General features: G+C 43.0%; 1 protein-coding gene across 1 annotated transcript; it reads left to right on the top strand.

Annotated features, from left to right (window-relative positions):
* Window positions 1-21,202: 21,202 nt before the first annotated feature.
* LOC311244178 (monocarboxylate transporter 2-like) lies at window positions 21,203-89,144 on the top strand (the record flags this gene model as incomplete). The annotated part of the gene is made up of 6 exons (XM_084333585.1): window positions 21,203-21,270; window positions 43,440-43,675; window positions 45,527-45,670; window positions 58,087-58,932; window positions 59,380-59,598; window positions 89,005-89,144. Exons 1-6 carry the CDS (start codon window positions 21,209-21,211, stop codon window positions 89,142-89,144), a joined length of 1,647 nt encoding a protein of 548 aa, XP_084189711.1. The 5' UTR covers window positions 21,203-21,208.
* Between the last annotated feature and the right edge of the window lie 31,625 nt (window positions 89,145-120,769).

Below are 120,769 nucleotides of genomic sequence, written 5' to 3'. Positions count from 1 at the left end.
ATAGCGCCTTACATAAGGCATCTCAAAGTGCTTTACATACATTCTCGAAGTCAACTTCCTGCCTGTTGTTGCTAGGCAACTGCAGCGTGGGGGGTAACTGCCCCGCCTCGTACATTGTGTACGGTTCATTTAGTGCAGAAACGGATCGTTAAAGCGTCAAATTAAAGACTATCAAGCGGAATTTTCTTCAGTCCTTCACAATGCCAAAGAGCTGCTTACGCGTTGTACTAATGACAAAAACAGAAATCCAAATCGCAAGTTTTATACCATTACGGAGGAAAAAGTGGCTGGTGGCTAACGTTCGGCTAACTCGCTCTGTGTTGTGGTCATGGTAGCTACATGCTAAGCTAACGTTAATTACATAATATCGAACCGATAGGAGCTTATCTTATCTAATCTTACGTGGATGTTTGATCGGGTAGTGGCACACGTGGTACCACCACGTAAGATTAGATAAGATAAGCTCCTATCGGTTCGATATTATGTAATTAACGTTAGCTTAGCATGTAGCTACCACGACCACAACACAGAGCGAGTTAGCCGAACGTTAGCCACCAGCCACTTTTTCATCCGTGATGCATCAGCTGGTATTATATAAAACTTGCGATTTGGATTTCTGTGTTCGTTATTAGTACAAAACGTAACACAGCAGCTTCAATTTGGGTATTCGAGAGATGGCCATGTCTGCAGGTGTTTTGTATGGACATTATGTCAAGTCAATCAGGGGGAGATCTTTGACTCATATCTCGCCTTAGAATCACCAGAAAGGCTTTCGAAATAGTGAAATGCCATGTTGGCCTCAATATTTTCAAAACAAATCGTATGAAAATGTTATGAAATGAACAAGAATGTGATAAAACATGTAATAAAAACGGACCTCAACGCATGCATTTGATGGTAGAAATCCGTATGGTCCCCCTATACCAAGATGGCGGCGGTCTCGTGACATCAGAGTGTCTTCGAGAATGGCATTATATACGGACAAACACAGTACATGGACAAACACAGTACATGGACTTTCACAATGACGACATAATACAGAGAGAGAGAGAGGGAGACAGCTTAGAGACAAGACAGAGAGAATTTTTTTTTAAATAAATAATAATACTAAAATATAGGTGTGTACAGATGCGAAAATGTAAGTGATGCAGGGGTTGGGGGGTTGACTTTGTAAATATTGGATTCAGAGATGATTCAAGAGTAATCGGGCGGGAACGCTGCCTATACTGCCCAGTTTGTTTGTTCTTTGCTCCAGGGTGTGTGGGGTAGCCAGGCAGGGAAGGGAATAATTCATTTAAAATGTGGTGTGTTTTGCATGTTCAATACAAGGGAAGAAACATGTGCTGAAAAATGTATCTAAAATGTAAACAAACAGTCAATAAAGTCATATAAAATCATTGAAAAAATACACCACATGTCCCCTTTACACAAAACATGTTGCAAAGTGGTCTTAATGTAGCCTATCCAGCCTATTTGTGTTTGAAAGCCTATAAAATGCTGTAAATGGTGCATATTTAAAGCCTCTAATCAATAATAGTTGTTTGCTTCTCACCACTATAGTGTTTTATATTTCAATGCTCATAAATCTAAGCAGCAGGAAAATCCTGCAGTCACTGGTGTTCTGGACCTGATGGTGTATGGTTGGGATGGATCTGTGTAGAGTTAATAACATGGACGTTCTGATTATGATAATAATAATAATAATAATAATAATAATAATAATACATTTTATTTGGAGGCGCCTTTCAAAACACCCAGGGCATAAAAACAAAACAAGGCAGTCAAAATGATTTGGTCTTGGCAAGTGAAGTTAAAAACAAAACAAACAACAGGAAGTATAAAACAGTGACACTGCAGGGAACAGTTACAGTGAGTATGCCAGTTTGAACATTTCATTTAATTGCAAACCTTTATTTATTCTCGAAAAGACAATTGAGGTCACCCTCATTTTCAATGTCGTCGAGACTTTACAGACATTTCAATGCACACAGGTCTACAATATAACAATATGTCTATAGTACTTTTTTTCACACATGGACCGCAGTCCAGAGTGCCCCACAGCAATTAGTATAAAATGAACATAGGCATAAAATCAGCACACAATTGACAGAATAAAAACAAAGCATAAATTGCAGACATAAGAATAGATATAAAAGACAATAAAAGTAGTGCAATGTAAACGTGCAGACTTAAGAATAGGCATAAAATACGTACAATGTCACTCGAAGGCATGTGAACTCCCCCGGAACAGTCAGTCCCCCAAACACCCCACACATCAATCCCAAACAGGTGGGTTTTTAGTTGAGATTTGAATGTTGTTATGGAGTCCGACTGTCGGACATGTGGGGCAGGGAGTTCCAGAGTCTGGGAGCCGAGCAGCTGAAAGCTTGAGCACCCATGGTGCTGAGGTGTGAGCTGGGGATGGTCAGAAGTCCAACAGAGGTGGAGTGGAGGGTGCGGGAGGGGGTGTACTCCTGGAGGAGGTCAGTGATGTAATAATAATAATAATAATAACGTTATTTGTATAGCACCTTTCATACAGGGGATTGCAGTTCAAAGTGCTTTACATCAGCAAGAAATAAGACAAGCAGCAAGAGCAAAGCATAAAGTGGGATTAAATAATGCAGATATATTAATCAAAATCATATCAGAACATCACGTTCCAATAGGCTTTTTGAATTTCTGTAATCTGTTACAAAACATGATAAAGGTCATAGTATTCACCCAGCGGAGAGTGGGGCATAGAGATAAGAAAATAAGTAAAATAATAGCAAGGGTAAAATTACCACAAAGTGCAGACATATAAAAACAAAAATTTTCACATTAGGATCTAACATCCCAACAGGCCACTTTGTTTATGGTTTGATTCAGTTTTCGAAATAGAAAAGACATGAAATGAGCAGCATAAAATCACAGTTTCTTTACAGTGCAATAAAATAGTTCTGGATTACTGTCAGTTCAAAGTTGTCTTTACCTTCTGTTTGGTATCCACAGTTTAAAACCTGACAGTCTTCCCTCTTGTTTGATACCCACTTTGACCCTTCGAACCTCCCACTCAGGGCAAACCTCCCTCTCAGGGTGCAGATCCCTCTCGCATGGCATAGTTCTAACTTCTAGGCCTGGGTCCTACAGTTTTAAAGCCTGACAGTCTTTCTTGCTTGATACCCACACAGTTTAATACCTGACAGTTTCGAACCTGTAATAAAAAGTTATTGACAGAGTAAAATAGTGCAGTGCAATAAAATAGTAGAATAGAATAGATAGTAAAATTATGAATAGTAAAATAAAGTAATAAGAGAATAAAACAGAGGGAATACAAATTATAATAAATAATAAAGACACCAAGACTTGGTCTGTAAAGCCTTTCACATTTCCTGCTCACGGTCCCAAAACGTCCCGCCTATCTGTGGGAAAACAGTAATCGACTAGTACGGATATCCAGCCTCAGATATATAAAAAAAAATAGAATAAAACATAGAGAAATAGTGCAATATAAAATAGTGCAATGTCAATCACAGAGAAATATTAGATATTATATTTTATATATATTATATTATATATATTAGAGCTGGGCCGTTAACAGCGTTAACGTGCTGCGTTATCGCGAGACTAGTGTCGCGCGATAATATAATTGACGCCGTTAATCTTTTTCTCAACGTTGGGTCTGTATTGTCCTTAAATACTTGCCGTAGTTCCCAGCTGTGGTACCAGGAAGTGATTGCACTACCGGAGCTGTAGTCAGAATAATGTGTTAAACTAAAGTAGTGGTCCGGTAATCATTGTTATACAGGTGAGGTTAAGAAGTCCTCAGGATATAACACAATTCGGCGATGAGGACGTCTGAATCTGCGCAATGCAAGAAAAAAGAAGTCCGTTGCAAGCCTTGTTTACATTATTAACGTTAGCGAGTTAGCATGTTAGCTCACGTTCATACGGGCGGCACTGGGAAACATCTACAAGAGGAGGAAATCCACTTTACACACTAAAGGAAGGATCGACTGGACTATCGTGAGTGTTTACAACAGAAATGGCTTGGGTTATTGGAAATATTGGACCGTTTGATGACAATGTAGCCCCTTTCGTGACTGTGATGCACGGAGTGAATCCACAGTCACTTGCTCCTCAATAGGAAACTAACATGAAGGACTGGTTCTGGCTGAACCGTTCGTTATACAAGAATCACAGAGACGTTTCAAATGTGCTCACAGTTGCACAAGGGTTTCGGACAGAGATACGGGATGGTTTGAAAGCTCTGCGTTGCTAATAAACATTTTAAATAATTTTTATAAACTGCTCAAAACGGCATTATTTCCGCCGTTGGGTGATCACAGCTAGCGCATGCTGTGCAACTGTGAGTACCTTTGTAATTTCTCTGTGATTCTTGTATAACGAACGGTTCGGCCAGAACCAGTCCTTCATGGTAAATCTAGGTTGGTTTCCTATTGAGGAGCAAGTGACTGTGGATTCACTCAGTGCATCACAGTCACGAAAGGGGCTAATGACAATGTGGAGCAAATAAATGAAAATGGGGGACCCTGATGTAAACAAGACAAACGTCTTTCTCTGGTCTGCATCCCCTTAACAATTGTATGTATTGAGCCGTACTGTATTGTACCCATTCTGCAATCTGTTAAATAACGTTTTCATTCATCCATTCATTCATGGAACTGTTACACTGAGCTTGCACTGAATTTGTTGAGAAACCTGCTTCTGCAGCAGTCTGTGTGTGAGCAACCAGTCAGCAGCATTGTGAATTTAGAGATTCACTAAAAGACACATTGAGAGACAGGTTTGTCTGTGGATTAAGAAATTAAGGTTCACAGAAGAAACTGACAGAGAGTGATTTGACACTGGAGAGAGCTGTCAATATCAGTGTAACAATGTTAATGGCATCAAAGGAAGGGCACAGAAAATTACGATAAATCTGGTTTTAAAAGAAACACTGGAAATTACAAAAAGAAGAGACATGTTCATGCTGTTGAACAAGGAGATAGAACAGCTAGTGACTCCTCAGATGAAGAGGAGAGGATACATCTCCTCCTCTGGTCATTATTTGGGTAGAACACACCTATTTTGAACACCTTCGGCAGACTTTTTTTTCTTTTTTTTTTAGCCATTTTAATCTAGATTAATCTAGATTAATTCCAGGATTGCAGGTAGATTAATCTAGATTAAAAAAATTAATCTATGCCCAGCTCTAATATATATATCACTGATTCTTGAGAGTTGGGACAAAACATGTCCTACATAGAAAAGTCTAATTTATATAAAAAATAAAGAAATTCATAATGAGTGATATACTCACAAAGTTACATCTAAAGGTATTGTGTATACTGATGTTATGTTTTAGCACATATATTTGTTTTTTGAGGGATATTTGTTTAAATGTATAATCTGTGGTTAGAAGCTCCCATGTTAATTATCTTGTCCTCAGCAAGGGGTTACATTATTGACCAGCCCAAAAAAGCTTGAAAGACCTCTCCACTTGTGAAAACATACATATCAAATCAAAGATAAGGGTTATACATGTATAAAACAATGCATGCCATGAAACTCAAATAATATTGCCCATAGAAATCTACCTATCAAAGTTGTGTCCTCAGTTTATGTCAACTCTGTCAGACCTTTTCATAAACCTAATTAAATCAGGCAATAGCATGGCTAGCTCTATCCCTGAGGACCCCTTTTCCTTCCCCTGAATGTGGTGAATGCAACACTACCACACATGGTCTGGTAAGTTTTACACTTTTTGATATTTTAGACAAACAATGTCAATATTCCGATGGTCACAGCTGGAACATGTCAACACCGTCTCTCCGTTATTATACTTTTAAAAAAACAATAGTGGATTGAATTCAAGTGTTTCAGTGAGATTATTAAGACAGCTAGCAACTGCCAAAAAAACTAGCTAGCTGCAGTGCACAATACAGGCTTGGAGGGAAAATGTGTGCCCTTTTGTCAACTCCGTCAGACGTCAACTCCATCAGATTGTGTGTCTGACGGAGTTGACGTGTAAACTGATGGAGTTGACAAATCCATCAATAACCTCATAATATGCTATTATTATACTATTTTTGAACATGGTAAAGGATTTAAATGTTATTTCAGAGTTTTATCTGCACAGAAGTGTGCATATAATAGCATGCATCAGAGCATGGGCAGGCTGTGGTCTGCTTATTGAATAATTGTCTTACTTTCCCAGCACATGTGTTAATAAATAATTATAAATATATCACTTGTCTACGTTGATTGATTGATTGATGTAAAATATGGTGCAGTGTGTAGTTTTCACTACCAAACATCTACACTCTTGCCTCTTATAGAGCGGGGAAGGAGTTCCATGTTGCCCTTTCATATCCCAGAAGAGATACAAGACAGAAGAAAACAGTTATTCTTGTTATTATACTGTTTACTTAGATCATCAGAGCAGAGGGGCACGGTGGTAAACTGTGGATATTTGTTAGGTTTTAGTGAGTTGTTCCTTACCTTCGCGTGGGGTATGTCTGGGAGTGCTTGCATTCTTTCATTTATTTGCATTTCTTTTAAATTTGTTGGACCTTATGGTGTTCTTGTTCTGTTCTTGACTTATTGTTATGTTTCTTCTTGACTTGTTTAAAGAAGACGTGTACGGCCCATGGGGACATTAACGTGTGTTGTCGGGCCTTACAAATAAATTTGATTTGATTTGATTTCATCTTAATATCTTTATAATAATTCTTAATATAGGACTGGTCCATGCGTGTCTAGATTGCTGCATCATCCTTTCTCTGACTTTCCATCCATAGTGTAATACATTATGGTATGGAGTGATCAACAGGATAATTCTTTGCTAGTCAGTTGTCACAATCTTATCAGTTGTAATTAAGGCTGTCAAAGTTAACACGGTATTAACGCGTTATCGCCCGATTCTATTAACGCCACAATTTTTTTTAACTCACGATTAACTTTTAAGATTATTATTATTTTTGTATTACTAGACTTCACTCAGGTGTATTATTGATGCTCTCATTGATACTATGTTTGTTTCTGAAGTGTGTGTGTGTGTGTGAGATATATATAGAGAGAGAGGGGGGTGAGAGAGATGAGGAAGGGGCAAGAGAGAAAGAGAGCCGGGAGAGTGTGAGTGTGAGAGAGAGAGGGGGTGTGTGTGATTACTCAGCCCTTGTGTGGGTGAATGTAACAAGTTTCTAACGTTTTCTTTCCCCTATTATTTCATGCACACTTTATTCATTGTTTTAAATTATTATTTTCTTTTAAGTTATTTTGTGCATCACTGTTTTGAATTTGATGCAAATTTGCAATGCATGAGGGTCATCCTTTTGTGTTAAATGGCTGCATAAAGCAAGCATTTGTTGACTCATGTTGATAAGATTATTAAAACTTGGAACTTGAAAAATATCTGTTTAAGGTAGATAAAAAAAGATATGTTAAAAAAAATGCGATTAATTCATGATAAATCGCGAGTTAACTATGGACAATCATGCGATTAATCACGATTATATATTTTAATCCATTGACAGCACTAGTTGTAATATACCCTAGGATTATTGGAATGAATGTCTTTGAATTTTCTCCCACTGCTTCCACTGAACATGGATTTTGTCTGCACAAGCCAGTGTGAAGATGTTTGCAACATCTAGTTGTAGAAACTACGCACTGCAGCTTTAACGTCAATCAATCAATCATGTTTATTAAATAGTCACCTGATTTTATAGTCTTATTCTAATACATTTTCATGACTTTTGTATTATAGGAAAGCATGGCTAGACAGAAATTGTCAGTTGAGGAGTGAAGGAGAAGAAATAGAGAGTACCAATGAAAGAGAAGAGAAGAATTACACAGTGACGAAGAGAGCAAACATGTCATGCAAGAGCAGGAAAGACAAAGGTGGAAAAAGAGGGTTCAAGACAAAAAAGTAATAGAAATAGACAAGATGGGAGACAGGGCACAGAGGTATCGGAGAAAATATTGGAGAGAGGTCCAGAAAAGGTGCAGATAGAAAAGGTCCTGTGAAGGTGCGGTGCTGGAGGCAGACACCCCCCCAGATCAGGATATTCTAGATAACAATGCCAGACAGCGCAGAGAGTCTCTCAGACAGGAACAGAAACAAAGTAAAACACGAAAAAGGCATTCAAGATAAATACAAACTTTAAAAGAGAAGATTACAAATGTAACAAAGCAACAAAACAACCTGAGAAAAACAATAATGTGCTGAAAAAAGGCTACAAATACTGTACATCACCACTGGACTCTCCAGGCACGGAAACAAAGAATATGCTATCAGGAAGCAAAGTAAGGAATCAGAAAATCCAAAAGGCCCTGCTATTCCACCACATCCTCAGAAGAGAGCTGAAGACAAACAAACAAACTCCTGGCCCACGGCGCCAAAAACCAGCACTGAGTTCATCAGGCACGATTCTTAAAAAGTATCGTCTTCTTCAACAAATGAAAGACTTTGGGTTAACCTATAAGTTAATGAGAGAAAGGGAGCATCCTCAGAAAAAGCCAACATTCATACAGGGTGTAACACAGAATGTCCAGGATTTCTTCCTGAACTCTGCACGTGTGACGATGTGTGATGATGGATAGTGCTAATGATGGCTTTGTCATTATAAATTATTTCCCATATCTTTTAAAATCTTCGAAATTTTGCAATACAAAATTATGTAGGTTAGAGTTATCCTATCCCAAAAATGTACTCATATTTAAATTCGCCATTAAGAAATGCATCATTTAGACACCTTGCATGTTAGGATTTCCTTCAGATTCATGTTGGCATCCATGTATGGCGAAGGCCCGGACTGGCCATCGGGAGCTCTGTCTGTCTGTCACACACACACAAAGGGAGCCGCATGTGATTGGTGGAGGCGGTACCAGGCCATACAACTGATTGACAGTTGAGATGAATGAATGAATGAATTAATGACTTTATTTGACAATATAAAAAATAAACATGTGACAGAAGAGCACAGTCGGGATATACTGCCAAGGATGAAACACAAAAAAGCTCAGAGCTTATTTCCATTGTGGTCCTTGTAGGGGGGTGGGGGAATGTGATGCTTAAAACATGCATCATACAAAACGTGACATCACAACACATCACATATACCATTTAACATTTATATACATACAGACTCATACAACATGCAACGGTGCCTTAAGCTAAGTGTCTAGGTATAGTCCCTTTTGAGCCATGTCTTCAGATGGCGAATGGAATGGCAGATGGCACTTCTGCAAAATGACAGGGAGAGACAGCGAAAGACAAAATTTCAAGCATAACCTGCGCTTGAAGATGGACAGTGGAAAAAGAGGAAGGGTCGAGCAGAGAGGGAAAGAGAGAAAAATACATACTGCTTACTGCTTGTATTTCACAGAACAGTCAGATGGAAATTACTGGAAATGAAATGTTTCAACAGTGGAAAAAAGAGGAAGGGTGGGGCAGAGAGGGAGGGAGAGAAAAATACATACTGCTGACTGCTTGTATTTCACAGAACAGTCAGATGGGAATTACTGGAAATGAAATGTTTCAACACTTCAACAGTGAAAAAAAGAGGAAGCATGGAGCAGAGACGGGACGCCCTAAATGTTGCCGCTAAATGTGGCAACATTGACCAAATGTTTTCTTGCACCACGGGACCACCAGGTTAGTCAGTGATAAAAATAAACATGCTAGCTAGCTAACATAGCTAATGTTACCATGCATCATCATCATCCCCTGTCATTTTTTCCCCGCATAAATCTTTTATTCAACTTCAGTCCTGATCATAACCATTAAAATTTTTCTTGTAATGTCAGATTAAAAATGAAATACTCTAACTTTTCTGATTTCTGAGTTGTTAAGTCTGACATTACAAAAACTAAAAATCCATCAAAATCAGTGTTGTTGCTAATCATTGACACATGATGATTATAACAATTATTAGCCTGTAATAATCCCCCCCAGAAAAATCCACTTTGCATTTGATATATTGAAAATATTTAAATGTGTGTGTTTTTTTAACAATAATTTGTGATGCCATCACAAACAATGGCATTTAAAGGGTAAACATTTGAAAAGTCCTGCACCAGCATGTAGGGAATTAAGTCATTGTAACAAAAATCTTCCTGGTGGGGGACCCCCAGACCCCCTGCTTAAAAATGTGCCTGACTTGGGCTATATTTCGCACTATATTTCCTGGCCTGAATAATTCCCCCAGTCCGGCCCTGCAAAGGGGTGAAAAATGGTCAAATCTGCCAGTTTGAAATACAAAATGATGTAAGTTAGAGTTATCATATCCGAAAATGTTTCCTATATTTTAATTCCCCACAAGAAACACATATTTTAGACACCCCTCATGTTAAGATTTCTTTAAAATTCATGTTTGCACAAAAGTATGGCCCGCCCTAATATGATGACCACTGGTGGCTAGCCAAGATCATCGATGTGGATACAGATCAACAAGATGTAAAAGTGGAATTTCTGCATCCCCATGGTCCAACAGAAAAGGTTCTGTTTCTGCCCAGTTCAAGACATCATAGTGAAACTAATCGGAAATGCAGAAGGAAACGAAGAGGAGAAGTGCAGGGTGAGAACGTGGAGATCAGGAAGTTGGGTAGATGAAAACAGGGACGAGAAGAAGGGGTCCTGGTCTCCATGACTGTTTTTGTTGTTGGAAACAGTGCATTTTGTAATAGTTGGAAACAGTGTATGTAAAGTTTGTTGTTATTACAATTGAGTTAACAAAATGTTCAGTATTAACATTAACAAGGAGTTATTAGTTCTTATCATTGTCACTTCCATCTGTTTAAAAAATGCATGTGTTCATTTATCAGAGATGCATATACAATTTAGTCAACTCTGTCAGTTTCTCGTCAACTCCGTCAGATCTTTGTCAACACCGTCAGATGTTTGTTTTTGTTAATTCTGTGGAAAATACAAATTCCTTCTTCAGTTTATGTTGTTTAAGTAATAAAGGAGCATCAGATCTTCATCCTCTTGTCTTATTTACTTAATGATCTTTTTTTTATCATATCAAAATTAAAAACAAAGTTTGAAAATGCAAATATTTCTAAATCTGTGTTTTCAGAATAGTGTGAAATTACACCTGAGGTTTATATATTATATTTGATTGCATACCAGAGTAACTAAACACTATTACAACATACTTCAGAACCTTAGATTCTTGTTGGACTGGAATAATTAGAATTATATACTTTTTTGTGTGTCTGACGGAGTTAACCCAAATCAAGTTTCAAAGGGAAACATGTGAATTTGTTCAAAATGTTTTTCTATGTAGAGCCCGCACCTTTACATGGTTAAATAGCTCAGACCTTTCTCTATATGAATATACAACTCTAATCAATATAGTGTGCATTCTCAAAATATAATATTAAAAAGTGTTTTGTCCCGACTCTCAAGAATCAGTGATATATAATAGTGTAAAGTCAGTCAAATGCTTTGGTAAAGAGAGGTTTTAAGCTGCCTTTTAAAAATGAGAATGTTATCGTGCATCCATTTCATTATTGCTGACAGGCAGTTGGTAATGGAGTTTATGGCTGTCACATTCAGCGGTTATGTACAATTGTGTATCAACCGCATAGCTGTGTAAATATATAACATACTCTCTGATGATGTCGCAGAGCGGTAGCATATAGAGAGAAAAGAGTAATGGACCTAAACAGCTCCCTTGGGCAACCCTGTAGCGGCTCTCATGTTTCTCTGATGTATGGCCTCCTAGACTAACAAAACGTCCTTCCTCTGATATATGTTTTGATCCAGTTCAACACACAGCCTGTTACAGCCACAGCCAGGGCCTTTCTCTCCCCTGTCTATCAGCAGGTCCCCCGCTACCATATGGGTCCCTGGGTCCCTCCATGTTCCCACTTCACCCTCAGCCTGCCTACCTGGGCCGGTCTACACACCTGAGGCTCGTCTCATCATCACTGAGCCAGGATAAGAGGCCTGCACCCCTGCCACTGCTGGTCCGAGTGTTGTTTCACCTGTCTTGGTATTAGGACTCTTATCTGGACCTCTATCCTCTATATATTTATAGTGCGTTTTTGTGTGCTCGGTAGTCTGAATCATTCTAACCCCTGTTCTCCTGTGTGTAGGATCACACACCTCCGGCCTGCACCTCCACCCTTGGACATCACCAGACTATCCCGGGACCTCAGGGACACACACATCCCTCACCTGTACTGCCTCACTGCCTGCCTTGTTGTCTTCAGGGTTTCACCATTAAATACCCTAAACCGCCTCATTCTCCTGTGCCTTGTGTTCTGCTCGTGGGTTCTATAGACACCACCCTAACACAGCCAGAGAAAAAGGTTTTTCAAGTCAATTTAAAGTCCTCACATTTAGCTGTTGAGGGGAGTGGGGGGGCAGAGACAGTCAAGTCAAGTCAAGTCAGTTTTATTTGTATAGCACGTTTACAAATGACTAACAGCCAAACCAAAGTGCTTCACAACATGATAAAAAACACATACAATGCAATAAAAATACACTAGAAAAGAGGTCGAGTACAGTACAGTGCAAAGTGCAAAGTGCAAAGTGCAATAAAAGAGACAAGAAAATTTGATAAAAATGTAGAGTGACAGCTGACGTCATGTATAGATGCTGGGCTAGCTCTGGTCAAAGGCCAGGGAGAAGAGATGTGTTTTGAGCAAGGATTTAAAAACCTCCAGGCTCTGGGCAGATCTTATGTGGAGGGGGAGGCTGTTCCAGAGTCTGGGGGCAGCAGCAGCAAAGGCTCTATCTCCCCTGGTTTTTAGCCTGGTCCTAGGCACCTCCAGCAGCAGCTGGTCAGCAGACCTTAAGGCTCTGGATGGGGTGGGGTGATGTAGGAGCTCAGCTAGGTACGGTGGAGCCAGCCTGTGTAGTGCTTTAAAAACAGTCAGTAAAAGTTTAAAATCAATACGGAAACGGACAGGGAGCCAGTGGAGAGAAGCCAGAACTGGTGTAATGTGGTCACGTTTCCTGGTACCGGAAAGCAGGCGGGCAGCCGCATTTTGTACCAGTTGCAGGCGACGAAGCAGCAACTGGTCAATGCCGATATACAACGCATTGCAGTAATCCAGCCGGGTCGAGATAAAGGCATGGATCACCCTCTCCAGATCCTTCTGGGAGAGGTATGGTTTGGTCTTGGCTAGGAGTCTGAGGTGGAAAAAGCTAGTTTGGACCACCGAACTAACCTGCTTATCAAATTTAAAATTTCTGTCGAAGATTACTCCAAGGTTTCTGACAGAGGAGCGGATATTTGAGCCCAGGGGGCCTAGGGCAATGGCAGTGTTTAGCAGCTGAAAAGAACTCTGGAATTTCCGGCATTTTCTGTGATAATATTGGAAACATGTCCTTTCCTTGCTAGTCGGATGGTTCTGTTATAGTTCTTTAATAGTTGTCATACAGAAGTACAGAATACTTTCATACAAAATGCTTCTTACTGTTACGCTCCAGAGACTGTGCTAGACAAGATAGTATCAAATAACATAATAACATAATATAGCATGAATTTAGAAGAAGAAAATGAGGTCACAGTGTTCGGTATAGACATATGTACAATGTTCTGAGTTACCATATAATATACAATACACAATACTATGCAGTGTACTAATGTACAGTACTATCTAGTGCAAAGCAGAAATGGGATGAGGTACAATTTTAGGTACAATTTACAGTAAGGTGTACGAGTTGTAGTGCAATCCTTCATCCATAAATATAAAGTGTGGGGAGTGGGTGCTACAGTGTGTTTGTTTAAAGTGGGTGTGTGCTATAAGTGTGTGGAGTGGGTGCTACAGTGTGTTTGTTTAAAGTGAGTGTGTGCGTGTGGATGTGTGTGCTATGTGCGTTTGGTGGTTGTTGTTGTGTAGTGTTCATTCATTGTTCGTTTAGCAGCCTGATGGCCTGGGGATAGAAGCTTCTTCTGAGTCTTTCTGTGCTCGCCTTGAGACTCCTGTATCGCTTGCCTGACCGCAGCAGTTCAAAGAGGCAGTTGTTCGGGTGACTGGAGTCTTTAATGATTCTCTTAGCCTTGCCCTTGCAACGCTTGTAGTAAATGTTCTGGAGGGTGGGGAGCCCCCCTCCAATTGTGCGTTCGGCTGAACGTGTCACTCTTTGTAGTCTGCTTTGGTCTTGTGCAGTGCTATTCCCAAACCAGGAGGTGATGTTGCCGGTCAAGATGCTCTCTATTGTACATGAGTAGAAGTTCTTAAGGATCTTCTGGCTGACTTGGAACTTCCTTAGGCGCCTGAGGAAGTAGAGGCGTTGTCGTGCCTTCTTCACAACACTGTTAATGTGTGTGGTCCATGTCAAGTCCTCGGATATGTAGGCTCCGAGGTACTTAAAGCTGTTGACTCTCTCAACCGGTGCCCCGTCGATGCTGAGGGGGCTGTAGTCCTTGACCCCCGACCTCCTGAAGTCCACAATCATCTCCTTTGTTTTGCTGACGTTCAGGGAGAGGCTGTTTTCCTGGCACCATCCCGCCAGGACCTTGACCTCTTCCAGGTAGGCCCTCTCGTCGTTGGCAGAGATCAGGCCCACCACCACTGTGTCGTCAGCAAATTTGACGATTGTATTGCTACTCCGCTGAGCCACACAGTCGTGTGTGTACAGGGAGTAGAGGAGGGGACTCAGAACACAGCCCTGGGGGGCCCCTATGTTGAGGGTGATGGATGAGGAGGTGCAGTTGCCTGCTCTCACCACCTGGGGTCTGCCAGTCAGGAAGTCCAAGACCCACTGGCAGAGGTCATAGCCCAAGCCCAGGTCCCTGAGCTTGGCTATGAGTATGGAGGGGACTATGGTATTGAATGCCGAGCTGTAGTCGATGAATAGCATTCTCACATAGTTCCCCTGCCTCTTGTCCAGGTGTGATGCTGCTGTGTGCAGCACATGGGATATGGCGTCCTCCGTGGACCTGTTGGGGCGGTATGCAAATTGCAGGGGGTCCATGTTGATGGGGAGGGAGGAGCAGATGTAGCCCTTTACTAGCTTCTCGAAGCACTTCATGGCTATGGAGGTGAGAGCTACAGGGCGGTAGTCGTTGAGGCAAGCAGGCTTGGATTTTTTGGGTACAGGGATAATAGTGGACTTCTTCAGGCTGGTGGGGATGACAGCCTGTTCTAAGGACAGGTTAAATATGTCAGTGAATACTGGGGCCAGTTGGTCGGCACAGACTTTTAGGACGCGGCCGGGGATGCCGTCTGGACCTGCTGCCTTCCTGATATTCACTTTTTTAAAGGTCCGCCTCACCTCATGCTCTGTTACCCTGAACACTGCGCCTCCATCAGCAGCCGACCCCCCCCCCCCCCATTGCCGAGGCTTGTGAGCTGGTGTTGTTATTACCAGCATCAAACCTCGCATAGAAGGTATTGAGGTCATTTGCTAAGGAGATGTCACTGTTCAGTTTGAGGGAGGCGCCTTTGTAGTCTGTCATCGTTTTGAGCCCCTGCCACATAGCTCTAGAGTCAGCTTGTTCAAACTGGAGTTCAATTTTATCCCTGTAGCGTCGTTTGGCCTCTGACACTGTCCTCCTTACGTTGTATCGCGCCACCTTGTGGTCATTCATGTTGCCTGCCTCTAGGCCGTCGTTGTATGCTTTGGTGCGCTCTCTCAGAGCTTCACGGACGGATTTGTCTACCCAGGGTTTTTGATTTGGGTAAACTTTCATTTTGGTAGTGGGGATTGTTTCTTTCACCCTAGTACAAACATAGTCCAGCACTGTCTCCGTGTAGGCATTAATGTTATCTGTGTCGCGGAACACAATCCAGTCTGTGTGGTGAAACACTGACCGGATCGTCTCCTCTGACGTCACATCCCATTTCTGCACCTCTCGCGAGACTACGGGAGTACTTTTAATTCTCTGTCTGTACTTTGGTGAAAGAAAAATGGATGCGTGATCTGACTTACCAAAGCCACTATCAGAATGAGCCTTGTAGCCACCTTTAAATTGCGTGTAACAGTGATCTAGGATGTTACCGCCTCTGGTGTTGCAAGTCACATGCTGATAGAAGTCAGGCAATACCTTTCTCAGATTGGCGCTATTGAAATCTCCCAGAACTAAAATGGCGGCGTTAACATTCGCCACTTGGATTCTATTTACCTCGTCGTGTAGTCTGGAGAGCGCAACCTTGTTGCTGGCTTGCGGTGGAATATACACTCCGACCAGGACGATCGCCGTTAACTCCCTCGGGAGGAAGAAAGGACGACACTTGATGGTTATATATTCCAGTTCTGGGGAGCAGTGGTTGGATAATTCCTTCACGTTAGTTGGGTCGCTCCAATTTTTGTTAAACATGAAGGCAATACCTCCTCCACGTTGTTTACCGGACTCTGCTGATGACCGATCCTTGCGATGGATAAAGAAGTGATCAGCCGGTTGAATTGCGTGGTCTGGGACGTCCGGCGTCAACCACGTCTCGGTGAAGCAGAGGACGTTGCAGTCCCTAACGTCTCTTTGATATTGAATCCTTGCTCGGATGTCATCCAGTTTATTGTCAATTGATTGTACATTGGCTAGCAATATACTGGGCAGTGGTGTACGGTGGCGTCTGGATCTCAGCCTGTTACGGATCCCAGCCCTCTTCCCTCGCCGTCTGGTTCCTCTGTTCCTGGGGTCTAGGAACAAAGGATCTGGTCCTGATCTCCGGAGAATTTCTTCAGGCCATTGATGCGGTTCGGAAAGCTGATCCAGTGAGTAATCCAGTTGATAAGTTTCCCGTAATCCAATGTCTATGAGTGACTGACGGTCATATACATTAAATGCACCAACAGTTGGTACGAACAAAACTCTAAAAACTATAAATATTAACAAAAGTAAACACAGTCTCGACGGAGCGAACAGAGAGGCAGCCGGTCGGAGCAGCGCCATCATCATCATCATTCATCATTCAGCGCCATCATCATTATAGGCAGTTAAAGCATATTTTGTAGATATCACAACAGATAGTGGTTTTTGTTTTCCTCCATTTTCTCTCTGCTTCACGACTTTTCCTCTTTTCTTCTCTGCCACCATAGTTCAACCAGGGGGAGGCTCTGGTTGTAGACTTCTTTTTAGTTTTTGTCAATACTCTGGTGTCTTTTTGCCTTGGGAGTTCCAAGTGACTCAAAGCTGTTTCTGAGCAAGAGAGGGGGAGAGCCTATGCTGGAAGAGTGTCTGTTTCGCTTACTCCGCCTATTCTCCTGGAACTTAATCAACGGTTCGGTGCGCGGCCACTTCTTCGGTTTAGCACCGAGAGCAGGCCACGGGTCCTTGGCTGGTGGAGATAGAGGCTTGTCGGTGATGATGCTGTTTGCCACAGCTGCCTCGGGTATCGTGTCCAGAAGTTTCTCATCCTCATGGATCTGGTATAGATTAGTAACCCGAGCTTCTAACTCCATGATTTTCTCTTTGAAGTTGAGACAACTAATACAGTCTGGAGAGACTGTGTGTATGTTTGTTGTCATCTTGCCTTATTTCTGAAGCTAAGCTAGGCACTTAGCTGGTGATGGTGGGCCTTGTTGTCCTTCGCTGGTCGCTTCACAACCGGGGTCTAGGGTACTCGCCTTCAGCAGGATGTGCTTACCAATCCTCTCTCCAGGTGCCGACACAGTCTTTTGTGTTTAGCTGATAAGACGGAGACTCCCTTCGCCTCCCTTCATCTCCCTAGTCCTCCCATGCTCCCTGCGATGATGCGGAATAATATAGATTAAAAGTTCTAGAGAAGTACCATCATAGGAACTGGAAGTTATCGTACTGAGTATTTAGAGTTGAAGGGTTATAATTAATCATGAATTATAACGTTAAGGTAGCAGAACGACAGAAAAAAGCGTCCGACGCAGGAAAGCAGGAAGTTATGTTTATTGGGGCTAGATTATGGAGGGCTTTGAAGGTGAGTAGAAGGTTTTTGTAGGGAGCCAGTGTAGTTGAATGAGAACGGGGGTGATGTGGTCAGATGCACTAGCGGACTGACCATCGGGACCACCGGGAGTTTTCCCGGTGGCCTGGCAGACTGGCATGGCCTGGCTGCCCTGGCAGACTGGCAAATGCTTTTTTTTTATTTTTAAATTTGTTTGTTTGTGCCCGCAGTCAGGCCACTGAACTCCGAAGCAGGCCAGGTCGGTATACATGTTTCTATTTGCGCATATATAAGTTCAGGCAAGCAGGCAGGAATGCATTTTTTTTTTCGTAGCCGCAGTTTGCGAAGACGCTCTCTGATTGGCTAGCCTGCGTACAGCGAAGACCCTCTCTGATTGGTTTAGCTCCGAAGGGCTCTTCCGCCTTGTACATAATATTCTCTGCTTAGAAGTGGTTATGGTTTGGCCTCTGCCGAAACCCGGGAGATATGAACGTTTTGGATCGCTCTAGAATGGGTGAAGACGGACGTCGGACTAAAATTGCAAGAATGAGACGAAAGCGGGGCGCAATCAGAGGTGTTACTACACAAGTTTTGAATCAGATGGACATTGAAATTGACTTGGAAACTCCGAATGTTGATCACTTGAGCACTTTATTGGATGTACTGGGAGTTAAAGAAGACAGTTTGTTGGAACCTGACCGGGAAATAGAACAGCTATAATAAGTCTGATGGATCATTTGGATGCTGATATTGAAGCCGCGGAGATGGAAGGAACGCGTCATTATCAGGGGCGGGGCTAGGGGGTGGCTACTTGGGCGCAAGCCCAGAATGTTTTCTGAAAAGCCCAGAATAAATTTTTTTTTGACAATTAATCATTGTGAAAATATGTTTGCACCAGATTTAGCAGAAGCTAATTTCCATCTGTAGTCTATCCAGCTGCTAACTGTATTTGAGTGAGTTAAGTCTTGGTGTTATGGTAGACTCAGACCTAAGCTTTAAATCACAATCAACAAGTTGACAAAAACATAATTCTTCCACCTTAGAAAGATAGCTAAAGTACGGCCATTTATAAATCAAAAGGACGCTGAAAACCAGATCCATGCCTTTATCTCAAGCCAACTCGACTACTGTAATGCACTCCTTACCGGCCTCCCGAAAAAATACGATGATAACTATTTTATTGCAATACACTATTGCATTATTTTATTCTATTTTACTATTTTATTGCACTGCACTATTTTACTTTGTATCAGTGATAATCAAACCGTAAACAAAGACGCATATTAACACTTTCAGCGCCAGATGGTGCTGTTTACTGTTACTGTTGAAAGGCCAGCTCCTTTTAACATGGGGATACGTGGCTGTGTTTGCAGGCCTAAAGCTATATTATATATTATAGCTATGGATCTAATAATATAGTCGATTGTCATTGAGTTTCTTCCGGTCAAGATGCAAAAAACAGATCATTTTTCCATCCATACATTTCCGTTTTATACCGTTGTGAATATGAGTGTAGTTTCAGGGTGGTCTGGTGTAATTTCCAAAATGACAGACACCAAGCCACATCGTTTCAAATGGAGTGCAATAGCGGCTGCAAGGTGTTAGGCGGCGGTATTGGACTTTTGAGATCTCAGACCCATCCCCAGTGATAACACAGGCTGCCGGCATGTCTTTATGAATGGAAATATCGACTAAAAGAAACAACGTTGAAAACCCGACTATACTCTGGTTTTCGGGGGTCCTGTCGCTCAACGTTCGGCGAGTTAACCCTAGATCTTAGATCCTAATATGAAAAACGATGTGATTTAATGTTCTATGTCTTACCTTGACTTTGTCTATTTTACTGCTATCTATTTTATGCTTTATGTCTGCACTTTATGCATTGCTCTTGATCTGCCAATGTTGTGCTAATTTTATGCCTGTCTTTTTGTACTGCTGTGAAGCACTTTGAGCTGCAATTCTTGTATGAAAGGTGCTATACAAACACAGTGTATTATTATTATTATTATTATTATTATTATTATTATTATTATTATTATTATTATTATTATTATTATTATTATTATTATTATTATTATTATTATTATTATAAATTATTATAGTTTGCTTCATTAATTAAAGGGTGTGAATTTAAGTGTTCTCTAGTGCCTGTTGTCCGCTTTAAGGTGGTGGTATAAGTTAAAGGTTGTGGTGTCGAAGTAAAAGAAATCCATGCCCGCTCGCGCGGGCACCTATCTGGGCTAAGCCCCGGATCTTCTACAATCCTAAATCCGCCCCTGGTCATTATGTTGAACTGACGGCATCAGCGCGAGGGTGAGTGATACTATAATGAATCGATAGATCACAGAGAGCGCCAGTGAAGTAGAGAAATGTAATAACGTGCACCGGTAAACTTCTATAAAGGACACTTTCTATTATAACCCGACATTTGGACAATCCATTATTTGGAAAGTAGTTAGAAGGTTGCATTAATACTAGTGTATACAGCCTCTACAGTCTACAGTGCCACCACGTGATACAACACAGCAAGATACAAAACGCAGTTTTTTTCCCGGGGGGGGGGGTATGGGTATGGGCCTGCCTGGCCTGGAATTATGGTCCCAGTGCGGGTGATACGAGTCCGACTATACTATTCACTATGTCTGGGGGGATGGACGAAGTGGAAGACACAACAGCAGCAAATAATCTCCTTCTGGAAGCAACAGTCCAGCGTGGCATTCACAAAACTGCGCGCACAGTTAACGGGCCCCCAATTTTTCAAGTTATGGGTTGTTTTTTGTAGTTTTCCCCCCCACTAAAGCTTTGATATCAAGCTACACAAGAGGACACAGATATCTGCAAGCAGGCATGAAGAAACCCGCCCACAGGGTTTGATAGCTCTCTCGTGTAAAATGTCTCGTGTCAAGAAAAGCACTCGCTTTGGAGGCTGCTAGCAAAGAGGAAAGTGACTGTGTTTCACTCAGAACCAGCAGCAGTCTTCACTGGGTGTGTACACTAACTAGTCACTAGTGAGTAGTATGAGACTCATTTTGTATGTTGTTATTTTGTATATTGTGTTCTTTTGTATATTGTATTGTAACATTGTTTTATTGTATAGCATTTTTTATGTTTCTGTATAGTATTTTACGTTTCTTGTATAGTATTTTATGTTTCCTGCATAGTATCTTATGTTTCTGTATAGTATTTTATGTTTCTCTTTTATTACCACACCTTACGTAGGTTTGAGTCCCAAACCTTGTTGTATGCAAATATAATGATAATAAAGTACAATCTAATCTAATCTAATCAAATGAAATGAAAAGGAGTGCATGGACACCAGGGGGCAGGAGCATTGCACCAGGCCAGCTGTGTAGGGGTTAGATAGGGCTTCCGGGGCAGGGCAACACATGTCTCAGCAGATATGACTGTGGTTCAATACCAAGCATGCAAGACCAAGAAGAGCCATACTGACACACACTACAAGTAAGTCCCACAACACACTAACCGGGCTCTGCATTTGTTCACATTTGGATCACTGATTGGGCCTTTTACGTTTTAGGAATGGGTCAGTGACACAATGTTACCACTTTCCAGGAAGAGAAATGCTGAAGATATTGGTTTAATATGTCATATCCGTAATAAATGTAAATGTTTCAGTCTCTTTACTACTCCCTGGAGGCATCCACGTATGCACTACCGCTATGTTATTTTTAGGTCGGTAACTGCAACATAGCCTGGGGTCATAGAGACTAAACTGGGACACATTTACCGCTGACAGAAACAACTAGTAAAAATGATTGCCTCCCCAAAGAGAGCACTGCTTTATTAAAAATATTCAATATTAATCAAATCAAATCATTAATTAAAAAAATCCACTTCCTCCTTTCCCCCATGATTTATTCTCATTATAATTACTCCACCCTAAATTTACAATTACTCGAGACCCACCAAAGTCTGGTAGTGGTACGTCTGCATATCAGTTCAGGGTTGAATAGAGGCTTTTTGATATGGAATTCGCTTCCCTACACATTTGTGTGTGTGTGTGTGTGTGTGTGTGTGTGTGTGTGTGTGTGTGTGTGTGTGTGTGTGTGTGTGTGTGTGTGTGTGTGTGTGTGTGTGTGTGTGTGTGTGTGTGTGTCTGTGTGTGTGTGTGCGTGTGTGTGTGTGTTTATATAATAATAATAATAATAATAATAATAATAATAATAATAATAATAATAATAATAATAATAATAATAATAATAATAATAATAATAATAATAATAATACTACTACTACTACTACTACTACTACTACTACTACTACTACTACTACTACTACTACTACTACTACTACTAATACTAATAATAATAATAATAATTAAAATAATAATAATAATAATAATAATAATAATAATAATAATAATAATAATAATAATAATAATAATAATAATAATAATAATAATAATAATAATAATAATAATAATAATAATAATAATAATAATAATAATAATTTAATAGAATGGTACTCTTGGAAAATAGGAAATAATGTGTATATTAAATAATAAAAAATGTATAATATAAAGATAATAATAATGGTAAATGGTAAATGGCTGCATTTATATATAGCAGCTTTTATCCAAAGCGCTTTACAATTTGTTCCTCACATTTGACCCATTCACTCACACATTCACACACCGACAGCAGAGGCAACCATGCAAGGTGCCAACCTTCTCATCAGGAGCAGTTAGGGGTTAAGTGTCTTGCTCAAGGACACTACGACACGCTGCCCGGGAGGAGTGGGAATCAAACCGGGAACCTCTGGACGACTGCTCTACTTCCTGAGCCACTGTCGCTCAGGATGTACAGTAGAGCTAATGTAATGGCACTCTTGGAAAACACAACTTTACAAGGAAATAATGTGTATATTAAATAATATATATTTAATAATACAATGATAATGACAATAATAATACTATAATATATATTTCTGTACTGATTATTTACATTTTCTTATTATACAATGGCTTTTGAATGGCTTTCATGGACACGACTACTCGTGCCAGAGAAGGCTGGATATGAGCACAGTATGAAACATCCAGGATACATGGACTCAAGTCTTTAGGAAATTGGCTTTTAGTTGGGAAGCAATTCATTGATCCACAAAGTCACTAACTCACTCATAAAATCTACCGGTTAGTCCCTCAGGACACTTTGAAAAAGCCTTTTAAAGCATGTATCGCTTTGCAGCTACAGGTATATTATATAATTGTTTGTCCTTGTTCAGTATTATTATTTGTCAGCTGTTATTGTGGAAATTGTTGAAGAAAATGCGTGACTTTTGGTTTCTCCAGGAGTCCACGGTGCAATGCACGCAGAGCGTTCTTCACCTGGATGCCTTTCACCCGTTTCCGTCCTGTCTTTGGCAGCAGTACCACACCGACAACCAACTGACACTAGCTAGCTATAGCAACATCCTTCACGTTCAATGTTTATTTGTCACATCCTTGTCCTTTTTACAGCATATAGGAGGGAAATTCGTGTTTCTTGTTGTTTCATCAACACAAGTAGTACAGAAGCAGTAGAGCAAACGATAAAAATTATTTCAAATAGCAGCATAGCAATAACAAATAAGAATAGCATCAATTACAGTATAAGTGACCAAATCAGTGGTACTGGTAGGCCTATGGTTTTGATATTCTTTATATTTATGAAGGTGTATTTGCACAACAAGAGAACATACTGTACAATGCAATGTAAATGTAGAAGAAACAAATCTGTGTGTTCTTCACATAATCTAGAGAACAGTTTGTCCGTTCACACTGGGAGGGTGTGTTTCCGGGGACCCAAGGACACGCGGTGTCGGATTTGGTGCAATTTGGACACGTGACACGTTTGATACGAGTAAACTCTAAAAGTTAGTTTAGGTTCGTGTTAACGTTAGATAATGTACAAAATAAATGTTTTCCGCTGCTATAAACGTCGCACTTTTATTTTGAAAACCCCAGAAAGGAAGTCATTATATATGCTTTACCATCTTGATCTGTGTTAGCTCCGGTTAGCTCAGAGCGTCTGGTATAACAATACCAGCCATTGGATTACTGTTTTCTAAATTGGGGAGGCTTTTAATCGTCAAGTTAAGAGGATTTTAAGTCATGGTATCCATAAACTTCAATCGGTTCAGATCCTTTGAATTAATGAGAATGTCAACAATCACGACGACACGTTGAAATCACTGGCTGCGCTCAGAGAGGAGTGGTTAGGCAAAAAATTGTTCCGAGTATATTTGCTTATAAAACGTAATTGTCTAATTATTTTTTATTTATCCACGTGGTGAATACACAGGTCACAACATGTTTACATGAACGTTTTGGAGTTGTATTTGGAGTGTATTTCGTGACTGTATACAGTGTAAGGGAACATCAGGCTCCTGATATCCCCCACTTCCAGTGATGAAGCTAAGCTACGCTAACGGAGCGACTGTTCCCAAAGCTAAATGCACGCACAGAGACAAAAAAGGTATGTATCTTCTTGTCTAACTCCAGGGAAGATGTTAAATAAGCAAATTTCCCAAAATGTTGGAGTTTTCCTTTAACACATTGGCGGCCATTTGGATGCGTCTAAAATCACTGTAGACGGCCAGCATATGTAAACAGACTTGCACAGTCCGTGGGGCTGTTTGTAGAGATAAATCTATACTTTATAGTATTGCTATCTGTCCATTCTCATTGTCAATTGAGACCATAAACCGTCCCTTCAAAATGGCTTAAAGAAAAAAAGAATTCATCAATACGTTCTCATTTTATAGTGTCTTGAATATAAGCGTTATACAGGATTTGGTCTAGTATATTTCCTGGAAGGCTGGATAAAGGGCTAATAGTATTTGGGGTTTCAGGGAATCAACCAGAATGATTCGGGCTTATTGCACATAACACGTTTTATCTCGCAATCTATGGAAAAAGACTGGATTATCTTGGAAATGCACGATGTTTAGCCTGTAATAAACTACAAACTACAGTGTGTAGAAACAAACTTTTTTTTCCATGTTGGACTACAAGTAGTGTCTGTCAAATGAGCCACCATTGTCTCCACAGCTATAATACAGAACACCCACACAGCTCTGCAAACATCGTGAAACACAGAGGAAATTACCATTTTAAGATGGCCTTCTAGCGGCAGAGATGGGGATTAAGCATAGCGCTGAAAGTGTTAAAAGGATACAATTCACTTTTAAATGCTGTTTTTTTATAAAAGAAAAATCGGATCCAATATGTATGGCTTAAAACAAAGGTTATTCTATAACCCTAGTTATATGAGTAATAGCGAGCGCTTTGCTCTATTGGAACTGTCCCTTTAATCATAACCTAAAATTAAAGCTTTCACCGTGTGTACCCGCCCACCTGCCTGACCACTCCCCCATCCGCTCCTATAAAGCGGGGTCATGGCCAGGGTCGTCACTAGAGGCCCCAACATTTAAAAAAAAAAAAAAATTATTTTTTATTTTTTTGAAGGCCCCTCGTCACTAGAGGCCTTTTGGAGGCCCCTCGTCACAAGAGGCCCCAAATTAGTATTATTATTTTTTTAACTTTTATTAAAAAAATATTTTGAGGCCCCTCGTCACTAGAGGACCCAAATTCCAACTGGACGTACTTCTGGAAGTTACTACACATCATCTGATGTTGACCGGATGGGCGAGGGGGCGTTTATAATTCCGTGGGCAGCGTTATACCATTCATCTAATGTGGGTCATATGTTCATCAGATCAGTTAGTATCGAACACGGTAATATTACACGCTAAAACTCACCCCAGTCTCCTCGGGCCGTTGGGCGATCAGCATGGGGTAGACAGTTTTCCATTATGGGATGTCGAAATACCCGGTCCATTTCCAGGTTGTATAATAGTATATACGTCCAAATCATGTTGTTTATCGAGTTATTGGCAACGGATCGCTATGTATTGTGTCAAGCTCGAGTCCCGGGACCTATAGCGAGTGCCCGGAAGTAATATGGGTGATCACCACTTCATCCACATGACTTCCTGTTTGGCGCTTCTGCCGATCGGCCACCAGATGGCGCTCTTGAACCGCTAGAGGATTGAGAGGAGCTCAGAACTGTGTGTGAAGGCTGCAGAGGGGAAATATGATTCCGATCACAGATTTTTGAAATATTGATATTTAAGACGAGTTAGGGCGTCCTCTGCAACTTTAGCATGGCTAGGAAAGACGCCACACACGTTTTCGGCACTTAAAGTGTTAATCATAACCTAAAATTAAAGCTTTCACCTTGTGTACCCGCCCACCTGCCTGACCACTCCCCCATCCGCTCCTATAAAGCGGGGTCATGGCCAGGGCCATCACTAGAGGCCCCAACATTTAAAAAAAAAAAATTAACTTTAATTTTTTATTTTTTTGAAGGCCCCTCGTCACTAGAGGCCTTTTGGAGGCCCCTCGTCACAAGAGGCCCCAAATTAGTATTATACTTTTTTTAACTTTTATTAAAAAAATATTTTGAGGCCCCTCGTCACTCGAGGCCTTTTGGAGGCCCCTCGTCACTAGAGGACCCAAATTATTATTTTTATTTTTTTTACTTTTATTTAATTTTTTTGGAGGGCCCTCGTCACTAGATAACCCAAATATTTGTTTATTTTTTTTTTACTTTTATTTTACAATTTTTTGGAGGCCCCTCGTCACTAGAGGCCCCACATTTAATTTAATTTTTTTTTCTTATTTTGGAGATCGATGTCATACTGTGACACTGAAATGAAAACATATTTCATCAACTAAAATATTTAGTCAACAAAAATATTTCATCAACTAAAATATACAGTACGTCACACCCTGCCGTCTGCAAGTGGCTAATCTTGAGTATTTTTTCTCCTCTTCATAAGAGTTTGAGGTTTTCCGTTTGAGGTAAAAACAGCAATAAAAAGTCAAAACTTGCATCTCCACATCCCAGCCCCGACGCCTGAATACTTTTACCAACGGATTTCCAGTTTCCGCGTTCGCGTTCTGCGCTCTGATTGGCCACTGACGTTTCTGGTAGCGCCAATCATGTGACGCCTCTTTCTTTCACCGGTTAAGCTTAGGCACTCTTTCGAAGTTGGTTAAGGTTAGAGTTTGTCTTAGAGCAGGGCGATAGAACACCAGCCCTGATTCCATACTCTAACCTTAACCAACTTCGAAAGAGTCGCCTAAGAAACGTCAGTCAATATTTCTATTGTATTTTTTTTCTTTTATATATACATACATACATACATACATACATACATACATACATACATACATACATACATACATACATACATACATACATACATACATACATACATACATACATACATACATACATACATACATACATACATACATACATACATACATACATACATACATACATACATACATACATACATACATACATACATACATACAGCCCCACCCCCACCTAATAGACAGTCCCCTCCCCACCGTATGTAATGTATATATTCTCTCCCCACCGTATGTATATATCTCTCCCACCCACCCACCCCCTCCTAATGTACAGTCCCCTCCCCATCATATGTATATACTCTCTGTCAGGATCTATGGGTAACAGTACTGTATATTTGCATATCATGTCACAAATGTAACAGTACTATATACCTGTATGTCATGTATGTCCCTATGCCATAAATGTCATCAATCAATCAATTTCTTTAATGACCACCCAGCCAGGCTGGTGGAATTTGGTTTCAGTGCATTGCAGTTCCAACATAAAACATAGAACATATAACATCACTTACAACGTACATACTACATGCAGTTAGAAGAAAACACAATTACATAGATTACAGTTCAGAGTTTATGTCCATGTCAGCAGAGGTAAGGGGGGTTGCGGGGGGGGGGGGGGGGGGAGTACTACAAGGAGTTCAGTGTCCGTATGGCAGTGGGGAAGAAGCTGTTTTTTAAACGGGATGTTTTGGTGGTCAGGGATCTGTAGCGCCGCAGCAGCTGGAAGATGTGGTGTGCTGGGTGAGTGGGGTCAGAGATGATTTTTCTGGCTCTCCTGATTGTGATTTGGCGGTGGAGTGATTCGAGAGAAGGGAGGGGGGTGCGGATTATATATGATGTCATATATGTTGTGCATGTCATACATGTCACTATGAATTGAAAATGGGGGACCCTGATGTAAACAAGACAAACGTCTTTCTCTGGTCTGCAACCCCTTAACAATTGTGTGTATTGAGCTGTACTGTATTATTTGTACCCATTCTGCAATCTGTTAAATACAATTTTCATTAATTCATTAATTCACAGACAGTAACACAGGACAAAAACACATTTCAACCCCCTCCCTTCCCTAATTATAATTTAAATTGACATTCACGTAAAAGTAAGCTTACTATTCTAATATTATATTCTTGTCTCCAAAGTGTGTGCATGTTTTTTTCTTCCTGAGGATGGCGCCATCCCCCCATCTAAACATGATGTGTTTCTTTTCTCTTCTTGATTGATTGATTGAAAACTTTATTAACATATTGTAGAATGGGTACAGTACAGTACAGTACAGCTCAATAATTGTTAAGGGGATGCAGACCAGAGAAAGACTTTCATCTTGTTTACATCAGGGTCCCCCATTTTCAATTCATCATAACATATATGACATACATGCCATACAGATAGACAGTACTGCTACATCTATACATTTATGACATACCAGATTTGCAAATACAGTACTGTTTGTGATACGAAAAGAGTCCAGAAAAGAGAGTATATACATTTGATGTAGAAACTGTACATTGGAGGAGGTTTGGTAGGTGGGGTGGGGTTGGGGGGGTGGGGGGGACTGTACATTGGAGGTGGTTCGGTGGGTGGGAGGGGTGGGTGGGTGGGGGACACTGTACAACTGTACAAGCAAAACTGTACATTGGAATATTGACAAAACCATACTTGGTAATTTACTGTACATTGGAGGGGGTTGTGTTAGGACATTTACAGGGGCCAGTTTCGAATTGCAGTCTCCCGTAGGTGTTCTTTGAGAGTGGTTTTGAAAGTGGGTAGTGATTCACATTCCTTTACAGCTTTGGGTAGGGCGTTCCACATTGATGTGGCATAATTGCGAAACGTGTTTAGTCCCTTGTTTGAGCCGAATCTGGGTTTGACATGATTTGTGGAGCTCCCTCTGGTGTTGTGATTGTGGTATTTACTGACCTTTGGGAAGTATTTTGACATGTACATGTACCTTGGTCGTGTAGTGTATCTTGTAGACCAGGCCCATTGCAAGTTGCTGTACTCTGTCGTCTACTCTAAGCCATCCTAGGTTGTCAAAGTGGGCAGGGGTGATCAAAGTCCTTTTAGCTTGGCCCTCAGAGCCCACCACTTCTAAATATTCTATATATATTTTAAAGTGACATAGAAAAACGCAACTGTGCGTGCGTGCACGTGTATGTGTGTGTGGGGGGAAATCCACAAGAATCTGGCCCAGGGGCCCCTGAAGTCTTAATCTGGCCTTGGTCATGGCCATACAACAGCTCCTTCCCCAGTCTTTCACCGCCAAAACGGAAGACCGTGGGGTCCTCAGTGAGTCAGAGAAAAGCGCTCGCTATTACTCATATAACTAGGGTTATAGAATAACCTTCATTATATTTTGTTATAGCTTACGTTTTGCTCTATTGGAACACAAGAGCTGAGCAGAGCGTAAGCCCGACAGATGCACCCGCTGAGGTCCCCTACAACCATCAGAACCGGGGAGGATCCGGGCCCCCCCTAGCGAGGGACGGGAGGGGGATCGGACCCGACTGTGCGAAGAGGGTTTAGTGCCTCAAACGCACAGGGTGAGCAGACCGTGGGGCTTGCCTTTGTTTCGACTACTCAGACGCGCATCCCACACGCCACCAGGGAACGTACGTCAGCAAAACCCCTGTCACAGCCCCCAATATCGCGGGGTCGGAGTAAAAACCCCAACCTGTGGCAAGGCCAAATTTCAAAGAAAACTGCACAACACTCCAAGCAAGAAAACACAACCCCAGCATTTGTAGCTGTGAGTTCACATAGCACACGTCGTATCTCCCAAAATGCTGTGAAGTAACACACGTTTTGTTAAACAAAAACATTGTTAATATTAACCAAAAACATTCGGGAGGGGGAGGAAGGAAGAGTGGGGCATAGTGTAATGTCCTACGGACTCCTACCTGACAACCGGACGCAGGATGAAATGGCCGCAACAACAGGCTGGTCCGCCCCCTGCAGGCCGACGACATCTTCTGCCAGAGATGACGCCGTAGTCAGAGTGCTCAGGGCCTGCTACTTTCTCACGGCTAACGCCAACGGTTTAGCACAAGCTAACAGCTAACTCCAGGCTGACGGTTAGCATCAAGCTAACGTTTCTAGCCTTAACGTAGTAGCCAGCTAACGGCTTAGCCTAACAGCTAACTTGCTAACAGTTAGCTCTTACCGGCTATCGATAGCCACCAGCTAACGCAGTAGCAAGCTAAAACGGCTACTACTGAAGCTGTATAACGTGAGGAACAGCGATACAGGCCAACACTTCAGACAGCCGACTGTCTCTCCTTCTTTTTATCCAAAAGAAAAAAGGGAAGGCAACACACGTCCCTCTCACAGAATGGTGTTACCAGATACAGTGGCATCGGCAGTAAGCCCTGTTGTACGCGGGCTGCAGCCATCTTGAGCACGGAAATATTCTCATAATGAAACACCAAGCTCGCATCCTCTGTGCCGGGTGCTTTCGTCTTGAAAAGCAGGGCCAGCGCGGTGGCAGAGGGTATCCGTTTTCAGAGACCCGGGGACTTGAACCCCAGACTCGGAATCACGGCCCCAGGAAACCAAAGCTACGACCTCTCTGAGGAGGAGCTCTGTTATATCGTGGGGCATCAAACTAGAACCCCCTCCACCGCTATGAAGAGGCAACGAAGGGATTCTTGCTTGGAGCCGACCTTACGCAAGCTGCGCAGTTGCCCCCTCACAACTCACACACCTGAGGCTCGCGTCGCAAAACACCACCCGCCCAGCCGACCGCCTCTCGAGGCATAGTATCCAGCTGCATAGCCAGAGACAACGCCGGCGGGAGACTGCTCAGCGACGCGCGCCCCAATGCAAAGCGTCGGTGGAGGTCAAAATGATCATCATCTTCTAGACCAGGGGTGTCAAACTCATTTTCACAGAGGGCCACATCAGCATTATGGTTGCCCTCAAAGGGCCAAAGACCGTATAAATGTTAATGTAATGTAAATAAATGTAGCTACACATTTACATATTGTTAAACATGTTGTTTCTGTATTTATTACTTATTCAAGTTATACATATTGCATATGCATTTGCATAAATGTAAAAATATATGTTAGCTTATGTTATTTTAACAAATAATTTTAGTTTATCAGAACCCCATATTACTCCATCAATCAATGATCAAACCATTCAAGTAAATAACAAAGAAGAATATCATCAAATACAAGCTATGACATTAAGTTTGTTCAAAACCTTTTTGTCACAGTCAAGAGGGGCAGAACTAACAACTGTGAGCTGCAAAGAACACGTGGGACAGATGTAGCAGATGTTACAAAAACAAATGGCTGCACACAACCTTGCAGAGGCCATACATCCAACTAATGGAAGATAGTTTAATTAACTTTAATTAACAGATTGCAGAATGGGTACAGTACAGTACAGCTCAATACACACAATTGTTAAGGGGATGCAGACCAGAGAAAGACTTTCGACTTGTTTACATCAGGGTCCCCCATTTTCAATTCGTAATGAAATTGCTATTATGTGTCTGCATGAACACACAACTGTAACTGTACTCAAAAATAACAAAATAAGGGTTGTCTCAGTTCACAACTATATTGGTCAAGTTTTGGGTGGGACTTGTTTGCGTCCCTACAGCTTCTTATTCAATTGAGCGAGATGCTCGGTTATGTCACACAGCCAGTTTGCATCTGACAGTTCAGACAATATTTCTTCAACCCTTTGTTACCTATTCCGCCTGGATCTTTTTTGTATTTTGGGCTGTAAAATTGTCAAAGAATGTGTGAGGAGTAAGTGCTTTTGGCTTTCTTCCTTTGTTACTTCATCAATACCTCAGATGTTCAACATACGTTGTGTAACATATGTATGTGTAAGAATGTGTAATAACTAAGGCTGTCAAAGTTAAAGCTTTATTAACGCATTAACCCACAATTATTTGAAAATTTTTTAACCCAATATTAATGTAAAAAAAAAAAAAAAAAAAATTTTACCTGAGCTCTTGGGGGGCCACATCAAATGACGTGGCGGGCCGCATTTGACCCGCGGGCCGTGAGTTTGACACCTATGTTCTAGACTCTCCGGTGGTGATGACATTTCTTTCTCCCGTAATTTAGTGAGAGAGGGAGAAACAAAAGAAAATGCCAACACAGCTCCTATCTAAACTAACTACTTTAACACTAACTTAAAGCAGTGCTATGACACAGGCTTTGGCGGTGAAAGTAGGGAAGGAGCTGTTGTATGGCCATGACCCCGCTTTATAGGAGCGGATGTGGGAGTGGTCAGGCAGGTGGGCGGGTACACGGGGTGAAAGCTTTCATTTTAGGTTATGATTAAGGGGACAGTTCCAATAGAGCAAAGCGTAAGCTATAACGAAATATAACCAATTTCCGACAATTAGTTACACTTTATTACAAATTCTTGATTCAGAACAATTATCATGGATGAACAAAACTTTCAATGCGAATGGTTGATTTGAATTTCAAGGACTTTTTAAGCACCTTGTAAACATTTTTGCTGTTTTCAAGGAATTCCAGCCCTTGACTTTTTTTTGTCAAAAATCTAGTACTTTAAATATGTCAACCTTCAATCTTAGCTTTAAAACTACAAACTAAGCGTGACTCTGTGCAATGTGAAATGACCAAAGGAAGAGGGGAGAGAGGATTGTAGGAGTCCACCAGCAGTGTGAGACAGCTCCAAACTAACTAGGCTAACTGTAGTAGCCTGATGATGATTCAGATTCAGATTCAGATTCAGATTCCTTTATTAAGCCATCTGTGTAAAAACACATTGGTAATTGTTGCGGCATTACAGTGTATGCATTTTTTCATTTCTTTTTTTCACATAACAACAACACCAACACAGACACAGGACAAAAACAGTGCAGTGGAGGATTATTAATTTAAATACATATATATATATAAAGTGCAGAGTTCCAGTAAAGACTAGTGCAGTGCAGTGTCATTGTGCCACTGTGCCAGTGTCACTTGGGGGCAGAGGGGGGGGGAGGAACCTGAGACATTGATCAGCCTGGCGGCTGAGGGGAAAAAGATCAGTCTGTGACAAGCTTTCACAGCCTTTGGGATCCTCAGCCTTCTCCCAGAGGGGAGCAGGGTGAAGAGGCTGTGTCCGGGGTGGGAGGGGTCGGCCATGATCTTCCTCGCCCTCTTCAGCGCCCTGGAGTCGTGCAGGGACCTGAGGGAGGGCAGGGGACAGCCGATCACCCTCTCCGCGGAGCGAATCACCGGCTGCAGCTTGGCGAGATCTTTTGCCGCTGCAGCAGGGAACCAGGAGATGATGGAGTGGGTGAGGATGGACTCAATGATGGCCGTGTAAAATTGGGCCATGTTATTGATGATGTTATAATGGGACCAAATAACGCTGCTCTGTGATGGGAGGTGAACTCTGCTTACATGAAACTGGCACACACTGGACTTTAGGACCATCAACATTCTCTTTCATTTACATTCCCCCAGTGTTGTAGTACTCAAGTCCGAGTCCTGGACTGATTTTCAGTATTGTAAACAAGACAAAAGTCTTTCTCTGTTCTGCATCCCCTTAACAATTGTATGTATTGAGCCGTACTGTATTGTACCCATTCTGCAATCTGTTAATAACATTTTCAATCAATCAATCAAACTCGTGACTCGACTTGGACTTGAGCACTGATGACTCGGACTTGGACTCAAGCATTGACTGCATTCAGACTCGGAAAGTGCAGACGAGGACTCGGACTTGTTAATTGATTAATACAGTTCTTTTTTTTATAATCATTTTTTTATCATTTGGCATAATATATTGATGGCTAGTGCATTTGTTTGGCTATTGTGTCACAAAAATGTAAACTCCCTTTGAAATGGTGACCGCTACCGGTGTCAGCATTGCCTGCGGCTTGGGCCAGTCGTCATACTATCTCAATTGGCAGAGGTAGCAGGTGGAAGTCGATGGGTGGGGATTGGACGTTGTGGACAGCGACTCCTACAGGTCGGTTGGGTGACGCCTGCACAGCAGAGACAGGAAGTATCGGGGGCAGCGTGAGCCTCCCATGCGTTACTCCTCGCCACTGAGAGTCCGCACTGTCTGGTGAAAAGATGCGACAGGCTGCCTCCTCGTGTACCGGAGGGGACACGTGATGCAAGGCTTCTATCCTCACTACAGCCGACCAGTGGGAGGCATAGTCTAGCAACGTTCAAGACAGGGGAGGGTAGAATTGGCAATACGAAATTGGGATGGGAGAAAAAATTGAAAAATAAGGAGAAAAAGTAGATAAAAAAAAAGAAATGGTGACCGCTGTGTCATTTATGTTTAATGTAGACCTTTTGTTATTTGTATGTCAGCTCTTTGACTGCCAGTGGAGTGGACTCAACCTTGATGACTCGGACTCAGACTCAACTCGGACTCGACTCGGACTTGAGTCTGGCTCTTCTTTGGTGACTCAGACTTGGACTCGGACTCAAACACTGGGGACTCGAGACTCGACTCGGACTCGAGATTTAGTGACTCGACTACTACAACACTGCATTCCCCATTATCCCCTACAAGATCCCAAATTGGGCACTGATGCTTTATACTTGTTGTAATATGAACCTTTAATCTACTAATACTACACTTGTTATCAGTCTGGAGAAGGTCTGATGCTGCTGGTGGACCCTGAGGGGTCGTGTCGCCAGCGCTCTGAGCCTGAACACGGTGGAGGTGTTGTCATATTGGTGTGTCTGAAAATGCAGGCATGCCCGCCTTACCCACTTTGACAAAACAATTAAACTAACAAGATTATTGTTAGTTTAGTTGGCTGGATACAACTGATACAACTCAAAATGCAAGGTGAAACAATGACTAGGAGCCAACTATAATGATCATAGACTGATGTTGGAACGGCCAAACATCTCAAGATTTCATGTGACATGTTTATTAAAACAGTCGCATTGGATGCATCATGGCAGGATTGGCAGCCCCCAGTAAACAGACACTCTCCATTGAAATGTTGAGAAGTTGGACCGGATTTTATGTAAATGTTATATAAAATGCTTTTGAGTAAGAAAAAGAAAAAATTATTACATGTACAATCGCCCGGGAGATCTAAAGTTAGTTTCATGTTCTATGTAATTCCATGGTCTATATTTATTTGTTCGAATGTGATATGAAGCAAGCAAAGCTAGCGGTGCATAAACAGCCTGGGGGCTGGAACCACCAAGCTGTAACCTCTAGAAATGTGACATCTTACACAACTGGACCAGTTGAACTGGTTGAGTAACACCAGCTTCCAAGGCGCATACTGTTGTACATACTGTTAATTATATACGATATTTAAAAAGAAAAACAAACAAACCTTATATCCCGCTTTTCAATTGCAGGCTACGCAATGCACGCTGCTGCAGGTTTTTATTTATCTGACAGATAACAGCGAGTTTGTAAAGCTTCTGCCAGATCATAACCTGTCTTGTGAGTGACGTACTGTACCAGGAAGAGGCGTGGCGTGTTTTCATAACAACGTCCACATGTCTCTCTCTCACTCACACACACACACACACACACACACACACACACACACACACACACACACACACCAGGGGCGGAGCTAGGGGGTGGCTACCTGGGCTCAAGCCCCGGATGTATTCTGAAAAGCCCAGAATCTATTTAAAAAAAATTAAAAAAAATTAAAAAAAAATTAAAATTTTTTTTTTTTTTTTTTTTTTTTTTTACAATTCATCATTGTTACATGAAAATATGTTTGCACCAGATTTAGCAGAAGCTAATTTCCATCTGTGGTCTATCCAGCTGCTAACTGTATTTGAGTGAGTTAAGTCTTGGTGTTATGGTAGACTCAGACCTAAGCTTTAAATCACAATCAACAAGTTGACAAAAACTTAATTCTTCCACCTTAGAAACATAGCTAAAGTACGGCCATTTATAAATCAAAAGGACGCTGAAAACCAGATCCATGCCTTTATCTCAAGCCAACTCGACTACTGTAATGCACTCCTTACCGGCCTCCCGAAAAAATACGATGATAACTATTTTATTGCAATGCACTATTGCATTATTTTATTCTATTTTACTAACTACTTTGTATCAGTGAATCATAGACGCCTGGCCATAAGAGCATTCGGAGCATCTCTGCTCTCCCACTATTGAACTTGGGGGAGCAAAGGTATGATCTTGCTCCACCACTTTTTGATTATATGAAAAATATGATATATCCCCCCCCCCAATATATAAATCTAACCATAACTACGTTATGGTTAACTGAGTTTTATAGTGAAAAGAGCAGCTTTATTGGTCAAGATTGAAGGCTCTATATTGCAGGAAATTGCACGTACAGGTTCATTAAATTCAAAAAAAATCTGTCGTGGAGGGGGTCATGCCTGACCCCCTCCAAACCACCACTTGCCTGCCCAAAAAAAAAGAAAAAAAAAAAAAAAAAAGGGGGGGGGGGGGGGGGGGCATCTGGGCTAAGCCCCGGATCTCCTACAATCCTAAATCCGCCCCTGACACACACTCTTTCTCTGTTCTCTCTCGCACACATGCACAGTACACACACACTCTCTCTCTTTCTCCCTGTTCTCTCTCTCTCTCTCTTTGTTCTTTCTCTCTCTCACACACACACATACACACTCTCTCTCTTTCTCTCTGTTTTCTCTCTCTCTCTCTCTCTCTCTCTCTCTCTCTCTCTCTCTCTCTCTCTCTCTCTCGCTCTCGCTCTCGCTCTCGCTCTCTCTCTCTCTCTCTCTCTCTTTCTGGTTTTCAAATATTTACATGTTTGGCTAATATTAATATTATATTTGTATAAAATTAACATCACTGAGTTATTTATTTAGTGACCTGATTACGTCTTGATTCTGGCTGCTGGAAGCTCCATGAGGCCCCACTTTAGGTCAAGTTCTTCCTGTTGAGAACCTGTTCTGTTCCATATAGCCGTGAACATAACTATCAATGTGACAAGAACATTTTTACAAAAGCAACTGTATCACTGTAAAACAAGTACATGTATGTGTACCAAAAACCATCTGGCTCTTAGCTGTGTGCAGGACTGAGAAACATGCATCAACAAATATTTGTCTTGCTCTACATAATCAACAGCCACACACCCAGGTCTGTAACAGGTGGGAAAGGAATCTGCTCCATTTTGCTGAACAATATCCGTGTGCTGAACGGTGCTGAACAATATCCGTGACAACGCTGACCAATCCTCCTGAAACTGACCCTGAAACTGACCCATCCTCCTGAAACTGACCCTGAAAGTGACCAATCCTCCTGAAACTGACCCTGAAACTGACCAATCCTCCTGAAACTGATCCTGAAACTGACCCATCCTCCTGAAACTGACCCATCCTCCTGAAACTGACCCTGAAACTGACCCGTCCTCCTGAAACTGACCCGTCCTCCTGAAACTGACCCATCCTCCTGAAACTGACCCTGAAACTGACCCATCCTCCTGAAACTGACCCTGAAACTGACCCGTCCTCCTGAAACTGACCCGTCCTCCTGAAACTGACCCGTCCTCCTGAAACTGACCCATCCTCCTGAAACTGACCCATCCTCCTGAAACTGACCCTGAAACTGACCCATCCTCCTGAAACTGACCCACCCTCTCCTGAAACTGACCCATCCTCCTGAAACTGACCTGAAACTGACCCGTCCTCCTGAAACTGACCTGAAACTGACCCGTCCTCCTGAAACTGACCCATCCTCCTGAAACTGACCTGAAACTGACCCGTCCTCCTGAAACTGACCCATCCTCCTGAAACTGACCTGAAACTGACCCATCCTCCTGAAACTGACCTGAAACTGACCCATCCTCCTGAAACTGACACTGAAACTGACCCATCCTCCTGAAACTGACACTGAAACTGACCCACCCTCTCCTGAAACTGACCCATCCTCTCCTGAAACTGACCCATCCTCTCCTGAACCTGACCCGTCCTCCTGAAACTGACCCATCCTCTCCTGAAACTGACCCGTCCTCCTAAAACTGACCCATCCTCCTGAAACTGACCCATCCTCTCCTGAAACTGACCCATCCTCCTGAAACTGACCCATCCTCCTGAAACTGACCCATCCTCCTGAAACTGACCCATCCTCTCCTGAAACTGACCCGTCCTCCTGAAACTGACCCATCCTCCTGAAACTGACCCATCCTCTCCTGAAACTGACCCGTCCTCCTGAAACTGACCCAACCTCCTGAAACTGACCCATCCTCTCCTGAAACTGACCCATCCTCTCCTGAAACTGACCCGTCCTCCTGAAACTGACCCATCCTCCTGAAACTGACCCGTCCTCTCCTGAAACTGACCCGTCCTCCTGAAACTGACCCACCCTCTCCTGAAACTGACCCATCCTCCTGAAACTGACCCGTCCTCCTGAAACTGACCCATCCTCCTGAAACTGACCCATCCTCCTGAAACTGACCCATCCTCTCCTGAAACTGACCCGTCCTCCTGAAACTGACCCACCCTCTCCTGAAACTGACCCATCCTCCTGAAACTGACCCGTCCTCTCCTGAAACTGACCCGTCCTCCTGAAACTGACCCGTCCTCCTGAAACTGACCCACCCTCTCCTGAAACTGACCCATCCTCCTGAAACTGACCCATTCTGGGGAATACAGTAAGAAAACAAGTTATTAGTGAAACTCAGCGACCTCCCCTGTAATAACGTCATCCTGATCTTACATTGTGTCAAATGAAGTAATGCTGAATACAATTCTGAATTTGTCTCTCACCCTCTCTCTCTGTTCTCTCTGTTCTCTCTGTTCTCTCTGTCTCTCACCCTCTCTCTCTTTCTCTCTGTTCTCTCTCTCTCTGTTCTCTCTGTTCTCTCTCTCTCTCTCTCTCTCTCTCTCTCTCTCTCTCTCTCTCTCTCTCTCTCTCTCTCTCTCTCTCTCTCTCTCTCTCTCTCTCTCTCTCTCTCTCTCACACACACATTTAGAATCTTTATTTATGTCCACATAAAGACAATGGTTAAAGGACACAAATATTATCAGTGCACTTGTACATTGTGGGTTATTCTGATACATTCGTGCCCAAATCGGCAATGGCAACCAAAGTTACACACACACATAGGATGATGAACCTGACAATCAACACACAGCTCATGGTACAGATAGCAGCGTCTTCTCCAAATTGTGTGGCTGCCAATAATAGCTGACACTGAGCAATATCTTGCTAACTGTTTGGCTCTTCCCTTCGGAAGACCGGCCATCTGAAGGCCTCTAACACCCAACTTGAACATGACCCAAGCTTCCAAATATGAAGACTAAAGGTTTACAGTTGTAGCCCAGTTGTGATATGGTATGCTCTAACAGTTGATACTTCAACATTTTGGTTGTAAAGGCTTCTTAATCTAGACTGTAGTCAAACGTACAGCCAACTTCAAGGAAGAGAACCTCTCTGTTATTCTCATTAACAACAACAACATCGGGGGTGTTTGCTGAAATATCAGAGAACAGTGAATTGTCACTACACAGATTGAACATACATGGCTTCACACTGGTGTGCTTATACAGCACTGTTGCAGGTGACCCGAGTGTGGAACTGACACTGTCTGCAATCAGATCCACGATCATATCATGCCTACAAATGTAGAGCCCTCTGTATCCATGACAACCATTGAGTATGTGGTTTCTGTTGTCTGTTCGTGACCATGGTGTATGCAGTGTGGGCTATGACTGCCAGGGAGCCAGATGGAAAGGTTGAGCTTCGATGGTAAAACCAAGCTTCCCTTGGATCCACACACACACACACACACACACACACACACACACACACACACACACACACACACACACACACACACACACACACACACACACACACACACACACACACACACACACACACACACACACACACAATCTCTCTCTCTCTTTATCTCTGTTCTCTCTCACTCACACACACATACACACTCTCTCTCTTTCTCTGTTCTCTCTCTCTCTCGCACACACGCACACACTCTCTCTTTCTCTCTGTTCTCTCTCTCTCTCTCTCTCTCTCTCTCTCTCTCTCTCACACACACACACACATACACATACACATACACATACAGTACACACACACATACAGTACACATACAGTACACACACACACACACACACACACACACACACACACACACACACACACACACACACACACACACACACACACGTCACACATGCCTTGTCTCCACCAGCCAGGGTTTAGCCGTCTGTCACACACAGTGAGCGTCTCTCCATTGTCTTTAGGACCTGGCCAGACCTGACCAAACCTGGTTTCTTTTTTAAATTTTGAAAGGTTGCCTAGCAACCAGATAGTTTACAACAAGAAACGCAAACATAGACGCAAACACCGACCACACCATACCAAACATGCTCATGTGGCTACTAGCCCCAGCCAGGCTGAACATACTCTAGCTAATGGAGAGACAGGGCATTACTTACTTTAAAACCAAGAGAAGCACGGTCGGTACATCGCCCAGCCTTGAGCAGGAGTTGAAAAAAGGGGAATGTCTGACGGAGGTTGTTTTACTTGACCTTATCTGTGATTGGCCTGGAATGTGCTTTGACTTGCTTACTCACAGAGCCTCACGAGACCACATGGCCTCGGAGAGATCAATAGACGAGATAAAGCCTTGCGACAGGGCATTTCTGGAAAGTAGCCAGAGCCGTGCAGTATATAGCTCAGAACTCTGGTAATACAGTTTCACGGATTTATCACAGTTTCCGGGGATTATCTGGAAAGCGGTGAGCTCTTGAGATAATGTATTTGAACATCTAGCGTTACATTCTAAGTCATTTGAGGTCAATTGCTTTATATATTTTTTGTATTGTCACTGATCTTTTTGCTTCTTTTTAATGTTTTACAAAGCACCCTGCGTTGCAATGTGGTATCTTCTGATAGTCGATGAGGGTCGATGAATATCGTTGTAGGAAAATATCAGAAGTTGCTTTATTTCAAAATAAGGTTCAGTTCACAAAAAGTTAAGTCACTATTTGACTTCAGGCTTTCCTTCTACGTAAAGACTCACACACACACATGTCAGGTCATCAAAGCAGGCAGTAACCAGGAGCCAAAAAGCAAGGAGCACAGAGAGCAACAGAGAGACTGTTTTCTCTCTAAGAACAGTATTATATACTAGCAATGAAATCCCTCCTATTCCAAAATGATTGGCCAAATTAATTATACTTCCTTATTATTCTGTCCATTCACAGCTCTGTTAACTCTTTGAGTGCCATGCCCTTTCCCCATCTGTACTCAATGGCGCCAGCGTTATTGACCATTTTAGCGATGTTTGCAGACCCATTGTGTGTTCTGTATTATAGCTATGGAGACAATAGTGTGGCTCATTTGACAGCCATTGTTCACATTCCATCACTGACTAATCAGTTCATAGGGGGTAGTTTTAACTAGAAACCGCGATCGTGTTTGTCAAGCATGTTTTACGTCCGGTAAAACACGACACTGATCGTTACAGAAGCATGTTTTACGTTAAAGAAATACCAGCAGGAGACCTTATCTCAGTCAGAAAGAACTCCAAAATGAATAAATCCCAGTCGATCCCATGGCGATCACAATTACTCGTGTATATTGGGCATGGATACCATATGGAAAAGAATAGCTCTGAGGCACCAAATCTTCCACCGATTGCTATGTTGTGATCCACTCCTAGGCGGAAAGAGCCGCAGGTAAACTCAGTACTGGCCCAGGCTGGAATACAACTGATAACCCCCAGTTCAAAAGGTAGGCGATACTGCCACCTGGTGATATTCGATCAGCATTGCAATTCCAACGTAGGCAGATGAGCCAGAGAGACCTAGAGAGCTCCGGGCGAGTGTTTAGAACGGGGATCAAAGGAAAAATACGAAAGGATTTAAAAACGAGATATTACGTTTTTGGCGGTCAATCGTTGCCGGCGAAACACAAGATATTACATTTTTGGCCGTCAATGAGTTAGCCCCTCTAATTTACATCTCATCACATTTTCTTAACCAACTAACTTACTGACTACCTCTTGTTTCTAAATTTAGCTTTATTAATAATAATAATAATAATAATAATAATAATAATAATAATAATAATAATAATAATAATAATAATAATAATAATAATAATAATAATAATAATAATAATAATAATAATAATAATAATAATAATAATAATAATAATAATAATAATAATAATAATAATAATAATAATAATAATAATAATAATAATAATAATAATAATAATAATAGATCAAATTTATATACCGCCTTTCATAGAACCCAAGGTCGCTTTACAATCAGGACAAAAAATAGGGCAAGGAAAGTAGGGGGGGGAGGGGGAAAAGGGGATGAGGGAAAGTAGGGGATAATGGACCTAATTTAATCTAAAACTAACTGATGGGGAAAGCCTTGGTGAAGAGGTGTGTTTTTAGAGCGGATTTGAAGGTGTCCAGGGTTGGGGCGTTGCGGATTTCGGGGGGGGGGAGAGAGTTCCAGAGGGTAGGGGATGCCACGCTGAAGGCTCTGTCCCCAAAAGTCCGTAACCTGGTGCGAGGGATGGAGAGGAGACCTAGATCAGAGGACTGTAGGTTCCGGGATGGAGTGTACTGGTGGAGGAGATCAGACAGGTACCGGGGGGGGGAGGGCATGGAGGGATTTGTAGGTGAGGAGCAGGAGTTTGAAGGTGATGCGGAACCTGACTGGAAGCCAGTGGAGGTGGATGAGGGTGGGGGTGATGTGCTGCCAGGGCTTGGTGTGAGTGAGAACCCTGGCAGCTGAGTTCCCATTGGTCTCTGAATACCTTATTAGGAATTGGTCAGGCCGCATGGGCCCTAAAATAACAACGATGGCTCCTTGCAGCTGTTTTCTACTGCAGCTCCTATTGTTCTAAAAAAAAACGGGGCCCGTCTCACAGACTCCTGACACACACTCATAGTATTTATTACCATTAACTAACATCTAACATTCTATCAATGTATTAACTGTTAACTGACATTCTATCAATGTATTAACTTATAATTCCTTATGAACAGATTCAAATATACCTCGGCAACTTTGCATGCAATGTGCTTTAAACTGTAGATAAAGCTTATTTGATTGACTCGTTTTCCTTCTGATCATTTGTTTCAACTAGGGGTGTAATGATTCGACCTCACAACGATTAGATTCGATTACGATTTTTCAGGCAACAATTCAATGAATCATGAAATCTCTTCATTTGACCACGAATCGATACATTTTCTATCAGTTAATTCCCAAAAAAAAGAAAAAAAAAGAAAAAAAAATGCCCCCCCCCCCCCCCAATTATAATCGATTCTAACATTTTCAAATCGATGCAGTTGAATTGTCACATTAGAATCGATGCATTTCGATGCATCGTTACACCCCTATAGTTTCAGTTGAATTGTCACATTAGAATCGATGCATTTCGATGCATCGTTACACCCCTATAGTTTCAACACGGTCTCTCTCCACAGGCCAGCCGGTGAGATAGCGATGCCCCACGCGGAGGCCACCAACCTGGGCTACACCCCACCAGATGGAGGCTGGGGCTGGGCCGTGGTCCTTGGCTCCTTCATGTCCATAGGCTTCTCCTTCGCCTTCCCCAAGTCCCTCACCATCTACTTCACGGAGATCCAGGACTACTTCTCGGTTTCATTCAGTGAGATTGCCTGGATGTCCTCCATCATGCTTGCTTCCATGTACGCGGGAGGTGAGTAGGTGTTTTGCGATTGACGTGATCATTACAGATTTCTGTGTCCTGTACTTCCAGTGATATTCAGCACAAATCTGAGAGCGTTCAGTGCTGCTAAGATAAGAACCATATAGTCCTAAACCTGTTCAGTTGAGGACCATATAGTCCTAAACCTATTCAGTTGAGGACCATAGTCCTAAACCAAATACAATTTATTATTATTATTATTATTATTATTATTATTATTAATAAACATCTTTCAAAAGATGATCCGTGTGCTCTACCTTCCTTTTTAATATTCAGCACAATCCTTACGCATTTCAAAATAGACTCTTTCTTAAGTGATTTTCAGACATTTTCGGATATTATTCAAATGTCCTATTCATGAATAACTAAGTGCTGTAAAAAGCGTGACATGCTGAAGGAAACAAAGGGCTCTCTCCCTCTCATTTCAAAACTCCGGTCCTTCATATCTCACAACGAAATAGAAATGGCTGTACACGCCTTTATTTCATCCAGACTCGATTACTGTAATTCACTCTTCATCCGTCTGTCTTCTATCCTCTTTGTTTTACTGTGTCCTACCTGTTTTTATTACATTCATTGTTTTACTGTGTTTTTAATTTTATATCTTGCATCGTATTATTTAGTTTTTTTATCAACCTGCCTGTGAAGCTACTCACTAGGTCAAATCATGCCACATCACCCCCATCCTTGCTTCCCTGCACTGGCTCCCTGTAAACTCCAGGATCGATTTCAAGGTCCTGGTGTTCGCCTACAGAGCCCTCCATGGGCAAGCCCCCCCCCCACATTAATGAGCTCATACATTAATGGCTCCTCCAGCCGGTCACTGCGGTCTTCCCATCAGGAGCTCCTGGTGGTGCCAGGACCAGACTCAAAACAAAAGGGGACCGAGCTTTTGCGGGACTGCCCCAAGGCCCAAGACCCTTTAACTCTGAAAACCGCTCCCTCAGAGCTCATTCTTAAAAGTAAGCTAAAAACCTACTTCTACAGGCAGGCCTTTTAAACACTCATAGCCGTTTTCTCTCTGTTCATGTCTTTTTTTTGTTCTTGTTTTAGTTTTTTGTTGTCTATTCTGGTGTTTTAGCTCATTTTAATGTTTTTTCTTCTCTTCACATGTTTTATTTCTTGTATTTTCACTAGTGCTGTCAATATATTAAAATAAATTAACGAATTAATCTCACAATTTTCTGTAATTAATCTAGATTAATCTAGATTAAAAATAGAATTTTTTTTTACTTAAGACCGAAGCTTGTAACAGATATTTACTTGAGTAAAATCATGGAATTAATGTAAAATCAACACAAAGAAAGTATATTTAGATTCAAAGACTATTTTAATAGCTTTCTTTGAATACAGTTTCTCTCCTGTGAAATGTTCAACAAAACCATCAACATTGGCTCACCTAGACCTCTTTCTTATATCCGCGGCGCTAAGATTGAAGATTTTTCACTCCATAGATTAATCTAGATTAATTTATTTTAATGCTTACATAATTTAAATTAATCTCCAAAGTTAAAGCATTAATTTTGACAGCCCTAATTTTCACTGATGTTTTAAAATGCTGTGAAGCACGTGCTGAGAAGGGCGCTATAAAAATAAAGTTTTACTTACTCACTCACTCACTCACTCACTCACTCACTCACTCACTCACTCACTCACTCACTCACTCACTCACTCACTCACTCACTCACTCACTCACTCACTCACTCACTCACTTACTTACTTACTTACTTACTTACTTACTTACTTACTTACTTACTTACTTACTTACTTACTTACTTACTTACTTACTTACTTACATACTTACCTACTTACCTACTTACCTACTTACTTACTCCCCTGCAGGTCCCGTGAGCAGCGCCCTGGTGAACCGCTACGGCAGCCGGCCCGTGGTGATGGTCGGTGGGCTCATGGTCGGAGCCGCCATGGTGGCCGCCTCCTTCGGAAACACCATTGTGCATTTATATCTGTGCGTCGGAGTCATCGGAGGTAACTGTCTTTTATGATTATGCTTTGTATTGTTTTCTTTTATGAATGAATAATAATAATAATAATAATAATAATAATAATAATAATAATAATAATAATAATAATAATAATAATAATAATAATAATAATAATAATAATAATAATAATAATAATAATAATAATAATAATAATAATAACTTTATTTGTATAGCACTTTTCATACAGAGGTTGCAGTTCAAAGTGCTTCACAACAGTAAAAATACAGGCATGGGTGAGCATAGCAGGGTATGGTAAATCACAGTGTTTCACATTAGGATCTAGCATCCTAATAGGCTCTCTATTCAGTAATACAAATAATAAAGTAGTTTAAAATGATTAAGTTTAAAAATAGTCGTCAGTAAGAAGTAAAACGTGTGATAACCGACACATGAATTTGATAGGCAGTGTAAAATAAGATAAAATTAGCATAGAAAAGTAGGCAGGGTAAGAATAGTGCAGGTAAGTAATTGAAATGCCTGAGCAAAGAGATAGGTTTTAAGCTGTCTTTTGAAGATGTCTAGCGAGTTGGCTTCCCTGATGTTTTGGGGTAGTTTGTTCCACAGTTTTGGGGCATAGTTGATAAAGGCTGCATTACACTGCATTACCGATCCTCTTTTGACTGTTTCTGGGAGCCTCTAGTAGTCCAGCAGCTGATGATCGCAGTGTTCTTGCTGGCGTGTAATTTATTAGAGTGTTGGTGATGTAGCTAGGTCCCTGTCCATTTAGTCCAGTCATTATAGGCCAGAATTAGGCTAAACCTAGGACAAATTGCAACATTAGCGAACTCAACTGATTTTGTATCCTCAATATGTCTTTAGTGAGAGAAAAAAAGTCCCAAGGAATCCCATCATGGGAAATGTGTTTTTTTTCAATGTTTTGTTACCCCTATAGTCCAGTCATTATAGGCCAGAATTAGGCTAAACCTAGGACAAATTGCAACATTAGCAAACTCAACTGATTTTGTATCCTCAATATGTCTTTAGTGGGAGAAAAAAAGTCCCAAGGAATCCCATCATGGGAAATGTGTTTTTTTTCAATGTTTTGTTACCCCTATGACACCTACTTGATTGCTGGCAGGATCACTGACGACACTGTCTTTCAGAGAGGTAGCTCAAAAGTAAAGATACCATTTGATTCTAGACAACCTCGGGTTTCCAATGAGACCAACCATGTCATGTTACCTCATTGGAAAGGGGGCTACATACCTAATTATTCAAAGTTAAGACGATTTTTTGGGGAGGGAAATATGGCCATCACCATTTTTCAAATGGTCCCTTGGCCTTCTACCTCAATATATGTTAATGGTAATGGGTTACATGGGTACCTACAAGCCTCCCCTATACAGACATACCAAATTTATGTTAAGCCCATGTAGTTTTGTGCAAGAATCATGTAGTGTTTTGCATGCTGTACAAATATGTAATTTCCGCCTATTATAAAAACCCCCATCTCCATGGACCTATCCCCACGGACATAAACCCTTGAGCCCCATCCTCGTGGACTGAGCTCCACAGAGCCTATCTACTAATATTCCATTGATTAGTTCTGGCGTGTATGCTAATTGGTGCATATCAAATAAGATAATGTGTGATTTGCATGAGTAAACAGAATAATTCAATGAAGTTGTGATTGACTTTTTTTCTTGTCTTTGTGTGTGTAATCAGCTTGTGAGTTTTTATAGTGATATCTAAAAGTAAAATTTTCACCACTATGTTATAACAGGCATTTTTCGATATGAATATATATAGGTCGTTTTCAAAACTTTCCCATGATGCGATTCCTTGGGACTTTTTTTCCCTCACTAAGGACATAATGAGGATACAAAATCAGTTGAGTTTGCTACTGTTGCAATTTGTCCTAGGTTTTTTCATATAATGACTGGACTAATTTAGAGCTTTGTATGTAAGGAGAAGGATCTAAATGTTACAGGAAGCCAGTGTAAAGCAGCTAAGACTGGACTAATGTGCTCTCTCCTTTTGGTTCTAGTTAGCAGTCGGGCTGCGGAGTTTTGGATTAGCTGAAGCCTCTCTGTGGTTTTCTTAGGGAGACCTGTGAAAAGAGCATTACAGTAGTCTAACCGGCTAGATATGAATGCATGAATTAGCTTCTCAGCATCGTTCTGATTAATAAATGGTCGTACTTTTGCTATATTTCTGAGATGGAAGAACGATGTTTTCGTTACTTTGCTAATATGAGAATTGAAGTTCGGTTCTGAATCTATGATAACCCCGAGACTAGTGACCTCAGATTTGATCCAAGGGGTTAGTCCTCCTAGGTTCTTTATTAACGTTTCTTTTTTAGTTTTGGGGCCGATAATTAGAATTTCAGTTTTGTTCTCATTTAGTTTCAGGAAGTTCTTATTCATCCATTTATTTATTGCCAGTAAGCAGTCTGTAATGGAGCTAATCGTTGTATCATTTGGTTCAGCAGATATGTACAGTTGTGTATCATCCGCATAGCTATGGATGAATGAAAGATTTCAAAACAAAACAAAATATATCTGTTAATTTGACATATACAAAAGATAATAAAAAAAAAAAAAAAAAAACAGATAAACAAATAGTTTACCCTGTTTGAAAAAGGAGTAGGAAGAAGTATACACTTTTTTAAATTTTTTATTCCTACCCCTATTTAACTATCACAAATTATAATTGAATCTATTGTTAATTATATGTATAATTAATTATATGTATAAACGCTCTCTACAATCCAATGTTTGTTTCTGAAGTGTGTGTGTGTGTGTGTGTGTGTGTGTGTGTGTGTGTGTGTGTGTGTGTGTGTGTGTGTGTGTGTGTGTGTGTGTGTGTGTGTGTGTGTGTGTGTGTGAGATATATATAGAGAGAGGGGGGTGAGAGAGATGAGGAAGGGGCAAGAGAGAAAGAGAGCGGGAGAGTGTGTGAGAGAGAGATGGGGGGTGTGTGATTACTCAGCCCTTGTGTGGGTGAATGTAACAAGTTCCTAACATTTTCTTTCCCCTATTATTTCATGCACACTTTATTCATTGTTTTAAATTATTATTTTATCTTTCCACTGTGCTAACCAGCTGCCCCTTGTATTTACATCTTACACATACTCCCAATCAACACACTTCCTCTTCCAGATACCCATTTAAGAAAGATTTTTTGTACATCTTTTTATTTATTTATTTTATAAATCAATGCCAGTGTGAAAGTCCCAGAAGTTAGAATCTGAAATACCCTTTCTTATATGTTTTTTTTTAGAAGTAATCTTGCTGCTCTACCGTTTCAATCAGGCATGTAGAGCCTGTTTGTACGTTTGCATTAAAACCTAGTTTGACTCGCAGGGGACAGAAATGTTTTTCCCCAAGACGTTACTCGGAATCAGAAATTCCCTTTCTTATATGTTTTGGGGACTGACTGCCAAGTAATCTTGTGCTGCTATACCCCTTCAATCAGGCATGTGGAGCTGTTTGTACATGTTGGCGTTAACCATTTCATATCACACTACCAAATGGTTAACCCTTTTCACTGCAACAACACATAAGGTTAACCCGTCCACTGCCACATGACAAAGGGTTAACCCTTTCACTACCACACTACAGAAGGTTAACCCTTTACTATCACACTGTGGGTTAAAACCTAGTTTGACTTGCAGGGGGACTGGGGAGTTTTTTTTTATAGTTTTTTTTTAGCGTGAACCTCCTTCTACAGTCTACAGACAATGGGTTCCATCTCCCCCGCTCCACTGACCAGAGCAGTTAGGGTCAATGCCCCAGGGGCCAGGGGCTCTCTGTCTCCCTCTGTGCATGGTCAGTGGATGTCTCTCTCTCCCTTGGTGCATGGTCAGTGGAGGTCTCTGTCTCCCTCGGTGCATGGTCAGTGGACGTCTCTCAGGGGCCTTCTGTCTCCCTTGGTGCATGGTCAGTGGACGTCTCTCAGGGCTCTCTGTCTCCCTCTGTGCATGGTCAGTGGATGTCTCTCTCTCCCTCGGTGCATGGTCAGTGGAGGTCTCTCTCTCCCTCGGTGCATGGTCAGTAAACGTCTCAGGGGGCCTCTGTCTCCCTCTGTCTCCCTCTGTCTCCCTCGGTACATGGTCAGTGGAGGTCTCTCAGGGGCCCTCTGTCTCCCTCGGTGCATGGTCAGTGGAGGTCTCTCTGTCTCCCTCGGTGCATGGTCAGTGGTCGTCTCACAGGGGCCCTCTGTCTCCCTCGGTGCATGGTCAGTGGAGGTCTCTCTGTCTCCCTCGGTGCATGGTCAGTGGAGGTCTCAGGGCCCTGTCTCCCTCGGTGCATGGTCAGTGGAGGTCTCAGGGCCCTGTCTCCCGCGGTGCATGGTCAGTGGTCGTCTCAGGGCCCTGTCTCCCTCGGTGCATGGTCAGTGGAGGTCTCTCAGGGGCCCTCTGTCTCCCTCGGTGCATGGTCAGTGGAGGTCTCTCAGGGGCCCTCTGTCTCCCTCGGTGCATGGTCAGTGGACGTCTCTCTCTCCCTCGGTGCATGGTCAGTGGACGTCTCTCAGGGGCCCTCTGTCTCCCTCGGTGCATGGTCAGTGGACGTCTCTCTCTCCCTCGGTGCATGGTCAGTGGACGTCTCTCAGGGGCCCTCTGTCTCCCTCGGTGCATGGTCAGTGGAGGTCTCTCAGGGCCCTCTGTCTCCCGCGGTGCATGGTCAGTGGACGTCTCTCAGGGCCCTCTGTCTCCCTCGGTGCATGGTCAGTGGACGTCTCTCAGGGCCCTCTGTCTCCCTCGGTGCATGGTCAGTGGACGTCTCTCAGGGCCCTCTGTCTCCCTCGGTGCATGGTCAGTGGACGTCTCTCAGGGCCCTCTGTCTCCCTCGGTGCATGTGTTATGTTGGAAGAATCAGACAACACGTAGTTTCAGCATGTCGGTGTTTACTGAACTGAAGACACATGCATTGTAACGTACACCAGAACATCAACGTCAATGTCGCGTTCGGCCATATGCCGTAACGTGAAACTCAACAGAATAACACGACACAATAGTCGCAATAGTTAGAACACTAGTTAAAGTGCTGGCACTCGCTAGAGTACCAGACGTAACATTTCCCCCCCCTTCACTCAACCTAGGAGTGATACTCAGTCTCAAAGTCATTCAGGTGTGCAGGCCTGTTGCGCGCTCGGAGTGGGCGGGGCCCGGGCACTGCAACAGCCAACGGCGGATGTCCCGCAGCCTCAGGCTGAGCCGCGGGTGCTGGGGCTGCAACATCATCAAATTGTCTGTCCTGCAGAGCTATAGCCGCGGGTGCTGGGGCCGCAACGTCATTGAATCGTCTGTCCTGCAGAGCTACAGCCACGGGCACACCCTGTCCCGGGGCAGCGGGAGCCTGCACCCTGCGCAGTCGGCCAGCATGCCAACGCGTCCCATCAGCCAGCCTGAATGAGGCCGGGCCAAGCTGCTGTCTGACCTGGACCGGGTCAGACCAGAATGACCGGAGCTTGTTGTCCCGGTGGGGTCGCCGAATCCTGACCCAGTCTGAGACGGCGATGGTAGGTGGTCTCGCATGTCGGGTCCTGTCGAAACGGTCCTTCATCCGGCGCTGGCGTGCGTTGACTGTGGCTTGAAGCGGGTGGGCTGGAGCCTGAGCCGGAGTAGGGCGCAGCCTGTCCAGGGGCAGCTGAAACTCGCGCCCTAGCATGAGGGAGGCTGGGGAGACGCCTGTGGTGGCGTGTTGAGTAGCCCTGTAGTGCAGGAGCGTCTGTTGGAGACCGTTGATGAATGTGCACCCTTGTGCCAGGTGGGCCCTGATGCCATTCTTCAGGGATTGGTTCAGCCGTTCCACCCCCCCGTTCGCAGCCGGGTTGTAGAACGACGTGCGGATATGACGTATCCCCTTACCCCCCAGGTAGGAGGCCAGTTCGTGGGAGATCATTTGGGGCCCATTGTCTGTCGTGATCCTCTTGGGCAGGCCCCAGCGTGTGAACAGGGACTCGAGAATCTCAATCAGCACCCCGGCTGTGACCGAGCCCACGGGCGCCACCTCAGGCCACTTGGAGTGGAGGTCGTAGATCACAACGAGGAAACGCTGGTGATGCGGTACCCCGTGCAGTTCACCACAGACGTCGAGCTGCAGGTGCTCCCAGGGTTGGGACGGCCAGTCCAATGGCTGCATGGGTGGGGGCGGGGCCCTGGTCTTCCCGTTCAGAAGACAGGCAGTACAGTCCTTGACCAGGGTCTCGATTTCCCTGTCGATGCCTGGCCACCACACCAAGTCACGACACCGCTGTTTGAGCCTGACTATGCCCAAGTGGCCCTCGTGCGCCATAGCAAGGACACGCGCCCGAAGGACACTCGGGACCACAGTACAGAGCCCACGAGCGACGCAGGAGTCGTTCCAGCACGACAACTCGTCCCGGCGTCTGCTATAGGGAAGCAGCTCGGCAGGTGTCCTCGACGGCCAACCCTGCCTGATGTAGGTTGAGAGTGCAGAGAGGACAGGGTCAGCAGACGAGGCGTCCTGGAGCTCCTGCAGCGACACTGTCTCTTGGAGGGGAGTGTGGAGGAGCTGGACCAGGTCATGCTCAGCCTGATCCCGATCGGGAGTCGAGGGCGGGGCCATGGGGGAACTGGGGATGGCGCGTGACAGTAGGTCAGCTACTACGTTGTCCCGGCCCGGCGTGAACTGCAAACCGAAGTTGTACTGCTGCAGGCGGTCAGCCCAGCGGTGGAGGCGGAGCGGTTTGTGGCCAGTGCCTGACGTGGCGAGGAGGGTAGTGAGAGCCTGGTGGTCCGTCCTAAGCATGAATGAGCGGCCGTAGAGGTACATATGCCAGCGCTCACATGCCCAGATGCAGACCAGGGCCTCTCGCTCCCCCACTGAGTACCTCTGTTCTGTGGGGCTAAGGGCCCGTGAAGCGAAAGCGACCGGCCTCTCCACACCCCCGTGCAGCTGTGACAGTACCGCGCCCACGGCTGCGGCGGAGGCGTCACACGTGACGAGGGTGGTGCTGTCTAGGTCGAAAAACGCCAGGACTGGTGATGAGGTGAGCTGGGACTTGAGGAGGCGCACAGCCTTCGAGCAGGCAGGCGTCCAGAGCCAGGGCTCGTCCTGCTTCAACAGCTTCCGCAGCGGTGCAGTTGTGTCGGAGTAGTGTGGCAGGAAGCGGAGGTAGTACGCCGTCATGCCCAGGAAAGAGGCCACCTGGGCCGCTGAGGTGGGCTCTGGGACACTGTGTATGGCCTCTGTGTTTGACTGGAGCGGGTACATGCCGTCAGCCGAGAGGCGGAACCCAACAAAGTCAATGGTCGTGGTGGCAAAGACACACTTCTCGCCGTTGAGTGTGAGGTGGTGCTTCGCCATCGCACTTAAGACACTGTGGAAGCTCGCGTACTGACTCTCGGCGTTGGCCCCGTGCACCACGATGTCATCGAGGTATATGGCCACCCCGGGGATCCCAGCGAAGACGGAGGCCATGATCTTTTGGAAGCAGCTGGGGGCAGAGCTTAAGCCAAAAGCCATGCGTTTGTAACGGAAGACCCCCCTGTGGGTGATGAACGCGGTGAGGTTGCGGCTCTCTGGGTGTAGTGGCACCTGGAGGTACCCCTGACGAAGGTCCAGCTTAGAGAACACCTTGGACCCGTGGAACTGGGCGGTGAGCTCCTCTGTGGTTGGCAGGGGGTATTTATCAGGGACGATGGCCTTGTTTACCGCTCTCATGTCCACGCAGAGTCGCAGGTCCCCTGTCTTCTTTTTTGCTACCACCAAGTTGGAGATCCAGGGTGACGCATTCACCTGTTCGATGATGTCGTCGTCCAGCATCTTCTGTAACTCGGTGGCGATGCCCTCACAGAGAGCCAGGGGGGAGCGGCGAAGGGGCTGGATGACCGGAGTCACTTTTTGGTCTAGCAGGGGCTGGTGAGCGAAACCCTGGAGGCAGCCCACGCCGTTGAACAGTGCCGGCCACTGTTGCTGCCAGGAGACAGCGGTGACGGTGTGGATCTCTGAGCCTGTGGTGTCCAGCAGAGAGAAACCGAGGCCACTGAAGAGGTCGAGGCCGAGGAGGTTGGTCCCTCGGCGTGCAATGTTTCTCCGTACCTCACCGGCAGCTGGAGGGAGCCAACGATGTCAATCTTGGAGTCGGCGTAGCCTCGCAGGGTGGTGGTGGGCGGGCCCAGTGGTTTGTGGGAGAAGAATTGAGAGTATGTCGCCCAATTCAATAGAGACACTGTGGCTCCAGTGTCGAGGAGGAGGGGCAGTGTGATGTCACCAACCACCAATGAGCATGTTTTGAATGGCACTCGTCCTGAGCTGACATTATGGATGATAGTGGTCGGTGGCTTGGAAGCGCTAGCTGGGGCTGACCTGCAGACCTTTTGGAAGTGGTTTAGCCTCCCGCAGTTGGAGCAGGCTTTGCCACGGGCAGGGCAGGTCTGGGCTCTGCGTGAGCGGTCACGTGACTGGGAGGCTAGCAGTATATTGTCCCCGCCGTCGTCTGCACTCACATTGAGGAGGGACACCCTTGAGCTGAGCGTGCTCGCAGCCTCTACTGGCATGTGTGTGTTGGGGCGGGGGGAGGTAGACAAACTAGCTGCACAGTTCATAGCAGATTCCACCTGCACTGCTAGTCTAATAGCTACTGCTAATGTCAGCTCGTCATTTTCCAACAGTAGTCTTTCCCTGATTTTATCACTGTCAGTGTTCAATATGAGTTGGTCTCTCACCATTTCATCCTGTAATGCCCCGAATTTGCATGAGCTAGCCAAGCCCCGTAGGTCCGCGACGTACAGTACTGCGTTATTGACTCGCCAGTACGTTGATGTCTCCGTCGGAACACAACTCGACGGAGGAGTGCAGTCTGTGGAGTGGCGAAATGTCCCTTTAGGAGCGCCACCACCGACGTATATGTGTCACTGTCTAATGTGCCGAGCGTTTCACACACACGCTGTCCCTCCACGCCTAAACAGTGCTGTAGTAATGCACGTTTTCTCACCGCGGACAAGTCCAAACCGGTAGCCAGAATATACGTCTCGAACGAGGAAATCCAACGCGCCCACGGGACGGGCGGCTCACCGGGCAGCGGTAGGAAGGGTGGAGGGGGTGGGATAGATAATTCAGCCATCTCTCGTCGCCAATGTTATGTTGGAAGAATCAGACAACACGTAGTTTCAGCATGTCGGTGTTTACTGAACTGAAGACACATGCATTGTAACGTACACCAGAACATCAACGTCAATGTCACGTTCGGCCATATGCCGTAACGTGAAACTCAACAGAATAACACGACACTGTCGCAATAGTTAGAACACTAGTTAAAGTGCTGGCACTCGCTAGAGTACCAGACGTAACAGCATGGTCAGTGGAGGTCTCAGGGGGCCTCTGTCTCCCTCGGTGCATGGTCAGTGGAGGTCTCTCAGGGGGCCTCTGTCTCCCTCGGTGCATGGTCAGTGGTCGTCTCAGGGCCCTCTGTCTCCCTTGGTGCATGGTCAGTGGAGGTCTCTCAGGGGGCCTCTGTCTCCCTCGGTGCATGGTCAGTGGAGGTCTCAGGGGGCCTCTGTCTCCCGCGGTGCATGGTCAGTGGTCGTCTCAGGGCCCTGTCTCCCTCGGTGCATGGTCAGTGGACGTCTCTCAGGGCCCTCTGTCTCCCTTGGTGCATGGTCAGTGGAGGTCTCTCCGGGGGCCTCTGTCTCCCGCGGTGCATGGTCAGGGGTCGTCTTCTTCATCTACTATACGGGCCAGACTATAGACGGAGCTGAATAGGTTTCCTCATTGGTCGGTTTGATTATAGTTTTTTTTTACGTTTTACCAGTAGTGCTGAGTCCAACATAGTCCAACATAGTCTGGTGGAAAGGCACCTTATCATCCATAATCATCGTCCATATAATCCATTTAGTCTTTTTCATAATATCCAGTAGTTCGCTCTAGGCGATCGCGTCCTGCTCACAACCTACTAGTTGAGTCCCTAGTTGTTTGTGGGGCTGTGGTTGTTTGGGGGCTGTGGGGCCCATGCTTTTCCACAAGGTAGGTGATACTGCCACCTGGCGGGATTCAATCGTCATTGCACGTCCAATCCACACTCGCAAGGCCCGCGCGAGTGCCTAGTATGATAAAATCGAAAAAAAAGGAAAAGGAAACTAAAAACGAGATATCTCGTGTTTGACGCTCAACGCTTAGATTTGAAACATGAGAAATCCTGTGTTTGGCGCAGAATGAGTTAAAGGTACAGTAGTGAGGGGAGTCAATTTGTCCATTTTCAAAGTTCTGGTGTATTTCATTATAGACTCTACAGAAAAGATTAGATTAGATTAGATTCAAATGTATTGTCATCATACAGCACAAGTACAGTACAACGAAAATAAGTTTGACATCCAACCAGAGTGCAAATGTAACAGTAAAGTGCAATAGTAATATACAATGTACAAGTCATTAAACTAAATTAGTACTACTGAGTATAGTGCTAATCAGATGTATGTACAGAGTTGTAGTGTTAATATGTGATACAGGTATAAAGACACTATGTTTCAAGTTTCAAGTTTCAAGTTTCTTTAATAGTTGTCATACAGAAGTACAGAATACTTTCATACAAAATGCTTCTTACTGTTACGCTCCAGAGACTGTGCTAGACAAGATAGTATCAAATAACATAGTATAGCATGTAATTTAGAAGTAGAAAATGAGGTCACAGTGTTCAGTATAGACATATGTACAATGTTCGATGCAGAATAGACGTAACTGAGTATGGTAGTAGTAAGTCATACTGGCCAGCAGCGTAACTAGTAAGAGTAGGTAAGGGATATGTACAGATATATATAGTATCATCTACACAGATATGTAAAAAGGATTATATGCAGGAATGTACAGGCAGATGTGAATAGGTATATATCAATGTATCATTTAGTAGCCTGCAGAAAAACGAACTATACCTCTAGTTTAGAAGAAAAGGTAGATTCTTCATTTACATCTAAAAAACGTTTTCTATAAGAGTTGATCAGATACTATGCAACACCTGGGAGGAATTCCTCATCATATATTGTTTATATTATTTTAACTTTGGCTTTTATTTGTGCACTGAACTGATCATATTAGTTTTTCGCCCAATTCAGCTTAACCCTTTCACTACCACACTACAGAAGGTTAACCTTTCACTACCACACTACAGACGGTTAACCGGTTGTCGTGTGGCAGTCTGTATTGTCGCAGTGAAAGGGTTAATCCTTTGGTAGTGTGGTAGTGAAATGGTTAATAATACTCTCTCAGAGAGCAAAATGGAATGAGGTTTACTGACTGACGATTGAGGGCCAAGCCTTTAATATACCATGCAGTGAACAAAATATTTATCACAATGGGTGTTTCAGTAATGGGGTTTCTCAAGGCTAATCCTGCTATTGCGTCAAATTAGAATATTATCATAACAAATTAGGGTTGATGAATTATTAACCATCTGCATGGAGTATATTAGCAATAGGGTTATAGGTTTGAGCCCCTTCTCCATGTTCATTATCTCAGCATTGAGTTTAATAGTGATCATTGCATTCTTTCAGGAACACCGTTAAGAAATGTGGTTTGCAGCTGCTGAACATCCCTGGAAGCGTGAGATGTATTAAAGCTGTTATTAACGTTGAAACAGTTATTGGTCCAGAATCTCTCCTGGGAAACGTGAGAGACTAATGAACTCTAATTAAATGTTAGACACACACATGCACACACAATATATATATATATAATGTAAATGTGGGAAACCGTTTATGGGATATGTATCAAATTCCTCATCAGATCAGTAATAGAGGCTTGTTCATGTACAGTAGTTCTCTTTCTTCCAACATGGCTGCCTGTAACGTTGCAACCATAGTTTGTGTAACGATTGCTATGTGCAAAACAATGGTCGCTGTGTGTTTATATGAGAAATATACAAAATAAATCACAATAGAATACTCACAGTAGTAATACCATGTCTTTTGAAAGGGGTTACCAATGGCCGCAGGCAGATACCGAGAGAACTAGAGAACGACATTCTGCGCAATGCCTCTATTCACAGTCATGGGAGGATGCTTGAAGGACCTCCCATGCACCTCCACCACGGCATGGTAGACGTTCCCTTTTCGGTGAATGATTGAAAAAGATTAGGATACCGACCACATTAGAGGTTGACGATCCAATGGAGATCACACAGAAATGGATGACGTCGTATTGATGAAGCACAACATTCGGGGCGACAGTGGCTCGGGAGGTAGAGCAGTCGCCTTGGTAATCCGGAGGTTCCTGGTTCGATTCCCGCTACTCCCGAAGCAGCCTGTCGAAGTGTCCTTGAGCAAGACACTTAACCCCCTAACCGCTCCCGATGAGCAGGTTGGCACCTTGCATGGTCGCCTCCGCCATTGGTGTGTGTGAATGTGTGAGTGAATGGGTAAAAATGTGAGGAACAAATTTTAAAGCACTTTGGGATCAAAGAGATAATATAAATGCACCATTTAACATTATATTTCAACAGGTTTTGGCCTCGCCTTCAACCTACAACCTTCCCTCACGATCATAGGGACCTACTTCCAGGTCAAGAGGCCAATGGCGAACGGGCTCGCCATGGCAGGCAGCCCCGTGTTCCTCTCTGCCCTGGCTCCGCTCAACCAGTTCCTGTGCGATCGGTTCGGCTGGAGAGGCAGCTTCCTCATCCTGGGCGGCGTCGTCATGAACTGCTGCGTCGCCGGCGCTCTGATGAGACCCGTCCATAATCAAAAACCCAAAGCTAAAGCTGAGGCTGAAGAGAAGGACGCTACCGCGGATGACATCGATACACCATCCGAGCGCTTTCTACCCGACCGAGGAGAGAAGCGGGCCGACGCGAGCGGGGGCTGCACGAACAAACTCATCGATTTGTCACTTTTCAAACACCGAGGCTTTCTGATCTACCTCGTTGGTAACGTGGTCATGTTTTTGGGCTTTTTCGCTCCGGTGGTTTTCCTGGCCCCGTACGCCAGGCATCGAGGGGTCGACGAGTACTCCGCCGCCTTCCTGCTCTCCATCTTTGCCTCAGTGGACATGTTCGCCAGACCCGGAACCGGTTTCATAGCCAACACCAAATGGATCAGGCCTAGGATCCAGTATTTCTTCAGCTTCTCCGTCGTGTACAATGGCGCCTGCCACATCCTCTGCCCGTTTCTACCCGGATACCATGGCCTGGTGGTCTATGCCGTCTTCTTTGGCCTGGCCTTTGGCATGGTGTGCGCGCTGATCTTCGAGGTTCTGACGGACCTCGTCGGAGCTCACCGGTTCTCCAGTGCCGTCGGACTCGTCACCATTATCGAATGTGGCCCGGTGCTTCTGGGCCCTCCCATCGCAGGTGAGACGGTTCAGAGTGTGCGTGTGCCCGTGTGCGTGTGTGTGTGTGTGTGTGTGTGTGTATGTGCGTGTCAGATGTCATTTGTGGTATCATTATCAACATGATGATATACTGTATTATACATACTGTATTATATTACAGTATGTATTCAGATCATTTACTGTATTATATCGATGGCTGAAACGCAAAACCTTGTGTTGTTTTCTTGCAGAATGCACTTTTTTTTAAGGATACCCAATACAATACACTGCATTTGGCTTTTTGGAAAATATCTTGCAGGCAGAGACTGAATAGGTGCAGATACTGTAGGAGGTTTCTCGTCATCCAAAGTGAAATCAGAAAATCAGAAATTTTGCAGATAGGAGGTTTTGCGGTTCAGCCATCGATATGTGTAATATGTAATATTCAAGTTGATATGAATGCATCAGGTGTCCTTCTGTCTTTCAGGGGCGCTCATTGATATTTTCGAGGACTATAAATACATGTACATCGCATGCGGCGTGCTGATACTGGGGTCCGGCATCTTCCTCTTCGTCATGAATTATTACAACTACAAGAAACTGGATGAGGAGAAGCGGGAGAGGGAGAGGGAGAAGGAGAGGGAGAGGGAGATGGAGAGGGAGAGGGAGAGGGAGAGGGAGAGGGAGAGGGAGAGGGAGAGGGAGAGTGCATCGGTGGAGATGAGGACTACTCAACTCTCTGTAATGAAGGAAGGAGAAGCACTAGCTGAAGAGGAGCCAGGACGACCAAACGGCTCATGATGAAGACGGTTTAACCTGTTTACTAAACCTAAAGGATGCACTGGAAAGCTGGTCTTAGGACTTAGGCCTGCTATAATATTTGTTACTGCTTTGGGGGGGGGGGGGGCTGTTAACATTACCTATGAACTATTTTTACATGCACTATTTTATATGTAATAATTCATAGGCTACTTAATCATATTAATAATAATAATAATAATAATAACAAGTATTATTATTATTATTAATTATTATTATTATTATTATTATTATTATTATTATTATTATTATTATTATTATTATTATTATTATTATTATTATTATTATTATTATTATTATTATTATTATTATTATGTGATGCTTGTTTGTGGTCTTGGGAGCATAAATAGACCAAAACTGTCCCCATTTCATTCAGCATCACATCCATTATGAATTAATCTATACTTATCTAGACAGTGAGAAAATGTGAGCATACATTATTATCATCGTAATTACTCTTCTTTACCACTAGATGGCGATAAACACTACAATGTTATGTGAGACAAAATACCTTGATTGAAGTAGTTTGCACTTTATTCTGGCACACACACACTAAAGTCAGACGATTCCTGTGATCCCAGCATTTACACATACGAAGCATGTGTTCACCTAGTGCACACACTATGTGTCATTCCTCAAGGGAGGGAGTTGGTGAATTACAAATGCGTTTAGTAGTTTAGTAAGGGTCCATGGTCTTCACTGTCGCTTCTGCAATCCAACTCGTTTGGCGCCGTGGTATGTTTTCATACTACAGTATTAGCCATCTCAGTTTGATTAGGAATTGTTTGAAGAACCCTAATTTTCATATTACCCCCACACACAGTGTAGACTCTTTTTGTATCACAAACAGTACTGTATTTGTAAATCTGGTATGTCATAAATGTCTAGATGTAGCAGTACTGTCTATCTGTGTGTCTGTCATATATGTTAAGATTAATTGAAAATGGGGGACCCTGATGTAAACAAGGCGAACGTCTTTCTCTGGTCTGCATCCCCTTAACAATTGTATGTATTGAGCCGTACTGTATTGTACCCATTCTGCAATCTGTTAATAAAGTTTTTTAATCAATCAATCAATCAAACCGACCACATGAGTGTAACGAATACAATTATTTTGGGTACATCTTACACTGACACATCTTATACACACCATGATGAGTAGGGCTGTAAACTCACGCCACATCAGCCCACATCCACATGATCATAATGGCAAAGCGGTCTCAGTTCTGCACTGTTCTGCAATTTGGAGATCAGATATTCTATGATAGCAGGGGCCTAGTAGCAGCTCAGTCTGGAGGAACTCCGATAAGATACAGAACAGCAGATGCATGCAGCCGTTAAGGAAAAGATCAATGCTATTATTACAGACCGATTTTTAAATGATCCATCCGCATAGTTTCCCTGTAAGGCAAACATTGGCCCTCATTCCAGATGGCAGGGAAATTGCTTATCAGAGGGAAATCAATGTGTTTATTACAAACTTTGATAACGTTATGTGGGGGGGGGGGGGGGAAACAAGTCTGATAAACAATAACATGTATTTCTGAGACAAACGTCCCATGGGTGGTCGTCTCTTGCAGAGTTCTGATTTTCAGTTTGGACCATTCCATTCAAAGCAGACACAAATCATTACCCTGCAAGACGGAGTCGTTTCTCAGAATGCAGAACACTTTTCATTGTTTTTATCATGACGGACGGACACAAGGGCCAAGTTAATCTATATATATATATATATCCTGCAGGGCATTCACTGGGGCACACAGGCCAAGAAACCGAAGGCCTTCAATTAGCAGCGGTTCCCATAAGCCAAGTATAATGTCCTCACGGAACAGCTTGAGCGTAATCGCTCAACTATACAGCATGATGTCACTAAATCTGACTTTAATTGAGACCCAGAAGAAGATTGAATCCTGCGGCCCCCTGCAGATCAATCCCTGTGATGACTATTACTGTACGGAGACAGTTATCAACCATGTGCTATTCAGCTGCAGGGAGGGGGGGGGGGGGGGGGTCTTTGAATTATAGACCAGTATTCCCACATGTTTTAACCCTGTGGTATAGACTGATTAAGATAGCACCTGCGGATATAGAACCGCAATGTAGTAGAAGTGTTGAAGTGTATAATGGTATTCAAATCACAGACATTAGTTGGAGTGGGAAAAGAAATCATTTCACTTAAGTATCGCAATTCTTTGTCGTGACGATTTTGATATCGCCACGCTGCCTCCCGATTCGATAAAACATTCATTGCCTACGATTAATAGAGTGTCGGTATTCTGTTTGTTTTGGTTAAATATAGATAGCCAGCTACGATTTGTACATAAATCCAACATAACAAGAATTTAATATGGACCAGTGTTAAAATCAGTGAACAGAAACCACAAATAAATCATTGAATCATGATACGCTACTAAAATAGCAGAATCGGCACCCAAGTATTGGTGGTGGTATCGAATCGGGAGATAAGCGTATGGTCTCCCATGAGCCCTAGACATCTAGGGAGATCCCCCCTTGAACGGCCCTTCTAAGGTTTCTCCCCTCCACATTGCCTGTGGTGCTTTTTTCCTATTGCTAGGTTTTTAGTGAGTTTTTCCTTACCTTCGCGTGGGGTATGTCTGGGAGTGTTGCACTTGCATCCATTTATTAATTAATTTATTTTACATTTATCTTGTAATTTCATGGTGTTTTGTTTTGTTCTTGATTTATTGTGATGTTTCTTCTTGACTTGTTTAAAGAAGACGTGTCCGGCCCATGGGGACATTAGCGTGTGTTGTCAGGCCTTACAAATTAATTTGATTTGATTTGATTCATTGCCAGATTTAATGAGGGTTTCTCTTTTGGTTGAGGGCACCTGCCTCTGTATGACTATACTGTGGACCTATAGTCATGCAAAGCCCTGGAAATGAATAGCTCTCATAGTTTGGAGGATTACACCCCAACTTGTGCTCCATAGCTGCATGCTGGGATGTCTGAGAAAGTAGGGAGTGATGCTATCTGCTTAATCCAGCATGTTTGTTAATAATCTCTGCTAATCTTCTTTACCCACTGCAGCAGAACTAATCTGTCTTCACAATGTTTACACTTCTGAGGGAGGAGGGCCACGTCATGCGGAAGCCAGAGACTTAAGAGTTTGTTCTGCAGCCCTGAGGCCGGAGCCGTTAACTCCAGCACAGCGCTGTAGAGCCCATGCTGAACATGGCGAGGCTGAGCATCTAACATACTAGAGGATGTTAAGACATGGCAGCCGCAGACAGGGAGGAGAGACTAGCATGTCAGCATCTAACGTTATCCAAGCAGCTTTCAAGGATCCTGTCACACGAGCTAGAGACTTGACACGTCCTGTTGCTGCAGTGTTTCCTCAATTCATTGTGATTGTTATTATTATAATTTTTTTTTTTAAATACAGTGGCGGTAAGAAGCACAATCCCACATTAAGTCGGCGGAAATTATGACCGTCCTGAACAATCATAAACATGTCGTTGAACAACTGTTTGTACAAATTTGGAGGGTGTAAACGTGGCCTTTGATAATGCCAGCTAACTTCTTTCCACATTGTTAAATTGTAAGGGGGCAGATTGTTACACATGGACCATGGTTTGTGACTGTAATTTCTGTGAGTGACTATCTATATGGGGGAAACGCATGCAGTTTATTGTTGCTTGACTGATCATGCATTAGTCTGATAAAGCATAGGAATAACTGTGACTGTTACAAAGGATCAGATTAAACCGAATATATATATTTATTGATTGATATATATTGCATAGTATTTGTATATCGTTTGATATCCCTTGTATATTCCTTGTACATATACACGGAATATCCCTTTAGCCTAGTACGGACCATGATGTTTCGTTCTCCTATTGGACAGCGGTCCACAGGCGCCAGGGCCATGCCTCCAGAGTCAGGTTCAAGGCTACCGTCAAGACATGTCTGTACATGCCCGGCCTTGCCCAGGAATACGAGACAGAAATGAGGTTGGCACTAGATTGTTCGCCGTGCATATAAATATGGCGCAGGTGAATACAGAAGTAGAGTTACCCAATAAGTTGAAGCCTCACCCACGATACTCCGTGCGGTGAAGTATGGCCTGTTTGGCCCCAAGTAGAGCATTGAGACCGCGTGCGAATTAATAACTGAATTGTCAGAGTTTGGCGCTATACCGTCGAGTGCGACATATTTCTATTAAGTCAGTAATAGTCTATTTGTGTATAGTGTATCGTGCGGCTAAAGTTCTACAGTGACCAGCATCACCAACGCTTCCTCGTACCAGCTAGAGTGCTTATCCAGGCTGGGCTGCTTTCATGGCGCTTTCACCCGAGGAGACCTAGACAAGAACCGTGTGGACATGTACACTGGATTAATCTACCCGACGACTACATAGCCCTTTGAGGCTGGATTATATTTGTTTTGGTCCTGTGATTTATGGAGCGGAGAATAGCCGACGCCTACACGTGTGGGATTTACCCTGTGAGGAGCCACGTCGAGTCTGCGCCTCAGAGAGCCTGAGGCCGGCTAGCTTTCTTCACTGTGGAGCTACAGTCTACGGAGAACAGCTGTATTCGTCTGTGGATCAAGAGACTATTGCACCGTCTCCTGTACTTGGAGTCTCCTTAGTCATCTACCGACAGATCCTCTACCCCTGCTGGCTTACAACCGGGGGGACCCTTCCAGTATCTCCCGCTATATATTACTAGTGTACCATAGATATAATTCCCTAAGATGCAGGTTGTATAATTACCTCCTGCGTAACCAGAGAATGGACATTCATTATTGATTTGCCTACGCACATTCCTTTGCCTTACAAGTGCATTCAAAGTAAAATAGAGAAGTATATTATGTACCTTTTGCTGCAATAAATACTTAATTACCACTTTGTGTGGAACCGATTCATTGTGGGAAGTGTTCATCATATTTATATATCATGTACTGTATGGCCAGTAATTAAAGTACATAAAGCGGTAGTGGTTTAATGATACCATACTTATCAATACAGTCAGGGAATTGTACCCCTCAGTTACAGTGACTATTCCATTTTTTCTTTTTAATAAAGGCAACTGATCCTTTATCTACACTTAACACTGTTAAACAATTACATGCATATAAATCAAATCAAATTTATTTATAAGGCCCGACAACACACGTTATTGTCCCCATGGGCCGTATATACAAATATATAAAAATGTACATTCATATTGTTACATGCATTTTTGTGATACCACTATTGGTCAAATTAGTGATCTTCCCTAGAGGGCTGACACTCCTCAACTATCCAGATGACAATAGAACACAAATCCTGTTCATCTTGAAGTGGAAGCAACATATCAAGAAACATAACAAACAAAAAACACTATATTGAGGCGGTAACCTATTATTCAAAGATATGACAAAATGGCGCCCCAAACCACCTCAAGATATTCCTTTATTGATCCCCTTGTACTGGTAACATGTTCATTTTCTCAAACAAATAGTGTAGCAAATACCATAGAAATTTGGCTCTAGTGTAAATATAGGCTTTTACAGATGCAGCCCTCAGGACTCTGAGCTCTGCTCTGCTACTGCGGTAATCATGCACCATTAACCTGGCAGTGCTGTTACCGAGGCGTTACACTGCGCCATTGCAGTAGTAGAGGTTCGATTTTTAAGAACTGGATCTGTACATGTTTACCGGACCATGGCAGTTTAATATTATAGACTGGGTAAACTGTTCGAAATACTGGTAGAAATAGGAGATCATGGTTTCCTTGCGAAAGGACCATTTTGAAGAGGGATATTTGTCAGAAGCCAAGTGAAAGGATTTAAAGGGATTACGCTAACCATAATTAAACACACTGCGAAACACATATCTCCAAACGGAGCACAGTGTAGCGTTTCCTTTTCTCCGCCCCGCCGTTTAGTCTGAGAACGTGTGAATTATCACCCGAACACACATTTACCCTACTTTTCAGAGTTGACAATGCATCGCCCGTGACCAACATCCCTAATCTGCCACTCAAAATACATTTAGCCTTTGTGAGAACAAACGCGTGTCTCCGAAACACTGGTTATATGGAGTCTCTCTGCAGCATATTAGCCATTGTTTGTCTTTATCTGGTGCACGCAGGCGACCACTAAAGCTTGTGTGTGTGGGGAAGGCGGCGCTGTTGTGTGTGCTGCACATTATGGAGCGAATCCACGGATTGAGTCATGGATTAAGATCTGGCCCCGTAATGCTGCACTGAATTACAGAGCGAAGTGTGATATATGGACCAATTTGACCCGGTGTTGAGAAGCTGAAGAACTCAATGATATGTTTAGTCACTGAAAAGGCCTACTAGCACACACACAGACACACACACACACAGACACACACACATATGAATGGACATATTGAGCACAAATGCACGTTGATAGGATTATGCAGTATGATGTAAAAGAAAAAAAACGCTGGGTTTTCGCTATCATCCCATCAGGGCAAGTACAATTGAGGGGCCGATTTGACCGAAGAGATAACATTGTGAGATTTAATTTAATTCCTCAATCTTAATTTGGGAGAAAAAAAACATTGAATCTAATATTGAATACTCGTTTTGCGGCTGGGCGCCTCAGATTGCCCGTCTCTCTGGAGACAAACGTCCTCGGGGAACGAGACTCTGGCCTTTGCCAAGAAGACCGAACACACACCACGGTGAGACTGGTGTAGAGAGGGAGAGTAGCGGAGATAATTACAAGAGCAACTGAGGCGTGTCGGCTAGTCCTTGCCCCCAAAGTGAAAAGCAGGAGGAAACATGATGAGACACATCAACTTGCGACTCTGCAAGGAGGCCATATACCCTGGGTCCCCATATTAACATCTGTGTAATTACATACCAGAGTGACCATGTAACACACCATGGCATTCTTCTGCTGCCAGATTCTAGTCGTATGCACATTTATGGTTGGAATATGGAATCGTTAAGTGAATCGTATAACGTATAAATCAAGATAACATAACATAATAAAACACATATACCGTTTGGTATCCAAAGCGCCTTAACCCTTTCACTACCACACTACACAGACGGTGTGAAAGGGTTAACCCGTTGTCGTGTGGCAGTGAAAGGGTTAACCTTCTCTGTTGTCGCAGTGAAAGGGTTAACCCTTTGGTAGTGTGGCGTGTGTGAAAGGGTTAAAGTAGGCTACCAGAGTGCGTATGTAACGGATATGTGCCGCGATAGTGTGACTACGGCACATAGAAGTGTGTAAAACTCACTCCCCAGAGGCATACAAACTGAGCGCTTAGAGGGGAATTCCCTTCTTGGCGCAACGGTTTGTTATGTCGGCCCCGGTGCAGACGCCCGGGGTTCGACTCCCACTCGAGGCACGGTCGAATTTCGTGGCAGGTGCTAGGTGGCACCTGCTACAGTGGTGCCGTGACCCGGATGCCTTGGGTGGTGTGAGTTTAGGGGGGGTGAATGTAACGGATATGTGCCGCGATAGTGTGACTACGGCACATAGAAGTGTGTAAAACTCACTCCCCAGAGGCATACAAACTGAGCGCTTAGAGGGGAATTCCCTTCTTGGCGCAACGGTTTGTTATGTCGGCCCCGGTGCAGACGCCCGGGGTTCGACTCCCACTCGAGGCACGGTCGAATTTCGTGGCAGGTGCTAGGTGGCACCTGCTACACGTACTTATACGTTTTAAAATGTGAAGTGGAATTTCAACAGATGATGACAACAATGATGGTGAAAGCCTTATTTTTCACATCTATGTTTTTGAGGAACAACCTTTTAGATGCAAAGCATCATAAACTGGCAATGTCACCAACTCAGTGGGCGGTTTAGCTGCCATATAGGGCGGAATTGTGCACTTTGTGACAAAAAATTGGCACGGAGGTAGCTCTCCATGGTAGAAACACATTCAGATATGGAGATATATAGGTGGTGTAGTCTGACGTCACTTTAGTCTCCCGCGTGGTCCACCTGTATAGGGATTTATCATTGGGAATCAGCTATTGTAATAATTCTGCCTCATGATCATTGGCAAGCTTTCCATTTTTGCACAAAATGAGTTCCCTTCTATCACTAACATTATTGTTTAAGCATTTTTGGTTGAAATAAAGTTAGTTAATTTAAAAGGTTGTTTAATTTGTTGTTAAAAAAATAACTACACCAGTAGAACGCCTGTCGTTCAGTGCTGTCGCCTAATACACGTCATAGCCATTGTGTAGTTTCTCAGTGAACGAAAACATAAACGTTGTTATTTTGCTACTTTTACGAATAATTGCAAATCTGTTCATGTTGAGCTATAGATTGAGGATGAATACACACCAGTGGAGGCTGCTGACCAAATTTTTAGGTGAAGCACAAATTATTATATTATATTATATATTAAATTATATTTTTAAAACATCCCCCACTGTGTGTCAGTGGTCAGTGGACACAGATGAAAACATATTAACATTAGGTGACAGCGCACCTGACCAGATGAAATCATATTAGGTGACAGCGCACCTGACCAGATGAAATCATATTAGGTGACAGCGCACCTGACCAGATCAAAACATATTAGGTGACAGCGCACCTGATCAGATCAAAACATTTTAGGTGACAGCGCACCTGATCAGATCAAAACATTTTAGGTGACAGCCCACCTGACCAGATCAAAACATATTAGGTGACAGCGCACCTGATCAGATCAAAACATTTTAGGTGACAGCGCACCTGATCAGATCAAATCATTTTAGGTGACAGCCCACCTGACCAGATCAAAACATATTAGGTGACAGCGCACCTGATCAGATCAAAACATTTTAGGTGACAGCGCACCTGATCAGATCAAAACATTTTAGGTGACAGCGCACCTGACCAGATCAAAACATATTAGGTGAAGGTGACAAGGAAGCCACAGACTCATACCCCCCCGACACTCAACTAACCGCCTCGGACAGTCCTTCATACCAGTGGCCATCAGGCTCCACAACAGTGGGCAGCAACTGCTGCCAGACATCGACCTGGGACTTATAGGAACCCAAGGAGGACAACTTACACTACCTTAGGCATACTGCACCTTATGTGGATACTGTGATACTGTGAATAATGAATAATGTATATTTCAGTTAGTTAGATAGTAAATTATAACACTACCTTATGCATACTGCACCTTATGTGACACTGTGAAAATATATTTCAGTTAGTTAGATAGTAAATTATATTGACCTATTTGTTTACACTGCTTGTGTTGTTTTCACTACCTGTACCCCCCCCCCCCCCCCCTTCCCCCATGCTGCTATGATGCCTGAATTTCCCCAAGGGGATCAATAAAGGAATATCTTATCTTATCTTAAAAGGAAAGATGAAATTCCCTACCTGGGTTCCATCCTATAGAGGCAAATCATTCCTGTGACAAAATGGGATCCAATGTAATAAAACTAAGTCAACCAACGAACTAGATTCCTGTACCGGATCTCCTCTCTGGTAAACAAGAATACACACTAGCCTACTTACTTTTTCATCCACAACGTTTTTTCTGATCCAGATGCATAAGTCCACTTCTTCATGTTGCTCAGTTGCTGGTTTATACTTCGGTCCTAATGTTGGTGCAAAGTTTAATTTAGCCTGACTTTACTTGTTATAGCTGTACAGCTTACTTCTACTAAACAACAACTAAACTACTTCCTTGCTCTTTCAAACAGTCAAAATGGGTCCATCTGCAGGGTCGGAGGTTAGGTTTAGCTCTGGCCAATCTCAAGTTTCTCAAGTTTCTTTATTAGTTGTCATACAGAAGTACAGAATACTTTTATACAAAATGCTTATTTCTGTCACATTTTGTATAAAAGTATTCTGTACTTCTGTATGACAACTAATAAAGAAACTTGAGAAACTTGAGATTGGCCAGAGCTAAACCTAACCTGCAGATGGACCCGTTTTGACTTTGCAATGCAGCAATCTCTGATTGGATTTGCAAGGCTGCCAATCATATTCAACCTCCATGTATTGGATGGCAAGGGCTGTCAATCATTCAATCCTCCATTCAATGGCAAGAGTTTAACTGCACAGACCGTGCTTAGACGAAGTTAATAGCCTATTTCGATTGGCTGTTATTTATTATTTATATAACATTGGGTCACACCTGTGAAGTTTTCTTCACGAATAATTACTGCAGTCATTACTGCAGTGCAGGCCTGCTCAGAGCTGTCAATTTTGGCAATTTTTTAAAAAGAAAAAATTCACTGGCATTTTTTTTACAGAGGAAAAATTTTCTAATAATAAATATAAAAAATATAAAATAATAATAATTAAAAAAATAAAATTTTTATATATATATAAATAAAATAAATGTATATATATATGTAAATTAATAATAATTATGAATTATGAGTGAATTTGTGTTTCACGTGTTGTCATAGAGAAACCTCCACACAGAACAGAAAGGTACACAATGCCAATGTTCATGCTTTATTTGTTTTACACAAGACTATTTAGAAATGTGTCCATTGAGAATACATTGCAATTTCAAGTGCGGTGGACCGCGCGGGAAACAGCAATGACTTTAACCACTACACCTCCCTATGGAGCCCAAATCTGCCCCCCCGAGGACCAAAATAGCAGCGCAATAACATTGCTTTCCAGATAAGTTAGCGGCTAACTGGTATCTGTGGACTCCTCAATATCAGCTGATACCTCTATATTCACAGGCTCAATTCTAAAGCTTGAGTGAAATTAAAGAAACAATGCTGATTTATGTAATACACATCCAAAAACTCTGGTTTTGCACACGTTCATTTAGTTGGAGTTATTGAGTAAATGTGTTTGAATATGGCCACCAGTGATCATCAGCAACATTGAATCCTTGTGTTGTGTTAATTACAGCTCCATGAAACTGATGAATAAATAGGAATTATTCAAACTAATTTATTCTCAACAGCTGTCAAACTAAATGAATGTGTGAAAAACGGTTTAGACTAGAGCTTTTGGATGTGTGTGAGACTATCTGCAAAATAAAACAGCATTGTTTTTTTGGGGTGAAGTGCCCCTTTAAAGATATCACTTGAAAGTAGAGCTCTTGAGGCATCAGTCGTCCTCCTAGCAGCGTGTCCAAGTGTCCTTGAGCAAGACACTTAACCCCTAACTGCCCCCGATGAACATGTCTGCACCTTGCATGGTTGCTTCCGGCGTTGGTAAGTAAACGTATGAATGAATGGGTGAATGTGAGGCATAAGTTCTAAATGGTAAATGGCTGCTTTTTTATATAGCGTTTTTATCCAAAGCGCTTTGCAATTTCTTCCTCACATTTTACCCATCCACTCACTCATTCACACACCGACGGCGGAGGCAACCATGCAAGGTGCCAACCTGCTCATCGGGAGCAATTAGGGGTTAAGTGTCTTGCTCAAGGACACATCGACACGCTGCCCAGGAGGAGCGGGAATCGAACCGGGAACCTCCGGATTGCCAGACGACTGCTCTACCTCCTGAGAACCTGAGTTATAAAGCGCTTTGGTCCAATTTATGCAAAATGCAGTCCATTTACCATTCATGAGGAAAGTGATGCTACTGTATTTGCTATTCGCTGGCCCTTTGGAGTAAAATGGGGCCAATTTGCGACACGTCCATTATGTGAATTTATTTTCTGTCACGGAAAGCTACCTTTGTCCTAAATGTTGTGCTTTAATAAGTGCACTATTCTTCAGCTTAATTAACCACCCTGGCGACATCCAGTCAGTCACTCTGGTGGCGACTCCAAGGAAGAGCTCCACGCTGTGTCCTAGTTCTTGGAGATAATGGCAGGTGCACACGATTTGCCATTTCGTTGTCTCCTTAACCCTTTCACTGCCACACTACAGAAGGTTAACCTTTTACTATCACACTACAGACGGTTAATACAGATTGTAGTGTGGTAGTGAAAGGGTTAACATGCTGTTGTGTGGCAGTGAAAGGGTTAACCTTCTCTGTAGTTTGGTAGTGAAAGGGTTAACCCTTTGTCGTGTGGCAGTGAAAAGGGTTAACGAAGCAGTCTTCACTGGCCATGGTGTTCCTGGCTGAGCAATTGCAGTAGCTTAACCCTTTCACTACCACACTACCAAAGGGTTAACCCTTTTCAATGCGACAATACAGAAGGTTAACCCTGCCACGCGACAAAGGGTTAAGCCTTTCACTACCACACTACATAATGTTAACACTTTCACTACCACACTACAGATGGGTTAACCCTTTCACTACCACACTGCGGTCTGTATTAACCGTCTGTAGTGTGGTAGTGAAAGGGTTAACCGTCTTGTCACAAACAAGAGGTTTGTCACAAATAGGGAGTCCACACGTGATGCCAAGTTAACAAAATAATTTATTTAACCTGTTAGTGGTAGGCCTATTTTCAGAAATTTCGCCTAAAGGTACATGCCTAAGTAAATGGAAGATTGCTCCACTTCTGCAAGGTCAATTAGCATGTTCTTGGTATCTAGGAACATCTAGGGACCTGGGGGTATGTATTGCCAGTGTCAGAAATATTGTGTCTGTTACTAGGCTTGAGTAAATTGTAATGAAAAAGGAGAATATAAATTATGATTTATTTTTGCATCTTTGACGGTGAATAATACCATGTTAAATCTGCGGGGTAAGAGATTTCGCTCACTGAGCTCATTCAGCACCTTATTGAGATCAAGTGTAAAAAAATCTAAGCAAATGAATAAAGGGAAGATGATTAAACAGAAGGATTTGTAGATACAGTAATAAATGATAATCGATTTTAATTATGAATTCATATTTGACCTTAAACTTGACCTTATTATGGCCAAATCATACATCTATAGATAGGGAAAAGGCTCATCTTTCCAATGGCAGGGTTGAATCTGGATTTAGTAATTTCCTTGCAGTTTTACGATAAGAGATATAATTAGCATTTTTCCGATATATTCGGTAAACATGAAAATATACACTATGACTAACTGTTTTTGATAGGGTTATGGTCTTTACTCTTGGCTACAAAAAATAAAATAAAAAAAACAAATACCTCTTAACATGAGGACGATTCACGATGCCACTTTGCCGACCTCTAGTGGCTCGGGTGTACATTTCAATTAATACAATATATAGATAGAATTAAAGCCCTATTTGTTGCCTGTCGATTGCCCTTTCAGGTGACAAAATCCGTTGAGCGGTTCTCGAGTTACATGCCGATATGTGAGGCGTGGCCCAAAGTACGCAAAAGTACACATTACCACCCCCGACTCCCGGGGCTCTAGCTCCGTCAATCATTTGGTGATCTCGAAAACCTTTGCACAGAGTTGTAGCCAATGAGTGTAGCTTTCCAATGATACGGTCTCTAAACAAACAATAATTGGATAAACAACAAACAAGTGTGTAACGCTCTGGGTTCCCTCTCCCGGGAATCCAGCTGTCAGTCTGGAATGTTTTCACCTGGTGGTTGGTATTTGGTATTTGTCACTGCTAATTGATTGGAATGTTTGGTTTGTGACTACTTATGCCTTCTCTGTTTCCTAGTTTGTTGTCGAGGCTTCAGAAAACCGTTCCTGTGGGAAGGAGCTGGTCAGAGTTTGCTGAGCCACTCGTGATGCACTTATATTACTTTTGCCTGTTCTCTCGGTTGACGCCTGGCATCTTTCCTGGATTATCGCTGCTCTGTGTGTGTTAATAAAGACACATCCTTAGAAATAGCTACCTATCTCCGTCTCTCCTTGTCTCCTCCACCATTGGACTCACTACTACTCACCCCCATACGTAACACAAGTGTATAACAGAATTGACAAAGGATCCAAAGTTGGTTCGCTTGGTGGCTGATACAACCTGTCCTGGTAGATGGGAAAAGCAGACAGAGGGGTTAGACAGGGGAAACATATATACTGTGTGTGCAGGCAGCTCTCTGCATTGCACAGGTGATTCAAATATGGCTAACGACCTACCCACTCCACCATGCTCTTTGAGTCAACAGACTCCCCTTTTTTGACAGGTGAAGTGGGGGTCGTCACAGTCTGTAGTGTGGTAGTGAAAGGGTTAACCTTCTGTAGTGTGGTAGTGAAAGGGTTAAGTGCATCTGTGTCCTTTGTGTTTCAAGGGTTGTCTGTCCTCCTCAATCTGTCCTCCTCAATCTGTCCTCAATCTGTCCTCAGTCTGTCTGTCCTCAGTCTGTCTTCAGTCTGTCCTCAGTCTGTCTTCAGTCTGTCTTCAGTCTGTCCTCAGTCTGTCTTCAGTCTGTCTGTCCTCAGTCTGTCTTCTGTCTGTCCTCAGTCTGTCTTCAGTCTGTCCTCAGTCTGTCTTCAGTCTGTCTTCAGTCTGTCTTCAGTCTGTCTTCAGTCTGTCTTCAGTCTGTCCTCAGTCTGTCCTCAGTCTGTCATCAGTCTGTCTTCAGTCTGTCTGTCTTCAGTCTGTCCTCAGTCTGTCTGTATTCAGTCTGTCTTCAGTCTGTCCTCAGTCTGTCCTCAGTCTGTCCTCAGTCTGTCTTCAGTCTGTCCTCAGTCTGTCTTCAGTCTGTCTTCTGTCTGTCCTCAGTCTGTCTTCAGTCTGTCTTCAGTCTGTCTGTCTTCAGTCTGTCTTCAGTCTGTCTTCAGTCTGTCTTCAGTCTGTCCTCAGTCTGTCTTCAGTCTGTCTTCAGTCTGTCTTCAGTCTGTCTTCAGTCTGTCCTCTGTCTGTCTGTCCTCAGTCTGTCTGTCCTCAGTCAGTCTGTCTGTTCTCAGTCTGTCTGTTCTCAGTCTGTCTGTCCTCAGTCTGTCTGTCTGTTCTCAGTCTGTCTGTTCTCAGTCTGTCTGTCCTCAGTCTGTCTGTCCTCAGTCAGTCTGTCTGTTCTCAGTCTGTCTGTTCTCAGTCTGTCTGTTCTCAGTCTGTCTGTCCTCAGTCTGTCTGTCCTCAGTCTGTCTGTCCTCAGTCTGTCCTCAGTCTGTCTGTCCTCAGTCTGTCTTCAGTCTGTCTGTCTTCAGTCTGTCTTCTGTCTGTCTGTCCTTAGTCAGTCTGTCTGTCCTCAGTCTGTCTGTCTTCAGTCTGTCCTCAGTCAGTCTGTCTGTTCTCAGTCTGTCTGTTCTCAGTCTGTCTGTCCTCAGTCTGTCTGTTCTCAGTCTGTCTGTCCTCAGTCTGTCTGTCTGTCCTCAGTCAGTCTGTCTGTTCTCAGTCTGTCTGTCTGTTCTCAGTCTGTCTGTCCTCAGTCTGTCTGTCTGTCCTCAGTCAGTCTGTCTGTTCTCAGTCTGTCTGTCCTCAGTCTGTCTGTCTGTCCTCAGTCAGTCTGTCTGTCCTCAGTCTGTCCTCAGTCTGTCTGTCTTCAGTCTGTCCTCAGTCTTAAGGTGCTCCCATAGTCGAGCTGACCGTACACGGAGCAGACTCCCGCGGGCTCAAAGCTGACCCAAATGGTACTCAAAGCGGACCCAAAGCAGAGTTCAAGTGCGAAGCTCCTATTTTCTGACGCGCGGACGTCCGCGGCGCCCACTTGGTGTCACACAAACTGGCGCGAGGTGTAAACTGGCGCGAGACATGTAGGAAATTGGTCCGCGGAGATCCGCTCGACTATGAAGGCTCAAAGAGTCCAGTGGACCTCTGCAGAGTCCAGTCCGTGTACAGTCCGCTCGACTATGGGAGCACCTTTAGGCACGATGAGGTCGTTGACTGCTGCCTTTCCAGAGCCAGCGTGTCAATGTGTCCTTGAGCAAGACACTTAACCCCTAACTGCTCCCGATGAGCAGGTTGGCACCTTGCATGGTCGCCTCCGCCATTGGTGTGTGAATGTTTGAGGGAATGGGTAAAAATGTGAGTAACAAATTGTAAAGCGATTTGGATAAAAGCGCTATATAAAAAGCAGCCATTTACCATTTACCATTTACAGTCCAGGGTTCCCACAGACATTGCAAAATGAAATTCAAGGACTTTTCCAAGCAAAATTGTTTATTTTAAAAGGGCATTTAAAAGGATACAATTCACTTTTAAGTAGTTTTTATAAAAAAAAAGAATCTGATCCAATATGTATGGCTTACAATTAGTTACACTTTAAATTAAAAAAATATATTTCTTGATTCAAAACAACTTGCTCATGGATGAACAAAACGTTCAATGCAAATGGTTGATTTGAATTCCAAGGACTTTTTAAGCACCTTGTTAAAAATGGGCTGTTTTCAAGGAATTCCAGGCCTTGACTTTTTTTGGTAAAAAATCAAGCAATTTAAGCACTTCGAGGACCTTATGCGAACCCTGACAGTCGTTCCCATTCCTTTTTAAAGTAGAGACGAAAACCTGTAGAAAAAGAAACCATTACGGACAAGTCAACGATAAAGACTTCATTATCTCTGAGAGAGATGCCCGCGGTCTTTCACGAGAACACCCAGGGCAATTGAATTGGGCTCATCTTCTCAGGTGATACAGTACATTATGTTTGTCTAACAGGCTAAGAACATGCTATTACTATTGCACATCTTCTGGTTTATGTACTGTGACGGCGGTTAAGTAGAGCTCAACCAGCTACACAGGAGACAGTGCTTTACTTTCTCTCTAGTAGGCAGGGGTGAAAAGTAACTAAGTACTTTTTACTCAAATACTGTGCTTCTGGTACAAATTTGAGGTACTTGTAAGAGTATACTAGAGTATTTCCATTGTAGGGGACTTTATAGCTTTACTCCACTACATTTAAAAGAAAATATCCTACTTTTGACTCCCTTTACTACCTTTATCCATGACAGATTTAGTCCTACTTTTGATTAAAAAAGCGGTTTGCATAGAAAACATGCAATCAGTTAATATAAAGTATATCATTTTTAATATTGAGAAAACGAACTTTTGAGGAAGTCATCAGGTCATTTGACAACTGGACCATGCTAGAATCTGTAATGCTGTCAGACTACGACCTCTCGGCAAAAGAGCCCCGCTTGGTATTGAACTTTGTTTACATGTGTGTGGGTTGGAGTTTAGTACAGTAGCTTATTATACTGTGAATTCCTCCTGAATGCCTCCTTGTACTAATTGACTAATTGATCTCAAACCCCGCCCTCTTTTCCCTCCGAAGCAACAGTTACAGTTGTGATCAAGAAAAGAGGGTGGGGTTTCTGCTGATATTAACAGTGTCTGTGCTGATGCAGTAGGGACAATATGCGTCCTCCGTGTGAACCCAAGCAACAAACATGGGAAAGTGGCAAACATAATGACGCGTGACAGTAACTATAGCAACTATGCCATCAAGTGTGATTCACATCCTATTTCCAGTATACTGATTCAGAAGCACTTCTGAAGATACCTTGGAGGACCCTCCCCCACAACAACGGACTCATGGAGATGATAGGGATCGTGGCTCAGTTGTTTGGTAATCCAGAGGTTCCTGGTTCGATTCCCGCTCCTCCCGGGCAGCGTGTCCTTGAGCAAGACAAGTACACCAGACGCTCTACCTCCTGAGCCACTGTCGCCCCACTCCCCACCTCCCCAGGATATGAGGCGAAGTGATGGCAGTGACAAGTGCTCCTTGGCCTTACCCTAAGTAAAAGACTGGTAGGGTTTATAAGTAAGTAAGTGCGCCTCTTGTTGGAGTACCGACTTCTCTATTGCTCAGCCTATGTTATTAATTGCTTTATGCAACACATACAGTATGTGTGTCTGTTGGTGTCTCCTACCAAGGCATCTTGTCATGCTGTTGACTCTATATGATTATAAAGCTCATATTTATCACATATATGCATTTATCCATTTGATTCATATGCTATAGTTGAGCGACTTTTCATATTCAGGATCACTACATGAAGGCAATTGTAGTTGCTAACTGATATATCAACATATATTTCAGAATGTTGTGAATCCCTACAGACAATCAGAATCAGGGTGAACATAACCGTTTTGATAATAATATTATATTATAGCATGTCTCGTGGCACAACTTACACATTGGGGTAAGTATATGAGTGTTATGTGTGGGGTGTGTCTGTACCCTGATCAGGTGTTCCCAGTGTGTGATATGTGTTATGTCTAGTTGTAGTTCCCTGTCCTGGTCTTGTAGTCCTTATCGTTTCCCTACCAGGTGTATCCATCTGTAATCAACCCAGGTGTGTCTTGTCTCGTCATCCCCTCGTGTATAACTGTTCTGTTCTCCCCTGTGTGAGATGCTGATCCCGTTTGTACAGTTCTGTGTTTTGTTTGTTGTTATTTTATGTTACTCTTGTTTTACAAAACCATGGTAATTATACATTAAATATCTTTTGTTGGTCACTTTGGCTACCATCTCCTCATTATGTTACATTGACAAGACAACGGGCACTCCTTCAGTCAATGGTAACGTAATAATGAGTATGGGGTAAATTGAGCATAGGAGCGGGGTAAATTGAGCCATCTCCCTCCTTCCATTCCTACTTCCTCCTCCAGCCCTCCCTTCTCCCCTCCCCTCTTCTAACACCCCTCCCCATATACCCCCACCTCCACCTCTACCTGGATTAAGATAGTCCATAGTTATACATGTCTGTACTGAATGAAATAACAGTCACTACTTCAAATCTGGATGTATTTTTATTTATTAAACACAATTCAGTCTAGCTTTTTCTTATTATTGCACTTGAAACCATCTCAACATAGGCCTGAGAATGCCTTAAAGTGCGGTCTGAACGAAAACGCTAAACCTGAACATTCTGAACTGAAACACTGACTCAACTTGCCCCTGGCCAAATGGCTCAACTTACCCCAGAGTGCATCATTTTAGCTGTTACATGTAATTAATTAGCCGCTAAAATGGTGCACTTTCATGCTAGGTTTACTACCTCATGTTGCAGCTTATAGATACCCCACCTGAGGTATAAAACACATTTTAAGAGCAGTAATAGAGGCAAAACGGCGTTACAGGGATAAAGTTGAACTTCAGTTTGAACAGGCTGACTCTAGAGGCATGTGGCAGGGCCTCAGAACAATGACAGATTACAAAGGCACCTCCCTCAAACTGAACAGTGACATCTCCTTAGCAAATGATCTCAATTCCTTCTATGCGAGGTTTGAGGCTGTGAATAAAAACACCAGCCTACAAACCACGGCAATGGGGGGGGGGGGGGGTCTGCTGATGGAGACTCAGTGTTCAGGGTAACAGAGCATGAGGTGAGACGGATCTTTAAAAAAGTGAATATCAGGAAGGCAGCAGGACCGGACGGCATCCCCGGCCGCGTCCTAAAAGTCTGTGCCGACCAACTGGCCCCGGTATTCACTGACATCTTCAACCTGTCCTTGGAACAGGCTGTCATCCCCACCTGTCTGAAGAAGTCCACCATCATCCCTGTACCCAAAAAATCTACGCTCGCTTGCCTCAACGACTACCGCCCTGTAGCCCTCACCTCCATAGCCATGAAGTGCTTTGAGAAGCTAGTGAAGGGCTACATCTGTTCCTCCCTCCCCATCAACCTGGACCCTCTGCAATTTGCATATCGCCCCAACAGGTCCACGGAGGACGCCATAGCCCATGTGCTGCACACAGCAGCATCACACCTGGACAAGAGGCAGGGGAACTATGTGAGAATGCTGTTCATCGACTACAGCTCAGCATTCAATACCATAGTCCCCTCCAAACTCATAGCCAAGCTCAGGGACCTGGGCTTGAACTATGACCTCTGCCAGTGGGTCTTGGACTTCCTGACGGGCAGACCCCAGGTGGTAAGAGCAGGCAACTGCACCTCCTCATCCATCACGCTCAACATAGGGGCCCCCCAGGGCTGTGTTCTGAGCCCCCTCCTCTACTCCCTGTACACACATGACTGCGTAGCACAGCGGAACAACAACACCATCATCAAATTTGCTGATGACACAGTAGTGGTGGGCCTGATCTCTGCCAACGACGAAAGGGCCTACCTGGAAGAGGTAGAGAACCTGTCACAGTGGTGTCAGGAGAACTGCCTCTCCCTGAACGTCAGCAAAACAAAAGAGATGATTGTGGACTTCAGGAGGTCGGGGGTCAAGGACTACAGCCCCCTCAGCATCGACGGGGCACCGGTTGAGAGAGTGAACAGTTTCAAGTACCTCGGAGCCCACATATCCGAGGATTTGACATGGACCACACACATTGACAGTGTTGTGAAGAAGGCACGACAACGCCTCTACTTCCTCAGGCGCCTAAGGAAGTTCCAAGTCAGCCAGAAGATCCTTAGGAACTTCTACTCATGTACAATAGAGAGCATCCTGACTGGCAACATCACCTCCTGGTTTGGGAATAGCACTGCACAAGACCGTAGCAGACTACAAAGAGTGACACGTTCAGCCGAACGCACAATTGGAGGGGGGCTTCCCACCCTCCAGAACATTTACAACAAGTGGTGCAAGGGGAAGGCTAAGAGAATTATTAAGGACTCGAGCCACCCGAACAACTGCCTCTTTGAACTGCTGCGGTCAGGCAAGCGATACCGGAGTCTTAAGGCGAGCACAGAAAGACTCAGAAGAAGCTTCTATCCCCAGGCCATCAGGCTGCTAAACGAACAATAAACACTATGCAACAACCATCAAATGCACACAGCACACACACCCACACGCACACACTCACTTAAACAAACAACACACTGCAGCACCCACTCTCCACACTTTAGATCACACAAACACACTTTATATTTATTGATAAAGGATTTGCACTACAACTCGTACACCTACTGTAAATTGTACCTAAATTGCACCTCATCCCATTTCTGCCTTGCACTATATAGTATGGTATATTAGTACACTGCACAGTATTGTATATTATATGGTAACTCAGTTACGTCTATTCTGCATCGAACATTGTACATATGTCTATACTGAACACTGTGACCTCATTTTTTTTACTTCTAATTTACATGCTATACTATGTTATTTTATTTCATACTTATCTTGTCTTGCACAGTCTCTGGAGCGCAACAGTAAGAAGCATTTTGTATAAAAGTATTCTGTACCTCTGTATGACAACTATTAAAGAAACTTGAAACTTGAACTTAAGATAAGATAAGATAAGATAAGATAAGATAAGATAAGATAATCCTTATGATTGATTATTCCCCTAGGGGAAATTCGGGTGTCAAAGCAGCAGGGGGGTACAGGGTGGGGGATGCATAGCTTCACAGTACAAATACAATATAGTAATATAAAATATAACAATAAAGTAATATAAAAAGTAATATAAATAAAGTAATATAAAATATAAAATAGTAATATAAAAGTACAAACACAAAATAGTCCAGTGGTGAGAGTCCATTGTGGACTCCATTGTGGTATGAGTCTCTATAGTGCAAAGAATCAAGACAGTCGGTGATGTGAGTCTCCAGTTCTCAAGTCCTGAGTTGTTTTATTGATTTGGAAATAGTAGCGTGTCCAGGGACGAAACGCCAATGCTTTTAGTAGAATTCACGTTGCGCCCTATAGCCAGCCTCCCAGGAATTAGCCCGGATCATTCAGAAATTATACTTATATTCACCACGGCATAACGCACAAACGTATTCATGAACATTTTTATTCTTTTTCGCATCTTGGACAGAAGATAGTTACTGTCAAATGACCATAGTATTGTATCCATAGCTATAATATAGAATATAGATATAGCTCTACAAACAATGTGACGCACTCCTATCTTTAACAGCGCGGCCTAGCTAGAACAGGATGAGGAATATCCTCGGCCCTGAATGAGTTAATGAACCATTGTAAATGTTTTGATTTATAAAATCTTCCATTCCAAAGTCGCTATAGCTTATAGTACATTATGCAAATATATTACATTCTACTTTGCGTCACAACTTCTGAAATCACTCCAAATGGTTCAGACGAGGAAGAAGCCAAATTAGCTTCATGGTCAATTATTGAATACTAAAGCGTTTGGATATCAAGATATTTGTGTATAATGTGTTTGACTGTCACTGAAGCCCAAAAACTGAAACATAGCAATTCTTCCTAGGTGTAAAGACAAACTGTGTATATAAGACCTATTTTTGTAGATATTTTCTAAGAAACTGTTGCAGTAAGGTAAGGCAAACATTCTCATTAGCAGAGAATTGTATGCATAATCACTCTGGGGACCCGATGCAACAAGCTAGCACTGAATACAAACCACATAACTCACTTAGCATAGCCAATCAACTTTAATATATGGTAATGTATTCGTAAGGTGGGTCAGTAGTGGAAAATTGGCTCTGCCTGAGAAAATGTTTTTTTTTTATCTGGGAACCTAAATGAGCACAAAAAAAAGATAGAGAGCAATCAAATCTTTCTTTAGTCTCTTGTTTATATTCTTCTGTTCTTTTTTATTCAAATGCTGAAATCTCCTGGCTCCCTGATTTAGCTAAATAACATTTCAAATAGATTATTCCCACAAAACTATTCCAACTAATAATTTCATAAAGATGAATGACGTTAAACCTTTAACCCAAGGGCAGTAATGACCGAGGTTGCTTGGTTAGTTTTCTTATATCTATTCAGTAAAAGGTTGCACTGCAAGTAGTAATACTGTACCTTACATAAACAATCAAATAAACGAATCACATGCAAAAAGAAAAACATCAGTAAAGAGCAACATTATGTGTATTGTTGTATAGAGCTGAGAGTGTGATTCCAAGTGCAGGCAGCGCTGTACAGCAGCCAAGTACCGTGGAGCACAAAGAGGCCCTCTCAGCTGTCTAAATAGGATGATTGCTGCGGGTCTGAAGGGTCCTTCAGAGATGATCTCTGGGGAGGAGAGTGACAGGACTCATGTGGGAGGTAGTACAACACAGGACTTTTCTAATCAACCTGTTTAGTCCAGTGGGCTGTGGGTCTGGGTCTTGTGTGCGTGTGCGCGTGCCTGCATGCGTTTGACAGAGCAAAACTCAGTGTGATGAAAGGAAAATGAATGACAAAGCGTGCGTTCTTTGAAGCCTTGCTCCAGCTCCTGTCTTTTGTACCAGTAACAGCGCCCATGGCCAAGAGAAAGGAGGCCGGATGAACAGTGTCAATCAAAAGAGGCTCTTGCTGTTGTCGTCAGGAGAGCCTGGCTCCTTATTAGCCTTTAACAATCAGCGAATCTTATTATCTACAACCAATTTCCTGTGGAGCTAAATAAGAGCATTTATCTGGTGAACGAGGTAATTGAGGCATGCACGCTTATAATATGAAATCACTCGATTTCAGATGTAGGACAAGGCACTGTTTTCTCATATTGTTACCGGGGCATAAGAGATTCAAGATATGTATTTGTCATTATGCAGTTAAACAAATAGTTACACCGTACAATGAATATCTTACTTTGCTAGTCCCCCTCTTCATAACTGTCTCCTGAGCTATTGTGTAGTGTGAAGTGTGCCTGGTGCCAGTGTATGGCAGCCATTGAGCCTGCATAGCCCAAGGTTGGGTGCTACCAGTGGTGGTGAAGGAGGCAATTTCCACCCTACATTGTGGGGAGCGCTTTGAGTGTCTAGAAAAGCGCTATATAAATGTAATAAATTATTATTATCATTATAACCGTAACCTTCCGACTACCAGGCGACTGCTCTACCTCCTGAGCGCCACTGTCGACCGTGTGTCTGTTGGCTTCTCCATGTCTCCCATAATGCTAAAATAAAGAATCTTCAAAAGATAAATAAAGTATGAAAACAAGGCACGGGTGACAGAGTAACAGAAATTGCACATTTCGGTAAGACGGGGGTTGGTTTACAACGGTTCAATAATGCAGCAGTCTCTCTCTTCTGGGGCATTTCTTACATGTCAGTGGATCAGTGGGGGGATTAGAACTCACGACGACCCCTTCAGGGGGCCGTAAAGCTTTAAATGTGTCACTTGTGTTGTTCAAATAATTTAAGGAGTGGGGGTTTTCAGCGAATAAGCCCCTTTCCTCCATTTCAGCCCAGTTTGCACCAGGAGGACGCAGAGCCGCCCCAGAGCCCCTCTCTCTCTCGTCTGAGAACCCTTTCCTCTCGCCACGGATTAGTGTTCTCTTTGGAACCGGCGTCCGCTCTGTCTTAAGCAATTGTCTCTCTCTCACGCAGTCCTCTGCGTGAACCCATCAAGCAACAAACATGGGAAAGTGGCATTTAATATAGTCAACGTTTAATTAAATTAGCACCTTGAAAATGAGAATTATAAAGGGATTGGGTTTTTTTCTCTCGTAGGTATCAAAAAGGGTTTATCGTTATGCATTCTCACGTTGGTATACAGACTAAAGGCGTTCTATTTTTACATTTCAGGCAGGTCAAAGTTGTTACATTATATTTAATAATTGAAAGTTCCGCTGGAAGGAAGAAAGAAAACAAATACTCTCTATATCTATACAGTATGTTGTTTTCCACTGCTGATTTATGACAATGGCGCACAACGGATGATGGGACCATGGACTTATCAATAATGCATAAGATAGTAAGAGAAATGACAGGCACTCTGGCTCGTGTGTTCTCTCTAGAAGCAAGCCATGAATTTGCGGGGCAATAATAATGATTCTTCTCAGGGAAATAAAGGCCACCCTGTGCTCCCCATATAGTCATAAACCTGACTCACTCTTCCATTGGTCGGAAGAAAAATGCTCCATCTCCAACCACACAGGAGTCATACGCAGTTGGTACTTCAACCAGCCAACTTGATATGCAATCATCTCTCCTTACAGAGGGAAAGATACAATTTCAGGTTTTCTATTAGCCATTTTCCTATTGTGCCTGTGGAGGTGGGGCGGAAAGGGAGAACACTTTCTCTCTGCAGCACTGAAATTAAGTTCACTTGAGCTGTTTTTAGAAAGTTTCCAATCATTATCTTCCAGTTGAACCCGGTGCTGCATTGCACCTGTATAATCCACTGCGGTGTGTCAGAAGTATAACATAAAAAAGATTCTAAACGTAACAAAACATTCTAAATAGACACCAAATCCTGTTGCAGTGTTTGCTAATAGCAATAGCTGGATCCAAGATGTATCCCCTAGCAACGCAGCTGAAACCCTATCTATACCAGATCTATTACCAGAGTTTGGACAGCGATATTTCAAAGACAGTTCTAGAGTGTCAGTGGCTTATGACTCACTGTGATAAGGTATATATCAGAATCAAGTCAAAGTCAAAGTTATGTCTATTGTAATTTTTCCATTGACATGGAAGCACGAGATACAGTACTCTCGGTTATAGCCATTTGATACTCTAGAATAAATACTCAAATAAATACTGATCCTCATGACAGACATACAAACTGATTCAATAAAAATCCAGTAAAAAAGAATCATTCAATAAAAGCAACGAATTGATTCAATAGAAAACGAATCCATTCAATAAAAACCTAGTCTAATTCAGTCAAAACTGATTTAATTCAATAAGACTAATATCATGATTCACTGATTAAAAGAGATAGGTGCCATAAAGTGCTACGGTGCAGTGTGCAGAGGCATGGCAGTGATGAGCAACTGTTCAGTATAGTCTCAGTAGTTATTCCTCTGCTCTAAGACGGTACAAACATACGAGTGAAAATGAGCAACTCTCTCTCAAGTCCCAAAACTAGAGTGCAAGAACTCAAACTTGCGATGGGGAAAGTAGCTACCATCCAACCTGGCCAAATTCTGATAATAAATGGCTCTGGGATTTACATTGCTCCAAAGACACATTGGACAGGGGTGCTTAATAATCATTGTAGTATTCATAGTAATCGATCGCAGACATATTGATTACAACAGGTGATTGTAATCAAATAGCAGGTGATCATCGTTAAATGACAACCTTGGCCAATGGGCAACCATGTCATATTGTATGGCAAAACACATCATGAGAGAATACTATGAATAGCACTGTATTACCTGACAGCTTGAGAGGTATAACTCCACCTTGTTTACATTTAATTAACCTAATTCATAACACTTGCTTTTGCTACACAACTGATGTAACAACCAGCTATGGACAACAGGAATGTCTGGCCACTATGTCTGACTCTTAACCACCAAAACCTGCACGGACTACAACGTATGACGTATACAGTACCTTGTGCATACTGCACACTTTACTCTTTCTCATAGTATATATTCAGATTCACATTCTTTATTGCCTATATTTATTGTAACATATAATATAACCGATAGGGCATACAGACCCTCATCTGCACTTTTGTGCAGTTTATTCTTATATTCAGATCTAATCAGTTTATTTTTATATTCAGATCTAATCTTATTGCCTATAATGTCTTTCTACTATTACCCTGCCCATACCTGTACCTCCCCTCCCCCCTACCCACGCTGCTATGACGCCCAAATTTCCCCCAAGGGGATCAATAAAGGAATATCTTATCTTATCTTATCATGGTTTTGCATGTGTATTTTGATTTATTTGGTCCTGATAGGACAAAATTGGTTCCAAAGACCCCTTGTGATTGGATGAGAGACATTCCATTAGTGCTTCTAGTCACAGTATAGCACTGACAACTGACTACTTGTGTCACACCCTATGCCTGCCTGTCTACTCTCTCTCTATTATCTCTCTAATTACAGACGCGGAGTCAGGTGTGGGGAAGCTCTGGGAGCAGCTGATGGACGTCTGTGTGCTGATTGCTGCACCTACTTCATGCTGCCAGATCGTAGCTTAGTGTAGCAGTCTGGAAAATATGGTATATTATTCAGAACTGCTGACTGTGTTTTATATCCCTCTTGTACACAAAGACATTCTAACTAGTGTCCTTGATATTCACACGAACAATGACACAAGCATCCCAATCCGAAGAGCACTGGAACATGGATTATAAATGACAGTACTGAATCATATTCTACAATGCGTCTCCCCTTGTGACTGGCAGGCGGGACCAGCAGGGGGCAGTAGCAGGCAGAGAGTGGCGGAGAGAGTTGGGAAGTGATATATGGAAGAGACCAGCGGAAGTCGTTCTCTTCGGCAGTGAACTTGACAACGAGTAGTCGCAGCTAACGGGGGCTCTGGATAGCCCTGTTGCTGACGTTATGCCAGAGGGCCCCGTGAGAGGACAACGGGTGATAATGAGTACTGGCTAGTGGACACGATATCCTAGCAGTACCAGCGGTAGTATATGAACAATAAGTGCAGAGCCAGGCACTAGCAATCGAGTTATAGTAGTTACAGTGTGCGGTATAGGTAACGTGCGGTTAAACAATTATCCAAGTCTTTAACTACCGAGTTATAGTAGTTACAGTGTGCGGTATAGAGTGCGCGCACCAGGACGAGCGTGGGCCAACAACCATTCTGCTCCGGCTGACTTCGACCAGACCTGCAACCGGCTGCCTGCATTCAGCCTGCTCCGGAGGACTTCACTCAGACCTGCACCAGGCTGCCTGCGGCCGACGGGAGTTCCGCCCATCCAGCAGGGGTCGTCATCACTCAGTACATGCTCTCAGCCGGCGCTGCCTCTCTGCCTAGCTCCGCTTGCTAACATCCTCGCCGAGAGCGTTCGACGCCATCTTGCCTCCCGGACAACAGTGGAGTGGCGAGGCGGCCATTTCGGATGAGTACAAATGAGCATGGATGCTCCCGATTCCTTATACAATACACAGTGTGGTGCAGCCCGCGGGCGAAAGTAACGTTGCTACTACCAGTTCATAGGGGTACCCCGAACAATATATGCCGGCATTAAGATAGGACTTTACCGGTATTTTGTGGGCTCACTCTTTTATTTCATTCCTTTTCTTTGAGCGTGATAAGGTGTGTATTTCATAATATTTCCCGTTCAGTGAATCCCTTTTATTCTCCTTCCCTATGCTCCCCCTTCCTTCCCCATATTATCAACCGGGAACCGTATGAGTGTAATTCCTTAGAGAAGGTAAATACTGTGTTCCGCCCAGACATGGGCAGCACTTAGTCTGGGTACCTTGAGAGCACTTGGTGCCTGGGTGTAATACTATAATTGATTTATGCCAGTGTAATCATTGTGTGGATACCCATGGTGCAGTAATCACCAGACGTAGCATTGTTGTAACTAGGCTGAGTTACAATAATATCCATCCAGAACGGGAGCACTGTGTGCGTGTCTTTTATTGAACCTAACCCTAATCCTAACCCTTTGATGTGGGTAATATATTTATCATTAACCCCTTCCTATTCTACCTTCCATTTCCACTGTAAGGTTTCTGGTGTTACTGAGGGAGGGTACTGCTTGCGGGGGGAACCAAGTTATTTCTTTACCATCCACTCATTAGGTGTGGGAGGGCTAAGGAGACAATTGTGGAGGGTGAGGGTGTGTTGGGGAGTACTGCTGACTGCCCCAGAGAGAGGGAGGAAGACCAGAGTACCGGACCAGGTTTGTAAATCCTGGGCCTCATACATTCCCACTGCCAGTCTCCAGTTGACGCTCCGGACCCCAAAGACGGAGGTGCAGCTGGCCAGAGTGCTACTGTGTCTCGCTACCTAGTGACCGCGCACCACAGTTCCCACGAAGCAGGGATAATCCACCCTGCTACATTAGTATTACCCAGTCAGTCATAGTTCTTTGCTCATTCTAGTTAGTCGTATATTCCGCGTTCCTTGTCTCGTGTCTTACTCGTGCTGTCTCTACTCCTGGGCCCCCTTGCCTGACCTCTGCCTGCCTGACGATTCTCCTTGCCTACACCCCGGACCATAGGAGGAACTCGCTACCGCGCCTCACCTAAGCCCCGGACCGTGTGAGGAACAGATCCCCCGTATCACCCCCCGCCTGGCTGACTACCCCGCTCCTTGCTCGAACCCCGAACTACTTGAGTATCCGATTCTGTATACAACTTCCCGCTCGTCTGACTACCCTGCTCCTTCTCTTAGCCCCTGGACAGTATGAGTATCCCTGTGGCTTTACCAAACACTGCTTGGACAATTATACAATAAAGTACCCGTCTTTTGGGTTATACCAAGTCCTGTTCTGCTGTCTCTGTGTTTGTACATTGGGTTCACTAGTTCAGTCGTGACAACTTGAGCGGTATCACTCTGCGTTTACATGATTAATTAGCCTAATTCACAATATTTGTGCTCGCTGTAAAGAAACAACCGACACAGCTAGTACCAGCTGTGAATTCTGGTTGATTTGGTCCTGATATGACAACTGAAGAATGGATCAATTGTGAGAAAGGAGGACGAGGCAAAGGGATAGGAAGAGGAGACATGCAGCAGCATCTGCTTTGGAGATGGATCAACTTGAACACAAAGGTAAGATGTTAACTGTTTTTACGTAGCAACTGTCATGCACCTCCAGGCCTCCAGGGTTCCCGTCCACTATAATCCTTGGTTCTCCCACCCAGCTACTCTCCCTCTCTCTAAGTACAGGATGGGGTGCAGGTGTGTGACACCGGAGGAGCAGCTGATTGACATCTACCGGCTGATTACCATTCCTATTTAGACCTGGCTCAGATGTCATGGGGCTGCCATATCGTAGTTCCTATTTAGCAGTCAGTCCATAATACTCTTGCTTAGTCTCATGTCAGTCCGTGTTCTATTGGTGTCTTGTCCTCCTTTGCTCGCAGTTCCTTACCTGGCTTCACACCCTGCTCCCGAGTTCTGGATCCCTGTGTATGACCTCCGCCTGCCTGACCACTCTTCTCCGTGTGAATCCCCTGGACCGCCTAAGAACCCGCTCCCGGCTATGACTCCTCCACTCGTCTGACTACCCTGCAACTCGCCTACTCCCTGGACCGTCAGAGAACCCGCTCCTGGCCACGACCCTCTGACTACCCTGCTACTCGTGTAACGGAGGTCCGTGAGTAATATCCACAGTCACGATGGACTTCAAGTGTTGTGAAGTGACTGTGGCACGTAGCCGTACTGCGAGTTAAACTCACTCCCCCTTAAAAGGCATACAGACACGTTACCAAGAAGTGAATTCCCCTCTTGGTATAGCGGTCTGTGATGTCACCCGTGGTGCGGCCAACCCGGGTTTGAGACTCCCTTGGGGCATTCCAATTCCAACCGGCTACACTCGCTCACTCCCCGGACTGGTTACCATATTCTCCTTTTTCCAGATAAATATACCCGTCATTTGGGTTTTCTCTGATTCCACATCGTCTCTGCCTGTTTGTGTCTGCATCTGGGTTCTGGCTTTAGTTAAACCGTTACAGCAACAAAGGACCAAATACAATGTATCAAAACAAACCCAAAGCTTCTGTCTTTGTTCATGCCAATGCTTTGAATTATAAAAAGGTTATCTTAAAAGCGATAACTTACTTGAGGTCGCTATATTGTGGTTGTAGACCTCTCATGTGTCGTAATTCTTCTGCCCAATTAAGGGAGTGTAGTTCTCTCAGCACAGGAGAATGGATGGGTTATTACACTAGCTTAGTCTGTGGTTCATACACAAGCTCTTTACCGTGAACAAGATCTTCTAATATCTATTTCTCTCTCTGCTTCTATTTCCAGCTTCTATCCCCAACTTCTATCCGCAGGCCACCAGGATGCTCAGTGTGGACTCTATGCAACACTAACCCATCCATTCTACATTCATTGCACACACATCCATGTGCGTGATTAAACAGTTTATTGAAGTTTTTTCGTTGCAATATGAGATGAGCACAAGGTCAAATTGTACACATATATGCCAGACGTATTGCACATATCTACATATAAGTAGTCAAAATATAGGTCTGTTGAATGTAGGCAATATACATATTGCACAAAGCTACTATAGTTAGTCAAAATATAGGTCTGTTGGATAAACAATATACCTATTGCACAAAGCTATGTATAAATAAAAAGAATATAGGTCTGTTGAATGTAAATAATATACATATTGCACATGGCTACGTATAAGTAGTCAAAGTATAGGTCTGTTGAATATATAGACTAAAGAGAATACACCACAAAATAAATATAGATGTTGTTTCGGACATACAGTCAATTAAACAGATATGTACACTCAGGACAAGCACTGTACAGCAGGAATAGAGGAATGGAACACTTTTTTTTTTTTTTTTTTTTGTATAAATAAGAAGGTAGACATCGGTTACATTTGCACATGTAGATAGGTCAATCGACTGGACTGTGCTAGGCTAGGAGTGAGCATTATTTATGGGGGGTCGATTGAACCTTGTTCCCCAACATAGGTAAAGAAACGACCCCATGTTTTATAAAATCTAGCTGTAGAACCCTTTATGACACACCTTATTTTCTCCATCTTAAGGAAGTGCAAAATATCCCTGAGCCACATAGAGTGAGATGGAGGAGTGGGTGACTTCCAATGCAGTAAAATGAGACGTCTAGCCAGGAGAGTAACAAATGCTACCAGGTCAGCTTTATATCGAGTAGTAGGGGAGCTAGAGACACCAAAGCAAGCAGTTATGGCAGTCGGGCTGATTGAGATCTCAATACTATTTGAGATAGTTTCAAATATTTCAGACCAAAAGTTATGCAGGGAAGGGCAGGACCAAAACATGTGACTATGTGTAGCAGGGGCACGGTGGCATCTGTCACAGGTGGGATCAATGTTGCCATAGATCTTGGCTAGCCTGACTTTAGTAAAGTGTGAACGGTGAACAATTTTACATTGGATCAGTCCGTGCCTGGCACAAATTGAAGAGGAGTGGACCCGGTGTAGAATATCCTCCCACTGGTCTTCTGTGATGTCCTCACCCAGGTCCTCCTCCCATCTCCTCCTGATCTTTTCTAATGAGGTAGGACGCAGTGAGGAAATCAAGCCATACAGGACAGATATAATACCCTTTGTGACCAGTGTAGGCTTTAGTAAAGTGTCAATAGGAGTGGTTTCTGGGAGTTTGGGGAACTGTGGGTTGATATTACGTACAAAACTGCAGACTTGCAAGTATCTGAAGGAATGTGACCTCGAAAGAGAAAACTTGTCAGACAGTTGTTCAAATGATGCAAAAATATTTTCTATATATAAATCACTGAACGTTCTAATACCAAGAGGGGACCAGGAGAGAAAAGCTCTATCCATCACAGAGGGGGGGGGGGGGGGGGGAACAGGGTTAGCTGTAATTGGAGCTAGTAAGGAAAAAGATTGTAAACCAAAATGTCGTCTGAACTGATTCCATATCCTGAGTGTTGATTTGACAATGATATTTTTAGAGTAGGGAGAGGTGGGAAAAGGTAGAGGTGCGTGAGCCAGAGCAGCCAGTGAGGCAGGGCTGGAAGAAGAGGATTCCAAAAGCAACCATACAGGGGATGAAGGTGTGTCTTCGAACCTTGCCCAATGTTGTAGTGCTCTAAAGTTGGCTGCCCAATAATAGAATTTAAAATTGGGCAGAGCCATCCCTCCCAGAGGCTTTGGTCTTTGTAGGAGGGCTTTACCGAGCCTAGGGACTCTCCTATTCCAGATGAACTGCGACACCAAACTGTCAATTTTCTGGAAGAATGCTTGTGTGAGAAAGATGGGTAAAGCTTGAAAAAGGTATGAGAATTTTGGCAGGGAGTTCATTTGAACTGAGTTGACTCGTGCCGTTAAGGACAGGGGTAATAGCGACCATCGTTCAAAGTCTTTATGCAGTTTGCTTAATAAAGGGGAGAAGTTAAATTTAAATAAATCCTTAAATTTGTCTGTGAAACGAATGCCAAGATATGTGAAGCCAAGTGGGGACATTTTAAAGGGCAAAGTATGTAAGGGGTAATTTCGACCTTCAGCATTCAGAGGGAATAGCTGATATTTCACCGAATGAACTGAAAACATCAAGGGCAGCTGGAATAGAGACAGAGAGATTCGATACATATAAAAGCAAGTCATCCGCCTAAAGTGAAGTCTTCTGTTCGATGCCAAACCTATGAATACCAGTTATGTTAGGATTTTATCTGAGAGCAATGGCCAATGGTTCTATTGCGATATTAAATAATAAGGGACTCAAATTGCAGCCTTGCCGGGTAGAGCGAAAGAGAGGGAAATATTCAGAATGTGTGTTGTTGGTTCTCTCCATGGTGTAGAATAGGTAGCTCCACTCCACCCGGTCAAAAGCCTTCTCGGCATCTAGTGAGATCACAGCTTCTGATATTGAGGAAGAAGAGGGATTATACATGATATTAAGAAGCCGTCTAGTGTTAAAAGAAGAGTACCGTTTTTTTATGAATCCAGTCTGATCTGGGGAAATAATAGAGGGTAGTACCGATTCTAAACGCATAGATAGTAGTTTGGAAAGAAGCTTTAAATCCACGGATAGCAAACTTATAGGACGGTAGCTCCCACATAGGAGAGGGTCTCTGTTCTTCTTCAAGATTAAGGAGATTGTGGCCTGAGTAAGTGTATGGGGCAATTTAAAACAGCAGAAGGATTCATTGTACATATCAATAAGAAGTGGCGCCAATTTGCCAAAAAACTTCCTATAGAATTCGATTGGGTAACCATCAGGGCCTGGGCATTTACCTGCCTGCATGTTGTGAGCAGCCTCTTCAATCTCCTCTATTGTAATAGGCTCCTCCAGTTTCACCGCTGAGTCGGAGTCAACTTTAGGAATATCAAGAGAGTCAAAAAAGTTGCTAAAGGCAGATGGGTCATTGGGTTGTTCTGCAGCATAGAGAGATGAGTAGAAGTTTTTAAATTGTTCATTAATTTATTTGGGATCTGTAGTTCTGCCTGTTGGAGTTTGGATTTGTGGTATTTGATGCGAAGCTGATGCCTGTCTTAATTGATGAGCTAATCGTTTATTCGCCTTATCTCCGTGTTCATAGTAATTGTATCTGGATTTGAATAGTAATTTTTCGGTATGGGTGGTAGACAGAGTATCGAATTCTGCTTGTAACAATAGGAGTTCCTTATATAAATCAGGTGATGGAGCGATAGAGTAAACGTTGTCAATCTGAGTGATCTGTTTGGTTAAGTTATCTAATTTCTTCCTTCTGGCTCTAGTCTCATAAGAGCAGTAAGAAATAATTTCCCCCCTTAAGTATGCCTTCAGTGTCTCCCATAGTAAGGAAGCTGAGATCCCAGGCGTCTTATTGATATCCATTATTACAAAATGTGCAGTACCTCATTTTAGCATTTTCTTTTGCATTTTGTACTTTAGTTTTGTATATTGTATATTTATTTTTTGTATTTTATTTTTTTATTATATTTTAAACAAACATATAAACAAACATGACAACACACGATAAGATACACAAGCATTAGTTGACAGTGCACATCCAATGAAATCACATTTTAGTTAATTGTCATATATAGGATATACCCTTAATACCTGTTATCTAAAAACCTACACACATATGCTCCAGCTCGTACCCCCCCCTCCCGGACCCCCCATTGGATAATCCATCCATTTCCCCCCGCTCCTAACCAGACATTACCATTATATGCTAGCTTTTATTTTGGAATAGCTGGAATAGAGATAGAGAGATTCGATACATATAAAAGCAAGTCATCCGCCTAAAGTGAAGTCTTCTGTTCGATGCCAAACCTATGAATACCAGTTATGTTAGGATTTTATCTGAGAGCAATGGCCAATGGTTCTATTGCGATATTAAATAATAAGGGACTCAAATTGCAGCCTTGCCGGGTAGAGCGAAAGAGAGGGAAATATTCAGAATGTGTGTTGTTGGTTCTCTCCATGGTGTAGAATAGGTAGCTCCACTCCACCCGGTCAAAAGCCTTCTCGGCATCTAGTGAGATCACAGCTTCTGATATTGAGGAAGAAGAGGGATTATACATGATATTAAGAAGCCGTCTAGTGTTAAAAGAAGAGTACCGTTTTTTATGAATCCAGTCTGATCTGGGGAAATAATAGAGGGTAGTACCGATTCTAAACGCATAGATAGTAGTTTGGAAAGAAGCTTTAAATCCACGGATAGCAAACTTATAGGACGGTAGCTCCCACATAGGAGAGGGTCTCTGTTCTTCTTCAAGATTAAGGAGATTGTGGCCTGAGTAAGTGTATGGGGCAATTTAAAACAGCAGAAGGATTCATTGTACATATCAATAAGAAGTGGCGCCAATTTGCCAAAAAACTTCCTATAGAATTCGATTGGGTAACCATCAGGGCCTGGGCATTTACCTGCCTGCATGTTGTGAGCAGCCTCTTCAATCTCCTCTATTGTAATAGGCTCCTCCAGTTTCACCGCTGAGTCGGAGTCAACTTTAGGAATATCAAGAGAGTCAAAAAAGTTGCTAAAGGCAGATGGGTCATTGGGTTGTTCTGCAGCATAGAGAGATGAGTAGAAGTTTTTAAATTGTTCATTAATTTATTTGGGATCTGTAGTTCTGCCTGTTGGAGTTTGGATTTGTGGTATTTGATGCGAAGCTGATGCCTGTCTTAATTGATGAGCTAATCGTTTATTCGCCTTATCTCCGTGTTCATAGTAATTGTATCTGGATTTGAATAGTAATTTTTCGGTATGGGTGGTAGACAGAGTATCGAATTCTGCTTGTAACAATAGGAGTTCCTTATATAAATCAGGTGATGGAGCGATAGAGTAAACGTTGTCAATCTGAGTGATCTGTTTGGTTAAGTTATCTAATTTCTTCCTTCTGGCTCTAGTCTCATAAGAGCAGTAAGAAATAATTTCCCCCCTTAAGTATGCCTTCAGTGTCTCCCATAGTAAGGAAGCTGAGATCCCAGGCGTCTTATTGATATCCATTATTATAAAATGTGCAGTACCTCATTTTAGCATTTTCTTTTGCATTTTGTACTTTAGTTTTGTATATTGTATATTTTTTTTTTGTATTTTATTTTTTTATTATATTTTAAACAAACATATAAACAAACATGACAACACACGATAAGATACACAAGCATTAGTTGACAGTGCACATCCAATGAAATCACATTTTAGTTAATTGTCATATATAGGATATACCCTTAATACCTGTTATCTAAAAACCTACACACATATGCTCCAGCTCGTACCCCCCCCTCCCGGACCCCCCATTGGATAATCCATCCATTTCCCCCCGCTCCTAACCAGACATTACCATTATATGCTAGCTTTTATTTTCTCCACCACTTCTAACCACAATGTCATTTTGGATTCATTGAGACCCAAAATTCTTGCTGTAGATATTTCTTGATAGATCACATCAAGATATGTAATAATCCAGACCTTTCGGCAATTTTTTTCCGGTTGGAACCATCGTGATGCTATCAGCTTTTTAGCCACTGTGATACCCGATAAAACCAATCTCTTTAGCTGTGGATGTACTGCACACTCAAAAACATCATTCAGCAGTAATACAGAGGGGTGTACAGGTATATTCCAAGTTACGAGATTTGATAATTGCTGGGTCACCTCTTTCCAGAATATCTTAACTGGTGGGCAGTCCCAGTACATGTGCATAAATGTCCCCTCGTCCCCATTTGTACATAGAGAGCATTTGGAGTCTTGTATAAGACCCATTTTTTTCAGTCTTATAGGAGTCAAGTATGTCCTTAGAATATAGTTAAGATTGTTGATGGTCCGGGTTCCTTGATGTGAGTCGAACATTTGGCCAGGCTTCTTGCCAATCAAAATCACTTTCCAGGTCTGGTATATCCCTCCTCCAGACGGAGTCTAGGTGGAGGGTTTCATATGAGGACGTTAGTAATTGATGATAAAAATCTGAAACAAAACCTCTTGATGTCTCTCTTTCATAGAAGAATTTGTGGTATCTGTGGTGTTCAATTGGTTTCGTTAATGGAACACCTTGAGTCTTCAAACATAACAATAACTGTAAGTAAAAAAGATGTGTGGACTTGGTGAGATAAAATTTCTTCTGTATTTCTTCATATCTACAGAAACCCTGTTTGTTAAAAACATCCCCTAATGAGTGTATGCCTTGCTTTTCCCATATAGGGAATCGTATAGGTCGTTTTTCAATCAAGAGTGCATTATTATTGAATAAGGGAGTATGATTGTGCCATTTATGTGGGTTAGGATATTTTTTTTGTGTTTCACGCCATATCCGGATCGCTTGAGTAATTATGGGGCCAAATTTCCGTTCACAATGCTTGATTGGTAGTTTAGTGTATGTATGTCCTTCAGTCTATGTGGGGCTACTATGTTTTCTTCTAATTTTCTCCAGGATACTAATGCTTGGGGATCAAACCATGTTGTCAATGGTCTTAATGTGTATGCCTTAAAATAATGGAAAAAATCTGGAAATGCCATGCCACCGTCTGCTTTATTTCTCTGTGCGGTGGATCTTTTTATACGTGGTGGTTTGTTATTCCAAATAAATTTGTATGTGGAGGAGTGTAATCTTTTCCAGTAACCTTGAATCGCGATAAATCTCCAAAGTTCTCAATCAACTTGAGCAGATGAGGCAGTGTGGTGTTGGGGTTTTGCATGAACAGTATTACGTCGTCCGCATATAAACAAATTTTATGTTGTGTGCCCTTGATTACGATTGGTTGTATGGATTGGGATTGTCTTATATATTGTGCTAAAGGTTCTAATGATAGATCGAATAGTCCGGAACTAAGAGGGCAACCCTGTCTAGCTGAGCGTGATACCGGAAATATTCCGGAGGTGATTATACCTGTAGTAATCATGGCCGATGGGTCTTTGTATACTACTTTAATCATATCAATGAAACCTTTACCTAACCCCATCTTCTCTAATACTGCCCATAGATACGACCATTCCAGCCTGTCAAAAGCTTTCATTGCATCCAGGGACAGCATCGCCTTAGGTATGGTGTCGTCCTTGTCGGCATCTAGTACGTGCAGTATTCGTCTTATGTTATCAGTGATCAGGCGGCCTCTTATGAAGCCAGTTTGGTCCGGATGAACTAAAGACGTCATATGCTTTTGTAATCTGATGGCTAATACCTTAGAGTACAGTTTGATATCGGTTCCGAGGAGGCTTAAGGGTCTGTAACTACCGCACTCGGTGGGGTCTTTGTCTTTTTTGAGAAGGACTGTTATGAGTGCAATATTGTCGTTTTTATGGAAGTTCCCCTCCTTGACTGAGTATAAGATCATATTTAGTAATACGGGTCCAATTATGTCCCAACAAGAAAGGTACATTTCTGGTGGGATACCGTCTCTTCCAGGGGCCTTACCACTTTGCATTTCGGATATGGCCTTCTTGAGTTCCTCTAGTGTGATCGGTGTTTCTAACTGTTTAGCGTCATCCTCTGAAAGTTTAGGGAGAATAATTTGATTAAGATATGTGTCCATTTTGTTTTGATCGAAGGTCGTTTCTGATTTATATAAGTCGGAGTAGAATTCTTTGAATGTATCGTTTATTTTTTCAGGGTCTGTTTCAAGTACTTGTTGTGCTCTAATGGTAGTTATATCTGCAAATTTTGCATTAATTCTTAATCGCATGGCTAATAGGTGACTAGGTTTAGAACCTTGGGAGTACTGCTGTTGTCTTGTGCTACGTATTTGTATTTCCGATTGTTGTCTGTATATGGCATTGATCTCTTTTTTTAGTACCTTAACTTGATTTTCTAGTCGAGTTGTTGTATTTTAAATAATTAAATAACATTGAGTAAAGCGTTTCCAGTTCAGCCAGTTTTGTGCATCGATTCTTGCGCATTTTGGAGGAAAAGCTATCAGTGAAATCCTTGATCATTCCCTTTACCGACATCCATATTATTCTGGGGTCTTGCACCGAGTTTGCATTCTCCCGTAGGAATACTATAAGAGCTTCTTTGAGTTGTGTAATGAATTCCTTGTTATTAAGCAGTGTTACGACCCCTGTGAGTCTAAGGGTAAAGGGCTGTAACATAACAGTTGGTTGACAGAAAAGATGGACCAGGTTTGTAAACAACAATGATATTTATTGAATAGAGGCAAAGGAAGCACATGTAGCTCAGGGGTGAGCCCAGGCCAAAACAACAAACAAACACCACTATACTCCAAATAAACACAATCTAATCTATGGTAAAAGAGATTACATTACCTAAACTACTCTTACCTAACCAAAACAGGAGAAAACAATGTCCAAAGGAAATGGCAGCTCACCCCATCTGTGCTTCCTGAGAAAGAGAGAAAAACACATTAATTATACAGAAACAAAAGCAGAATATATACAAAAACAAACTATAACTAACAATGCTCTCTCTGTGGCCATACACACACAAGGAAATTACTACTAAGCACCAAAGGCCAATAAACGAAATGCAATACTGTCAAAGTTACAGGTTTACCAAAATCACAAGGCCTAGCCTCATGCCAGAGAGAGAGAGAGACTGAAGTGAGAAGCCATGTTTTAACAGGTGTGGGGTGATCCATGATTGGGTGGTGTGGATTGAGTGTTGGAGTCTGGAAAGCCATCCACCAATCACTGCTGTGTTGCAATAATGGAAGGATTGGCCTGGCAGGGACCAATGGGGAAGGGAACAATGGCTGGAGGGAGGAAACAAAATGGAGAACACACACACACATGGAGACACACACTGGGGAATATATACATTGGGATGTAACACCCCCATACATAAGACAAAAACATGTTTGACACTTAACACCAACTAAACATGTTTTTCAACATCTCCGAGTTAACATGCACTCCAAAACAAAGAGCTATAAAAAAAACTAGCAGTTGGTACAACAACACGGGTCAACAATGACAGCAAGAGAGACTGAGTCGACAGCAACATAAAACGAGTCCACAGCAACATAGACCGAGTCGACAGCAAAATAGAACAAGTCGACAGCACGAGAGATTTAACTCCGAGATAGAGCATCCGCCAACACATTCTCAGACCCCTTCTTATGCTTTATGCTGAGGTTATAATTTTGCACTATGAGTGCCCAACGCATGAATGAATGAATGAATGAAAACTTTATTTAACAGATTGCAGAATGGGTACAATACAGTACGGCTCAATACATACAATTGTTAAGGGGATGCAGACCTGAGAAAGACGTTTGTCTTGTTTCCATCAGGGTCCCCCATTTTCAATTCATATAGACATATATGACATACATGACATACAGATAGTCAGTACTGCTACATCTATACATTTATGACATACCAGATTTGCAAATACAGTACTGTTTGTGATACAGAAGGAGTCAAGAAAAGGGAGTATATACATTTGACGTAGAAACTGTACATTGGAGGAGGTTGGGTGGGGGGGGGTTGGGTACATTGGGATATTGACAACCATACTGGGTAATTTACATTGGAGGTGGTTGGGGGGGGGGGGGCCGGGGGGCACACTGTATAAACAAGTAACACTGTACATTGAGGGGGGGGGGGGAGGAGACACTGTACAAACAAACACAATTGTACATTGAACTATTGACAAAACCATACTAGGTAAATGACTGTACATTGGAGGGGGTTGGGTTAGGATATTTACAGGGGCCAGTGTTGAATTGCAGTCTCCCGTAGGTGTCCCTTGAGAGAGGTTTTGAAAGTGGGTAGTGATCCACATTCCTTTACAGCTTTGGGTAGGGCGTTCCACATTGATGTGGCATAATTGCGAAACGTGTTTAGTCCCTTATTTGAGCCGAATCTGGGTTTAACATGATTTGTGGAGCTCCCTCTGGTGTTGTGATCGTGGTATTCACTGACCTTTGGGAAGTATTTTGACATGTACATGGGTACCTTGGTCGTGTAGTGTATCTTGTAGACCAGGCCCATTGCAAGTTGTTGTACTCTGTCGTCTACTCTAAGCCATCCTAGGTTGTCAAAGTGGGCAGGGGTGAGGTGGGTTCTAGGAGTAAGGTCAAGCAGTAGTCTGACCAGTTTGTTTTGAGATGTTTGTAATTTTGTTTTTAGCGCCTTTGAGGTGCTTTGGTACCATGAGGTGCAAGCATAGTCGTAGTACCCCTGAATGAGTGCTCCTGCCAGAGTCTTCAGGGTGTTCTTGTTTACCAGAGAGGAGATCCGGTACAAGAATCGAGTTCGTTGGTTGACTTTTTTTATTACATTGGATGCCATTTTGTCACAGGAGAGATTAGCCTCTAGGATGGAACCCAGGTAGGTAATTTCATCTTTCCTTGTGACAATATTGTCACCCACTGTAACTGAGAAGCCGTCGGTCTTGCTGAGTTTGTTATTTGAACCGAAGAGAATGGACTCTGTTTTGCCCATGCATGAGGCGCTGATTGTGGTTGTACATCCGCGACAGAAAAACCAATGGGTTGTGGTCGGTGTATACTACCACTGGTAATACGCTCGAACCGACATACACCTCAAAATGTTGCAACGCATACAACATAGCCAAAGTCTCCTTTTCAATAGTGGAATAGTTTAGTTGATGTCTGTTAAATTTCCGGGAGAAATAACAAACCGGGTGACTGACACCATCGTGATCTTCCTGTAATAACACCCCTCCAGCTCCCACCCCGCTGGCATCCACCTCCAGCTGGAACGGCAGGGAGAAATCTGGAGCAGAGAGAACAGGGGAACTGCATAAGAGAGCTTTAACACTATCAAATGCATTTTGGCAATCAGCTGTCCAAATGAATGGTTTGGACGGGCTACACAGGCTAGTGAGAGAAGTGACGACAGAAGAAAAGTTTCGGCAAAAACCACGGTAATACCCAGCCATCCCAAGGAATCTACGCAATTCCCGCCTAGTAGTAGGCACTGGAAAAGTTGTGATTGCAGATATTTTTGCATCCACCGGACGCACTTGGCCTTGTCCTACCTGCTTACCAAGATAGGTAACCGTAGCCTTGCCGAACTCACACTTGGCAAGGTTAAGGGTCAGGGAGGCTCCAGCTAAGCGGTCAAAGACAGTTTGCAAGGTTGTCATGTGGTCACGCCAGTTGGTCGAATAGACAACCAGGTCATCGAGATAGGCATTACAATTTGGAACACCAGCCAGGACTAGGGTCACCAGTCGCTGGAAAGTGGCCGGGGCATTACGCATTCCAAAAGGCATTACAGTATATTGCAAAAAATTGTCAGGAGTAACAAACGCAGAGATTTCCGAGGCACGGGGGGTCAAAGGGACCTGCCAGTAACCCTTTAACAAATCTAGTTTACTAACATAGGTGGCAGATCCAAGGTTGTCAATACAATCTTCCATGCGGGGAAGTGGGAAGGAATCAGGCACGGTGACAGCATTTACCTTTCGGAAATCAGTACAAAATCTAGGAGTTCCATCCGATTTGGGAGCTAACAAGCAAGGTGAACTCCAGGGACTGCAACTTGGCTTGGCTAAACCATGTTTTAACAAATAGTCAACCTCCTGTTGCATCATGGCCCTCTTGGTGATGTTAACACGGTATGCATGTTGCTTGATAGGCACAGCATTGTTAACTTTAATATCATGGGCCAATACAGAAGTACAGGAGGGAACATCACCAAACAGAGCCATGTAGGCCTGAATCAAATTTGTGATGTCCTCTCGCTGCTCCTCAGGTAAGTGTGCTAAGTGAGTGGGCAGGTTCAATAACATCTCAGTGTTGGACAATCTAGCACCCTGATGGGCTGCATTGCGCAACTCCAAGCCATCTACATCCTCATCACTAACGTCAGGAGAGTCCGGAACTATTGGAGTTGAGGCAACAGCAGAGATGGCCAGTCCGGCTGTCTGGTCTGAGGTCTTCACCTGCACACTATCTCTGGAAAAATATGGTTTAAGCATATTGATGTGGCAAACACGAGAGTGACGTTTACGATCAGGGGTGCGAACTACATAGTCTGTATCACTTATTTTCTTGTCTATTGCATATGGTCCGGAAAAACGAGCGGAAAGAGCAGAACCAAGGATAGGTAACAGGACTAGAACCTTATCACCTGGCTGGAAAGATCGAGAAACAGCTTTCTCGTCATAGTGCCGTTTCATAGTTCTCTGGGAAGAAGAGAGCGCTTCTTTTGCGAGAGAGCACGCCTGATGCAGTCGCTCTCGAAACTGGCTAACAAAATCTAGAACATTAGTGGGTGTGCTGGCACCCTTTGACATGAACCGTTCTTTAAGAACTTTCAGAGGCCCTCTAACAGTGTGCCCGAAAACGAGCTCAGCAGGACTGAAACCAAGAGACTCCTGTATGGTCTCTCGCGCAGCAAATAGAACAAGGGGGACACCCTCATCCCAATCTTTCTCTGTGTCTAAGCAATATTTACGCAGCATGGACTTTAAGGTCTGATGCCAACGTTCTAGAGCCCCCTGAGTTTCAGGGTGGTAGGCACTGGACACTATATGTCGGATACCCAGGGACTGTAACACTTGCTCAAATAACCTAGACAGGAAGTTGGTGCCTTGGTCCGTTTGTACTACCTTAGGCAGTCCAAACGTGGAGAAGAACTTCGTCAAAGCCTTAATTATTACAGGCGCTGTAATTCTGCGAAGAGGGATAGCCTCAGGGAAACGGGTGGCGGTACACATTATTGTCAACAAAAACTGATTGCCGGCTTTGGTCCTTGGCAACGGACCAACACAGTCAACTATGACATGTTCAAATGGTTCACCGACCGCTGGTATAGGACAGAGGGGAGCAGGTGGAATTACCTGGTTTGGCTTTCCGGTGATCTGACAAGTACTACAGGTACGACAGTACTGTGCTACATCGGACTTCAAACCGGGCCAAAAGAAATGTTGAAGTATTCTGTTGTATGTTTTAGTGACTCCCAAGTGTCCAGACCAAGGGTGGTCATGGGCCAAGAACAGTACATGCTGACGATAAACTGCAGGGACAACAATCTGATAAACAGTGCTCCAGTCTGGTACCTGATCTGGTAGCCCTATCTCCGATTGTGCATGCTCTGCCAGTCTAGTACCATGGGACCTCCATGTACGCATCAAAACTCCTTCATCCACAAAATAAGAATGCAACTCTCTCCTCTGTTCTGTTTCAAGAGAAGAGAAACATTTTGCAAGAGAAGGGTCAGCCTTCTGGGCAGTAATTAGCATTTCACGAGTAACGGGTAACTTCAATGCGTCGGAACTAGTTACAGTTGTCTGTGGGGGTACCTTACTATGAGTCGGTGGTTTGTCAGCGGTATCAGAAGTTGGAGCCAGCAACTCCTCCCTGACAAAGGCCGAAGCAAAAACAGAGTCAGACAAATTAATTTCATCACCTCTCTTTTTCAATTGAGCCCGAGTGACAACACTTGCAGAAAAAACTTCAGGGAAGTTCTGTGACAAGTCATCAGGCAGAGAATCTGTGTCTGGGTGATCCAACACTTCCAGCACAGCGTTCACCTGTCCTCCAGCTAAATCATTTCCCATGATAAAGGAAATGCCTTTAACTGGCAAGGAAGGTCTCACCCCTATTTTAAAGAAACCAGTGACCAAATCAGATTGTACATGAATACAGTGTAACGGGGCTGGCACGAAACCCATCTCAATACCTTGAACCAGGACACTAGAACCACAGGAAGATTTCTCAGACAGAGGTAGTACATCAGAGAGGATAAAGGATTGTGAGGCTCCAGTATCTCGTAAGATCTGAACTGTACACTGATCTTTTGGATCCCCTGTCAAGGAAACTAAACCCTTGGGAGTAAATGGCCTGAAACAAGGATCGAGAACATCCTGATCATTGTGCATCTGTTGATCGGAATCAGGTGCCATTTTAATCAGACCAACCCCTTTGGGTTGTCTAAAGTTCTGAGAGGACGGTTGCTGCTTACGTTTCAATGTTAAACAGTCAGAAATAACATGACCAGATTTATGACAGTAGTAACATGTCCGCTCATCTTTTGAGCGTGGAGGTGACATTTTTGGTCGGGGGTGTGTGAATTCTGAATGGTTGGGGACAAGGTCTCTGAGAGAAATCATGGGGGGGAAACGAGTCACGCCTATCTACAAACACAGTTTTATGGGTTAGCGCAAACTCATCAGCTAATACAGCAGCTTGCTGCAGAGTGGACACTTTCTGCTCACTCAGGTAAATTACAATACGCTCTGGCAAACGATTCTTAAACTCTTCTAATAGAATGAGTTCTCTGAGAGAGTTAAGATCTGAGGCCTTGCTTGCTGCACACCATTTATCAAAGAGAGTTCCCTTCTCTCTAGCAAACTCTACAAATGTCTGGTTGACAGCTCTCTTGTGACTGCGAAACCTCTGCCTATAAGCTTCGGGCACAAGCTCATATGCACGAAGGATGGCAGCCTTCACAGTATCATACAATAGACTATCTTCTAGGGAAAGTGTTGAACAAACCTCTTGGGCTTTACCAGTCAATTTGCATTGAAGCAACAAAGGCCAGACCTCTCTTGGCCAGCGCAATGAAGCAGCAATACGCTCAAACACATTAAAATAAGTATCAACTTCTGTCTCTCGGAACGGAGGCACCAAAGCAATGTGTTTACTTATATCAAAAGTGTGTGATGAATAAGCTGTGGAGGAGGACATACCCGGGCCTTGTGGAGGAGTCGGTGTAGCAGAGTTGGATCCACTCCTTTGGTCTCCCAGCTCCAACTCCCGCAGTCTGAGCTCTTTTTCCACCTCAAGCTCCAACCTACGGATGTTAATAGCCCTTTCATTTTCCGCCTCAAGCTCCATTTTACGAAGCCGATACTCCGCCTCACGTGCTTGTGCCTTCTCCTGAGCCTCCATCTGGAGACGGGCTATTCTAACCTTGACCTGGGCCCCTTCTCGAGACCCAGTTGACACAGGAGAGGTCAAGTGAAAATGTGGCAATGTGACGTTCACACCTGCCTTTTCAGCACCATGGGCTTGCTCCTCAGAAGGCGGTGCTTCTGTAGGTTCACCAGGAGGACTTGCATGTTCATCAGAGACCGCAGGTAAAACAAGCGTCCCCTGCTCCAACAGCTTATCTACCACAAGACACCTGATATCCTGCTTAAGATGCTTTTGTTGAACAGAGAGTTGAAAATGTGTGGCAATCTCCACTAAGTCTGCCTTGCGGCAGCTATCTAGCGCTTCCCAAGTAGGATTGCTCAAGAATTTCCCCAGATCAAAAGTACTAACTGCCATTATTTTTTCTTACACAAATGCCATTTTTACACAAAGTAATTAATAACTATACAAGTGTAAACAAACACAGCTCACCAAATCCATCAACCAACAATTGAACACGGGTTACAAAATCCAGGCAGAGCCCCCATTTATGTTACGACCCCTGTGAGTCTAAGGGTAAAGGGCTGTAACATAACAGTTGGTTGACAGAAAAGATGGACCAGGTTTGTAAACAACAATGATATTTATTGAATAGAGGCAAAGGAAGCACATGTAGCTCAGGGGTGAGCCCAGGCCAAAACAACAAACAAACACCACTATACTCCAAATAAACACAATCTAATCTATGGTAAAAGAGATTACATTACCTAAACTACTCTTACCTAACCAAAACAGGAGAAAACAATGTCCAAAGGAAATGGCAGCTCACCCCATCTGTGCTTCCTGAGAAAGAGAGAAAAACACATTAATTATACAGAAACAAAAGCAGAATATATACAAAAACAAACTATAACTAACAATGCTCTCTCTGTGGCCATACACACACAAGGAAATTACTACTAAGCACCAAAGGCCAATAAACGAAATGCAATACTGTCAAAGTTACAGGTTTACCAAAATCACAAGGCCTAGCCTCATGCCAGAGAGAGAGAGAGACTGAAGTGAGAAGCCATGTTTTAACAGGTGTGGGGTGATCCATGATTGGGTGGTGTGGATTGAGTGTTGGAGTCTGGAAAGCCATCCACCAATCACTGCTGTGTTGCAATAATGGAAGGATTGGCCTGGCAGGGACCAATGGGGAAGGGAACAATGGCTGGAGGGAGGAAACAAAATGGAGAACACACACACATGGAGACACACACTGGGGAATATATACATTGGGATGTAACAAGCAGCATCGAGTTAAATCGCCATCTTGGGGCTCGGGAAGATAGTATACCAAATGTTCCTTTTAGGAGTAAATAACAGTGATCTGATGTGCATTGGGTATCATTTCCACTTCATAGTTATCAAATAGTATCGGGGATGCAAAGACATAATCTATTCTGGATAATGTGTTATGTCTTGCAGATCGACAAGAGTACTTTCGGGTCGTGGGATTGAGTGATCGCCATAAGTCATTTACACCTGTAATCTTCGACCAATCCTTTAATGCATTAGATGAATTCTTTTGTTCGCTGGAAAAGGCGAGGTACGATTTGTCCATCCTTGGATTCCAAATGGCATTAAAATCTGCACCTATTATAAATGAGTAATCGGGAAGGTCTAACATTGCTTTGGTTAGTGTAGTGAAGAAACCCTCTTCGTACAAATTTGGGGCATATACCGCTGCCAACGCTATTTTCCTGTTCTTGTGTACAATCATAGCTATAGTTATACGACCATCTGCATCAGACCATACTCCCTTTAATTCAATATTCAACTTACGTCTAACGACTATGGCTACACCTCGAGTTCTCGTACCAAAAGAAGAGTGACTAATATTATGATATGTGTTGTCCGCTAACGTATCTATGTCTTTCTCTAGAATGTGCGTTTCACTTAGCAGAGCAACGTCCACCTGTTCTTTTTTCATCAGTGTGAGCACGCTTTTGCGTTTGTGTTGGTTATTTATTCCCCCAGTGTTCCAGATCATTATATTCAAACTAGCCATAATCTATACATGTTGTGTAGTTATTGGTAATGCTTCTGGAGTGCGAGGCAACAATAAATATACATCCAACTAGTGAGGTCCCGTTGAGAGCCGAGCTTAAAAACATACACATATACAAATAAAAATCCCCTTTCCCCCCCTCCCATCGAGAGTCGTACAGGATTGTGTCCCATAGACACATCCTACACTTATGACTCCCTCCCTTAGGCCACCGGATTACCCAAATTGAGCTTCGTAATCCTATTCTTCCTATGCTAATTGCCATAGGTTCTAAAACTTTCATTCTAATTCGATAGAATGTCGCTTTTTTATTATATATTGTATATTTTGTAGTGTTTGGTCTTTATTCTTTCATTTATTTTACTGTATGAAGCACAAACTCACGAGGCTCATACAGAACCAAGCATTTCACTGTAATGTACATTATACCTTATATGTGACAAATAAAACAGAACTTGAACTTGAAACTTAAACTTGGAACTCTGATCAGGCAGCAGAGATTCACTTTCGAAGAGACGGTTTAAAAAAGGAAAAACTAGCTTAGCATTGCCGCGCATATCTCTCCACATCACCAACTTTCTGGGGGCGTAACGAAATTGCAACATCTGTTCCTTAATTTTGGCAATGTGGCTCTAAAAATAACAGGTCATTAAATTCTTGTGTTTCGAGCTCAGACTCAACAGTGCACAATTAAGAAACATCAATGATTGGTGGTAACATTAGGTAGTAGTAGTAATAATAATAACTTTGTTTTATATAGCGCCTTTCAGAAGACCCAAGGTCGCTTTACATTGGGGGGAAGAAATAACAAAGGTAACAAACATAGTGGACAGACACAACATACAAAGTGAGAAATTAGGGGTTAAAGGCCAAGTTGAAGAGGTCGGTTTTGAGGAGTTTTTTGAATAAGTCCAGAGTTGGGGCGTTGCGGAGGTCGGGAGTTAGTAGTAACATCAAATAAAATATAAAATGAGGTAAGATAAAATAGTCAATTATTTACAGAAATGGTCTTGCGTGATATGTGGATGGTAAGGTGCAGTGCAGGGTGCATGTGTCTTGTGTGTGTGTGTTCAAGAGTTTTTAATAGGGCTTAATCTCCTGTTCTTGTCCTTGTTCAGGAGTCTTGTGGCTTGTGAGAAAAAGCTGTCTCTGAACCTGCTGGTTCTTGTGCGGATGCTCCAGGTACCGTTTGCCAGACGGTAGCAGAGTGAATAGTTTGTGACTGTAAAAACATACAACTCTCACACAAAAATTATAAAGTATAAAGGGAAAAAGGAAAACATCATTCATTTTCACCATAGGCACAGGGCTTCATAAAACCTACATTTACATTTAGTCATTTGACAACTGACGCTTTTATCCAAAGTGACTTACAAGTTCTGTACAACAAGTCAGCAGGAAGGGTACAACTCTGGCAGCTAAGGGTCAGTAAGATTGTTTGTCAAACAGTGTCGAACTTGAGTGCTACAGTCTTGAGTGCATAGTAGTTAAGCATTACATCACGCAACGGAGTGTGTTATAGAAATTAGATCACGCCTATTGATATGATAAAGTGGTGGTAGAACCCAAGGCAGCAGGAAAGAATAAGCAGGGAGATGAGACAGGAGTCGACGGTCACAATTCAAAGTGTTTACTTTGGCAACTTCCAAACGTACATAGGCACAGCCGTGCTGACACTGACTACAAAACAAACCTAACCAGAAAACGAACATAACACACGAAATAAAAGATGACAAAATAGAAACTAATATACACTTACTTTTAGACAGAGCAACACTAATAGGACGATGTTTGATACAGACAGCACAGGAACAACGACGTTTGATACAGACAGCACAGGAACAGGTAACAGGAAGCAATGACTCCACAACCAGGTGAGGGCAACACACACATAAATAACAACACTATAATTGCCCCTAGCTGGGGAGAGACAGGCACAGAACAAAACAACACACTAGCCAATAATCAATACACCAAACAACACTACACAGGGAAACCAAATCACACCAGGGTGGGGAAGTTCAACAAAAACAACATACACAGTCACATCCCATTAATCATTCCATTAATTAACGTAAGCATGTGAGTTATGACGTGTAGCAACAGTGTCTGAACCAACTGGCTCGTCTGGCCACAAGAGGGAGGTAGAGGACCAGGTAGGCGACCATTGTTAGGCAGAGGGATAAGCGTGATATAATTTCTATAACACACGACTTCAAGTGGTGTAATACTTTTATACAATGGCCGAAGTCATCCAACCTTATTACTATACAATAAACACACAGTAATTGAAGCATAATGGAGATTTATTCACAAAACCATCCGCAGAAAAAGTAGGTCAAAAAAATAATTGCCTCCATGTCTAGAAGCAGCTGGGAGGTGCGGTGCTTCAAAGCATGCCATCTAACAAAACCAATTACCTAATCCAACATTGTGTAAACAACTAACATATTCCAGTTAACAGTATATTTTTTTAATTATTCGTTACGAATATATCCATACTTCCATTGTGTACGGGACATCCAGTGAAATCGCTTTGTGCGACAGTGTCCTTTTGCAGAGGCAGGTTGCTACAAAGCATGAATGAATGAATGAATGAAAACTTTATTTAACAGATTGCAGAATGGGTACAATACAGTACGGCTCAATACATACAATTGTTAAGGGGATGCAGACCTGAGAAAGACGTTTGTCTTGTTTCCATCAGGGTCCCCCATTTTCAATTCATATAGACATTTATGACATACACAACATACATGACATTTATGGCATAGGGACATATAGGTATTTAGTACTGATACATTTGTGACATAGGCGGTATTCAAATATACAGTACTGTTACCCCTAGATCCTGACAGAGTATATACATATGATGGGGAGGGGACTGTACATTAGGAGGGGGTGGGTGGGTGGGAGGGAAATATACATACGGCGGGGAGGGAATATATACATGCGGTGGGGAGGAGACTGTCTATTAGGAGGTGGTGGGGGTTTTGGGCATTTACGGTGGCCAGTTTCGAATTGCAGCCTCCCGTAGGTGCTCTTTAAGGGCGGTTTTGAATGTGGGCAGGGATTCACATTCCTTTACAGCTTTGGGTAGGGCGTTCCACATTGTTGTGGCATAATTGCGGAACGTGTTTAGTCCCTTGTTTGAGCCGAATCTGGGTTTAACATGATTTGTTGAGCTTCCTCTGGTGTAGTGGTTGTGGTATTCACTGACCTTTGGGAAGTATTTTGACATGTACATGGGCACCCCGGTCGTATAGTGTATCTTGTAGACCAGGCCCATTGCAAGTTGCTGTACTCTGTCGTCTACTCTAAGCCATCCTAGGTTGGCAAAGTGGGCAGGGGTGAGGTGGGTTCTGGGGTTCAGGTCAAGTAGTAGTCTGACCAGTTTGTTTTGTGATATTTGTAATTTTGTTTTAAGCGCCTTTGAGGTGCTTTGGTACCATGAGGTGCACGCATAGTCATAGTACCCTTGAATGAGTGCTCCTGCCAGAGTCTTCAGGGTATTCTTGTTTACCAGAGAGGAGATCCGGTACAAGAATCTAGTTCGTTGGTTGACTTTTTTTATTACATTGGATGCCATTTTGTCACAGGAAAGATTTGCCTCTAGGATGGAACCCAGGTAGGTAATTTCGTCTTTCCTTGTGACAATATTGTCACCCACTGTAACTGAGAAACCGTCGGTCTTGCTGAGTTTGTTATTTGAACCGAAGAGAATGGACTCTGTTTTGCCCATGTGTAATGATAGTTTGTTATCAGCGAGCCATATGCAGATTTTGCCTAGTTCCGTGCTGAGGGTTTTTTCAACCTGCAATTTGTTCTTGTCAGAGACCAGCAGGGCTGAGTCGTCCGCAAACAGGAACAAGTTGCAGTCACAGGCTGACGACATGTCATTTGCATAAATTAGGAAGAGTAGGGGTCCTAGTATGCTTCCTTGTGGAACACCACAGCTCACTGTGAGGGGGGGGGATAGAGTACCGTTTACCTCTACCATCTGTTCTCTCCCCTCCAGGTAGGATTGCATCCAGCTCACTGATAGGCTATCAAAACCAATTGCTTTTAGCTTGTCCATTAGAATGGAGTGATTGACAGTGTCGAAGGCCTTTTGTAGGTCCAGCATGACCATGCCGCAGTATTTGCCAGCGTCCACCTCTTGTTTGATGTGGTCGTTCAAATAGAGGAGGCATGTGTCAGTGGAGTGGGACGTTCTGAAGCCAGATTGGAATTCGTAGATTAGGTTTTTTTCCGCCAGGTACTTTTCGACCTGTTCGTAGACTATTTTCTCCATGACTTTCGAGATGGAGGTAAGAATAGAAACAGGGCGGTAGTTGCCTGGGTCTAATTTGCTGCCCTTTTTGTGTAGAGGGGTCACTCTCGCAATTTTGAAGTCCTTGGGGACGTGCCCCTGTCTTATAGAGAGGTTTATTATGTGTGTGATGACTGGGGTGATGGCGGCTGCTGCGGCATGCCATCTAACAGTGAAGTTACCGGTTGTTATTTGATTGATTGATTGATTGATTGATTGATTTATTGATTGATTGATTGATTGATTGATTGATTGATTGATTGAAAATTGAATTAACAGATTGCAGAATGGGTACAATACAGTACAGCTCAATACACACAATTGTTAAGGGGATGCAGACCAGAGAAAGACTTTCGTCTTGTTTACATCAGGGTCCCCCATTTTCAATGCATCATAACATATATGACATAGAGATAGACAGTGCTACATGTGGCGTAGCTGGGGGGGGGGGGGGGGGGGTAGGATGATTCCAAGGGCCCAGCACTTTGGGGGGGGGGGGGCCCAGAGAACACTATTATTATCTTTTTATTAATATGGTTTTATTATTATCCTAAAGTAAGTTAATGTAGTTGACTCAAAAGTATAATTGCCTGTATTAAAAAAAAACTTCACAAAAGAAACAAACAGGTGCTTGTTACTCTGTTTGACAGAATGAGCACCCATCCCTTCATTCATTTCATGGTTCAGTCCATGCACAGCAGTGCGCAAGCAGTGCGCAGCTTGAACAGAGTCAGACTGAGAGGAAAATGTCCTCTACAGCTCATGAATCAGGAGCTCAGAAACGAAAGAAAAATCAGCAAGAGGAAAATAATAAAAGAGGTCGACAGCTAGTCACCAAGTATTTTCACAAGAAAGGTATTTATTCACAGAACTTGTTTTGAAGCCCATAAAAGCTTGGCCAACATTGTGTGGCTGACGTTAGCTACCTGTTGCTATCAAAAATTAGATGAGTGTAGATGAGCCCAGTGAATTTGTATCCAGCAGCTATGCCCATTTGCTATGGCTAGCTAGCCTAACCTGTATAATGTTACATGCTAATCACATTTGCTCTAATGCACAGATGCGGCTTCAGGATCAGTACCCCTTCCCTCAGGCCAGCTCCCGGTTGAAGGAGAGGGAGGTAAGCAGCAGGGCTTGGGGTTAACAAACAGATTTTAAAAATGCTTACCATGCATTGAATACAACTTTAGGTAATATTCACATTTAGTTACTCTAGTTCTTCCAGTAATTGCAATACCATTGACCACTGGCACATTAAATTGAGGTTGTTAGGTGCGGCTACGTGGTGCAGTGGGCAAGGCGCTCACCATGAATACTGGAGACGCTGGGTTCGCCTGTTCGAGCCCAGCGCTCCACATTGCTTTCAGTTTAGCTAATACACATTGGCAGTATTAGGGGGTGGGAAACTGATGGGTGGGGATCGGGCGTTGTGGACAGCGACTCCTACAGGTCGGTTGGTGCGCCTGCGCAGTAGAATCAGGAAGCGATGGGGGCGGCGCCCCTCCAAAGCCCAGACCCCCGACGCTGAAAGATCGAGCCGCGCAGGTGGAAAGATGCGACTGCTGTTACCTCGAGTATCGGAGGGGACTCGTGCTATGTATGACTAAGTCCACATTGCAGCCGGCTGACTAAGTCCACATTGCAGCCGGCTTGTGGGAGGCAAGAAACAGCGTTCGAGACAGGGGAGGGTTGAATTGGATGATACGAAATTGGGATGGGAGAAAAATAGAAAATGGGAGAAAAAGTGGATCAAAAAAAAATTTGAGGTTGTTACAGTATATAGCTAGATTTGAGCAATTGGAAAATATCTATACAAATTATTATTATTATTATTATTATTATTATTATTATTATTATTATTATTATTATTATTATTATTATTATTATTATTATTATTATTATTATTATTATTATTATTATTATTATTATTATTATAACAATTAAGAGATAGCTCGAGCTGTACTGTGTTATTACTATTATAGGGCATTTTATAAATTATGTACACTATAGATACTCTAGACTAGAGCCAGGGCCCTCGAGCAAGGCAGCCAACGAGGAGAGCAGAGGTGAAGAGGCAGAAGTACCAGTACAAGAAGAAGTTGAGGACCATGAAAGCAGCACAGATGAGGAGGAAGCAGCTATGGACAGTCAATGTCAGGGACAAAGTGAGGCTCCGACACAGGATTCCACAGATACTGAGCCACCTGTAGTGGTGTCTGAGGTAGAAGATCTGCTATTGAATTGAATTGAAAACCTTTATTTATCCCCGAGGGGAGATTCAGGTGTCCATTACAGCATAACAGCAATTTAAAAACAGTAAAAATAGTTAGTGGAAACAGTTAATACATAACATACACTTATTAGTATGTGTTAAAAACAAGATGGACAAATACATAGTGATAAAAAGAGCTAAAATAGGGCTAAAATAGAGCTAAAAGTGGTGAAAAGATAAGTCTGTGGCTAAGCGTGGACCGCATTGTGGTCAGCTCATCATGGAGGGGGTGGCAGGGGTTCTCAAGGATAGCATACAGCTTCCTCCTCGTCCTCCCCTCTGCCACCACCTCCAGACTGTCCAGGTCCGCTCCCACCACAGAGCTTGCTTTTTTGACCAGTTTGTTTATTTTGTCTGTGTTGGTGTTGCCCCCCCAGCATACCACAGCGAAGAAGAGGGCACCAGCAACCACAGACTGGTAGAACATCTGCAGCAGTTTGCTGCAGACATTAAAAGACCTGAGCCCTCTCAGGAAGAACAGTCTGCTCTGTCCCTTCCTGTAGAGGGCCTCGATGTTGTCCGTCCAGTCCAGTTTACTATCACTTGACCCAGGGTTGTTCCCAGCCTAGTGCGACTCAAGGTTCTCAGGTAGACTATTGCATTGGTCCATTCATTGAAGATGAACGCAATGCGACATCCTTTACTAGGCTCACCCACCAACAGTGCAGGTGCTGAATTGCTGATCCGAATGTATAGGTAAAAACCATATTATGCGTTTTCATCAATAAATAAATGGCCAAACATTTTTCGCATGGATTGGGGGCCCACAAATAGATTCTTTAATGGGGCCCAGAATCTACAGCTACGCCCTTGGCTACATCTATACATAGGTTGCTACAAAGCATGTCTTTTAACAGTGAAGTTAGCGGTTGTTATTTGATTGATTGATTGATTGATTGATTGATTGATTGATTGATTGATTGATTGATTGATTGAAAATGTTATTAACAGGAGAGGGAGGTTCTACAACGAATGCCATCTAACAACACACTTCCCGCGATTTATATTTTGTTTCACAATGAGTCATGACCAACCAATTACATAATCCAACATTGTGTAAGCAACTAACACATTCCACGTGACTTTATCGTTTCCTAATGAGTCGTTATGACGATATCAATACATCCATTCATAAAGATTATTGTCCGCCATCTTGGTTTCATTCATAAAAACACGAACGGCGGAGTGATTCGGAAAAAAAGGTTTCTGGGATCACGTGGAGTGCGTTATGAGAAATAACAACGTCTGAAAGAAGTGTTTCAGCCAATCAGAATCAAGAAATTTGCATGCCATTGTATACTATATATTATACAATGGCATGCAAATTTCTTGATTCTGATTGGCTGAAACACTTCTTTCAGACGTTGTTATTTCTCATAACGCACTCCACGTGATCCCAGAAACCTTTTTTTCCTCCACTTTCGCATACAGCACTCTGTTTTGTGTTTCATGCCTTGTTATTTGACCCGCTGGCCATGCAACCATCTCTGACAGCATGATGAAAAGAAAAAAACAAAACACTTTATTATTTGCAATACTGTACACTCACAGAACAGCCGACTTCTGACCCTCCCAGTGAACCCCTCTCCTCCAGCTGCTCAAGTCATATTCAGTCAGCGGCAGCGCTGGTTCCGGAAACACACCCCCACGTCGTGGATACAGCATGTACAGAGACGACGGTCAGCACCATGGGGTTGTCTTTAAGTGAGAGAGCAAAGACATCAGCGGGTATCAAACCGTTTTTGCTCCATTTTGTTCTTGTGTTGTTGAGTGCTTTCCATTAGATGTTTCCGAAAGGCTGTGTGAGAGAGTCTGACCTTGTCGAAAACAGTTTTAGATTGAGACGGCGTCCGAATCCCCATGAGACAGGGAGAGGACACTGAAGTGCATTTGACTCTGTGATATAATTGTGTCTCATCGATTATTCTTCACACAAAATGCACCTTTACCCTGTTACAACCAGCCTTTTAATATCTAACGACAGCCAAGGGCTCAGCTCTCTTTAGGGGGGTCTGGGTGCATGTTTGTTGAAAACATCTCCTAATGTATGTATGCCTTGTTTTTCCCATCTAGGGAATCTTATAGGTCGTTTTCTAATCAGGAGTGCATTGTTATTGAATAAGGGAGTATGATTATGCCATTTATGTGGGTTAGAATATTTTTTTTGTGTTTCACGCCATATCCGGATTGCATGTGTAATTATGGGGCCAAATTTCAGTTTGTATTGCTTAATTGATATTTTGGTGTATAGTATGTCCTGCAGTCTCTGTGGTGCTACTATATTTACTTCAAAATTTCTCCAGGATACTGATGCTTGGGGTTCAAACCAGGTTGTCAGTGGTCTTAAAGTGTACGCCTTAAAATAGTGGAAAAAATTTGGAATTGCCATCCCTCCGTCGGCTTTGCTTCTCTGTGCGGTGGATCTTTTTATCCGTGGTGGTTTGTTATTCCAAATACATTTATATGCGGAAGAGTGTAATTTTTTCCAGTAACCATCTGGAGGGGGTAACGGAAGCATTGAGCTGATGAAGTTGATTCTAGGTAAGACATCCATCTTAACTATTGAAACCCGTGCCTGTACTGAGTTTTTAAGTTTTGACCACCTGTCAAGGTCGTATTTTATTTTATTTTGGATTTCTATGTAATTGTGTTTCACCGTTTGGCTTATGGTAGGGAATACTTCAACTCCCAAGCATCTAAAGTGTTTAACCATTGGTATTTCTTCTGGAAGACTTGTATTCTTTGCAGGGGCGTTCAGTGGAAGGAAAGCCGACTTTGGCCAGTTTATTTTAAATCCCGATAGGTCGCCAAAGTCATTAATCAACTTGAGAAGATGAGGCATTGCGGTGTTAGGGTTTTGCATGAACAGTATTACGTCGTCCGCATATAGACAAATTTTGTGTTGTGTGCCCTTGATTACGATTGGTTCTATGAGTTGGGATTGTCTTATATATTGTGCTAAAGGTTCTAGTGATAAATCGAATAGTCCGGGACTAAGAGGGCAACCCTGTCTAGAAGAGCGTGATACCGGAAATATTCCGGAGGTGATTATACCTGTTGTAATCATGGCCGATGGGTCTTTGTATAATACTTTAATCATATCAATGAATCCTTTTCCTAACCCCATCCTTTCTAATACTGCCCATAGATACGACCATTCCAGCCTATCAAAAGCTTTCATTGCATCCAGGGACAGCATCGCCTTGGGTGTAGTGTCGTCCTTGCTGGCATCTAGTACGTATAGTAATCGTCTTATGTTGTCAGTGATCAAACGGTTTCTTATGAAGCCAGTTTGATCCGGATGAACTAAAGACGTCATATGCTTTTGAAGTCTGATGGCTAATACCTTAGAGAACAGTTTGATATCGGTTCCGAGGAGGCTTACGGGTCTATAACTACCGCACTCAGTGGGGTCTCTGTCTTTTTTAAGGAGGACTGTTATGAGTGCAATATTGTCGTTCTTATGAAAGTTCCCCCCCTTGACTGAGTATAAAATCATATTAAGTAATAGGGGTCCAATTATGTCCCAACATGAGAGGTACATTTCTGGTGGGATACCATCTCTTCCAGGAGCCCTACCACTTAGCATTTCGGATATGGCCTTCCTGAGTTCCTCTAGTGTGATTGGTGTTTCTAACTGTTTAGCATCATCCTCTGAAAGTTTGGGGAGGTTAATTTGATTAAGATATGTGTCCATTTTGTTTTGATCGTAGGTCGTTTCTGATTTATACAAGTTGGAGTAGAATTCTTTGAATGTCGCGTTTATTTCTTTGGTGTCTGTTACAAGTCCTTGTTGTGCTTTAATGGAGGTTATATCTGCAAATTTTGCGTTAACTCTTAATCGCGTAGCTAGTAGGTGACTTGGTTTGGAACCTTGAGAGTAATGCTGTTGTCTTGTGCTACGTATTTGTACTTCAGATTGTTGTCTGTAAATGGCGTTAATCTCTATTTTTAGTAAATTAACTTGAGATTCCAGTCGAGCCGAGTCGTTATATTGTAAAGAAGTAAATAATGTAGAGTAAAGCGTTTCTAATTCCGCCAGTTTTGAGCATCGATTCTTGCGTATTTTGGATGAAAAGCTATCCGTGAAATCCTTGATCATTCCCTTTACCGACATCCATAATATTCTAGGGTCCGGCACAGAGTTCACATTCTCTGGTAGGAATACTGAAAGAGCTTCTTTGAGTTGTGTAATGAATTCCTTGTTATTCAGCAGTGTTGTGTTAAAGCGCCATCTTGGGGCTCGGGATGATAGTACACCAAATTATCCTTTTAGGAGTAAATAACAGTGATCTGATAATGCATTGGGTACCATCTCCACTTCATAGTTATCAAATAGTCTCAGTGTTGCGAAAACATAATCTATTCTGGAGAGTGTTTTATGTCTTGCTGATCGACAAGAGTACTTCCGGGTCGTGGGGTTGAGTGATTGCCATAGATCATTTACACCTGTATTCTTTGCCAAATCCTTTAATGCATTAGATGACTTTTTTTGTTCGTTGGAAAAGTTGGGATAAGATTTATCCAACCCACGGTCCCAAATGGCATTAAAATCAGCACCAATTATAAATGAGTATTCTGGAAGGTTTAACATTTACCTAGTGAGTGCAGTGTAGAAATTAGTTTCGTATAGATTTGGGGCATATACCGCTACCAACGCTATTTTCCTATTCTTGTGTATAATCTTAGCTATGGTTATCCGACCATCTGCATCAGACCATACTCCCTTCAATTCAATATTCAATTTCCGTTTCACGACTATAGCAACTCCACGGGTCACTCTCTGTAGTCTGCTGCGGTCTTGTGCAGTGCTATTCCCAAACCAGGAGGTGATATTGCCAGGATGCTCTCTATTGTGCATGAGTAGAAGTTCTTGAGGATCTTTTGACTCACGTTGAACTTCCTTAAGCGCCTAAGGAAGTAGAAGCGTTGTCGTGCCTTCTTGATAACACTGTCAATGTGTGTGGTCCATGTCAAGTCCTCGGATATGTGGACTCCGAGGTACTTAAAACTGTTCACTCTCTCAACCGGTGCCCCATCGATGCTGAGGGGGCTGTAGTCCCTGACCCCCGACCTCCTAAAGTCCACAATCATCTCCTTTGTTTTGCTGACGTTCAGGGAGAGGATGTTCTCTTGACACCATCCCGCTAGAACCTTAACCTCCTCCAGGTAGGCCATCTCGTCGTTTGCAGAGATCAGGCCCACCACTACTGTGTCGTCAGCAAATTTGATGATTGTGTTGTTGTTCCGCTGTGCCACACAGTCATGTGTGTACAGGGAGTAGAGGAGGGGACTCAGAGTCAAGGCCAGATTAAGACTTCAGAGGCCCCTGGGCCAGATTCTTGTGGAGGCCCCCCCACACACACGTGCACGCACGCACAGTGGCGTTTTTATATGTCACTTTAAAAACTATATAGAATACCGTAATTCCTCTAATAGTAACCCCGGCTTGTATTTGTTTAAACTGTAGTGGATACCAGGCTTGTATTAGGAGGAGGCATGTATAAGAGAGAGGCCTATATTTCTAATTTTCAAACAGATCATAATGAATAAATCAACATTTTGTGTCAGTTTGAACCCAGTAAAATGTACCGGGTTCATTTATTGAAACCAAGTACTGTATGAAATACGGTAGTAAACAGTGCAATTACAGGTGGTAAAAAAAAGTTAAATAAAGTAAAATAGTGCAATCACAAAAAAATCTCAAGATTAGCCACTTGCAGACGGCAGGGTGTGACATACTGTATATTTTAGTTGATGAAATATTTTTGTTGACTAAATATTTTAGTTGATGAAATATGTTTTCATTCAGTGTCACAGTATGACATCGATCTCCAAAATAAGAAAAACAAATTTAATTAAATGTGGGGCCTCTAGTGACGAGGGGCCTCCAAAAATGTTTAAAATAAAAGTAAAAAAAAAATAAACATATTTGGGGCCTCTAGTGACGAGGGGCCTCCAAAAGAAAAGAAAATAAAAGTAAAAAAAAGAATAATAATAATTTGGGGCCTCTAGTGACGAGGGGCCTCCAAAGGGCCTCGAGTGACGAGCGGCCTCCAAAAAAATTAAAAATTAAAGTTAAAAAAAAATTTTAAATAATTTGGGGCCTCTTGTGACGAGGGGCCTCCAAAAGGCCTATAGTGACGAGTGGCCTCAAAAAGATGTAAAGTTTTTGGATGCCCCTCATCACTCGAGGCCCACGGGCCGCGGCCCGGTCGGCCCGGTCGTTAATCCGGCCCTGCTCAGAGTCAGGACACAGCCCTGGGGGGCCCCTATGTTGAGAGTGATGGATGAGGAGGTGCAGTTGCCTGCTCTCACCACCTGGGGTCTGCCCGTCAGGAAGTCCAAGACCCACTGGCAGAGGTCATAGTTCAAGCCCAGGTTCCTGAGCTTGGCTATGAGTTTGGAGGGGACTATGGTATTGAATGCTGAGCTGTAGTCGATGAATAGCATTCTCACATAGTTCCCCTGCCTCTTGTCCAGGTGTGATGCTGCTGTGTGCAGCACATGGGCTATGGCGTCCTCCGTGGACCTGTTGCAATTGCAATGTATGCAAATTGCAGGGGGTCCAGGTTGATGTATATATATTTAAATTCTCCTCTAAATGCTCATGTCCCATGAGTTTTGACACGGAAATGGAGAAGTTTTCAAGTAATTTTTTTTTATAAAACAAACCTTCATACTGTCTTTTACTATTATGCACTTTGCTACTTTGCTCTGCTTTCCCTTGCCTATATTACTACCTACTATGCTACTATGTCTATACTACTATGCACTCAAGACTGTAGCACTCAATTTCGACACTGTCGAACAATCTTACTGACCCTTAGCTGCCAGAGTTGTACCCTTCCTACTGACTTTGGATGAAAGTGTTCAGCTAAATTGCTAAATGTAAATGTAACGTAATGTAAAAGTGGCAGCACTTTTCCCTCGTCTGTCGGCTCCGGGTTGCGTTTTTGCTGATCAACCAATACATTGTTGGAAAGTTGAATTTGCCGCCTTTCGATCGTCATCACACTCAACCCATTACGTGATTCCATTCTCGAGTTACAAGACGAAACATCTGGCGAGCGTCATTTGACAAGCCGTTCGGACAAGAGACCACGTCCGGCTGTGAACGGTCCTGAACTGACACATTACAAAAACTAATTTTCTGTGGGATATTCTTTTTCTGTATTTTTCTCCCATCCCAATTTAGTCGTTATGCCAATTCCCCCCTCCCCTTCCTGGTCGTTGCGCGCATTTCCCCCCCACTTGCCGGTCTAGAGAGGGTTGATAGATACTATCACATGTCCCCTCCGATACATGCGGA

Source organism: Notolepis coatsorum (assembly GCF_963971535.1).
Source record: "Notolepis coatsorum genome assembly, chromosome: 17".
NCBI classification, from domain to species: domain Eukaryota; kingdom Metazoa; phylum Chordata; class Actinopteri; order Aulopiformes; family Paralepididae; genus Notolepis; species Notolepis coatsorum.
The sequence above is the reverse complement of the archived record's forward strand: the minus strand, read 5'-3'. Positions and strand labels throughout refer to the sequence as shown.